General features: G+C 45.3%; 2 protein-coding genes and 1 non-coding gene across 4 annotated transcripts; 1 reads left to right on the top strand and 2 right to left on the bottom strand.

Annotated features, from left to right (window-relative positions):
• Positions 1-13,324: 13,324 nt before the first annotated feature.
• LOC119162191 (baculoviral IAP repeat-containing protein 5) lies at positions 13,325-13,823 on the bottom strand. The gene has a single exon (XR_012887958.1). It is a non-coding gene; the product is annotated as a baculoviral IAP repeat-containing protein 5 (transcript).
• A 63,484-nt stretch (positions 13,824-77,307) lies between these two features.
• Positions 77,308-118,551, top strand: LOC119160902 (uncharacterized). Its single transcript, XM_037413174.2, has 3 exons — positions 77,308-78,114; positions 84,548-84,783; positions 118,091-118,551. Exons 1-3 carry the CDS (start codon positions 77,314-77,316, stop codon positions 118,440-118,442), a joined length of 1,389 nt encoding a protein of 462 aa, XP_037269071.2. The 5' UTR covers positions 77,308-77,313; the 3' UTR covers positions 118,443-118,551.
• A 492-nt stretch (positions 118,552-119,043) lies between these two features.
• LOC142761728 (uncharacterized) lies at positions 119,044-125,608 on the bottom strand. 2 transcript variants are annotated; one of them, XM_075879249.1, is made up of 6 exons: positions 125,222-125,608; positions 124,071-124,141; positions 120,592-120,708; positions 119,447-119,485; positions 119,201-119,254; positions 119,044-119,126 (listed from the first exon to the last, which is right to left on the bottom strand). In XM_075879249.1, the coding sequence occupies exons 2-6, from the start codon at positions 124,083-124,085 to the stop codon at positions 119,085-119,087; spliced, it is 267 nt and encodes an 88-aa protein (XP_075735364.1). In that variant the 5' UTR covers positions 124,086-124,141; positions 125,222-125,608; the 3' UTR covers positions 119,044-119,084. The 2 variants fall into 2 exon arrangements, with proteins under 2 accessions (XP_075735364.1, XP_075735365.1); XM_075879250.1 differs by having other exon boundaries at positions 125,283-125,603.
• Between the last annotated feature and the right edge of the window lie 18,571 nt (positions 125,609-144,179).

Below are 144,179 nucleotides of genomic sequence, written 5' to 3'. Positions count from 1 at the left end.
TGAGGAAGCTCAGCAAGGACATCTTCGATTCTCTCATTCGAAACTTTGGAAAACGTTCACTGAATAGCAAGAATCTCCTCATTTTTCTTCCTTTTGCGGCAGCACCACGAGCCAACCTCCTTGAGAGGTTGCGAACCCTTTGTTCTCTGGTTTTCCCCACCTTTGCAGGCTCTTTAGTTCGCAATGGCATCCGTAGACGCTGGCAGAGAAAGCTAGTGAGCTGCTGCATAAACACTGCAGTGGTTATAATGAACAGTAATAGTTTTTGGGGCATTCTCGGCTGGTGGTATGCCTCCACAAATGTTCAGGCTGTATACCAATTGTTATACACTTTCCAAATGGGTGACAGTGGTCAGAGTGCGTGACAGCTGCTTGTGTACTTCGTTGGCGCTGTTATTAGCGCAGTTTCCATCTCGTTCTACAATACCACTTTCTTGTGGTAGCTGTTCTCCTGGCGCAACAAAATTTCTGCAGTAGAAAACACCGCACGTAATCCCTCACACGGCATCATCGAATAATTCTTGGCTCCGAGGCGTGGAAGGCGACGAGACGTTCATCGATTCATTGAGCGCCAACGGTGTAGCTGACGAGACGTCGGAGATGCGCAGCCCTATTTCAATTTCAGGCATTAGCTCATTTCTAGAAGATTGTTTTTTTTTTTGGCGACCCCCTTTTCTTTGTCGTCACATGTGCCTTCCAGATGTGCACTGGCAGACCGGGAAAAATGGGAGCTAATGCCCCGGGTGCAGCGCCCATTTTTCTTGAGTATTTGATTTTCATTTATATTGTGGTAATGATATTTGACAATATCGTCCGCCTCAAAATGTCACTCGCATATCTTGGACTTATGAGTCAGCCGCCTATCCTTGCGGTGCAGCATCTGTTGTCACTTTTAATGCGACAGCGTTAAAATGATTGTATCGCAGAAATTCTGGTGTCGCCGTCAGTGTCGCTTGTTGTGAGTGAGATATCATCATCTTGGGCGTGACCCGAAAATTGTGGAAGATGCGAATAAAATAAGAATTTAAAATTCCGGGTCTGAGTGGGGATTGAACTCAGGGCGTTAGCGTGGCAAGCGGGCGTTCTAGTGCACAGCTACGTGTCTGCTTTTTGAAACATAAAAAATGAATATTTCTAAAACCACATTGGTCTACTCACCCATTTGGATGGTCTCAAAACACTTCATTTTCACCAATTTAATAAACACCTCAATACAATGTGGAGGTTCATTCAATCTTCGATATATCTCCCGCACATATTACACATTCAATAAATTTTCCCGTGCCAATTTTGCTTTAGGATCCATATGCCTGACAGCCATGCGTTTTACCCAAAAACCGTAAAGGCTCAGTAATAGCATCATAATATATGGAACCCCACACTCATTTTGTAATGAAATATAACGCATTCCATTAGGTGCTTTCGGCAGATCTTTCTTCAGGGTTCTTTTTACCACATCCCAAAAGAATATTGGATCCCAGCACTCACTCATCGCATGTTCTACCGTTTCCGGTTCGTTACACATAGTACATGTTCTGTCCATGCAAGGCGTAGCCAGGGGGTGGCACACCGGGTCTATGCCCCCTCCACTCCCCAAAAGCTTTTTACCACGATATAGAGAGCAACAAATTACCACTTCAACGGGGTGCCTTCCCCGAAATGAAGCAGGTTAAATAAATACTACCATTTATTTTCCACAACTCTCGCTAGGGAACACACGCCTGCCTGTCTTTCCCAGTGATGAAGGAAGCTTTGTGGTCGGAGATATGTTCAGCTTGCACACTATTGCCTGGTCGCAAAGACGAGGCCTTTGCAAGTGTTTCACCAGGTCACCACAGCAGTGGAAGTATTCACGGTGTAGTGGAAAGAAGGTCTCGTTTGTCTTTATGTGCAGTCAACCACAGCGAACATTGGTGTGGGTTGGTGTCTGGTAATGCGAAGCGAAGAAAGCGCACGATGTCTTTGGTATGTGCAGTGGGCGGCAAGCCGTTGCCCAACTTTGCGGCAAACAGTTCACCAACTTTATCTCAGGAACCAACTATTTCAATGGGCACAGCAGAGATTTCCGAACGCAAGTAAATAGCCATTTCTCCCCTTACCCTCTCCCCTCTGTTGTGGTCTCTGGAAGCACAATAACAGTACTGGTAGTCTACAACTTCGAAGGGTTGTTCGGAATCCATACATGTTTCATCAGAGAGGCAAAGCAAAGAGCACGGCCAAAGAATGGAGTTGCAATGTATGTCCTTAGCATGCGTGGGCAGAAAGCGAACATAGGTTGATAAGAAGTGTAGCTACTCAATGACGGCGTAGCACTTAGCATTTTTGAGTTTCTGAGACGATAGCCGACACGACACATTAGTTAGCATTGTGTCTGGATGACCTTTTCCGAGGCGGGATCTAACTTGATTGTCTACACACGTCAGACAATGATGCCTGTTCATGTCTGTAGCACGACGAAGTGCTGTACCAATGTTTTTTTTTTGCTTGCCCAGTACATGTGGCGCATACTCTTTCGCCTGGGAACCCAGATCGAACGTCATTGTCTCTGCAAAAGGAATTTGTGCCAAGACCAGTGAGCGAGTCCACCTGACGCCATCACCTGAACGACGTCATATAGCCCGGCGGCACCAGCCTGTCTTACGGAACGCACGGCGAGCTCCCACAACACACATGCCCGATAGCAGCCCGATGATGCAAGCGGCGCCATCCAGTCTGGCGAGTCTTACGCAATGCGTGGCAACATCACTCGTTCATTGGTGCAACCCAGCGGGTTCCTGACTGAAGGATTCTGCCATCACGGCCAGTGGCGCTTCTGATGGGACATTGGTGACGTGAGGGCTCACCCGGGGCCTATAAAAAAGCGAAGCAGTGCGTCGAGAAGCAGCCGACGCATGCGTCAGAGAGAAGGCGTTTTTGCTCTTCGAGTCCTTATGCTGTCGGCCCCAGTGCCGAATATTTAACGCCTCTATTTCTATGCTGTACATAAACATTGCTTTAACTCACCGTCGTCTTTCCCGCTCATCTATCAGCTCTGAACAGAAACAGCGGTGAGCTGACAAATGCGATAGGGAACAATCATAGCGGCCCGTGACCTTGGCGCACTAGGCAACAGTGTCGGTCGGCGGCGGTGCGAGTCGTAACAGTGGATGCAAGCTGCGGGATCGTTCGGCGTCAGCGACATCGATGCGGTGAGTGCCTGATGTTTTCCCCTCAGTTCACCAGGCTACTCTAGCACAGGGTACAGTAGTTTAGAGAAGGGCTGTTTGAAGCAGTGGAGTGAGCTTTGATTTTTAGGACCAAGTTGAAGTGCTTTGAAACCAACGTAATGCGAAGGGTGTAAACACGGTAGCGTTAACAATTACTTGCGCGTCTTTCTAGTCGACTTATAGTGGGTACGACAAGTAGATTTTTAACAACGGCGAACAGCAAGAGGCAAGTGTGAACGATGGAGAACGTTAAAGTGAAAGAACTCATCGAAATTTGTGAGAAACTTGGCCTTGCTTTGGGCCGTGCGAAATGACAGCAAGTGATCCTTGAGATCATGAAATATGCAGGAGTGACGGCTGAGGAAGTCGATGAGACCTGGGCGGATATCAAAGCACACCGCGAGGAGGCTGAAATGCGAAAAGTTCGTGAACACGAAAAAGCTGAAAGGTGAGAACGCCGTGAGGAGGCCGAGATACAGAAGCGCCTTGAGTTGAAACGAATCGAATTGACAATCCTACAGTGTTCGCAGGCGGCTAGCATAGCTTCTGCGATGGTTCAGGTCAGCGGTCAGAAAATTCCGGACCAAGTGCCATCGTTCGTTGTAGGCGAGGACATGGTGAAGTATCTCGTCAAGTTCGAACACGTCTGTGAGCGAAATGCCTTGGAGCGGTCTCTTTGGGCGCAGAATCTGTTAGCTCTACTTCCCGGCGAAAGTGTCTGACGTGATCACGTGCTTGTCAAGGCGAGCGTTAAGATCTATGACAAGGTTAAGGAAGTTTTCTTGAGACGTTACAAGTTGTCACTCCAGGCTTTCCGGCAAAGTTTCCGGTACGCAAAAAAAGGCAGGGAGTCACACATTGACTTCGAATTTTTTCTTAAAGCCAATTTAATTGAATGGCTCAAGGACGAAGATGTTTATGACGATCGCAATAATGTGGTAGAATACATTGCATTTGAGCAATTCTACCGCTGCATCGAGGATGACGTCAAGCTTTGGCTGCAGGACAAGCTTGGCGAAGTGTAGCTAAACAAAGCAGAGGTGTTAGCTGATTAATATTATACCCTCCGAAAGTTGCATAGCAAGGCAGTGCGCGTTGAAAAGGATGAAAGAAAAGAGAGCTTTTCAAAGAAACCTTATCAACAGAAATCCACTCAGCACCGTAATTTTCGAAAAAACCCGTCTCTTATGAAGGACACTAGGGGAAGGGCAAACGGAAGCCGAGAAATAGAGTGAAGTAAGTTCCTAAACAACACACTGATACCACACGGGTGTTTGAATCACAGAAGCCGCTAATCTGCTACAACTACAAAAAGTAAGGGCACATGGTGATAAACTGTAAACAAAAGTTCGCTTTCGCAACAATCCGAGAATCGGAAAATAACTTGCGGTTCTTAGAGCCATATCTCCAGGAAATTAGTGTCAATGGGAGAACGGGTCGAGCACTTCGAGCCTCAGCGGCAACCGTGGATGTTGTCCATAGTTCGTATGTGTCTCCGGACTACTCTACAGGAGAGTGCGCGTGGATCAGGCAAGTCGCCGAGGAACAGAGTGCTTGCTTACCAATCGCTACAGTTGTCAATGAAGGCCCGTTTGGTAAGCTTCGCACCGAAGTGGCTGTGTATGCCATGCTTCCCGATCGTTTTCCTTACCTTTTCTCTAATAACTCAGAGCAGCTTTTTAAAGAGCAGGGTGAATCGTTCTTCTCCAACTTAGCAAACATGTCCCTAACGCGATCACAAGCGCGGAAGTTCTCGCAGGATTTCGATCTTCTTAAACGTAGTGAAACACCGCCTGCAAAAGCGGCCGACATGTGTGGCCTCGACGGCGAGGCGATGGTGCCTCGGACAGGAAATTTTCTAATTGAGTCACTCGAAAAGTCACTCGAGCGGCCCGTCGCCGAAGTGACAGGCGCTGTCTCTGTCAGTGGAGGAGATGACAAGGCGCCATTGAGTGAAAGCAACAGGGGTGCACGCTCTCACCTGTAGCGGAAAGTTGGGGTGAGCTGTCGATAATGATCGAGAAACGCTCATTCGAGAGTATCGTGAGGACCTCTTGATCAAAGCGCTAATGGAAAGCGTAAAATTGGGCAAACAAAAAATGTTTCATTTATTGAGAAGGCAAGGCTCTTGTATCGGAGCTACACAAATGTGCAAAGTCGCAATGAGCTGCTTTTGGTGCCACAAAAGTATTGTCGCCGACTATTGGAACTGGCACATGAAAACATGTGGGCAGGACATCTCGGCATAAAAAAGACCAAGGCTAGATTTCCCTTGAGTTTTATTGGCCGAATTTCTGGAAAGATAGCGAAGGTTTTTTACGCTCATGCGAAAGTTGTTAGAGAGCAGGGAATCTACAGACAAGTGGAAGGCACGCATGAAGCTTGTGCCAATTATCACATAACCTTTTCGGCGCCTAGTAATTGATATCGTCGGGCCATTGCCATAGTCAAGGCAAGGTTGTCGGTACGTCCTGACAGCCCTCTGTGTAGCCACAAAATTTCCAGCAGCGATAATACTTAAGGAGCTCAATTCTCTTCTTGTCGTAGAGAGAGAGAGAAACAACTTTATTGACGGAATAGCAAGGTCGGTAAACTTAACTTGCAGATGGTTTGAAAGGTGGTGGCCAAAAGATTGCCATGACTGTTTCAGCCCAGTTAACCAATTCTGCCTGAAGACGGTAGTCAGCTGACGACAGGAGCGACTCCCACGCCTCGAGGGAGGAAGCTATGGTCTCTATATCCGCACGCGTCCGATTTCCTTCTGATATCCAATGCGAACTGTAGTGTCTTCATCAGCTGCCTTACCTCTACCTTTTTGATTGAATGCGGAATAAAAGTAGTGCACAGCTCGATCCAACACCCGCAATCTAATCCGGTAGAGCGTATGCATTCCATGCTGAAACGGATACTTAGAGCTCTTTGGTACGAGCCCAAATGCGACTGGGAAGCGTGCATTCCTCCCGCTATCTTCGCTTTGAGATCAGCTCCTCATGAGAGCACTGGTTTAGCCCTGCAGAGCTTGTGTATGGCAGGAGTTTGAGAACACTATTACGAATGCTACAAGAGTCCTGGGAAAGATTAGATGAGGACCCTAATGTAGTTGCATATGTTCTCGACCTCCTTCAGAGGCTTGTAACAACGATAGATCTTGTAGAAAGCCACATGAAGGCTGCACAAGTGTTGTCGAAGGAGTACTATGGCAAATCGGCGAAGAAACGCACCTTTGAAGTGGGTAGTCAGGTAATGCTGTGGCAGCCGTCCAAAAAGAACAAGCTTGAGGTTCATTCGGAAGGGCCCACCAAAATACTATCGAAGCTTTTTGATACCAAATATGAAGTTAAATTAGGAAAGCGGCCGAACAAAATTTACCGCAGCAACTTGATCAAACCATACGTTCAACGTCAAGCGGACGTAAGTCTGCTGTTGAATGCTTCAGAGGAAGAAGGAGCAGAAACTTCGACTTCCAGTGATGTAATCGAAAGGAATCAGAGGTAATCTTGGAGCAGTTGAACATAGCGCCTAAGTTAAGTGAAGTCCAGAAGCAGGACCTTAGAAGCATTGTTTCTGAGTTTAAAGAAAGGTTTTTGGACCGTCCTGACAACACGACGGTGATTGAACACGATATCAAGCTAACTCGCGAGGAGCCAATCCGTAGCAAGCCGTATCGATGTTCTCCTGTGCAAAAGCAGATCATGAAAGAGGAGATCGATAAAATGCTGGAGTTGGGAGTCATGGTACTAGTACCGGGCAACAGTGATTATACATCCCCTCTAATATTGGTTCAATGCAGTAAAAAGATCCGATGCCGTGCATCGGTTATCAGTGTCGTAATGCCGTAACTCGAGACCAAACTTACCCGATACCGTGTTCCCCAGTGGCGCAATTAATTAGCGCACGGTACTTATACGACCCGATACCAAATCTAGAGGAGAGGGTAGAAAATGTGTCACAGCCTAGTTTTATTTCTACGTTAGACCTCGTGCGAGGGTATTGGCAAGTCCCCCTTACGGAGTGCACTAGCCGCTATGCCACATACGTTTCTCCATTCGGAACGTATCGTCCACCTATGCTGAGCTTTGCATTGAAAAATGCACCCTTTTGTTTTTCAGGCTTGATGGACCGCGTTCTTGAAGGCCTCTCCGAGTTCGCTCTGCCGTATCTTGAGGATGTCGCTATCTTCTTCAACAACTGGGAAGAACATGTCGAGCATTTACGCGTCGTGCTGAACAGCTTGAAAGAGGCTGGCCTTACCGTGAAACCTACTAAATGTCACCTAGGGTGTGGCGAGGTGTCTTACCTGGGGCACGTTGTGGGGCTTCGCCAGCGTAGACCTTCAGAAATTAAGGTAGCCGCCGTCGTGAACTATGCACGACCAACCACAAAATCTGAGATAAGGGCATTCTTGGGCCTAGCTGGATACTAACAGCATTACGCGCAAAACTATTCTAGCATTGCCAGCCCTCTAACGGACGCACTTTGAAAGTCCGAGCCGGTTGAAGTGGTGTGGTACTAAGAAAAAGAGAATGCGTTTTGCAATCTGAAACTGCCCCTAAGTGAAAAGCCTGTTCTCATGGCACCCGATTTTTCTAAGGGCTTTGAAATTCAGTGCGACGCAAGTGATCGCGGCATGGGAGCTATATTGTGCCCGGAAGACAGCGCCGTTAACGAAAGGCTAGTTTTGTATATAAGTCGGAAACTCAGCTGCAGGAAAGAGGCATACAATACCTCTTAAAAGGAATGCGCTTGCCTCGTGTGGGTCGTTCAAAAGCTAGCCTCTTATGTCTCAGGTTTGAGGTTTGTGATCGAAACAGACTACTGTCTTCTAACCTGCCATGGTTAAATAACATGTCACCTGAAAGTGGCTGGTTAGTAGGGTGGAGAATGATACTCCAACAGCACAACTTAGATGTTCGCTAAAAAAAGGAAAGCTAAACGCTAAGCCAGAAACAATAAACCGTGCGTTTTAGTTAGTACCTTTTCCACTTTTTGGTCTGTCAGATTCGGGGAAAATTTTTCTCTTCGACATGGCCTTAGCTGAGCGCTCTCGTCCAGAGGGATCTGAAGAGGCCAATTTTATGTTGCATTCTATTTCATTACGTTGTTGTAAATGTAAAAATTTGAGTTCTCATTTCAAGATTCTTGTGTCCCACATGTGCGTCTTGATGTATACGGAAGAAAATTCCGATAGACGCGTAGCTAGGTATATGTTGTACTGTAGTTTATCTGGTGTTCTGTCCGGTAACCGAGTGCACTTGCTTGTGTCATGTGTTGTCTGTTGTCGAACTGTTCTTGACAAGTTGCAAACCATCGATAAATGCTGAGACAAAATTCAACGTCGGGGAAGACGATATTCCTTTTTTTAATGACGAAGAAGGTAGTAGGGGTTCATCATGAATGTACGTATGCCCGTGAATTGTTTCCAATCTCCATCTTTTTGAAAATGGCAGGCCTATATCAAAGTCTGCAACATCCGTTGAAGTGGTTCTGTTGAACTAACTTAGAGGGCCTTCAGTACCACCAATATTGACATTAAAAACCATTACACCTCCGTTTCTGTCGCTGCGTGGACACGATGCAATACATAAGATATCTAAGCCGCGACAGCTATGAGAGCAGTAAATAGGAGAGGTGGGCAAGGTGGAACTGACGCATTATTAAAAACTTTTCAGCATAAACAATATGGAGCACAAAGTGGACACACACTGTGGTCTGCTAGCACGTATCTCGTGAGTCTGTCTCCCTGTTTAAATCTAAATACAGCGATTCAGCCGGAATTCGAAACTGCCACTTTTGAGGAAGAAGACGAACTATACCAGATAGACCACCATGGATGTCGAACATATGCTCAGCACAAATACGAAATGCAAATACCCCAAGTGGACAGCCGTTCTTACAAATTGGAGGCGTTCGTAACGTTAACCATGCCACCTCGATCGGTGCAGATGCACGGAAGCCTCGAAGTACACGCGATAACAAACTTTGAAAGCTATCATCAAATACTTCACACGTTTACTTTGGAAGACTGATTGAATGGTGTCAGAGAAGTCGAATGGCTAGGGGTTGTCAGTCTCCCAATGCACGCCCAGACCTTCGAAAATGGACGCGTTCGTTCGGGCCTGCAAAGGGTGCGCCATCTCTTCAAAGTGTATTCCAGTAGGTGTGGTGTACAACAAGAGGGAACGAAGAGAGAAAGTAAGAAATGCCTGCCGGATCTTCCTACTGACGAACTCGAGTAAACGCGCAGCAAAGGGGGGAGTAGGTATGGCGTGAATTTTGTGTAGTTGCGTACGGTTTGGGAATGCTTAATTGTTAACGTGTCTTTTTTATTCCGGTTTATTGAATGAAGGAGAAGCGTTGCCTTAAACGAGTGGTGGGACGCTTCGGTGCAATCAAGTGCCTACATATACAGGGCGGCCAGTGAAGGGTTGAGCAGCTCGAGCAGTTGGTTTTTACTAGCAGACGCTGCCTGCGGTGGCCTCGCGAGATGAGACAGGGGGGAGCAAACCGTCGGCCTAAGACGCAAGCATGCGGCACGATACGCGGGGCGCGGGCATGCGCAGTGTAGGTGTGGACATCGCTGCCGACGCGTGACATCGTGCGTTTAAGAAAAGCTCCGCATTAAAAAAACAAAAAAGGCACAGCTTGCACTAAGTCGTGCATGCCTGAGTCACAGACAGGAGAGCTGGTCCTGCAGCGTGGCTAGGCTTTTACCCTAACACTTTTTTTGTTTCCCACCTCTTGCTAAAGCAGATATGAATATGCGTTCTATATTATTAAAATTCTCTGTTTAAATATATGATGCGCTATGTGTTCTCACTATGCAAGTTCATTACTTTCTCTCTCTCCCTTTCTCTCTCTCTCTTTTACATGTCTTTCTTTTATCCGTCTTTATTAGTATTTCTCTTTCTCTTCTCTTTTCCGCTCTGTAATTGTACTGCCCTCAAAGTTTTTCTGCTTCTCAACATCACTTCATTATCCTAACTTCTCTTTCCCACCCCTATGTTAATATACGTTATAAAAGAATATGCTATACCTTTGAAACGTGCCTGAATAACTGAGTTGCCAAGAACTCAGCTTCAAATCACCCCGCCGCAGTTATGGAGTGGTTGTGGCGCTTGACTGCTAACTCGAAGGTCGCGGGATCGAATCCTGGCAGTGGCGGCTGCATTTTCTATGGCGGTGAAATTGTGTGAGACCCATGTACTTAGATTTATGTGCGCATTAAAGAACCCTAGGTGGTCTAAATTGCCGGAGTCCTCCTTCACCGCAACGTTCATATTCATCTCGTGGTTTTGGATTGGTAAACCCCACAAATTATTATTATCATCTATGAATCACAAGTGCGTGGGTTCGACTGCCTTGTCGCCGAGAATTTATCACTTTCTCATTCATCTTTCTCTTCATTTGTTATCTGGCCCTTCAGAGTTACTGCATTTCACACCGAATAAATCGGCGAACGTGTTCCGGGAGTAGAGCAGAACAAGAGCAAGAGGACGAAGACAGCGTGTCCCAGTTTATTGTGATGACAATCTTTTTGCGAAACACTGCCGATCTAGATCATAAGAGCTCTGCTGTGAAACAGTGCAGAGACTTACAGATCGAAGCTCTTAGCCACAGAAAAAATGGCAGAAAGCTGTGTGAACGGTCCACTGTGCGTGGTGGTCACACTTTTGTGCGCAGTCGCCGAAGTACGCGATATTGAACCTTGAGAGCCCAATAGTGATCATAATTCAAAAGATCTCACACAAACTTGCTACTTGGTTAACGTGATTGTGCTTGTACAGTCAGTGTCGAAATTTTCCAAACCATGACACATAAAAAAAGCTCTATGAAATCGCTACTTCGCCAGGTAACCTCGCATTTCAATTTCCGCTACATATGCGCGGTATAGCGACTATCAACAACCGACCGCATGAGACAGATTCTAATAGTATTAAAATAGAAGTTGTAAAACGCTCCACTAATGTCTGCAGCGGTGGTACTACCATGACTCGGAAAGCTACAGTAATTAATTGTTCATCGCTCGTACACACAAAAACACCCAAACGAATGCTGCTTATGCTATGTTACATGCTCTGCTACTCACATCAGCGCAGTTTATGTACTTTTCTATAGTGGCATTGGGACGTTAAACCCCACAGATCAATAAATCATTATGTACTCTCCAATAAAACGGACGTCGGTTGCAACGTAAGTGCCAAGTGGACGTTGAGGCATAAACAATAAACAATTTTGGCAACAGTGCCTAGTAAATGCATCGTATACAAGCTCAACACAATCGCATCGACTCACCTTCCGTTAAATCGTCCTCATACTTGCTTGCAAGCAAAACAAAGAAACCATGGAAGCTCCTGATGGAGTGCTTCGAGTGGCATACATTACCAAAATGCACGGTATCTGCCGGCATTGCTCATACAATGTGCACTTTCAAGTGAAGATGGGCTGCATGGAGCAAGCCAGAAATACAAGCCAGAAATGAGTGAGAAAGCAAAATAAAGAGGAACATGAGCGTGGTTGTGAAGAAGTTAGCCCTGCTTCCACTAAGCAAACACAGGCTGTCTCCCAGTAGAGCTGGTCCTGGCTTTGCTTGGGTTTTACCCCTTCACCTATTTCTTGACCACTCCTTGCTCTACACGTGCTTATGCTTGCTCTTTCCTATATAATTGATGTCTCACAGTAATGAGATAAATACAATTATTCAAAATACTTGTCTATTACAAAACTGGGGTAACTGACAGGTGGCCAAGACCGATTAAAAATGCACGTTTCAGCTTCAATGGTTAACCATCTGTACGGAGTGATTGCGCAGTGGTTAAGCTTTTGTTCGTTCAGGGTGATATTTCTATATACGACACACAGCGGACCTCTACGATAGCAGCTCTACTGTAAAAGGAAATGCCCTGCAGTGTATTTGAGAATGCACGTTTACAGCAAAAATAGTTGTGCGATCGAAGCAAGGGTTCTTTTGGCGTCGTCATGTTGTGCCACTGCCGCTGCTGATAATGCCTATCCCCACAGTTACACAAAAAAATTCAAAAAGAAGCCACGATCATAATGTAAATTGACTTTGAGCCTCCTGCTTGTCGACGCAATATTCTACCACTGAGCTACACTGGTGCTTGAACTGTGTGGTGAACAAACCCTATTGGCCGGCTTCATGTCGGGTAAAAAACAGTGTTAATATGTTTATTAGAGAGGTTTAGGACAGCCAAGCAACAGCAAGATATATTACGATGGCGTAATAAGTAGGTAGTGGTATGCTCAGGTGCAATAGCACACTCGGGCATAATTTCTTATCGTCATCAGTAACAGAATCAATGAAATACACAATTCCTCGCAAATACGTAGCTGATACCTTCTCCCTACTCCATACAAATTATGATTTACGGCGCAGTAGGTTTTCTGAAATGCCGCTTGTAGTAGTTACCTAAAGAGTGTTAGAAATGGTCTAGAAACACCGCTCATGGAGCTTTCGCTTTGACTCTTCTGAAGAATTGCTTGCTTGCTTGCACCTATATACTGTGGTACGTACCCACCACAAGGAATCGGCCAATAAACCGGAAGTCAATGTAATGTGCAAAAAAGATATTCAAGTTTGGGTGCAGAAAACTTAATTATTCAAATATGTATTGAATATCAATTGGACAATAATAAGATAACCTACGAATAAAGTTGGTAAAAAACTATTATTTCAACTGAATAAATGTTTGTCCCGCGCTGGCACAGTGTTTCATTTGATTTGGGTGCATCACTCTGCTCATGTTTCCCATGAGCGTACACCAACTTGTACACATCGCTGTTCTTTATCACCATGGCTTATTGGGCAAGTTGGTTATTCACGATTTCTAAAAGACAAGTGCACACGGAGATCTTATTTTTTTTCTTACAATGGTTTTGCGGAACACCACCTTTCTCACAAAGCCTACAGGTTTTCGCCGCATAGAATAGAACACAAGATGTTCCCACCGTATTGTTGCACCAAAAATTAAAAGCTCTGTTAAAAGCAAGCACTACTGCCGAATAAAAGTTGCTTTATAAATTTATTAAACAGAAACAAAAAGAAACATGAGAGACCTTGGCGCCGGAGAGTTAAGCGTGCACAGCCGCGAACACCTTTTCTGGTAAACGCCGCAGGCGCGTGCTCATCGCTTCCTCCTCCCAACATTTTCCATCTCGAGGTGGACCTTCCGCATGGCGTCATCAAGGTTGTCTGAGTAAAGCTTGGCGAGCTTCCACGCTCTGTTCTTGGCGCGGGCTGCTTCTAGCCCCAAGAAGTCCTTTAAGGTCAGCTCGTCCCACCTCTTCCGAAGGAGAACGAATGCGCAGTCTCTCGACCGCGAGTGCTCCTTTAACGGTTCGTCATTAGAGTCCCAGTCGATCATCTCTTTGTAACAAACATAGCAACGGGCGAGGTCTGGTTCATTCTCCGTGCGGGCGTGATAGAAGCCCGCCTCAGCCATCCGTTGTGGATTGCACGCGCATTCCTCGCCCTGGAAGAGCCACCCCTCGAACGTAGAGAGCCGCTTCTCGATGCGATTCATGTCCTGATCCGTCCTCGCCTTGAGTACACTCTTCAAAGAAAGGTCAGTTGTGGTTCCGGAACATGAGGCCATGGTGACAGTGACCTCCTGCAAAAAGTATCCAAACACCAACAGTTTAAAACAGAGATAAACTACGACCACGATGTTGGCGCATGTGCGATGTACTTGGCTATAGTGCCCTGCGCGAGAGGAGTGGTTTTACAATGTCGCCAAAGAAACAAGACTTATAAGGCTCTCTTGCGTTCGGAAGTCAGGCGTAAGCGTCCCCTGTGCCCATAGGCAAGCGCACGAGGGTGCTAAGATTTCCTATTGTATAGGACACAAATTTTCTCCCATTTTTCAATAATAGAGAGGAGGCGCCCATTGACGCGTCCCTCCTCGCCCTTATGGCTGAACCAAGCGGACGCTTTTGACTGTGCTGCATGTGATTTTTTGCACTTACAGAAACCTGTCATTTTGGAACGTGTCGTGTCTTAACGATGAAGAAGACAACATGGGTACGTCTTCACGTTGAACAAATTGCGTGAATTGCAGAATATTCGTAGCTGCCTTGGTTGCGAAAGTTTTTTGATTTCTGAATAACGGCCAAAAGTTCTAGCCTGTATTTTTTTATCGAGTGAAAACAACGCTTGTGCTCTAACACGAGACAACAAGCCAAAATTTGCAGAAATATTCTAGCAATAAGCAAAAATAAAAAAATAACTATTATACAGTTTACCAAGGTCTATTTCTAGCGATTTATTCATTTTCACCAAGGAACCGACATTTTGCATAAGCGTCGAATGGCAAGTAGACAACCTATTCACGCTAGCCAACCGTGCACGTATTGTCATAGAGGTTTCGTCATATCAGCTAACAGCTCCCTCTTTACGCTAAGCACTGATGCTATAAAACACCAGTGCGGGTAAGCTCCCAGATTCATTTCTACCAGAGCGAGAGCAGCGTGGTTGTCCCTATAAGTGTAGGTAAACCCGTGCACTATTTTGAATCGTAAATGTGACAGGCGAATATCAAACCCGCTTACTTGCGAAGAGCACCAGACCACTGGTCCGACACAGAGTGCCTTATTATATACCGACAATATTACTATTATTATCGACTACTGCTCAGCCTTCTTCATGGCTTGGACGCCATGCAATATATGTGATAACTGAACGCAGTAACCCAATATTAAAGCCTCAGTACTCACCTCTTGAGAACAGGTGACTGATCCTCGAGGAATCAAACGGAGCGATGGCACGCCGCTCAGAACAGTCACTCCGCGTGCGAGCGAGGTCAGTAGACAAAAAGCTTGGCGGATCTCAGTTGACTGAAACCAGAATCAATTAGTTCGTCACAGGCCTCGGCTACGCGTATGAACAGTAGCGCTGGAAATGTTCGTGTGCGCGTGGTAGCCACCGTGTCTCGCGAATCTTGCGCCTTCAGGATCGCACGCGAGAGCAAGCCGCGAGATTTCAGTGGCAATGATCGTCGAGAAAAATGGCACGCGCTCGCTTCGTACTTGTAGTCTGTACTGGAATCTGCCCGGCAATGCACTCAAGAGGCGTTTCAATTTTAAATATGAGGTGGTCCTCTGCTGGCCTCTCCCCTTCAGATCTTGTGTGCACCGGCTCAAATCTCGCCCAGCAAAGAATTGTTTTTCTCCTAGATTGTACCATTTCTTTCTTTCTTCTTCTCCTCTATCTTCCTTTCTTCTTCTTCTTCTTCTTCTTCTTCTTCTTCTTCTTCTTCTTCTTCTTCTTCTTCCTTTCTTTCTTTCTTTCTTTTTTTCTTTCTTTCTTTCTTTCTTTCTTTATCCATTTATTCCTCTCTCTGCCCAATAATTTTTTCGCCCATCCTAGTGTTTCCCGCGCAGGTGAAATCGGCGCTTACGTTTTCGAAGACGATGACAATGAAGAGGAGAAAGACAAAGTGGGACTATTTGACGCGTATCATTAAAATCTGGTATTTTTAAATCTTCGCAATTTTATTAGGTGAAATCTATGGAAGTTCTAAAAAGTGTTCCCATCATGTTATTATGGCATACTGGAATACAAGCTCAAAAGCATATTACCTGTTGTTTATATTGAAAATATGACGTGTTATTGTCAATGAGTTTCTTTATTTTGTTTTTTAATCACCTATCGTATATAAAATAACATTTAAAAGCCTCAAATTTGCATTCTTGACCAATTCCTCAAAGTGGGTACAAGCCATTTATAGAAAGAAAGAAATAAACCAAGAAACAAACGTTAATTGTCTCGTAATCCTCAATGATGAATACTAAAACGTCTCACTAACTCAAATAATTAACTTTTTTCAGATCCTCCTTAGTGGGTACGAGCATTGTTTGAGAAAAAAATCATCGTAATCTCTGGTTCACGATGACGTTTTTCTGGTGGCACCGCAGAAACGACGGGTGGGCTACGGAAGCTCAGGGCGTGCTTTCTGAGCAGTATTCAAACTTTCAATGAGCCAATATCTCATACTGAATAGATGTGCTTCTTTGAGAGGAACGCCCCACCGCGATGACCTAGTGGCTAAGGCACTCGGCTGCTGACATGTAGGCAGCGGTATGAAAACCCAGCTGCGGCAGCTGCATTTTTCCCGTGTGCTCAGATGTCGGTGCACGTTAAAGTTCTCCACTACGACGTCTCTCATATTCTCATGATGGTTTTGGGATGTTACAACTCACATATCGTCATCAACATTTTTAAGTGAAATGACTTTAATATTGAGAATTTCGATATACTAATTATATACACAGATCATCATATTCAACAACTGAACTAAATTGATTTGATTGATATGTGGGGTTGAACGTCCCAACACCACCATATGATTATGAGAGACGCCGTAGTGAATACCGCCGGAAATTTCGACCACCTGGGGTTCTTTAACGCGCACCCAAATCTGAGCACACGGGCCTACAACATTTCCACCTCCATCAGAAATGTAGCCGCCGCAGCCGGGATTCGATGGCGTGACCTGCGGGTCAGCAGCAGAGTGCCTTATCCACTAGACCAGCGCGGTGGGGCTGAGATAAATTGTCACCCGCTGCTTTTTGTATTACACTACTCGAAGGCGAAGGCCATGCTTCTTTTCCTTAGCCTTGCTAGTTCACAAATGAATGTTTTTGGTGAAGGCCTCAGGTACGTCATATGGCCATGCCATTGGAGGCAACCTTGTAAACACATGGTAAGTCAAAAGTAAACAAGTTTCTGGTAGCGTTTAAAGCGTGGTAGAAAAGAATCGAGCAGACTCCATACGCTGTGACTTCAACTCATGCTAAGCGAATTCCCAAGAACCGGGCAGTTTTTAAAGACAGTTACAAAAGGTTATAGTTTGTTTACTTAGAATGAAAGTAGTGAAAGCCACACAAATTAGGGAGTTCAGAATTGAACAAACCACTAGAATAGAATGGGAAGTATGAATAGCAAAATTCGAATGAAATTCATGAAATTTAAGAAAATAGATATTAAAACCCAAATTTATTTAACCTTTCAGAAACTCCTATAAGGAATCAGCAACTTTACCGCTTGTATGTATAGGAAAGAAAACGCAAAAAGAGAGATCATTTGGTGCTTCTAAACCTAACATAACCAGTTAGAAGTCGTCACCACCAATAATTTTGTGCAAGATAGAGTATCTATTACAGAAAGCGTGACTCGAGGCATGCCCCGCTGCGGTGGTCTAGTGGCTAAGGTACTTGGCTGCTTACTTGTAGGCCACGGGATTGAAACGCGGCTACGGCAGGTGCATTTTCGATGAAGGCAAAAATTCTGTAGGCCCGTGTGCTCAGATTTCGGTGTGCGTTAAAGAAGCACAGTTGGACGAAATTTCCGGAGTCCTCCACTAGTCTCTCATAATCATGCGGTAGTTTTGGGACGTTATATCCCACATATCAATCAATCAGTGGCTCGAGGCATGCGAGTTCGGCATTCGCTACGTCTTCGGTCTGTGCGCGTTGAAAAAAAATTAACATGATTATAAAGTGGCATCCACTTGATATTGAAGTGGTATCCACTTGGTACGAGATGGTTTTAGCTTTCGAGACGGGCTAGGCGAAGAAAAAAAAAGCCAGGCCTGCGCGGAAAGCACAACACTGTCACAGTAAAAGTTAGAGGGAGAGAGAGACAGAGAGAGAAAAGACTATTCACTGGATCCTGCGTGGGGTAGGTACCGGCCTCGCAGGGCGCGGTCTACCCTTTTAATGTTCTAGTCTATGCAGTCCTAGAAACACTGGGCCAAGGACTTGAGAGTTACCTGACCCGACAGAGGATATTTGGGCTCCCACGCCCCGTGCTTGCGGGGGATGAGTTCCCAGGAGCAGCCTTTCAGAGCCTTTTCTGAATGCTCATGGGGTATTGCTGCAAGCACACTTGCTGGGTACCCCCTACGGAAATATTATGATAATTTATGTGTAGTAGGCCGGCATCCGCTATGCTATCCTTCGTCATGCTTCTGAGAAGCATGGTATCCGCTTAACACTTGCAAATAATTCTGTGCCAATTGTCGGTGCAGTGGCTGACGGCGATAAGTAATTATGTCTGAAGTGGGTTTGCATCACTGTTAATGGGTGATCAAAAACAAGCTTTTGTAGTGGGCTGAAGCATTGGACGACCCACTCGTTATGTTATTAAAATTGTGTGATGACTGGTTGTCACTTTGCTGTTCGAAAACGCTTCGTTACTCACAATTCCGCGATTCCTTTCACGACATGAAGCCTGTCAAGGCAAGTTTGTGAACCAATTCCAAGCACCGGCGTGGCTCAGTGGTACAATACTGAGTGGTTATGCAGCTGACCCGGTTTCGAGCGCCACTGCGTCCTTAGTACGAGGTTTTTTCTCCCTAATTATGCAATGGAGGTTATGGGCACCAGCAGCGCGGAGGACAACTATACGGTGCAGCGCGCGACCTGAGTTTTGATCTCATAACAGCTTTCGCTGTAAAACTTATCACGCAAGTGTTTGATTACTTGTATGCCGGGTGTTATTAAATAGTAAGAAGGGTGAAGGTTCTGAACACTTTGCGACGCGAGCACAAAAGAAGAATGACCCACGACAGGTTCTGTCTTCTTAGATTTGTGTCGCCATGCCAATAGGTATAAACGATATTGGAAAACCACGAGAGGAAATAACAGACATTTACTGAAGAGTAGGGTGAGGTAGCTTCCTAATGAATCCTTGTCACACACTTCGGGTGAGGCCCCGCCGATCCAACATCGACGTGCGGCAGACTCGCAGGCTTCCACTTTACGCTTCGGCCTGCGACGCCTAAAAGGCCTCGAAGTGGCAAATTTCAAATTTATTTGCGGGTTGGTCGACCCGTGCGGGGTTGCACGTGTGGTGATGTGTGGGCCTGACCGACGCACTCATAAGCAGACAGGGAGTTCGATTACACATAAACAAGCATTTAATTGGAACACTGGCAAAGGCAGGAGTTAAGAAAAATAACAGAGAGGAGTAACACTGATACGCAAAGGAAAGAACAGCTATATAACAAAATATGCTAAAAAAACACTACAAAAGATACAGACTAAAGACAAATATGCGGAACATTAATAAAATAACAACAAGATGGAAATCAAAGGAGAGAGACACTAGAAATTAATTACAGAATGATCATGGTGGCGCTTTAGAATTTAAACGTGCGACGCAGCGCACACTACAAATATTTAAAAAAAAGGCTGGTTAAAACAAGTTTACGGTTTAACAAAAAAGTCACAATAAAAAGTTCCATACGGACCAAACCAGCCCTTGGGGCACGTAGGGGAGTTGACGGGTGCCGCTGAAGGTCTCGCCGGCTTGGTAGACGACGAGGGTGCCCGGAATTGCAGCCGTCTCAATACGTTGCGCGGGTCACTCCGTGCTCGCCGCCTACGCGAGACTCGCGACACCGACGACCGCACTTGTTGCTGTCTGTACGTCAACTGCCTATTCCGATGCAGTACAAACCTCTTCAGGGGCGTACACGTGTTCCCGTCTCATCTGGGAGTAATTCTCCTTGTTGAGACAGCCGGTTCCCCTTCCGGTCAGGGGCAGGGAAGACGACCCGGCGCCACGCTGGGTCGTTATAGTCGCCGGATGTCGTCTCCCAACACAAAAACGCCCTTCCTTGGACGATGGGGCCCGCGGATGCTCCGAAAATTGGAGTCGTTTGTGACAATCCTTATATTTAAAAACTTCTCAAATAATTATTCAAATCTGAGCTTACAGACATTGTTTACTCTGCGATCGATGTCAATGCGATAGACGGTAATAATTGTTTGGGTTTTACGTTCACGACCACGCTATGATTATGAGAGATGGTGTAGGAGAGAGAGCCACAAATTCCCACCTCTCAATGTTCTTTAGCGTGCACTGAATTGTAAGCACACGGGCGTTAACCATTTCACCGTTATTGAAGTGCGGCCCCATGGCCGGGATTTTAATCTGCTATCATCGGGTAAGTAGTTGATTACTGTGCCCACTAGACGCCCATGTAAGCCAAGCATACACTAACACGAACAGCAAGAAATCACTGTCCACTGGACGGGCCTCATTTAAAAATGGGAATTTGACTAACGTTAGCCATGTCACCTCAATCTGCGCAGTTGCATGGAGGCATCCATAAGTTAAAATCAGCTTTTCATTAGAAGTGCCAGGCCTGAAGGCAGTCGGGCCGCCTTCCTTGTTTCTCTCCAGTTTTTTCTTTCTTTCCTCGTGTCTTTCTTTTTACTTTTCGTTCCTTTTGTCCTTTCTTTCTTCATTTTTTCAGTTTTGGAACCTCAAACTCGCAATACTAACTACATGTGTGTTGGAATTTGACCTACTGGTTGGTATGACCATCCAGACCAACGAGCTGTGGATTATTCACAACGCGTACCGACTGCGGCGGCTGCATTTCCGATGGAGGCGGAAATGTTGTAGGCCCGTGTGCTCAGATTTGGGTGCACGTTAAAGAACCCCAGGTGGTCGAAATTTCTGGAGCCCTCCACTAAGGCGTCTCTGGTAGTTTTGAGACGTTAAACCTCACATATCAATCAATTCTTCACAACGCATAAAATTTTTTTCAAGGCTGTGTGTCGGCTCCTTGGTCTAGGGCTATGGTTTTCACTTATGGTGCGAGAGGTCCTAGGTTCTAGTGGCAGACGAGACCTGTTTTTTTTTTATTCGGAGAATGGAAGGTGTCTGTATGTTGGTATTCATGGCACCTTCATTTGAGAAGCTCCTTTTTCTAACAGTTCAATCTGTTAGACAATGTGCATGTGTTTTAAGCTGTGGTAAACTGGCTGGTCTGACCTTCCAGGACAAAAGAAAGGGGCGCTACCCACCACATAAAATTTGCCTCAGGGCTGTGTGTAGGCTTGTTGATCTTGGGGTAAAAAGGTCGTTAGGCTGCGAGAGGGTGTCCTAGATAATATGAGCGTACAAGTCGTTTGAGTTTGTTTCAGTTGGTAAAAAAAGATAGACCTTAAATTGCAGAACTTGTTTTTCAAGTAGCTGATGAGTCGGTACATGTTGCTGCGTGACGAAAGTTACGGTCTTTAATGATGCGTGATCCAGACGGTACTGGGTGACGAACTGTCAGATTTTCTAGTTAAATCATGGGCAGCCCCTAAAATGACCGTGAAAGTGTTTTGTTTTGAGATATGTGCTTATCGGTTCCTGAAAGCTCATTTCTCTTTAGGATATTTAGGCTCTGTAACACACACCAAAAACAATTGTAGTAAGATTTAGTTGATGTTATGTGTCCTGTGAAAAGATTCCGGATGATATTTGTATTGTAGAATGATAAGAATGTTTTAAAGAGAGTGAAACGATATCCGGTAAGGGCTACCTAAAAAAACGTTTTTTTTTCTCATGCGGCGCATGGGCAGGCTGCCTGTCAAGCTGTGGCTCAACAGAAGTTGATTTGTCTGCTTAGGGGCGTAACAAGTACATAAGCAAAAATAAAAAAAAACAGTTTATTACATTTTTCTGGATTGCTGGAAATCCATCTTTCGTTGGGATATTAGATGCTAATCACCTTATGGCGGACCTCAATCCAGTGTAGTGAGGCGTCCCCACCCCTACTGCGCATGCGCAAAAACTGATCAAAACACTTCCAGTACGCGCTCACGTGCTAGTAAGTTCTGGCCTGTGTAAGGGGTTCAATGAGACACTGTAGCCTCTATCCTTCACACTCTCTAAGTGATCATGGGATGACATTGTTAAACGAGAAACCAACGCATTCCATCCTCGTTAGAAGGTGCTAGTACGCGCTATTGTGGTACGTCCTGCCCAAGCGGCTGCGCGACAGGCAAGTGGCTGTGGTCTTTTCCCCTCAACCTTCCTCAGTAATCACGTGATGGCATCGGGGAACGAGGTTCTGCATACGCACAGTGAACCAACGCGCTCCCGCGTTGCGTGGCGATGAACCCGCGTGAGTTGCTCCGACAAAAGTTCAGGACGAGCAACAGCGACAGAAATTACAGTAATATCATAGTTTTTTCCATTTTCAAAGACGCGCTATCATCAGGCAAAGTGCCCGTAATGACGGAACATTAGGTCGACCCATGCGCTGATTCGCACACTACTTATGGTCGCCTTTAGTGGAAGATTGTGTACTTTTGCCGCAAAGGACAGACAGACAGGCGCAGAACTCCATTGAGGTTCTGAGGAACACTACCTCAAGAAGGTAGAGCAGCGGGCCGCTCCCACAGGACATCAGATCCCATGCACATTGGGAATCGATGATATGCAAAGCACAAATGAGAAAGTTAGATATGTCAAATAAAATTAGCATAATGTTACGAGGCGAACGTAAATTATGCGGTATATGGCATGCATGTCATGATCATCATAATTGCGACTGGCATTTGTGTTCGTCGTTCATTCCCGTCACGTAACACCAAATTCGGCATATGTGTAGCTAGCGAAACGGCCGAAAATGCGCTATGAGCACAGCATGTAGTCATAGTTTACGGGACATGCCTGTCATGATCATCATGTTCAAACGACTCATATACATTCGTCGCCTGTACGCGTCACGTAATACCAAGTTTGGCGTATGTTAAGCTAGTGAAACGGCCGCGAGCGTACTTTAAGCGCAGCGTATAGCCGTGTTTTACAAGATAGCATATCATGATTATCATGTTTAGGTGTGTCATTTACCTTCGTCATCCATTCACGTCATGTAAAACCCTATTCGGTATACGTGAACCTAGAGAAACGACCACGAGCGCACCCTGAGCACAGCGTGTTGTGACGACTTACATGCACCGTGCATGTTATGATTTCCCAGTTAGGGTCTGTCACTAATGTTCGTCATGCAGTCGTGTCATACAATGCCATTTTTTTTTAATATTTCATGTGAACGCAACCACCAGAAAAGCTGCAAGCACATGAAATGTATATAATCACTATCAAGACATATATATCATGATTTTCATGTTATTACTAGCCACCTTTGCTAGCAATGCAGTCATGGTATGCCCTACCCATTTTGCTATAAATCGCATTATCGAAACGGCCAGCAGAGAGCTAGAAGTCGTAGGCGGTTAGATAGATAGATAGATAGATAGATAGATAGATAGATAGATAGATAGATAGATAGATAGATAGATAGATAGATAGATAGATAGATAGATAGATAGATAGATAGATACAGCCAACGTCACCAACGTTTGCTTCGAAATGCTTCACATTTAAAAAGAATTAATTCGAAATCCGGTTTTCACCCTTTAAAGATACAGAAGGTGTGCCCTACCACGTGGTGATGTCACTTTGTATGTACAGCATGTGGGGATGACTCTTCGAAATGAAGATGTAAGTAAAAGGTTCGCAAGTGAAGACTTTAGAAAAATACTCTGTTTATTCGATAATTTTACAACTCTCTAAGTGAATTATTAGAGTGGTTCCGTGCCTTTGACGAATTCGCTAACATTAAATATTGTTAACGCCACACCAAGAACCCACAAGAGACCAAGGCATCAACTACATCACCTTCAAAGACGATCACCAACGGCGTACTATTGCACCATAGGAGGCCAACGTTACATAGCTACATCGGTCTTCACTGCATTGAGGCAGACACTCTGGCGCACCTCCTACTACTGCAGTGCAAAGTAAGCGTCCCAAGGCTACAAGCAGCAGCACCAGATGCGGACCAAGATATCCTCAGTGAAGCATGGGACGCTGCAATCTCCCAGCCGGACCTGGTCGACCAGCTTCAACTCGTCGCTCGAGCCGGGCGGGCTATCCAGGCCAGAAGATTCCTGGAATAAAGGACCCTCCCAACCAAACTGGGGCAACCGCTAGGTGACGTCAAGAAGCACGGACCTGAAAAAGTCGCTCCTGCTTTCAACAATGTTCTCTCTTGTTTTTTTTTTTGCTCCAAGGTCACTTGACTTTGTGCTTATTCAAATAAGAAAGCGCTGCGCTTTCAGTGGAGACGCCATTTTCGGCAGTGAGTGAACTCTCCGACATCTTTTTGGACTCTAATGTTGCAAAGTGGCAAGTGTCTCCGCTCACCCTAACCACACCTATTATTGGTGAGGAGTATGGCAGTTAGACCTAGCCAAGGGCTTGGCCACACGCGGCAGCTGGTGATCATCTTCTGTACGCCTACTTCAGCAACCAGGCACTGAAAATGCCTTCCACCATAACTGTGGAGGGTATGGAAGCGCAGAGATCTTCGATGGGCCAGGATGGGCCACCGCTAAGGGACGCCGAAGACAGACGACTCCACTGAATGAGGAGCTGGCCGCTAGGACGGTCGAACATAACAAATAACCGAAGCACCGCAGGGGTTTCAAAAGGAGTCAACCGGGTGGTATCCACATCCAAGCTACCCCGCCTACCCAAGCAATAGATCAGGGTAATGATCAGAGCAAGAGGAGGATTGGATGTAGCCAGAGTCGACCTCGTTCTGCTGGTGAGGGCCGTCATCATGGCAGCCAAAATTACCGGCGAAGAAGCACATTAGGACACGATCAGCACCAACAAGATGCAAAATATCATCGTTATTTTTACGCTGCACCAAAATAATGCCACATCATACGTGAATGTTCATAAACTGCACACAAACCAAGGCTCGTACGGAGTTGCCGCATACATGGGCATGCCCGATAATACATGGGCGTGATCAAGAACGTTGACCCCCTTGACGACGCAACGCTCAAACGCCTGATTGTGCACGACTGAGGCAAGATGCATCAAAACGACCAAAGTCGTCACAATTCTCTTCGACGGGTTGTGTGTTCTGAGCAAAAAGATGTGCGAAACCGCGATGGTTTTCTGCTCGCTCCACAAGCGACAAGTCGATGTTTGCAGAACGTGCGGAGGAGCTGGTCATCATGCCGATGTTTGCCGGCACACAAACGCAACAAGAAAGATATGTCATAACTGCGGTGAAACGCTAAAAATGACGGCGTGCATCACGGCGAACTGAAATGCAAGCTGTGCAATGGCAATGACCCCGCCGGAGATTGCGATCGCAAAAGGCGCTTCCACATTCAATACACAGCGAGAAGGAGAAGAAGACGCAGAAAGCAAGAGCGGCAAGCTCAACAACGTCAAGAAGCGCGAACAGCTGTCATGTTCAAAGAACCCAGCCACAACCAGGTGCCGGGGCGGGAGAGTGCCTGGAGCGTTCATCACCGTTCTCAATCCAGGGGGAGATCCCGATCCAGAGGGTGTTTTCGTTGCGGAGGGCACCCCTCAACCCAGTCGGGATCCGACAAATGCCTGCCATCTCGGGACTTCTCCAAATCCCAATTGAGAACGAGACCAGCAGCGACGCACCTGCAGCACCAGCAGCAGCCGAAGAACGGCTCCTGAGACAGCAGGGCTGAAGGTGCATCACGAAGCACAAGTAGCTAGCTGACAGGTAAGGCACAGCCAGAGCATGCTACCGATTTTCGCATTCTTGCGCTTCAACAAGAAAACATAGACCTCAAGAAGTAACTTCAAGTGCTCCGGGCCTCAATAGCTAGAATAGAGAGCAGCCACGGAATTAACCAGTCGAGCTCACGGCAACACCGACAACACGCATACTACAAACGATCCACAACACGCGCAAACGCAAAGCCGTAGACAGCGACAGCGATACAATGGAGGAGGTCGAGATTGTCTCGAGCGATAAAGAAGCCCCACTGACAAACACAGTCTGCGATAACAAAACTCAACGCAAAATTCATAGTTTGACGAACACACTTGCGAAGTGTATGTAAACCTTCAAGGCATACACTGACAAAGCTGACCAGAGAGTCGTGAGCCTGGAGAAAATGGTAGCCAACCCGCCTGTGGTGGCTGCTTCTCAGAACCTTAGCGCGGAGAAACCAGAGGTTACGGCAAGCGTGCCTAAAGCTAAAGTCTGACCAGTCAAAGCACGCAATGTCGCGGACGTAACGAGCCGCGACGCACACAAGCTACCGAGCCAAAATGATCGATGACCGTAACGACATTAAGATCTGGTAGCGGAACTGTAACTCACTTCAAAACCGCGAGGCACCCCCAACATAACTATTTCTAGCCTGTAAGAAAAAGCCGCCTATAATATTGCTACAGGAATGTGGGGAAAGCGAAACTGCTAAAAGTATTGCCATACAAGGATACAGGGAAGCAAGGCCAACCCTGCACCCTGAGCAGAACGAAACGCAAGGAGTGGCTACCGCCATCCGGAAGGACATAATGTTCACCGAAAGGGGTGCCCCCGCATACAAAAAAGGGGGCCTAGAAACGGTCCTGGTGAAAACCTTACCACACAGGGCTGTTAAAAGAAGCATCTTTGTGCTGAACGTTTACAGTCCTCCACCAGATAGGAAAAGATACTTCAACAGACTGCTTGCCTCCGTGGTAAAGATGGCGGGTGACAATCCACTCATAGTAGCAGGCGATTTTAACGAGAGGAGCGCCGAGAGGGGATACCTAAATAGCGAACGCAATAGCACCAAATTAGCACAAAGCGCAAAGGCGCTGGACCTACAGCTTATAAACAACCTTGTCCTCCCTTTAAGAGGAGGTAATTCGGTACATCGGGACACAATGCCTGACTTGACCTTCACCACAAACGTCGGAGCTACCTGAGATAACCTCGTCGAGGACCTAGGTAGCGACCACTGCATCCCAGAAATTACCATTAGGATTGAGGTCAAAGCGCCTAGAAAATTCGAAATCACAGACTGGGACCAGTTCCGTAAAATAAGGGAGCAGAAGGGCAGTACAAAACTATCGCACGAAGCCCCCTAAATGAATTAAAAATGGCAACAAATGAGGCCACCAATGAAGTCGAAACTGATAAATTCATCCAGGCCATGGACTTTCACCGAGCCACTTTGCTGCAGAAAAAGCTTGACCTAAAAAAAGCGTGGCATGAAAAACACGCTCAACAGACACTTATGCACAAAAACGCGGGCCTTGGGCGCGAAATCAGATCTCACGCCAAAAGCTTTGCGCGCAGCAGTTGATCAAGACATGTGACGAAGCAGATAACAAAACGTGGAGGGAAATCAATTGGGGGCTTCTCAAACAACTGATGGTGGACAGCGAGAAACCCATTAAAGGTGGCACTCAGGTGCAAAGCAGTAGCTTTGGAAAATGAAAATACGCCATACGGACGTCGACAGCAGGAGAAGCTAGAAGAACTATTCAGAGAAGCTGAAATACAGTACGCTCTACAGCAACGCAACAGCAGATCGGCGTCAGGGCCAGATGGCATCGACAATAACTTGCAATGTAATTTAGATGATAAAGCAATCATAATCATTACTAAGAAGGCAAATGAGGAATGGGAAACGGGTACCGTGCCAAAAGAATGGTGTAGTGCCAAAATTCGCTCATCTCTAAACCTAGAAAGCCGCTGAGCATCCAAAATTCAAGGCCCATATCACTCACATCTTGCGTTGGAAAAGTAGCTGAGCATGCAATACTCAACCATATCACGGACCACAATGAGAGAGATGGGCTCTTTCGACACAACATTATTGGTTTCCGCAGGCACTGTTCACACAGGATGCCATGTTGTTGTTAAAGGAGCACACATGTTACGGGCTCCTCCACACGCTCAAAGCCATATTAGCCCTGGACCTGGCCAAGGCCTTTGACACCGTGGAACATGAACACATTCTGGGAGAAATATTGCGCATAAACTTAGGCAAAAATTCTGCAACTACAATAACGCCTTTTTGGCAAACAGAACTACCACCATTCGCATAGGAGAGCAATGCGGCGACTCGAACGACTTGGAAATACCCCCCCCCCCCCCACACACAAAGTCAGTGCTCTTGCCACTGATCTTGAATGTGGCGATGAACAGGTTGTCGGAGAAGCTCGCTCAAATTCCGTCTGTGCACCAAGACATATACACAGATGATATTAACATATGGTACCTGGGAAGGAATCCTTCAACAAGCACTGACTACAACAAAAGAATTTCTTAAGCAAACTGGACTCGCACTCTCCCCCACCAAATCTACTTTGACACTTTTCCATCCTCAACGAAATTTGGACAAAGAGAAGCAGTAAGTATTGCTCAAAGCTGACAACTAAACGATACCACAAGTATATATGGTTAAGGTACTAGGGCTAACGTTAAGCGCCAAGGAGAACAACAACAGGGAGGCACTCAAGCGCCTTGAAAAAGGACGCACAATATTGCAAGATGCATCAATAGAATCGTCTTCAAGAGAGCAGGCCTCCTAGAAGAGAACATCATGAAGGTGTATCACGCCTTTTTCGTAAGTCACGTTGCATACGCTTTCCCGTTTATGAAACTTGCGAATGTTCAAATAAAAAAACGTCAACTCCAAGCTCCGTAAGGGACTGGAACCGGAACTCGCTTGCCCAATAGCACGAGCACCGAAAAACTCCAGCAACTCGGTGGGCACAACATGACCAAAGAAATTTTCGAGGCTCAGAGAGTGCCAGAGATCACCCGTCGTTGACGCAGGCAGGGGATCTCATCCCTCGACAAGTAGGCCTTTGCCCAATTTTTCAACTAGCGAAAAGAAGCACACTTAGCAATGACGTGAGGAAACACATAAGGATTGAGACAATCTCCCGCAACATTCACCGTACGTTCAACAAAGGCCGAAGGAAGGACAGAGCGAGGACGCTCTGTTCAAACAAGGCAAAAAAAAAAAACACAACACACACGCTCTATTCGTACATGCCGCCCGCTACTACGGCAGGGAGGCGTTTGCAGTAGTGATCGTTGATATAGATGGAAACATCATAAACGCGGCAACCGTCCAAACCAGCCATGTCCACGAAGCAGAGGAAATGACGATCGCGCCAGCCTCGCAGAGCTGGCAAGCCCATTCCACAATATACATAAAGTCCAAGACAGCAGCACGGACGTTCGTGGCTAGCGTAGTAGCTACAAGGACTGGAAAACTCACAGTCAACGCAATAGGAGAGTTCGAGAGCAAACAAACCCTTATTGAAGAAGGTAAAGCCCAAATTCACGTATTCTGGTTACCAGCCCACAGGAGACAGATACCGAGACTCAACCACTGCAATCCCAACGAAACGAAGAGGTGAACATCCTGGCACGTCTCAGGAGCCAGGACATCTCTGCAGCCACGACAAAGCACTCACATACAACGATATTACTTCACATTACCGGGGACAAAAACGTGCCTTCACAGCACCGCACCCAAAACTTAAAAAAGCACAAACTCTAACCATAAGAAAATTCCAAGCACGTACGTACATAACACCATCCACCTTACTTAGAGATACACCACCCTCGTGCTCGCTTTGCAACCATCCCTATTGCGATTTCTAACACATGCTTTCGTCGTGCCCTACCCACAGCGCAGCACCACTAAACACCCAAGAGGCTTGGCAGGAAGTACTCGAGCAACGAATACAAGCAGCAACTACAAGTGGTCCTGAGGGCCCAGGACATCGCTAACCTTCGGCTGTGACCGCCATCCAGGGTGGAGGCTCCAGGCTGAATTAAGGGTCGGAATGGCCCCTTCTCAGCCTCTTCAGGAAATCTCCAATAAATTCAATGTCACTCACTCTCCCACCGTCACTCGAAATCTTTACTCAGTGAATGTTTTCTCTCTTTTAATTCATCAACAATCTACAGTTGCGCACTGCACACTTTTATTTCGCAGCTGGGACCGATAGTGTGTGTGCTGTCTAATGTCTGCATCGGTATGAACAGGTTTTAAATATTATAAAGGTGTGGTGTTCTAGGGCATGATTCTTGCTAAGGGTGCGAAATACCTCGGGCCAAAATGCCGGACGCGTCCCTTTTGTTCTAAATCGTAGGTTGAAACGGGAGAATCAGTTCGTATTTATCGCACTTTATTTCGCGAACTTCCAATTTCTGGTCCTCAAATTTATCAGATAACTTCCAGGTGTTGTCGAATGTCGTGTGTAGCCGCGGATGCTTCACACCACATAGAATTGGTCTGATGGTTGTGTGTCTGCTCGGCTGGTTGTTCTATACACTCCGTTTGGTACCTATAGGGGGCACTTAGAAAGCCATGCGCAGTGCCACTTGTGGTGCGGTGGGCGCGCAACGTGGACTGTTGTGTAGCAGACAGCATCTCCTCATTGTTTTGGCAGCTGTGGTGGCAAAAGCACCCATGCACGGCACGTTGGTACTTTGAGCAGAAATTTATGATACTGTAGGGAGACTTTCTTTTTCGATGGAACTGTGAATAAATAGGAAAACCTCCACGAAAGCGGCCACGTTTTCTGCGTTAATGAGCGTTAGGCTGCTCGTCTTCAGTAGACTGACGGCAAAAGTGTGCGTCAGGTGTGTCCGATGCAAAATGCTAGCTTGATAGCTGTCGCGTTAAGCTGTCATTTTTTCACACATAGAATATTACTGGTGCGTGTCCGATACTCGCGTACTTGCAAAATACTCAAGGCACTAAGACATACTGATGGCTCTATGGCCATTCGCTGTGGAAATCATGGTGAGTGGCTGGCAGCTTACCTCTTTGTTGCGGCTTCGTGCCATGGCGATTTTAGGCAACGAGACTCGCGAATTGTTTTGCTTTAAATTGTCCCGGCATCAATCTCGCTCATCATGATCATGGTCTTTACCTCACCGCTCGCACAGCTATGCTAAGAGCTTGAGGTGCGAATGAGGAAGAGAACGCACTACGCTTCGCGACCAGAGAGGACACCGCAGTCCTGTTTGATCTTTCGCTTTACCCTGTTAAATGGCGATCCCTTCGGGGACGGTGTCACGTCTCTCTCATCCACTAAAAGCTATTACATTGTTTATGTTGCTTTTCAAAGCGCACATCCAACTCTACAGCATTGGCGAAGCTTCGCTGTTCACCCGGTACTTCTACATCATTTCTTCATATCAAACAGATTGTTTACCAATCAAATAAGACTATTTGTGAATGAACCACTTCAAAGAATGGCATACAATTTATCACTTCCGGGGGTTCCTTCCATTGGGGCTACTGCGAAAGCTTTCAGAAGATTGAGAGCTTGCGAAGACAAATGCGATTTACAACGCGAGGTGAAATTAAGTGCTAAGGTTATCTAAATCTAGCTTACTCTTCAACAACAAAAGTCTTTATTCGTGAATTAGGCTAAATTCTTGTTTCGAAAATATCAAGAATTTTCTTTTGTGTAACAAGACACTGTCCACATCATGGCCGATCTGCCGTGGTGGCTTGCACAAGTTTAATAAGGGTCAACCGACCCTTCAATGTCTTAGCTTTATCCTTCCGCGTTTGCATAGCGCTGTTGCGTGGCATGTTGTGTTTACGGGAATATGGTACTAACTAATTGCGTCCCCTAAATGATGGTCCCATCAACCCATAAAAGCCCTATTTGACCTCACAGTGCATTGCCCAAAACTACGAATGGTAGACGGTGAGGTAATAAATATTATGAATCTTGGTAGTCTTGGCTGCGTCAGCGTTTATTTGAGGAAAGACCTCGCAAAATAAACGGGCAGAGTCAGTACACAGACGATGACGATGATGATGACCCAAACTGGTAATGAGGACAAAGAGACAAGCGTATGATGGTGATTGTGATCATGCATGGATAAGGACGATGTAAGTAACAAATGCCCACACTAATTTCCCCCACTTGGAAGCGGACACCCTGGCCGCCGTAAGTCAAAGTGACGGGTAACGTCGCGTGAAAGGTTTCTTGCGACAAACGTGGACAGTATCTGTGCTGCGGTAGCGACGGTGTGTTAGGGTGACGAGTGGTGTCACACGATAATGAACCGGCGAAGGTTGTTCTAAAACAGTGTATGGCCCAATGAAGCGTGGTTGTAATTTGTCACAGAGACCAGGAGTGCGAATAGGTGTCAAAAGCAGCACCTCGTCATCACGTTGGAAAGATACAACACGGTGGGATTCGTCATAGATGATCTTCCGCTCGTGTTGTCTCGCTTCAGTATTGATGCAAGCCTGATGGCGAGACTGGGCCAGGCGGGAAATGTATTCTTCGCTAGAAGACTGACATGAATTCCCGTGGCTGTTAAAGAGGGAGACGTCGAGAAAGGTAGTCAGGGTGCATCCGTACACAAGGTAAAACGGTGAGTAGCAAGTGATTCACTGAACGGTGGTGTTGTAAGCGAATGTCAGGAATGGTAAAAAAGTATCCCAGTTGTTGTGGTCGGGTTGGACGTAAATGGCTATCATGTCAGCAAGGGTTCGGTGAAATCTTTCTGTGAGATCATTTGTCTGATTGAAGCTGTCTTGTGAGTAGTTCCAAAAGCACGTAGTAGTTCATTTACTATTTGTGACAGGAACACTTTGCCGCGGTCACTAAGCAGTACACGATGAGCCCCATGACGCAGAATTATGGCGTGAAGAATAAAGTCTGCAACTTCCACAGCTGAGCCTGTAATAACAGAGAAAGTCTCAGCGTAGCATGTCAGGTGGTCCACGGCGGTCACTATCCATCGTTTGTCAGCAGATATGACGGAGAGACGCCCGTAAAGGTCAACACCTACAACCTCGAACGGCATCGAAGGGCACGAAAGTGGCTGTAGAGGTCCAGCAGGAGCAGATGGGGGGTATACGACGCTCGCATGGGTAGCAGAAACCGATGTATCACTCTACACTAGAAGAAAGGCCAGGCCAGTAATAACGACATAGAATGCGGTTAAGAGTTTTTTTTAAACCAAGATGACCAGCAGTCAAGTCTTCGTGGAAGGCTTTGAGCACCTGAAGTTGAAGAGAGCGTGGCAGTACAGGAACCCAGCGCTGACCATCAGGGTGATTGACGTGGTGGTAGAGAACCTCATTGTCCAGCTTAAAGTGCAGGAGTTGACGATGGAGTCGCGCGTTTGGTGGATGAGAAACTCCCGAAAGGTGGTCCATCTTGCGTCTGCAATATCAATCGGACCGCTGGCGGGAGATAAATGTTGGCTCGTCGTCCGAAAAGGGTTACCTTATTGATGCGAGCGTATGAACTTTAGTAGATTTGGCGGTTGAGTTCTCAACAACGCTGATATGGGTAGTTGGAAGCGGGCAACGAGATAATGCGCCGGTGTCTTGATGTTTTCTGCCTGACCTGTAAGTTATGTCAAAGTCGCACTCCTGCAAGCGTAGTATCCACCGACCCAAGCGTCCGGACAAATTATTCAGTGTAGAAAGCCAGCATAAGGCATTGTGGTCCGTAACGATTGTGAAGTGACGGCCGTGGAGATAGGAGCGGAACTTCTGGAACGACCAAACCACAGCCAAACACTCTTGCTCAGTTATCGTGTACTTCTTTTCGGCAGGGGTGAGTACACGACTGGCATATGCAACAACTTTCTCGAGGGAAGACTTGTCGCGTTGTAGAAGAACGGCTCCTATACCAAGACCGCTAGCGTCGGTATGGAGGATAGTCGGTGCGGCTTCGTCAAAGTGGCAGAGCAGAGGTTCAGACGTGAGTGCCCGCTTCAATAGGTCGAATTCCGTTTGATATACTTGAGACCACAGAAAGGTGACGTTGGAAGCAAGTAGTTGGTGTAATGGAGCAGCAATAGAAGCAAAGTTCTGGATAAACCCGCGAAAATAGGAGGCGAGGCCATGGAAACTCCTTAGGTTTTTCGGGACGCGGAAAGTGAAGGACTGCCGAAATCTTGTCAGGGTCGGGCCGGATGCCATCCTTGCTAACTACGTGTCCTGATACCTTGATAGATTTGCAAGCGAAAGAGCATTTCTTAGTGTGTATTTGAAGCCCGGCGCCGGCAAGGCACGTCAGAACTTGATTCAACCGTTCTAGGTGCTCAGGAAACGTTGACGAAAAGATAGTAATGTTGTCCAGGTAGCAAAGGCAACTTTTTCATTTCAGGCCACGCAGCACGATATCTATCATGCGTTCAAAGTTGCGGGTGCGTTGCAGAGCCCGAAAGGCATCACGTTGAATCAATATAGCCCGTAGGGGGTTGCGAGCGCCGTTTTCTCCTTATTGTCTTCATTGCATGGGGATCTGCCAGTACCCAGAACGCAAGTCGACGCTTGAAAAGAATTCTGCGTCTTGTAGGGAACCAAAGGCGTCGTCAATGCGTGGAATAGGGCACCTTATTGAGCACCCGGTAGTCCACGCAAAAACGCACAGAGTCATTCTTTTTACGGACCAAAACAATAGGAGACAACCAAGGGCTAGATGAGGGACGGATGACTTCCCGTTTAAGCATGTGCGCATCATTTTCTTCTATAATTTTTCTTTCAGCTAGAGACACGCGTTAGGGTCGGCGGTGTACGATAGATGTCTCAACAGTTTGAATTCGATGTGCTGTAGTATTAGTGCGGCCCAGCTTAGACGAGCAAATATTGAAAGAATTTGCATGTTTCTGTAACAACGCGAGCAGCTGCTGCCTCTGTGAATATGTCAATTCGCTGCTGATAGTGGTGGTAAAGGCGGCGGAAGAAACATACTCACCGAGGGAAGGTTCGTTGGATGCGATGGCCTGAAGTGGCGTGACAAATATAGGCTCGAAGTCGGCAACATGGGCCACAGTATTGCCCTGTGGCAGTAAGGTCTTCTCCGGTGTAGAGTTGACAGTGGTGACAAGTGCAGAGCCATTGCAAAAACGAACGACACCGGACGGAAGAACTATACCTTTACGAACGCGAAGGGGTGACGGTGAGACCAATACTTCACCGTGATAGTGTCGTTGGACGTAATGCTGACAATTTGCTCTTGTAGTGGCGGCAGTTCGATGTCTTTCGCAGCGGCCGGACAAAGTGGCTTCTGATTGTCGTCGTCAAGCATATAGTCGGTGTCAGCGAGTTGAACGACGTGTTGTGCACAAAAACTCCCCGCGGAAGCAGATGATAGAAAATTCCACCCTAAAATTAGTTTGTGAGAGCAGCGGGACAGGCTAGCAAACTGGACATGATGGCGGATGGCATCGATGAGAACACGCACAGTACAAAATGCGGAAGGGCGAATGACGTTTTCCTGGGCCGCAACTAACGTGGGGCCATCGTAAGGCGCCCTTACTTTTCTTATACTTTCCTGCATCAGCGTTTATTTCAGGAAAAACTTCGCAAAACGAACAGTCAGAGCCAGTACACACACGATGACGATGATGATGACCCAGAGTGGCAACGAGTACAAAGAGACAAGCGAATGATGGTGATTGTGATCATGCAGGGATGAGGACGATGTAAGTAACCCACAATATTAAGGTTCATTGAATGACTCTATTACCTTGAGTTGATTTAAAATACCTTTCATGACTTTATTTTCTCGCCAGCTCCATGGCAGCAGGAACATCCCGAAAGATCACTGCACCAATTCAAGCATGTAGCTGCAGAACGAGAGACAGCAGATGGAGTGGAAACTAAACACTTTTTACGCGTCAGAACTGTGTTCCACTTATTTCACTGCCCAGTAAAGCAGATGACTCGAGATACTGTAGGACGCCGTTCGCTCAAGACACGACGTGTACCTTTTGTTGCAGTAGACTACGCGGCAGTTGATTCCGATAAACTACGTACTAGCGGGCGTTTGGAGAGCGTTTGGTTCGGCTCAATCTCTCAACGGCTGTCTTCTTTGACGGCAGCGGCATGGTGTGCCAATCTCCCTTTATGGAGTTTATGCCTCATGACAACTTTCTGTGGTGGTACAGCCAATGCTACGCGGGCAGAGCTTCTGCACTTGAGTTACTACGCCAAGTAGTGCGTGTGCATGTGATTTAGGTTTCGCAAGTGCATTCAACATGTGCCGTTTCACACGAGCATGAAAGGCTCATGATTGTATTTTTAACTGCGTTCAAAAAGATTGGTGCATATATCATAGATTGAAGGATACGACAAGGCTTGAGATACTCAAGAATGTATCAGTGAACAAAAACCACGTGGAATTGTCGTTACGCTTCTCTACCAATGCCAATAAACTGTAAACGGCCAGCAGTTCTTGCCCGCGTGCAAGGAGGCACCTTACAGTAATGTTTGAATTCGTTTCGTGGAAAGCCGTGAAATATTTATAATTGAAGGAATACATGAAGCAAGTTTATGGAAGCAGCAAGAACAATTTGGAGGATAAAAGAGCGCATGGTGGAGCAGAAAGTGTATGCTAGGAAATGCAAGGCAATGCAGGAAACTATGTCCCGAATTTCAGTCAATACAGGTGGATTATCGTCCGTTTTTTTTTTGGAGCAGCGAAATGTATTTAGAGACGCTCATGCTATTTTGTTAGTGGACGCGAAGGCATCGATGGGTCGCAAATATTTCGGCCACGACTGGGCACGAGCGGGCCTAGAGCGGGCGTCTCACGTTCGTAAATACAAGCACGTAAAAGGCACTCTTTCCTTGTTCAAGAATGCTGTTTTTACCAGTCAGTCACCCAACAGACATGAAGGCGACTGCTGCAAAGACGTAGCTTTGCACAGGTAATTTTGCCTTCAAAAACCGCTGTGATCACAAAGCGCAAAGAGACGCCCACGCTGTACACGCCAATGGGTGTGGTGTTACAGTTCGTAATCTCTACCCTCATTTTATGAGATATAGCAGGCAACCATAATATCGAGCACGTATAGATTGCAATTTACGAAAATGGCCATTACTTTACGTACACCTTGCAATCAGTCACCGGTGTCACTTTCAATGTGGATATCGCGTTGAGAAACCTATTTGCCCTGTTGTTGTTTTATCGTTCATATGTTATCAATCACACACATCTCGTATCTTGGTGATTGAACATACGAGAAACATAAAAATCTTGTAAAGCCGCGCTGTCTTGATTTCTATCAACTTGATCATCACGAGCTCGCTCCTGACGGCTTTCCTGCCTACCGGACAAACGCCGTATCCCGCCCCCAATACCTTTGTGAATGGCTCCCACAACTGGTGCCATCTCTCGACCGATCTTCACTTCATCGTACCACCGCCAGATGTCTCGATATACGTTCCAGTCTGGCCATTCTCGTCAAAGCAAACTTCACCGTCACCGGCTATAAAAGAGTGCCACCCGTCTTCGCCGCTCTGTGGGCTCGGTAGCTGTGCGAAAGTGCAGTCTAACTAATCCGTTTGTCTTCACTATGCAGGTTGGTAACACCCAGGTTATCTCTTGTAAAAAGTCAAGTAATTATTCTCTAGTACAGCTGCCGGGCCCGCAGTGCTGTGTTGCTATTATTGTCGAATGTTTTCAAGTGCTGCGCTCATTACTGCTTTTGGGAGGGGATAATAGAGAGTTTTAGCAGAGCGGGCCAGCGGCCAGCGGAACGGAGCGGACCAGCGGAAACGCCACTGCGCATGCGCCAGTACGCTGAGGCGGTGAGCGGCTTTACGGCGCTGCGCGCTCGCCCGCTCGTTTCGTCATCCCAGCGCAGCGCGCAGCGGCGGCCGGGCGAGCGAGCGTAGTTATTCAAAATGGCTGCCTACAACGGTCGCGGTGTCGCGTCGCCGGCCGTGGTCGCATCGAACGCTCCTGAAACAAAAATGCAACCAGCTAAAAAGCCCCGGAGGTGCTTCAGTGCTCACGAGGACCTCTGTCTTCTTCGGGAGGTGGCCGCGGCGAAGCCGTTTGGCGATGACATCAAGTGGGTGGTGGGCCGGGAGCTCACCCTAAGAGGTATAAAAGATCGTGTAGACATTTTTCTGGGATACTGGAAGCTGCAGAACTCCAAACCACCAAATTGGCGCAGCACCACAACACATAAGACAACACCACCACAACACGTAAGTAGAGAAACATCTCCAGTGGGATCACATTTCCTACACGTAAACTCAAATACAACTTTATTTAAAATACAATGGTTCAGACTCGAGGACGCCTAAGGTTGTAGATTATTTATTTATTAGGAGGTAACGGCAAGACATCACTGCGCACCAGCATTTTTCCTGCGACGAGGGGTCTAAAACGGGTAGTTCCAGCGAAAACACGTTCGGCTGGTTAACAATTTTGAAAACTGCTTTTCAAATGTAAGTGTATGTCTTGCCGGAACAATACGGGTAATTTCATTGAAAATGAGATACTGTCGTGTTGTACCTATAAGTCCTCAGGTAATAGAATCTTAATTCTTTGATAAATTGTCGGCTTCATTGCATCTGTCATGTTTTTTTTTTTTAAGTGTGAAAGGATCCAGCGTCAAGTGTAAACCTGACAACACCATACGGTATGCAATTCTTCAATAAAGTCTTTGTTTTCGAAGCTGCTTGTCATGGAACATTACCGTGGGGCAAAGCGAACCTCGAGAACTGGTGGTTCAAGGCCCAAGTGTAGGGATACGTCGACACTGTACACACATTTCGCACTGTACAGGGGGGACTTACATGCATGGGAAATTACATGACACTGCCAGTAATGTTGTGGCATTTAACTCAGTATAGCGGAAACGCTTGTAACAATACGAAATCAATTTCTCCATACGAAGAAACACAGGAATGTCAGTTTTTTGCACTTTTCGCTCAGCAGATTTCATTCACTATATCAAGTAGCGTACGTTTAGTACAGCAAATGACAGCCACAAGATCATTTTAAAGCATGGCTCGCCAACGAACTTTGTTTCGATAACTGTAGTTGGTTGTACAACACTATTTGTCGGCAAGGTAAACTTCAAGCTGTGGTGGTTAAAGGCCGAAGTACTGCGATACCTGGGCACCATACAAGCAAGTGTGACAGTTTGCGAGGAGTGCGCTCGCTTTGTATATGCGTGGAAGGTTCTGAAGGTAGAGTTTCTGTTTTTTTTTTTGAAGTCCACGAAGGCAAACAGTCCGACAATTTTTCCAAAACCCCACTCCACAGCCTGCCTCACACTACTCATGGCTTTGTTGAAAGCTAATTGTTCAGGAGTCAGGAGAGCTCCGCCATAGGGCTTGAGCAGAAGGGGCCGCAACGGGTAGGCAGGGTCCCCGTAGATGCAGCAGTCGTGACCTTGAACGAGGTTTTGTAGCTTCGTATACGCGGCGCTGTTTCCAAAGTTACCTGAAAGAATAAATTACGATTAGCTGGAGCTGCGCCCGTTCCTAGCAGGGAAGGAGGAGGCGAGTGACGTTCAGCAGCGGTTTGATCCACCAGCTGTGCTTGTCATTTACTCGCCTGAATCGTGTTTGCTGCCGGGGTATGATCCGTCCAACTGGCAGATTATGCCATTTGGGCACATTATAGCTTCGTACTTCAGGGCGTGGACTCTCTTGTGGCCGCTGAAGTACACTTTCTGGTTCCTTGTTGGTCGGCATATTGGCTGCGCCGTGCCATCGATGAAGGCCCAGCAATTTGTCAGCGGGGCACCTTTCGCGGGAACGGCCTGAAAAAATACCGAACGAATATGTCAGAAAGTTGTAATTGCGAATGTACAACTCTAATTATTCTCGCTTGCCTTTGAGAACTCTTCCAGGGTGTCCAGGTTCAGCCACGTGTGGTTATTAACGTCGTCCAGAAGGTGGAAGAAGTTGTCCTCGATGTGCCTGAGCACTTCGTTCGTCAATGACGATATGGTCGAGCTGTGTCGGGCGAAAAGGTGTTCCAGATCGCGCAGCCGGTTTGGGTAGGCTAGTCTTCTTAGCGTGATGCAAAGGGCCTCGTCGCCGGGAACTGACACCCTCTGCGGAGTTGTTACCTTGTCAGGTATGCACAAGGCTCTCTGTAGCCTGGGTACATCGTCCTTTTCAAACCGAAAGTACGTTCTGAACACGCCACTGTCGATCGCATCAATGTCCAAAAGACCTCGCATGGAGAGTGGGTCACGCCGTGTCTCGCCCAGAACTTCTAAGCACAAGACGTCGACTATTTCGGACCATTTCAACCGAGTCAGGAGCAGGGGGTCCTGCAGTATGCTCTGGGGCATTGTTCAAAGCAGTTATCAGCGGCAATTTGCAGCGGCAAGCCACACACTGTCTGTTAAAAAGCGCGGCAACAAACAGCTGGCTTGGAGCTTCGACTTCAGTTGGCTTGGTGACGTACTTTCCTCAGTTTAACGACTTCGCTAAAAGATACAAATCACCGTTAAAGTAAAATAATATGTACTGAAACATAAAATTCGTGTTTGTATTGTGGTTTTAGCATCTAAAAATAAACCTTTACTTTTTTTTCCTATCAGGGTAGTTCAAATTTGAATGGACAGATGGCGCAGTACAACGCTTCGCTGGGGGCAGCAGCCGATCGCTCAGCTAAAACTCTTTTTTTCGCGCGTCGTTCCGCTGGCGCTGCTGCGCTCGTCCACTCCGGTTCGCTGGCCGCTGGCCCGCTCTGCTAAAACTCTTTATTGAAACTAACCCGGGGCCTCCAGATACCGTACATGCTGTACTCACCGAGCTGAAAAATCTTTCTGTAGCACAAACCAAATTGATCGTGGAACTTCAAACTGTTAAAGATCATCTGCGATCAACAGACGCAGCACTGAACGATGTATGCAAGCGTCTGACTAATCTGGAAACGCATTACTGTCAACTTTCAAGCATGCGCAGAGAGCTAGATGACACAAAAACCTTAACCACTGATATCACCCGGCATTATCATAACTTTCAATCCCGTGCAGACCCCCGCAGGGGCGCCTGCGCAAGTAGGCGTCTGGTGTGTAGCGACACCACGGACCCGAGCTAACGGGGGAGTTTCGACTCCCTCCCACGCCTAGCCGTGCGTGGCTTTGCCGTGTCCGGGGAAAAAGGGATCCTGGGGGTTGAGCCGACGCTGGGTGCTTGGACCTTTAAGGCCCCCCGGCAGAGGCAACACACCCCTTTGTCCCTGGCTTCACGTAGACGGCACCCCCGGATTGACCCGCCTGGGGGGAATCAGCAGTCGCCTTTTCCTGTCTCCCCCTCACATCTTCGTATTTTCTCTTACTTTAAATCTTTCCTGTCCTCTACTCTCTTCCGTTGACTTCCGTGTTTTCTGGCGGCAAGGGTTGACACTGTGTGGCTATCCTACCTTGGATACACCATATTCGGTTATAGTGGTGGTGTACAGCTGGCGTCTGCAGGTCCTGTGCTTACAGACCCTGCAGCGTCTCCTTGTAGGACTCCATGGTGGGTGGCTGGCGCCGCTGCCGAAAATAAACCTTTTCTCATGGCTAGCTCCTTCCCCCCACTCCCTGATCGCCCTCAGAAAAGAGGGCGCACCGATGAAGTATTCCAGTTTTTTGGTCACCAGAGAGTATCCTTTCCCCAATTCCACGTTATCCACACTGACACACCCGGCAAACCAGTGCGAACAATTTCACCTTTTCTTGTTTCAAAGTCTTTGACAGAAATCTTTGGCCCAGGATATAAAGCTTCGAGAATGGCAAGTGGTGACCTCCTGTTGGAGCTCCGCGACCAGAAACAATATGAAAAATTGCCTAACCTAACGAAATTTGCAGATACCAAATTAATAGTAACCCCACACCGAACCATGAACACCACCCATGGCGTTGTCTCAGATGATAACCTGTTAGGACTGACGGAGGTTGAACTCCTGGAGGGGTTCAGCGAACAGAATGTCATCAACGTGAAACGAATTAGGATGAGGTGTGATGGCAAAGAAATCCAGACTAAGCACCTGATACTTACTTTCAATTCAAGTGTACTGCCCGACTCCGTTGAGGCTGGGTACATCAAGCTTCGAGTGAGGCCATATATACCGAACCCTCTCCGATGTTTCAAATGCCAGCGGTTCGGCCACAGTTCTCAGAACTGCCGAGGCCGCCTAACTTGTGCGAAATGCAGTGCTGACGAACACACATCTGATGCCTCTGAAAACTCTCCTCACTGTGCGAATTGTAACGGGGAGCATGCCGCATACTCACGGTCGTGCCCAAGCTGGAAGAAAGAAAAGGAAATCGTCACGATTAAAGTAAAACAAAACATTTCATTTAAGGAGGCACGAAGGCAGGTGTCCTACCTGCCAGAAACCAGCTTTGCCGAAGTGGCGCGTCAGGGGGCAGCGCCACGACGGCCCCCGGCGCCTGTCTGGCACACGCGTAGTGAGCCAGCGGTGACGCCATCCGCCCCCTCGGCGGTTGCAGCCAGTGCTGCTCCGCCATCCAAGAAAGACCCACCAACCTCCGGGCTGGGGGCCGCGAAGGTCTCGTCCTTTGAGGCGAGGCCCTCAAAACAAATGCAGCGCTCGCAAGAGCGCGTGTCCAGCGCCTCGCAAGAGGCAATGGACACAACACCGAGCGTGAGAGCGCAGCCAGCGCCTAAGGATCGGCGCGACTCTGTCGACCAATCTAAAAAAGAAAAATCTCGTGTCACGGCCCCTGGAAAGGGTCCGTGAGCTTACTTTCCATCCTTGAGCACAGAACACAAAACACACCTAAAATGGACACACAAATACTACAGTGGAATGCCAGAGGCCTATTTAATAACCTAGATGATATCAAAGACTTACTTAATGTCTATCAGCCAAAAGTGTTCTGTGTTCAAGAAACTCATTTAAAGTCGACTCATGTGAATTTCTTAAATCAGTATGTGGTTTTTCGTAAAGATCAAAATGGTGGCAATTTCTCTTCTGAAGGTGTGGCCATCATTGCACAAAGAAGCGTAGCATGCCAGCACATTGTGCTACAAAGCTCTCTTGAGGTTGTGGCTGTTCGCGCTATTCTATTCAACCGTCTTATATCTATCTGCTCAATCTACATAGCCCCTGACGAACCATTCAATAAAACAGAGTTCGAAAAGCTTATTGATCAGCTTCCAGAACCATATGTGTTAATTGGAGATTTTAATGCTCACAGTTTGCTATGGAGTGATACCAAATGGAATGCGAGAGGTCGTGCAATAGAAAACTTTCTTCTCGCATCTGGAGCCTGCCTGCGCAATAAGGCAGAGCCAACATACTTCAGTACCACACACAATACATATTCATGCATAGATTTAGCCATTGGGTCACCGTCACTCTTACCTTACTTAGATTGAAAACTTATTAATAATCCATATCGAAGTGACCATTTTCGAACTCTTTTAGTAACAAAACAACGGGATGACCGGCCGTCTTATCCCAAAAAGTGGAACTTTCATGTTGCAAACTGGGTGAAATTCAGAGAGCTATGTACACTACACCTCGAAGAGGTAGACCATTTGGAAGTAGAAGAGATGGCCAACTATATTTCGGAATATGTTCTTACTTGTGCAAAAAAGTGCATACCGCAGTCCAGGAATGATAAGGTTAACGCAAAGCCGTGGTTGAATCGGGAGTGTGAAATTGCTAAAAAACGGCAAAACAAAGCATGGAAGGTTTTTTTTCTCGCTACTCAACAGCAGAAAACTTGATAACCTTTAAAAGTTGCAAAGCGAATGGAAGGCGTGTTCGCCGTATAGCCAAACGGGAAAGCTGGACACGCTATATATCCTCAATAAACTCCTACACAGACGTCAGCAAGGTTTATAATAGGGTGCATAAACTTAAAGGACAAGCCCCAAATCCCTTCCTTTTGGTGAATGACTGCGGTGATACAATAGAAGAACAGGCAAACGCTCTTGGCGAACACTTCGAGAAAATGTCAAGCTCAGAAAACTATACCACTAAGTTCTTACGCCACAAAAGCATAGCTGAAAGTGTACCTCTGTGCCGGAACAAGCCTCGATCAGACGGATACAATAAACCACTAACAGTATATGAACTGAAGCTCGCCCTTGGTTCCTGTGGAAGTTCTGCTCCTGGTTCTGATACAATTACTTATGAAATGATCAGAAATCTCCCTGATGAAACCCTGAACTGCCTTTTAGCACATTACAACAAGATTTCCAGTACCGGCAAAATACCCTCTGCTTGGAAAGAGGCAATAGTACTACCAATCCTTAAACAGGGCAAAGATCCCTCCTCGGTTAATAGTTACAGGCCTATCGCCCTCACAAGCTGCCTACTCAAAGTGTTTCAAAAAAATTATTAACCGCCGCTTGGTCTATTACTTGGAATACAATGGCATATTGGACCCGTGCCAGTCTGGTTTCCGTACAGCTGGATCCACAACCGACAATCTTGTCCTACTCGAGTCGTATATACGTGACGCGTTTGTACACAATCAATACTGTCTGTCTGTTTTCTTCGATCTTGAGAAGGCATATGATACTGCCTGGCGATATGGAATATTGCAAGATCTACTGTCTTTTGGTATATGTGGCAGGTTGATTACCATCTTAAAAGATTACCTGTCTGAAAGGAAGTTCCGTGCAAGAATAGGTACTGTGTTATCGCGCACATTTCTTCAAGAAAATGGAGTGCCGCAGGGAGGAGTATTAAGCTGCACACTATTTATAGTTAAAATGAACTCTCTTCGCTCTGTTATTCCACCTGCGATATCGTACTCTCTATACGTGGACGACATTCAAATTAGTTTCAAATCGTGTAACTTGGCTGTATGCGAACGCCAGATACAGTTAGGTGTTAACCGACTTGCATAATGGGCTGACGAGAATGGTTTTAAGCTTAACACTGACAAGACTATTAGTGTGCTGTTCTCGAGACGACGAGGTGTGCATCCTGACCCCTGCATTATAATGAATGGACAAAACATAGTCATCGCGAAAGAACAAAAATTCCTCGGTGTAATTTTTGATTCCAAACTCACCTTCATTCAGCACATAAAACAGATGAAGTTAAAATGTCTCAAGACCTTGACCCTTTTAAAGATTTTATCGCATCAGTCGTGGGGGACAGACAAGTACTGTCTCATATCTCTGTTTCGAAGCCTGGTTCTGTCACGCATAGACTATGGATGCATAGTATATCAGTCAGCTTCAAGGTCAGCACTGAAAATGTTGGACCCTGTATACCACCTAGGTATCCGGCTGGCTCTTGGTGCCTTCCGTACCAGCCCTATTCAAAGCCTTTATGCAGAGTCAGATCAGTGGCCACTAGACTATCAGCGCACATATCTAGGAGTCAACTATGCAGTTAAGATCATGTCTCTTAAGCAGCACCCATGTAAAACACTTATGAACGATGTGTCTACTACCCAGTTATACCTAAACCGTCCTTCTATCGCCCCACCGTTCCCATTGGCAATAAGACCTGCAGTAGAAAAACTTGCAATTTTCTTCAATGACTTTGAGGAAAGTGACCAAGTCGAACACATCCCTCCCTGGTAGCAATGTCCAGTCACTTGTGACTGGTCTTTCAAAGACATCATAAAGGAAAATTGTCCAAGTGCACTTATTAAGCAACATTTCTTGGCTCTTGAACACAAATATCTTTCAACCGCGTTCTTTTCTGATGGCTCTAAATCTCAAATATCTGTATCCTGTGCAGCCTATGGACAAAACTTCTCGAACACCAGAACCATGCATACACATACCAGCATTTTCACAGCGGAAGCCTATGGTATCCTGCTTATTATACAACACATTAAACAACACAAGATACAAAAGTCTATAGTGTACACAGATTCTTTAAGTGTTGTCAGGGCCCTGTCTTGTGGCAAGTACAGCAAGAACCCTACTTTCAACAAGCTCCCTAATGAAATCTATGCAGCCTACAACTTAAAACTTTCTATTGTTATTTGCTGGGTTCCAGCTCATTCTGGAATTGCGGGCAATGAAATAGTGGACAAGAATGCACGAGAAGCCGCTGGTCGGCAAACCATAGATATAACCTCTGTTCCGGGTGTAGATCTAAAACCTGTTGTACGTAGAGGTCTACGCAACCACTGGCAAGCTGAATGGGACAGAGAAGTCGACAACAAACTCCACCTTGTAAAACCCCAGCTGAGAAAAGTTATCCCCCAAAAACTCAACAGGTTTGCCGAAGTCACTCTAACACGGCTCAGAATAGGCCACGCTTATGCTACACACAAATACCTTTTGACAGGCACTGATCCACCTACATGTATACACTGTGGAGAGAGTCTAACCGTTGTGCATGTCCTCATACAATGTCCTGTGCTTCACCAAGCACGACTGACCCATTTCAGGGAGCTCTATCGATATCATATCCCACTTCATCCAGCGCTGTTTTTATCACTTGATGCAGTGGTTGACCTTAAGAGACTTCTTCATTATCTTGGAAAAGTGAAATTGTTAACAATGATATCATTCCATCCTAGGCACCAGGCTGCGCCTCAAATGTGAGGTACCCCCTGGTGCATAAAAAGTATGTCTGAGCTTCCGCAGTTCTTGCTCAGGCAAGGACTTCAGCTGCAAGGGTCTTGGGCCTTGCCGAGACATTTTTCAGCACAGACTTCAGCCAGCAAAATGAAGGTTTTAGCAAAGTGACATTCCTTCTTTAAACAAAGTGACATTCTTTTAAATGTACTGCAATTTAAATGGTTCGTAGATATTTGTTTTAATTTTTAATCATGTTTTAATTATTTGTTTTAATTTTTAAACTATTAAACGAAATGAAACACTTGTGCTGGCGCTCTTTGGCCTTATATGCCCTTGCGCCAATAAAACTTAACGTAATAAATAAATAAATAAAAATCCCGTCAGACATTAGCGAAAACCATTCCCGCCGAAATAACCTGATATTTTATGGTATTCCTGATCCTAATCCCAAAGAATCCTTTGCCGATTCAGAGGCAACAGTCATTCGATGTATCACTGAAAACCTTGAACTAGAAATACAGCCTTCACAAGTTGAACGCGCACACCACCTTGGTCGCCATTCGCCTGACCGCGTCCGTCCTGTAATTGTAAAATTTAGTTCGTTTAAGGTCAAACAGTCGATCTTGTCGAAAGGCAAGAAACTTAAAGACACTAACTACAGCGTTGGTGAGGACTTCTCTCCTGCCGTCCGACATGCACGAAGACACCTTGTCACTTTTGCCAGATCAAAATCTACAGCATTTAAATTAAGCTTCAAAACTTTGCTCATAGGTTCTAAACGCTACGTCTTTGATGAATCTTCTCAGGCAGTGAAAGAAGTAACCTAGCAATCACTGCGTCATCCATCAACTAATCCCCAACCAACACAGCAAACTACCGTGTCTCTTCCGTAATCTTCACCAACATTCGCAGTTTCATTTCGAAACGCGAAATCGTCTCTAATCTTGTTTCATCATCCAGTAGCAACTTGCTTTTATTAACGGAAACATGGCGGAAACGGCAGTGACGTAAGCGATCAGGAAGTTCTAGCTGACTTACCAAATTTTAAGATCTTCCGTAAGGACCGGGATGGCAGAATGGGAGGAGGGGTGCTCATTGCTGTTAGCCAGGGCCTACCCGCAACTTTGGTAAATATTTCGTCAGACTTAGAAATAATATGGATAAAATACCAAGCTGTACCGCAATCAGTTTTAATTGGCGTGTGCTACAGGCCCCCACATAGGAATCCTGACTTTACCGGCATGCTTAATTCGGTGCTAAATGAACTTTCAACAAAGCACCCTAATGCCCATATTATCTTGTTAAGCGACTTTAATTTCCCGAATATTGACTGGCCTAATCTAACTGTTAACGGAGGACTACAGAGTGAGGCGAGTGAACTTGTTAATGTATGTCTACATTTCAACCTAGCTCAAGTTGTCACCAAACCAACCCGCGTAACCCAAGACTGTGAAAACATATTAGACCTAATACTAACCAGTATTCCTGAAAGTGTAACATCTATTTCCTACTTGTCAGAAATAAGCGACCATAAAGTAATTCAAGCCGACATTTTAATCACTCCTCCAAAACAACGAACCACCAAAAAAACCATACAACTATATGATAAAGGAAACTACACTGCTATAAATGATAAATTAAACTGTTTTCTTCCAATATTCAAAGATAATTTGCTTTATCGCACGGTGCATGGTAACTGGAAGTTATTTAAAGATAAATGTGATACACTGGTCGAAAAATTCATTCCTAAGCTCAGTTTCCGTGCCTGTTCCCAAAAACCATGGTTTACTAAAACGCTCAAAAAATTAGAAAATAAGAAAAAAAACGCCTTTTTCGTTCCGCCAAGCAGCAGAATATCAAAAACGCATGGTTAAAATATTATGCTGCTGAAAAAGCTTACCTCACGGCAATACGAAACGCTAAGCATTCTTTTTTTCACACTCACTTACCTAAATTGCTTGCTAGTAACCCTATGAAATTTTGGCAGGTCATAAATCCCAACCACTCATGCTCTATTACTCTCACTAATGAAGCAGGTGACGTGGCCACTGACTCGGAATGTGCTGACCTGTTTAATAGAGGTTTCTCATTGGTTTTTAGCAAAGAAACTGACGTTCCACCCCCGCCACAGCCTAGCGTAGTCAGTACTTCCATGCCGCCAATCCTTTTTGTTGAACCCGGAGTTTTGGCAATCATTGATAAACTTAACTTATCTTCATCATCAGGTATCGACAACATAAATTCGAAATTTCTAAAGAACACTCAACAGATCTGCGCAAAATTTTTGTGTCTACTTTACTCGCAGTCTCTTTCCACGGGTGAGCTTCCTAGTGATTGGAAACACGGAAATATCACCCCAGTATTCAAATCAGGTATTAGAGAGTTACCCCTCAATTACCGACCAATTTCATTAACCAGCATTCCATGCAAAATCATCGAACATGTCATCTACACCCGGATTATGGACTTCCTAGACTCAAATAACTTTTTCAATTCCGCGCAGCATGGCTTTCGCAAAGGTTTGTCGTGCGAGACTCAACTGGCTATGTTTTCGCACGACTTGCATATTAACTTGGATTATAACGTACAGACTGATGCCATATTCCTGGACTTTGCGAAAGCATTCGATAAAGTACCCCATAAACGCCTTCCGTTGAAACTTTCCCGCTTAAACCTACACCCCGACGTCCTAAAGTGGATCCGTGAATTTTGAAGTAACCGCACTCAAGCCGTCTTTGTTAACAATGCTACCTCTACTTCACTTCCGGTAACATCTGGTGTCCCGCAGGGGTCGGTTCTGGGCCCGATTTTATTCCTGATATTTATTAACGATCTCCCAACTCATGTATCCTGTAAAATCCGAATGTTTTCCGACGATTGTGTTATTTACCACACTGTTTGTAACGCTTCTGATCAATTAGCTCTACAGAGTGATCTTAACAATGTAAAACAATGGTGCGATGATTGGCTAATGGAACTTAACTCTCACAAATGCAAAGCCTTATTCTTCACCCGCCGCCGTTCTCCACTTGTTTTCCATATTCCATCAGTAATGTTCCAGTTGAAACTGTTAATTCTTTTAAATATCTGGGGGTCACACTCTGCAACGATCTTTCATGGGGTTTGCATATCACGAAAGTCATATCATCGGCAAACAAAACATTGGGATTCTTGCGACGTCATCTACGTAACGCACCTAGAAATGGAAAATTATTAGCTTACAAAAGCCTTGTTAGAACTAAACTTGAATATGCTTCCCCAACCTAGAGCCCGCAACAGGCCTATCTTGAAGACGCCCTTGAGTGTATTCAAAACCGTGCCGCTAGGTTTATCAATAATTCTTACTCCCATGACGTCAGCGTATCTTCACTAAAGGCAGAACTTCAACTGCCCCTCCTTTCCCTCCGCCGCCGTATCGCCAGTCTTTCGTTATTTCATAAGTTTTTTCACAGCTCGATGCGCATTCCACCTTATTTGGTTCCTCCAGCGCACATTTCTCAACGAACTAATCATCCTCTTCAAGTCGCACGCCCACGTGCACGCACCGTAACTTTTTCAACATCATTTTTTCCTTGCACAGCAGTTGCCTGGAATGGCCTTTCAGGCGACATTCCTGCCATTACTTGTACTTCTCCCTTCACAACCAGTATCACTAATCATTTTTCAATTTAGGACAAACGATTGTTTTTTGCTCAATTTTTATGTACCCACCCCTTATGTGTAGCCCCACAAGGGGTCTTTAAGGAAATAAAATGAAATGAAATGAAATGAGACGAATACAGTTCAACTAAAGAACGCTTATTCATGGTCACTCACGAGCTTTGTTGTGAAGTTGTTGCAACGAAGTGGCGCCATCAGTGTTATGTGGGGCAGAAAAAAAGTCTAATGACACCAGAAATTCAGATTAGCAAAAAATAAAGATACCCAACGAAATAACCTTTATCATAATAATGCGAATGATTTTGAGATTAATAACCACATCTTTCATTTTTGTGACTTTTCTGAGATACGCAGTATATTGATACAAGCCATGATGAACATCAAGGAATGCCCCATGCCATCAAGGTGACAAAGATGAACCAATATATATATATATATATATATATATATATATATATATATATATATATATATATATATATATACAAGTAATATAAGCCATGAAATAAGCAAAAAGAAAGGAGGGAGCATTACGTCACACAAGTGAAGCCCACCGCGAAGGGTTGACACGTGATAAAACATCAGAGCTTGCTGAACAATTCGGTAGTCTCGGTAACTATTCGTTTTCGAACCTCCTGCATGAACCGGCCGGTCTGTGCCGAAGCAGCATTATTTAACTAGAAACTACCGGGCACTATATCCCGAAATATCAGCAAGTCTTGTTGCTTGGTTGATCTTGCCGGGAAAGGTCACGTGTTTGGGCGACACTTCTGGTTTCAAAACGATTTGGCTTGCCAAGGCTGCCTGCGTGATGTCATGCTCCCTTCTTTCTTCTTTTTACTCTAAGGGTGCTACCATATTTGATCACTTGACCGTAACTGGCTTTCTCCCAGCCAGTTGCCCCGGGCAGAGAACTGAGCAAGCGAAGAGGACGTGGCCGTAACTGAGGTTAGAAGCCAAGATAGCAGCTTTGAATAAACACAACAGCTGGAAAAAGTGTCTATGGGGTATGGTTCTCGCTGAGGGTGCGAGAGGTCTAGGTTTCAAATGCTGGACAAAACCTGCTTTTTACAGTGAAAGCTGCATATGGCTAGCAGAAACGAAAAACTGCCGGCAGCAGTGTCACGAGTGGTCTCCTGTGGCTGTAATATCATTTACGTCGGTCTTAGCGTCGTACCATAGCACGCGTTTCATTGGTTCTATTATGAGTGACGTTATCCATCCCAACGCTGCCAGGGAGCGAAGCAAGCGGGCATCAGTTCTTACGCCGAGACCTTCCACATGGAGAAGCCACGGACAACCCCAGAAGAGTGCTGACAGTGTAAATGTGAAAGCGCTCGCATTCCCGGGCTGATTGTGCAGCCCGGGCACGAAAACACGCCCGGGAGGCCGCGTGCCGGTAGGAATTGCGTGTCGATGATCTGGCAGCCTGTCAAGGTGGTGGTTTGAAGCACTTTCAACCACGCCACGCCGATTAAGCGACGTTGCGGCGTCAACGTGATGATTGCGGGAACTCGTTTGGCAGTGCGAATGCCCGCTTTCGGCGGGAGTTTCTCCAGCAGCACTTTGGTTTTGGCTGTGCCCTGGGACCAGCTGTTGTTCGAGAACAACCACTGTGTTGAAATAGTTATATCTCACTGCGCGTAACAGCCTAGAGTACGCAACGCACGTGAAGGGGCAAGAGTGCGCATGCACTGAACCTAAAAGAGATGCCTACGTTTACGCACGAAGGAGATGTGCACGCTAGATCTCAGCGCTTACGTTGCGCCCGCAACGTTTGTTGCGTACCTTACCAGCAGATCTCGCGACATCTTGAACTGCTAAGACCAAAACTGACAAGTGGACTGCGAACGGCAGCACAATGGTGGTCACGGCAGCGAAAGAAGTCTGTGTGCACTTGTGTGGATTTGGAACCCAAATAAGTAACCTGAAGCCAGTAGGGGAACAGATGCAGTGGACTGTGATCACTGCTACGCAGGAGTACAACGTTGCGTGACCGGACAACGTCATTCACGACAAACCAGAAACCCGATGGTGGCGGGAAACACTGCGACGGATTGGTGGGTAGTGTATGGGGCGTCGTGTGTTGTGTTTGATACCTTTGAACAGTGGTGGTTGCGACGTGTGTCGAGCCGGGAGATGTCTGAATGATCGCCTGCAAAAGCATTAAGTGTTTGAACGTAAAGGTTGGTTCTAGTCAAGCATTTAGCGTGCATGTGGATGAACGTCCATGTCCTACAAAACTCGGGTGATTTTTCTCGCACATGGCACCCCCATCATTGTGAAAGCAGCTTTCACGGCACGTTAATAGTGACACGTGAAGACACCGCCGTCAATGGGGGCATATTTGTACAGCTCGTTCAGCAACCCCAGTTTGTTTTTGTTATCCTGGTCTAAGCAAATGTCTGTAGCATACAATAAAGAGTAAATTAGCCGCCCCTCAGTTGACCTAGCCTGAACACGCCAAACCATCAGTCGTCCTCGAAAAGATGCCTTGTCTCATGCCTTGAATTGTGTGGTGCATCAAAAAATATTGGTTAATATAGCTTCTTGCTTCACGAGATAGTGTGAAGCAACATTCAAAAGTGGGCCTGTTTTCTCTCAGGTGTAGTACGCGTCTCAGATAATGCGCCTGGTAAACTAATGCTGTAAGAGGCAGCCTTAAATTTAGCGTACGCAGCGTGCGGCACGTTGCGGACGTACAGCGTTGCGTAAACTAAAATAATTGCATTGCGGAACGCATTGATCCACTCCTTGTCATTATCGTGATCATGCGTGGCACAATTTGCGACATGTGAAGTAAACCCAATCCAAACTTGTGTCTAACTTCTTTAAGAAGCACGAGTATCTAACCAATAGTGAGAGGCTTCTGTAGAGCGTTGGGTCGATCCCCCTGCAAAATACTGGGGCCACACGCTTCAGCTTTCTCTGGTTAGCCATTTGTACGGAGTGTTTAAGTGGTCATGTTTTTATTATTCGGAGGATAGAGTGTGATCATTGCTTTGAAATCATCGCACATTTATTTTGTGAAGCTCCTTGCTCTAGCCGTGAAGCTTACTAGACAACTTTCATGTGTTGTGGGGCCTGGTATGCACGTTAATCTCACCATCAAGAGTAACGAAGCGATGACGTCCCACACCACACAAAATTTCTCCCAGGAATGCATGTAAATAATAGGCTCAGGAAATAAAGAAAAAATACTCGTTGATCTAGCGGTATGATTCTCTCTTTGGGTGCGACAGGTCCCGGGTTCCAATCCAGCATCAGCCCTTCCTTCTTTTTTATCGGATGACGAAATGTGCCCATTGCTTCGTATTCATTGTACTTTTACTTTGTGAAGTTCTTTTTTCAAGCCTTCCAGTTCATCAGACAACTTCCATGTCTTCTGGAGAGTGGTCGGCGCGTTGGTTTCACTACCTAGACCAACCAGCTGTCGGCTTTCCAGAAAGCATGGATAGGCTTGTCGGATCGAAATTGCGAGGAGCATTTTATATAAGTGCGGGGATGACATGTGCTCATTTCACGTGCTGGCGAACATGCGGAAAACATTTTCGTCCTTTATACTTTTTCATTTGACCTTGCCTTCACATGACCATAAAAATTCAATAGAGACACCAGCGCTGAAAAATGGGCCATTGAAGTTTTAATTCTTTTAAAACATCGTGTTAGTTTAATCAACAAGCCCATCTCAAGTCGTAGTTGTGGAAAAAACATACGCACCATGCTGCGATATTATGCACATGCACGCAGTTGAATCGAAAAAAAACCTATATTAAATTGAAGGTAGTGACGCGAAATATTATGCCCCGCAGATTGTTACGTGTGGTTTGAGCATCGCCTTCGGGAATATTAGGCCGTTTTTCGCAAAGTGGTGGTTGACTATTCTTACATACATTCTGCCATGCCAGTGCCATGTCCTTCAGGACGTCACATCAACGTAAAGCCTGTAAACTATAACACTCACGCCTAACTTCAGCTTCGCATCTTGCTTTTTTAACATGAAAAACCCGGACATTTTACCTGCAAGACGAACGAATTGAACGTAATCAACCTAATGGTTGAATCAATCTATTGAACGTAATCAACCTAATGGCTCAAGCAAACCAAAATCGTCTTCAATAATGAGGAGTTATTAGACGACACTGAGAAAGCTACCTGTTTAAACAACTACTTCCTTTCCGTATACTTGCCGAAATATAGCTCTAGTGCTTCGCAATGCACAAGTTCCGTGCCGAAAATGCAATCAGTAGAGTTGAGTGTGAATGGAATTAGGGCATTACTAAACAAACTTACCGATAATAAGGTAATTGGACCGGACGGAATTTCACCTCGAGTCCTAAAGCAGTGTGCTGAGTCAATTTCTCTTTACCTGCATGTAATCTACACAAAGTCTTTGTCCTCCGGTGCTCTCCCAGATGACTGGAAAATTGCACATACAGTTCCTATTCATAAAAGTGGGTCCAAGAAAGACGTAACCAACTATAGACCTATTTCACTTACGTCCATACCCTGCAAGTTATTAGAGCATATTCTGTATAAAGAAATAAAGGCACATTTATCAACAAACAACTTTCTGGCGTCTCAACAACATGGTTTTCGTAAGGGCTTATTTTGTACAACACAATTAATTGAATTTACCCATGATTTAGTATCTCAAATAGACAATAGCGGACAAATCGATTGCCTTTTCCTGAACTTTCAAAAAGCTTTCGACACTGTGTCACACTCTTTTTTTTTAAGTAAGCTTGCAGCGCTATACACTGACCGCGAAGTTCTGGTTTGGATAGATAATTACCTTTCAGGCCGCCAACAGTGTGTAGTATCAAATGGCAAAAAATCATGTTTTGTAAACATCACTTCATGGGTGCCACAGGGCTCAGTCCTAGGGCCACTTTTATTTTTAATATATATAAAAGACATTTGCTCAGGAATTGATTCTAATATACGGTTGTTTGCACATGACTGTGTCTTGCACAGAAAAATTAGAAATGAGAGTGATGTCGCTCTGCTCCAAAGCGACTTATCGCGCATCCAAGAACGGTGTTCAAAGTGGAAAATGACATTAAATGCCAATACATGCATTCATGTTACTTTCACGCGTAAAAAAACCAAGTTAGCTTCAGAGTATGTAATCTGTAATAGTATAGTAACACAAAAACCGCATTATATATATTTAGGTGTAACTTTTTCAGCCGACTGTTCATGGAATACACACGTTGATTCAGTTGTTGCGAAGGCCGCCAAGTCACTAAACTTTATACAGCGCAGCCTCACACAAGCGCCGGCATGTTTGAAATCAACGGCGTATTCAACATACATTCGCCCTATGCTTGAATACGCCTGTGCCGTATGGGACACCTGGCAAAGTACTTTAAGTTACAAACTTGAAAAAATACAAAATAGAGCTGCAAGGTTTGTCCTAAGCCGGTACTCAAGAAATGACAGTTGCACCAATATGAAAATTGAACTAGGGTGGGAATTACTCTCATGGCGTCGAAAGAAACTGCGGCTAAATCTCTTGTACCAAATATTTCATGGTAAAACCGGCGTTCGAAAAGAAAAGTACCTTCACAGTCCTCATCATATCCCTTCGCGAAACGATGATTCTTTCAAGATTTTAGAGTACCGTACCAGATCTAATTTGCATGCTAATTCGTTTTTTGTTCGTTCCATTAGAGAATGGAATCACTTATCAATTGAACAAGTGTGCTGTATTAATGAAGATGTGTTTTTCTCGACATTGTAACCCCCCTGTTGAAGCGTCTTCGGGCTAAGCGGGGTAATCATTGAAAGAAGAATAAAGACACCAGTTTTGTTTATGAGTGAAAGTAGGATTCCTGGTGAAACACATTCCTGGGAAGTCGTCTTAGCGTAACCACAATTCGGATACGACAACGTAAGCCACTATGAGTCAACTGAACTGAGTTTAGCTTATGGTATAATAATTGGTCCTGCTAACTGTAGCGATATACCTTATTCAGATCCAAATGCATGGCACATTTAATTGCTGCAGCCGCTGTACTCTCCGGCTGTTCTCATGCTCCTCCCATATGACGTGGTTACTTGCTGCGGCATTGGCATGGTCCTGCTTTGTCTCTCCAGCACTACGACATTGTGACCAATACCTGCATAAGATACATATATTGCTATGGGCTGTATTGTGTTGGCTTAAGGGCGCAAGCAAGTACAGTTTTCTGAGGAAAGTATAGTTTATAGTTCTTGGGCATAAAAGAAGCTAACTGAAAGCGTAAAATCATTTGCAGCCAACGCCTGCTGCGTCCTTAGGAAGTTGAGTACATAAAATGCTCCACTGCTCCCATTGTAGTTTGTTCACTTCCAACAATTTAACTTAGAAGCGAAGCTGGTATTCTATTACACTTGCTCTCAATATTTATCATTGATAATAAATGTGTAAATAATATATACGTCTACACATTTCGTATGCCATGACGGCATATGTTCTTCGAAATAAAATGACAGAATGCCAGCATTGAAATGGCAGTGAATTTCCAAGCCATTGCAATGAAGAAAGGAAGAAGACGATACAGAAGGCATAGGCGAAGAAGCTATATTGTAGCATTGTAAGGCAGGACCCGTGAGCAAATTATGCACACAGACGTTCATTTTTTTTATTGCTGACTTCGCAAGAGATGGCCGTTACCGATTTATTGTTCTTTTAACTCCTATTTCTGGGAAGTCGACTTACCTCCAAGGAACATAACTAAAGAGTTATAGCTGGCACCTGTGTGGGCTCGTTTGTCTAGGGGTATGATTCTGGCTTGGGGTGCGTGAGGTCCCGAGTATAAATCCCGGACGAGCCCCGATTTTTTATATCATAAGCTGAATTGTGACCATTGGTTACACTAGATCATACTGCCATTTTGTTAATTTCTTTTAGTTATCCTTCCAGTTTATTGAATTACTTGCGAGTGTTGCCGAGTGTGGCCGGCTTGTTGGTGCGGTTAGTTGGTCTGACCACTCAGACCAACGAGCCATCGACACTTAAGAAAGAATGGATGGGCTCGTTTGATTGAGAACCAGAGGATCCACTTTATTTATATATGACGATGACATGTTGTAATTAGATGTGCTGGTGAGCATAAGGAGGGTTTTTTTTTTCTATATGGTTTCTTTTGCCCTCAGTTTCACGAGGAAATAAAAAAGCGAAACGTTTAAAGCTCTGAAATACTGTCTTTAGATAATATTTAATTTAAAATATCGTGCTAGTTTGATTAGAAGACGCAGCTTAATTGCGGGCTGAGGAACTAATATACACAGCATGCTATAATTTGCACATTCGTACGTGAACAATCTTCACTCATTGCGGATAACCGCAGCAGATGCACTTTAGAGCTTCAGCCTCTATGATTAATATTCAGCTTTATTTGCTTGTACATGGCCGTCCACACCAAGTCAGCACTGTCTGTAGGTAGAGCGAAGGAAAATAGCGGTGCCTTTTCTTTGGCAATGCATCGTTGCATTTGAGAAAGAAAAAAGGCAGGCTGCATCACCTCACCAAATTTCTCGTTTATGGCGGTGCATTCGGGTGAATTGAAGTGACCTAAATTTAACCAAAAGAGGCGACGGTAACAATGAGGTGCCTCAGGTTGCTACGTGTGGTGTGCACATATCCTGTGGGCTTATTTCATGGCTTTTCGGCAAGCTGAGGCTGGATACTCTCGACACCCTATCTGTCTTGTCCTCCAATGCCCTTCAGGGCTTCACGTTGACGGGACGCCTGAAAAAATTGACGCTGAGGTCCTCCACTCTTGCTTTCGTAACGTGGCTCAACCTTGAAATTCAACCTGGGAAAATCAAGGAACGTAACTAACCTGAAGGTCGTGAACGAGTAAATCAGTTTTGTTCGACAGTAAAAATAACATTCCGGGTGAAACGCCTTACTAGGCAATTGCCTCAGCATAATCACTCTTTAAATATGAGGACTTTAGCCACCTTAAGTCAACTGAACCAAGGTTAGCCTATGCTACAATCATTTGTTGGGGCAACTGTATCGACCTACTTCCAGTGCGACTGCGTGGCACATTTACTTGCCGCAGCAGCTGCCCCCGTGCCCCACCCACCTGATGTGATTACTTTCTGCGGAATAGGTATAGTCGTGCTTCATATCTACAGAACTACGGTGTCGCGAATTATATTTACTTCAGAACACATATATTAACGTGATGGTGCAAAAACCTCGTTTCGCAGAAATTCCAACGCCGGCGTTGGTGTCGGCGTCGTTAAGTATGAGTGAAGAATTATCATCTTATGCGTGACCGGAAATATACACGTGATGCAAAAAACAATAAAAAGCTACTAGGTCGGAGTTGGGATCAAACCCAGGTCGTTTGTGTAGAAAGCGGATATTCTACCACATGTTCCGCGTCTGCGTGTGTATACATTGATAAAAAAAACTTCCTGTTCTTGGAAATGCAGTGAAAGTGACATGTCTCACGAACACATGTAGGCGGCCTGTATGCATGCGTCACAATACAGTATGAAATAATTACGTAATAATAATATACAAGCGCCTATTGCCACCAGGCGTTCGAGCGCGTAATTATCGTGTGACTTCGTGGTTTAAAGTCGGTAACACCCTACATTAGGTACAAAAGCTATTGCGCCTGTTTTCTTAAGGCCACTTTTTGGGTGCATAACAAGTTTGAAAAGGTCTCTTGCACAAAGTATTTCAAGCATGCTCTAGAAACAGAAGATTACTACGGCATTAAACTCCTGAAATTGAAGCTTTATGGTCCCCTGATTTTTTTTTCTGAGACCTGTAACGAGTCATAATATGAGTCATCTTAGGTGTGTATATAAGGTTGCCATCATCTCTCGCAAAAAAAAAACGGCCCTTCAGTGTGTGTGTGTGCGTGTGACTGGAGGGGATGGCGGAATGAAACACCATGTGAATAAATTTTTATTATGGCAATATTTATTATTCATAATAAGTAAATGAATGAGTAAATGACCTAATGATAGAAAATCAATAAAAATCAATAAGATAAGTATACACATTTCACACATTCTGACTGGATAGATATTATATTGCTGCATGCACATTGGTAGCCAGTCAGGAAACCATGCGCGTGTGTATCGATCGAAGAGATAGAAGATCTCTATTCAGACTCTGAGTTAGTTCAAGTGGTTAGCGCTGCAACCGCCACTGTCGATATATCGAGTAAGCTGGCTGCAGACTACCGTCTATCAACTCGTCATTCACGTAACATTAAGTTCTGCATAAGAAGACAATATCTTCTTATAAGAAGAAGAAGACAATGAGGCAGTAATTGGTCAAGCAGAAAGATTATTGTACTGGGAGGAACAAATGGTGATAAAATATGGACAAAGTTTATCATTTTTGCTGAGTGCTCTGTTCGCATGTGATGAACATTGTCTTCTTAAAGTTTTCTTTTAGTCTTCTGGCAGGCGACCAACATTTTCAGAAAGCCCCCCCGTGTGCATCTAGTGGCTAAGGTACTCGGCTGCTGACCCGCAGATCGTGGGATCCAATCCCGGCTGCGGCGGCTGCATTTTGCGATGGAGGTGTGAATGTTGTAGGCCCGCCTACTCAGATTTGAGTGCACGTTAAAGAACCCCAGGTCGTCCAAATTTGCGAAGCCCTCCACTACGGAGTCTCTCATTATCATATGCTGGTTTTAGGACGTAAACCATAAATATCAATCAATTATAAAACAAACTATGGAGTCTCTCATAATCATATGCTGGTTTTAGGACGTAAACCCTACATATCAATCAATTATAAATCAAATCAATAACACTATGAGGAAATAAGCTGTATGGAACGTGAATATTTATGCCGCTTGAACTCTTACTAATAAATTCTGAGAAATTATGAGCTAAAATCACAATATAACTATGACACACGCCCTAATGGAGGCCTCCGGATTTTTGCCTTCGGAGTTTATTACCATACACGTAATGTTAGGAAAAAGTCCTCTAACCTTCCACCTCCACTGAAATGTGACCGCGCCACTCGGAATCAAACCCGCGTATTTCTGGACAGCAGGCGAGCACCGTAAGCGCTGGTCGACCAGCGGGACCAATGTGAACTCTTCGGCAGTGTGAACATTTAAATTGTAGTATTCAGATTGAGTATGCGAATGCTCGTCTGTGTGCTTATTTATCTCGTGGCTCTGCTTGTTGACAACTTTCATGACTACGAGTATTATATATGAGAACAAAATTGGCTGGCGCCATGTGTACGCAGAGCCATCCATATAAACATTCGTTTTAAAAAACAAGGATATAGCATCTTGGACCCTCCCCTCTTCCGGCTCGTTTGTCTAGAGGTATGTAGCTTTAGAAGTGAACAGTTTTGCGACCCATATTGGTTGCATGCCGTTTGGATTTTACTAACAATCTCACGATGTGGGGATTCGAGGCGCACCCGCGACCGTTTCGTGGGCATTCCGCCACACGGCCGCACCTATTTGCTTTTCTGCGCTGCCAACACTACGTGGCGATAGATGGCGCCACGTGCGGGCGGCACGGGTTACGTGCATGCTGAGGGAGCTGACGTCTCTCCTCCGTGGTCGGCGCCGTGTAAGCACGTGTTTTGCTTCGTCCGCGTCCCCTTTGGGAATCGCAGGACTGTAGCCTGGCTGGGGTGGCCTTTGACACCTCGGCAGGCGTGTTTACTTGAGTGCAGCTTCGGTAGCGTACGCTAAGACCACAGCGGTGCCTAGTGCTTGAAGTGGTCGTACCACACTGAGCCGCACTTGCCGTAGGCCTACGCGTACGATGTTTGCCCTAACACTCACGACCAGGCCCATTGGCCATCGTGAGAATGCGCAGCATAGCCGCGAGAAACCTTTTCCCGACCGGCGTGTCAAAGCTCTCCATTGCCAGCTGCGACGTGCTCGCGGTTTTCCCCTTATTGTGAACGTCCGCGTGCGGGTGCCTTTGCTACCCGCGTCCCGGGAGCGGACGTTGTACTGTTGTTTGGGGTGACGCCAGAGGCAATAAAGTGTTGTGTATTTTGCATTAGAACACTGTCTGTTTGCCGTGCCGCGCTAAACGCCTTATTAGTTGAGCGCGCGCGGAGCGGTGCGCTACACGCGAGTAAGTCGCAGCCCTGCAGTCGCAGTCGCAGCCCTGTAGCTCGCTAAGCGTGAACCCGCGGTGATCATCCGCTGCAGTTAGTAGCGGGGTCACCATACTGGTGCCCAACGCGGTATCAAAGGCTCATTAAGCCTTTGATTAGTCTTAGCCGAGTCAGCCCACCTTTGCAAATCAGGCTCGCCACGTTTACCCGCGTTGTGTCTGCTCCACGTGAGTTGTGTCTGCTCAACGCTTTTAGCAGATACCGCATTACTCAAGAACAGGGCCAGTGCCCCCCTTGAGCATCACAATCGCGCTTCCTCACTTGTCGCGAGCTCCAGTCGGGATGACACGAGGCGCTACGCAAAAGCTCCTACTAGAGAGGTAGCGTGTTTTGGGTCCGGGGCCATAGCCCAACCAGAACAGTGCACGCGGGCGAATTGGATTGCTACTGCTCCCTTTGGAATGCATGGCAGTTCAATGCACAGCGCTCCGAAACGGCTCTCAGTGAAGCTTCCGGGGCGCAGATCGGCACCGCGGCCTCAGCCGTTGCCGAATTTTGCCCGCTGGCTGCTACGCAACCTAGCAGCCAAGCTCATTTCGAGCACGCGCCTGTACCGCTAGCCGCAAGCGGCCTAGAAATTTCACGTGAAGCTGCCCCAAGAGTCAGCTTTGAACAACAGGCGCTCCCCAATGTCGCGATGGCTGGTATCTATTTTGAAACCGCGCCGCTTATCGAGCTCGGAGACAGCTCCCCTTCGCTCGCCCGCGCTGCTAATGCACCGACATCTTCCTTTGAAGCGGGCGCACAGACGCTGCTGCAAAATGCCTCCCAAATGATTCAGGCACTCACGGGGGCAGTCCAAACGTTTTCGGCCGTTCCGAAACGCCCTCATCCCGCTGTCATATTGGCCGTTCCGACATACAGCGGTTATGATGATCTGCAAAGTGCAAGAGATTACCTGGACTCCCTCACACGTTATCAGAGAGCCATGGGTCTAGACGACCAGGAAGTGCACGGACGCGTCGTCCCGGCTACACTGACAGACACGGCGGCCAGGTGGAATCGGCTTTCCGGTCACCGAGCAGCAACCCTCTATGAGTTCTGCGCGGCCTTCCTGCGCCAATTCTTACCCGCTGACTACGAGAGTAGGATGCGGCGCGAGCTCGAGCTCCGCACACAAGCTCCTCATGAGTCGCTTCAGGAGTACGTACGCGCGATGGAAGACATTTCTTCTATCGCTGAGCCCAAAGCCTCGAACGAGGAGCGCGTTGAACGGGTGATTAGGCAGGCACACCCGACTTTTTCGGCATACCTGCGCGGCAGTCGCTTCTGTGATTTGGAGAAATTGGCCGTCGAGGCAAAGCGCATCGAAGGCGACATTCTCGCCGCGCGTTCCTATCGCCCGCCACCGCCAGCCAGCGAGGCCCTCGAAGCGCGCGGCGCATGGGGAGGGGCCATGACCCTTCCTCAGCGGCAACAACCCTCCGGAGCTGCCTTTGCGGCTACCGCTACAGGTGGGCGCACGTGGGAGATAAGGAATCGAGCTTTAGATCTTTAAGTGTCAACCACTGGCACGCGTATGCACGCGCCTACGCGTCAAAAGCGTCTAGTGGCGCCTGTGGAGGAAAAGGGCTCGCAATCACTGGCACGCTTCAACCGCGTTGACGCCCACGCGTTCAAGGCGGATGCACAATGTTGCTTGACCTTTTGGCTTAGAACTGTCCAAGTTCAGCACAGAACCGCATGTTCCTAACTGGAGAGGGTTTATATGTTTTAGAGGATATGAGAACACGTTAAAAAACTGATAGTGCTTCACACCCACCACAGTTTATACTATTTTAGAAGTAATTGACATTCCAGTGCCCTAAGTAGCTACCGCGGTATGCACCAGAAATCAACATCGGTGCGTGCGCCGCTCCCCCGAATGAACAATCGCCTCTAGCATACTGTACGTCTATCGTAGGCGTGTGCACAGTTCTCCTAAAGGAGGGGGGGGCAAACGTTTATTGCAGTGCCCCCCTCCATGTAGGGGCTGACTTAGTGCCCCCTCCCTATTATGTTAATATATGGAATTCACATTGAGCTCCCCGCCTTCCCTCTTCGGTGAATGAGGCGGCGGCTGCCCTCCTGATCAGGTTTACAAACACCGGGTTTCTATACCTGCACTACCAAATTCATTAACAACATCTTGAATATGCTAATACCTTCAGTATATTTACACATCAGACTTTATAGCACTCAACTTAATAATCACGCCTGAAACTTCATGATCTGAAAGATTTAAGTCAGTCATAAGACTACAATTGAGGCCAGAGTAGCAGGCTTTCGGTTGATGTGTGTGTTCGAAATATCCTCTACTGCAACAAAGCACACCTGGTTCTTATTGAAACAACAGATATTGGCCATAAGATAGGAACCAAATACTGCGTAGTATGCCTTCAGGCATTTTCCATAGTCGAAATGTGTTCTAATGCAACTAACTGTGCCTGACACTTCATGATGTGACAGATATTGGTCATAATATTGCAACTGAACCTTGCATGGAAGAGTTCTAGACGTTGTCTTTAGTCAAAGTATTCTCTAAAATGGAAAACGACACCCAAATGTTCATGAAGTCACAGATATCGGTCATACTAGAACTGAACATTTAATGCAAAACTTCTGGACGTTGTCTTTACTCAAAGTATTCTCTAAAATGACAGACGACACCCAACTCTTTATGAACTCACAGATATCGGTCTTAATATTAGAACTGAAACCTTAATGCAAGACTTCTGGACATTGTCTTTAGTCAAAGTTTTCTCTAGAACGACAAACGACACCCAGCTGTTCCTAATGTTAGAGATATCGGTCATAATATTAGAACTGAAACCTTAATGCAAGACTTCTGGACGTTGTCTTTAGTCAAAGTATTCTCTAAAACGACAGACGACACCCAACTGTTCATTAAGTCACAGATATTGATCATAATATTAGAACTGAAACCTTAATGCAAGACTTCTGGAGGTTGTCTTTAGTCAAAGTATTCTCTCAAACGACAAACGACACCCAACTGTTCATGAAGTCGCGCATATCAATCATAATATTGGAACTGAACCCTGTATGGAAGACTTCTGGACGTTTTCTTTTGTCAAAGTTTTTCTAAAACGACAAATGACACTCAACTGTTCATAAAGTCACAGATATCGGTCATATTATTGGAACTGAACCCTGTATGGAAGACTTCTGGACGTTGTCTTTAGTCAAATTATTCTCTAATATGACAAACCGCACCCAACTGTTCATAAAGGCACAGATATGGGTCTTAATATTGGAACTGAACCCTATATAGAAGGCTTTTGAACGTTGTCTGCAGCCGAAATGTTCTCCAATGCAACAACCCACACCCTACTCTTCAGAATGTGACGGATTTATGTCATGAGGCTGTAAATGTGCCCTGTGTGGAGGGCTTTTGAATGATAAGTGTATTGGAAACATCTTTTTATGCAAGAAACCGCATCTGGCTCTTAATGATACAACAGATACTGGTCATAAGAATGGAACCAAGCACTATGTAGAATGCCTCTGGGCATTTTTTGTAGTCAAAATATGCTCTAATGCAACTAACTGTACTTGAAACTTTCATGATAAGACAGATATTGGTCATAGGACTGACACTGAATCCTGTATGGAAGACTTGTGGACGTTGTCTGTAGTTAAAGTATTCTCTAAAATGACAAACCGCACCTAACTATTCAAGAAGTCACAGATATCGGTCATAATACTGAAACTGAACCCTTCATGGAAGGCAGCTAAAATGTTCTCCAATGCAATAAAACACACCCGACACATCACGATGCAACAAATTAGTGATAAGATTGGAACCGAGCACAGTGTGGAACACTTTCGGATGGTATATTTATTTATTTTCAAATACGGCTGCTCACTGTGAGGCTTCTGCAAAAGTGGCGTACATATATACAAAATGAAAGGATTTAAACAGTAATATCACAATAGGTGTGCCAAGGTAAACAAATATCACTACCCTTGAGTGCACCCCGGTAAGAAATCAGAGAAATAGAACAATAATATAATACAAGTGCCTCTAAAAAGTCAGACACACTGGTATTAGAAATCAAACCAAGTAGATCAATCCAGTGTTTGATAACTTTATTTGAACGTGATAGAGAGCACTACAAATGACTTCTAAGCTGTATGATGATTGCGCATCAGTGCTGTGTTGAAGGCTTCAGCACTTTGCAGGTAGCTTAAATATCCTTTAACATATACAAAATGCATCTGACACTTCTTGATGAGCCAGACATTGGTTTTGAGATTACAGCCAATCACTGTGGCTTTCACATGTCATAAATTGTAAAATACCCTAAAATGCAATAAAGCATGCCCAAAGTTTTTGATAGGACAGATACCGATCATAGGATTGCACCAGAGCACCGTACAGAAGTTTTGGCAAATTTTCCAACAGAGCTAAACTGGATATGCTTAAGTTCATGCATATATATAATCCAAGTTAATGCGTATATTAAAAAACTGAACAGAAACGAAGCACTCCTTGGAAACACATACAGATATTCAATGTTCGAAACCATCGAATAATATCTTCAGCTCATTACAGTTTGTAGGAACAGATAAATACATGCACAGTTATGAAAGGTCTCATAAGACACATGAGGTACTTTTTGCATTTCTTCTATACAAAGTGCAGCACTATAGTGCACCTTCATTCATTCTATGCATACATGTGGTGTTCTTCTCTTCCAACTATCGTGTCATCGTGCTGCTGATTTCAAATCAGGTGCTTCTCACAAGGTTTTCAGTTATCTGTCCAGCTGTAAACAAAACGCGCGTTATATTATAGTAAACTGTAAAACAATGGAGAACCGCCATTGTATGCCTATAGCTATGAGTATATGAATGAACTATAAATTAGGAATGTGTGTGTTAGAATGCCTCCAAACAACGTATGTGATACCGAGCGTGGCAGAGAAGCAGAAGAAGCGAGAAGTGAAGTAGCAGGCAATATCAGCAGCACTTAATCATGCAACTTTCTTTTTCGATCACCACAGCAACGCACGCTCGAGTTTCTGTCTTGTACGTGAATGGAAATGAGACCGCTGACAGCTGAATGTCTCAGCGTTGGTGGTACCCGACACGAAGTCACCTCACACTGCTACCAACTAGCGCATGCTTGTTATTAGCTTGGCAACACACGAAAACGATTTGCACCGAAGCCAACGAATGTTTCAGCGTCGTACAATCCGCGAAAACACTTCTATAAGTACGTACGTTTTCACATCACCGAAATGTGTTTGCTAGTGCGAGGTTCGCTTCCAGCGATGATGAATACCGATGTTGAAAACAAACACAGTGCACATAAAAACTCCTCTGTATGAACTACGTGATGTTTTGGGCGTCGTATATGGTGTCTATGTTGCGACGGAAACCACCGTAGAGTTTTTTCAGCCGAGGTTCCTCACATGGGCTGCTTCATACGAACTAGACGGTAGAGGCCTGCGCTGGATGCAGATGACACCGCTCTGAATTGCCTCCGCGGTAGGCGTGGGCTCACGCTCAAACCTTCGAACCTCCGAAACTGTTTACACTCGTTTTCAGCATAGAAAGTCACAGATCAAAGCACAAGAACACCGACATGCTCCAGCCGTCTGTGCGATGTTTTCGCTCGGCCGACGTTCGCACTCGGGACCGGCGCAAACATAGCAGGCCGGCATTCGCTGGATTTTTTGGCGTCGCTCGAACTCGGCACTAAACCACGTCACGCTGGTAGCACTCGCAGTCGTTCGTCGTGTCGTTAACGTTCTAGATTACGAAGCGGTCTTTCAGGAAGGTTTGGAGTAGTTTCCGTGCTTGGAGCCAGCACTCGGCTGTGCCTTCGAAGCGGCAGCCATTAGGCATAACGTTCCGAGGCATTGTGGCCTCTAGTTGGTTGGCGCGTGGCACCTGGTTGGTTGGCGCTGCTGTACGCGTGGTGACGTAGCGTACGCGTGGCAAAAATATCAAGCCCAGCTTGATCGCTCGCGCCTCTTCGTGTATGCCCCTCCGACGCCGACGCCGAGAGGCGCATTTGACGCTTTTTACGCGTAGACGCGAGCATACGCGTGCCAGTGGTTGGCACTTTACACGTACGGGAGGCATGCAGCCGGTGCTGCATGGCAACTCGACGCGCGCGAGCAAGGACGAAATCCGACCCAGCGCATCACCGGTGGTAACGGTCGTAAGAGCGGTTCCTTTGGTCACGCGGCGAACCAATCTCTGCAGCTCGAAGCTGCTCCGTCTCGGCAAAGGGACCACGATGGAGTGCGCTACGTCGGCTGCCGTCAACGAGGGCACATAGCGAGGGAGTGCTCAGCGTTTGTGCCTCCTGTGAGGCAGGGAAACGGGAGCGCAGGCCATTCGTGAAGCACCAACGACCGAACCCTTGCTTCTACCCTTTGCGTTCGGGGCAAGCAGTCTTGCTGGTGCACACGCGCCGTTTATTTCGGTCACCATTGTCGGTCGCCAATTCTCGACATTGCTGGACACGGGCGCAAGCGCTTCGTTGTTTGGCGAACAGGTGTTGTCCCGCTTGCAGAAGCACTCGGTGCGCTTGCGGGACAGCCAAACGACATTCACCCTCACGAAAGGCGTGGCCCAGTCAGCGGGGACCGCGAGGTTGACTGTCAGATGGGGAGGCCGAATGAGACGCGCGCGTTTCGTTCATCTTCTAGGGCTCAGTGTTCCTGTGATTCTAGGTCGGGACTTTCTCCTAAAAACCGGTATCGTAGTGGACATTGCGAGTGGAGGCTATCGCAACGGACCTTACTCTGAGCTAAAGCTGTTCATCAGCCCACCGGCACTTTCTGTTGCCTGTGCAGTAGAAGCGTCGAAACCGTGTCACGTGCAAACTTCGGGGGCAGCCCTTGTGCTATGCACTCGTCGGCTCAAAATCCCCATCGGGATCGACCGGCACGACACGAAAAGGCTCCGCATTCTTTGATCGCCTGTGCGACTCAATTGGATGATACACAGAAGGCTCGTTTGTCGGCACTGTTGTGCGATTACGATGAGCTCTTCACCGATAAACCCGGCTGCACCAATTTGGTGAGCCATTTGATCGAAACTCGCGACGCGCTTCCTTTGAAGTGTAACCCCAGGCCCATCAGCCAGGCCAAGAGGCAGGCAATTGACGGCTTGCTGGACAAGATGCTCTCTGCTGGCATTGTTCGCCGTTCGTCCAGCGCCTGGGCGTCTCCAATTGTGTTGGTGCCTAAGAAAGATGGCAGTCATCACCTTGGCGTAGACTATTGCTGTCTGAACGGAGTGACTCGCGAGGATGCCTATCCGCTCCCCACGATTAGCTCTATCGTAGGAAACCTCGGCACTGCGCAGTATTTTACCACATTGGATGCCTCCAAAGGTTACCTACAGGTCCGGATGGATGAGCGTGACTGATGCAAGACCGCGTTCACGTCCCACAGAGGGTTATTTGAGATCACTCGTATGCCCTTTGGTCTTTGCAATGCTCCTGCGACTTTTCAGAGACTCATGGACCGTGTGCTCAGAGAAGCAAAGTGGACTTACTGCATCTGCTACCTCGGCGACATCGTGATTTATTCACGAACCATCGAAGAGCACTTGGCCCACATTGCCGATGTGCTCTAGAGGGTGAGAGCCGCCGGGATGACGTTAAATCCCGCAAAGGCCCAACTAGCGCGCATCCGAGTTCATTTACTTGGCTTCACGCTTGGCGAAGGCTCCATTGGGCCAGATCGGGAGAAATTTTGAGCAATCCTCGATTTCCCTGCGCCCAAGGACGTACGCGGCCTGCGCAGCTTTCTCGGAATGGCCAATTTTTACCGGTCGTTTATTCCGTCCTGTGCCAGAGTGCAGGCGCCCTTGACCAAGCTCTTGGGTAAGTCAGCTGAGTGGCGATGGGGACCTGAGCAGCAAGATGCGTTTTGCCGTCTGTCTAGCGCCATTGCGGAGACGGCGCAGCTCAAGCTCCCCGACATGACCAGACCGTTTGTTGTCCAGACTGACGCAAGCGATCTGGGATTAGGAGCAGTTCTCCTACAGGAACACGATGGTGCGTTGCAGCCGTCGGCCTTTGCCAGCCGCTCGTTGATACCCGCGGAAAAGAATTATTCCAAGACCGAGAAGGACTGTCTCGCCATCGTGTTTGCACTGTGGAAGTTTGATGTCTACTTTGATGGGACAAAGTTTGTTGTGCAAACATGCAAACAGATCACAGCGCGCTTAGCTGGCTGATGCAGCTCCGTGAGCCTGCAGGCAGGCTAGCGCGCTGGGCTCTCCTAATACAGCGATATGACTTTTCAATGCAGTATCTGAAGGGGAGCACTATCGTGGTATCTGACGCGCTATCTCTTCCCCAGAGTCTACCAGAAGCCTCAATCCCGGTGCGACAACCGCTAGCGGTGCCTTTGCGCAAGTGAGCGGCGCGGGTGAAACGGCGGCGGAGCCGCCGAGTGGAGAAAAGGGTGAGTGCGCCGACGAGCAAACCCTTTCCACGGGCCAGGCAAGCAGCGCGCCGCGAAGCGGGCGAGAGGGGGAGTGAAAGGGAAGCGAACCCATGACGCCAATGCGAGCAGAGGCGATGGCTGCAGTTCTGAGTGGGAACGATACTGCCACGTTCCATTTCCCAAGTTTTGTTATCGTCCCAAAACACTACACAATTCTCAGTGAAAACCGCGCCTGCAGTTTTCGAGAAGCTTCCAGACTGTAGTAGATCATTTCAATAAGATCACGCCTACTCTGCGAACTGTACAGATTATTCTGGAACCTGCGCCACCGCCAGCGATAACGCTAGAACATTCGACGGCAAGAGTATAAATGCCGACGCGCTTCGCCGCCTGTCAGTAGTTCATCGACGGCCGACGCTCCGTTCGCCGCTTACCTGGTGCCGGGATTCCGGCGACCAGGCCCGCTGCCAGTCATCGACCCCATTTCATTGAGCATCAAGCGAACCCCTGGACAACCCCCCGGGTCTGTCCAGGCCTTCATCGTGAGCCAACGCCCGGGCACCACAGCGCAAGCTGTGGGAGCCAGGGCCAGGACGGCAGTGTGATGGATTTCGCAGTGCCACCACCGAAAGCTCGTTGCTTTAACTTCAGCGCTCCAGAGGGGAGCACCGTCGACGACGTCATAGATGCCCTTGAAGCAGTAACCGGCCCAGCCGGTATCAAGTCCCTCCAGCACATGGGAGGTGCAGAGTTCGGCGCCGCAGCCGCAAACGTCCATGCAGCCACTAAGCTGAAGAGCCGGGGCGCCAATTTCTTGAACAGTCAATCAGTTCCACTAGTCAGTGTAGGTCCTGAAATAGTCCACGTTACAGTCTTCCGCGTACCGCTGTGGGTAGGCGACGTAGCCCTAGCGACTGCTCTCTCCGCCTACGGCAACGTGCAACGTATCCACGAGCCAGTTCAAGGGCCGCCCTGGGGTTGGCACATGTGTCCGTGTGGTGCGAGTGGAAATTAAGAGGCAAATACCGAACTTTCTGACAGTTCAAGGCTACAATGTCCTATGTGGCTACCGGGGGGTCAAGAAAGTGTGCTCTAAGTGCAGGAATGCTGGCCACATCGCCAAAGATTGCTGGCCACATCGCCAAAGAAACGCAGAAGACCTGTCTCCCCTGTCTGAGAAAGCCTCGTCAACCGTTCACGCCCCGTCAGAAACCAGTGACTTCTTGCTGGGAGCCTATGAAGAACACAGCTCATCCAAAGCCGAAGCCCGAGTGCCCGTACTTAGCAGAGACCACGAGAACTACAGCTCTGACACAGTTGGCACCCCCAGTAGCTCCGAGGCGCCGAGAGCTTCGATGGGACGCGGCACCCGAAAAACGGGACGTGCAGACGCTCCGGTCATCGGCCCAGACAAGACCACAACGGTGATTATGCCACTGACGACGAGCGCCCACGCCAGCAAGTACTCGGCTCAGACCCGCAAACTGAGCCTGTTAAACCCCATTTACCAGATTACAGGTGCGGCCGCCGGTGTGAGTGTCGGTGCCAGCGTCATGGAAATAAACCGTCCAGCCACCAAACGAGCCCACCCACCGACCACAGACTCTGAGGGCTCTACGGACAGTAGTAAGGCCCGAAAATTCGCTAATGCTCTGACGACGTCGGAGGACTTTTCTCTTTAGTCATGTTCACTCATTGAGCGCTCGCCCCACCATCTGCAAGGGGTTTTTCCGAAGTTTGCGCGCACTCTTCATTCTTCAAAATGGCTACGGTGCATTTTCTCTCCTTAAACGTCAGGGTTTCATACGCCAAGATAAGCAGAGAGAAGTCATGCACTTCGCAAGGTCACGTCATGTCGACATCCTTTTCTTACAGGAATGTAATTTTAGAACCCCCTTTTGATGTGCAATCCTTTTGTTCACATTTTGGAGTCAAAGCCTTTTTTTCGCTGAATGATTCAAAGATGTGCGGAGTCGGAGTTGTTTTCTCGGCACCAGCGTTACGTCGAAGAGCACACTGTGTTTATGGTTTTGACGGCCGCGCACTAGCAGTAAACTTTGACCTCCACGGCAGACGAGTAAGGGCGCTCGTAATATATACCCCAGCTCAACGCGGGGAAATGGTCGATTTTTTCAATTCACTCGACTCATTTATGTTTGACAGCTACCCTACTTTCTTAGTAGGGGATTTTAACTGGGTTGAGGACACCGACAGAGATGCGCGCGGAAGCAGAGTAAGCAGACAATAGCGGAGTTAGCGCATTGCGATAACTCATCCGCAATTTCAAGCTCAGGGATGCGTGGGTCGACACTCACGGAAATGACTTCGTTGCAACATGGCAACGGGGTCCCAACATGACCTGGCTAGACCGCTTCTATTTTCCAGAAGTGCTATCCCGACATGCCCTTAGTTGCGAGGTCCTACATTTCCCACTGGACGTTTCATGCATTACAGACCACTTTTCAGAGTCTGTAAAACGTTTCTTTGAACAATTAACTACATTTAAAAACCTTTGAAAAATGGACACCACACTCGTGCACAACCCGGAAAGCGTAGCTTTACTGCACAATGCACAAGAGCAAGCATGCCGCACCTGTAATCTGGTAAATGGGGTTTAACAGGCTCAGTTTGCGGGCCGCCTGAACCCCGTAACTGGGACGCATTGAAACACAGTTGGCGCGCCGAGCTTATCAAAGCGGGGCGGGAAAGGAAAACGCGCCTAACGACAGAGATAAACGACGCGCTCCGAAAGGCGCGCATTGTACGGAGAGGCGAGACGCTGACGTTAGCAATGCACGACTATCTCGATCAGCTAAAGGCGCGGTACGAACTTTTGCTACTTCTTAGTTCGCGCACGGCTGCGCAGTCTTTTATCAACGGACGATTGGTTTCAGATCCAGCTGTTCTTTGAAGTGTTCCCAACGGCTCCTTGGGTGAACAAATACATATCCCTTTCGTTCAGTTGCCGAACGGCGAACAGTCTACACGAGCAGAAGACATAATGAGGGTTTTTGAAACACATTGATTGATTTGTGGGGTTTAACGTCCCAAAACCACTATTTGATTATGAGAGACGCCGTAGTGGAGGGCTCCGGAAATTTCGACCACCTGGGGTTCTTTAACGTGCGCCCAAATCTGAGCACACGGGCCTACAACATTTCCGCCTCCATCGGAAATGCAGCCGCCGCCGCCGGGAATCGAACCCGCGACCTGCGGGTCAGCAGCCGAGTACCTTAGCCACTAGACTACCGCGGCGGGGCGTTTTTGAAACACATTCTTCGAATAGTTTCAGGGCGGAGAACGCAAACGACGTGAACTATACCACCATAGTTAATGAGTTTTGCGAGGGAATTTCCCGCGTACCGGAGGAGCTCCGCGATGGTCTGTGCAGCCCAGTGACGCTGGATGAATTACGCATCGTGCTTCAGCGCATGAACACAACCACCGCCGCCGGCCCTGATGGGATACCTTTGAGTTTCTACAAAACCTTCCTTGAAACAGTACAAGACCACCTTTTGACAATGCTATGTGGGCTTCTTGCTGACGGAATTAGACCGAATACGTTTCCCGAGAGCAGAGTTATACTCTTGCTTAAACGCGAGGGAGAGCCGTCCGATCCAAGGGCGTGGAGGCCCGATTCCCTACTTACCTCGGATTATAAGATATTGACAGCCATCCTTGCAAACCGCATAACAACCATTCCACTGGAAATAGTAAGCGACATACAAACATGCTGTGTCCCAGGTCGTACGATCTATTCCTCGCTTGCGCTGACTCGCGATTTATTCACGTACACTACAAGAACACAAATATCTGGCATTTTTGTTTCCTTGAATCAGGAAAAAGCTTTTGATCGCGTAGAATGGAACTATCTCTTCGCTGTGCTTGAGTGCTATGGCTTCCCAGCACATTTAACCGACACCCTCCGCTTACTCTACACAGACTTAGAAACGTCATTAGTAGTCAATGGCTATACATCTGAGCCTATTGCAGTAAGTAGGGGCATTTGACAAGGCTGTCTCCTCTCCGCAATTCTCTTTGTATTAGCATAGATCTATTATTGAAACCAATCCAGAAATGCACTTCGATACGCGGTTTCCCTCTTCCAGGCTTGGGCGAAGTTAAAGTAGCGGCATACGCCGATGACATCTCGTTCTTTATTCGGAACATAGATAGCTACAGAGCCTTTCTGCGAATATTCCACACGTATAGTTACCTGTCAGAAGCACGTCTTAATCACGGAAAAAGCAAGGTATTGTGCTTTGGGATGCACATTGAAGAGTTCCCTGATGGCGTCCAGATCGTCCAAGGCGTTGGTCTTAGGTGTAACTTTCCTTTCGACTGGTGAGGTAGCCCGCACCACATGGAAAAAAATCCAACACAAAGTGGACAGACGCATTGAAGTCGCCAGAACGTTTTAACTACCTTTTACTGAAAGAGCTTATCTAATTCAATCCAGCATAACAGCGCCACTGCTTTATGTAGCCAGGATTGTCCGACCATCTCGACGGGTTTTGCTGAGAGTGGCTACTGCGTGCGGCTCCTTTTTTTGGGGGGATGGCCACGCCGAAGCTGGTGCCAGAGCCTTGGTCCGCCTACCAGTAAAATGGGAAGGGCTCAGTGTACCCAACCTTGATGTAATGTGCCGCATGTTGGCTCTCGAAAATACCTGGGCACTCTTAGAGAACTCATCGTATCGAGGCAGGCAACTTGTAGTGTATATGCTAGGAACCTCTAGAAGACTTTTTGGTTTAGGAAACGACACGGGACCAGCTGCTGAGCAGCCACCAGCGTATTACACATATGTTATAAAATCTTTGCAACAATGGCGAAACGATTTTCCAGTTCAAGAACTTATGAAAATGTCCCCCACCGACATGAGCGAATTAATAGCATTTAAAAGCTTATCTGAAGAACAACGCCGGAAATGCCGGGCGAAAAGACGCTGGACTCTTACAAACACGTCTCTCCCTTCCGAGGTCCGTTACCTAAACTGGCTCAGTGAATGGGGGGCTAGAGTGGCTGTTATCCATTTACACTGCTAATTGTAGCAAGAAAAGTGGCAGAAGATGTGTTGTAATTTCTCGTCACTACCACAGTTGTCAAAAGAAGGGTTATCACATGAGCCATTTTGATTCGGAAGAAGAAGGACTTCACGAAATCCGCTCAGTCACTAACGACAAATCATGATGGCATCATCGCCGCGTAGTCAAGTAGGTGTCTGAAGACGTAGAGTTCTGGTTGCGCAGGTTACTTACTGTATTCCAAGCGGAGAAAGTCATTTTTGGTGCATGACCAGTTAAAGCTGGCTAAAAGAATCGGTCCTTGATAGGTTATCAATTAGCACTGTCATGCACCTTTCTACACGAAGTTTGCTAGAATTCTTAATTGCGGAAGTGCGGTTATTATGCCTCAGGGACTCGATCGTGCCAAGAAGCGGGGGGAGGTGAGAAACATAGCGAGCGTCACATCTGTATAAGATCATGTGCAATTGGCTAATGCAATGCCGGAAATGAAAGACGGAAAACTGAGGAAGCATGAAGTGAAACTTAAGGAAGGAAGAAAACTCAGCCAGCTCTTCGCCAGCCAGATAGTCGGTCAGAAAACTGTGGGCTTGCGAGGTTAGCTAGATCTCGTGATGTGATAAATTCACGGTAAATCGAACTGGGTATCAAGAACCAAATAGTGCAGCACAATCGTCACTTCGCATCATCATCATGTAGCACCAACCATGTCATTTCGAGCATCATCATTGTCTTCATCCTTGCTTGACTTCAATTCTTCATGCACTGCCCTCTATAATCACGAGACTTACGTGCCTTTGCTGTACGACGCGTGGACGGCACAGGGCATAACGTAACACAGTTTTGTCGTAAATATAACAAAGTACAAACCGAACAGCTATAGTGTTGCACGAATTCGCACTGGTTTGCTCATAATTATCAGCGGAAAAAAAGCACTAAAGAGAAAGAAACAAAGCACAGCATATTCATGGAGTGAATGATGATCAATGGGAACCGGAGCACGGATGGACGGGAGACGTACGAAAGCATGAACAGACAGACAGATGGACAGACGTACGGACCGACTCATGGATAAATGGATGGACAGAAGCACAGACCGATGTACGAAAGCACGAATGCATGGACGGATGGATGAACGGACAGGCTAGCGGAGGAATGCATGCATGGATGGACAAACGGACGCACGAGCATATGGTTCGCCCCACATATTGTCATTCACTCCGTAAGTATGATGTGAAAACTACTAACGTCATCTAATTATATTATTCCCAAGGACATTTACACACAACGCCATCTATTGAGCAACTAATAAACTATGCGTGGCTACATATAAATACTAAGAATACAGAGGACGGAACGACCCACGGCCAGAGGTGCTTCACCGCTAAAAAGAACACAGACCACGGCTTGGTGGTCTGTGTTTCTTCCTCCCGTCGTTTTAGTGCTCTTTTTTTCAGCAGTAATCACGAACATACGAACCTGATCGCAATATTTGACCACGACGCCACCAAACCTGATTTACCCATCACCTCGGAATGCCCTCTAATTAGAGAGAGCGAGGGAAAAATACCCTTTTTGGCTACAACAGTCGTCGTTTATCTACAGCATGCGTTTCCTTGCCTGATCACCTCTGCCATGGTAGGGCTATGGCTACAGTGGTCGACTGCAGACACAAATGTCAGTGGTTCATTCCCAGTTGCGGTGGTCACATTTCTCTTCAGACGAAATGATAGAGGCGCGTGTACTGTGCGATGCCAGTGCACGTTGAAGAACGCCAGATGGTCAAAATTTATGGAGGCACTTCAGCGACTCCCTCAATGATCGCTTGATTTGGACGTAAAATCGCAGATAATATTGATACGAGATTTTCGACAAAGTAAAGAAAAGGAAGAAGATGTTACAGCATTCTGGGCTTTCTTACTGCTATGGTGAGAGACGTTTATTTTACAGGCGGGAACAGCATTCCGGGTCTCCCTTCTGCGATTATCCATCATCCAGCGAAAGATGTTCTTTTTTACAGGCGGGATGATGGATGCTCGCAGAAGGAAGGCCCAAAATGCTGTTCCCGCCTTTAAAATAAACATCGCTCACCATAAAAGGTAGCCCAGAATGCTGTCACTTCTTTCTCCTCTTCCTCACTTCGTCGAAAGTCTCTGTTCATTATTGTTACACGTGCTTGATCACCGATAGCATGGTACTTGCAGCTCACGAATGGCACGCGCATTTTGAGCTCAACATAGTATTCTGTGTTGGAAAGAGCAAGCGCCAAATTTTAAAAAAGGAATTAAGGTCAGCAATACAGACACCGAATATCGACGTGGGACAAAAAGCCACCCTTTTTACGCATTCCACTTTCAGAGAGAATCTTACTGGAAAAGTTCTCGACTGTGGCCACCAAGCTACTATAGGACCACGTCTAATCATTAACTTCTCAATGCTTTATATATGTTTATATGCCCTCAACACGTGAAAAAATTGGTTTGTTAAGTTGCCCCCAGGTTCATTCTCCCCAATACATCAGCGTGTAAGGAATAAATACGGCACATATCAGTGACGCAGCATCGAGCCAACAGTGGGTTCGCCCATGATATGCCAACACATGCCGCGAAGTGGAATAGGAAGTGCGTACACTGTAGTGGTTTAAAGTACCGTTTATCTCTTTGGCGACAAATTTCTTCCTCAATCGTTATCAAAGTTTAAAAATATAATTTGCCTCTATATTACCTGCCTGTTTCATGGCCAATCCACCCCACCGCTGTGGTCTAGTCAGTTCCATCTGCATTTTCGATGGAAACAAAAATGCTATAAGTCCGTGTGCTCAGATTTGGGTGCACCTTGAAAAACTCTAGGTGGCCAAATTTACGAAGCCCTCCACTACGGCGTCTCTCATAATTATATAGTGGTTTTGGGACGTTAAACCCACATACTACTATGGGTGATCTCTTGCAGTGGGTAGGAGCCAGGGAGTCGAGGAACAAGCAAGAAAGCAAATGGTTATGGCGAACGTGAGTGACACCATAAAAAGAGCGGCAACCTCTTTCCAACGTGACCGGAGCCCGCCGAGAGTTCATGACCCGGATGGGAACTCGCCGTCGCTTCAACAAGCGGCCTCCAGTGACCCACCACCGTCGATGTCGAGTCCTAGAATGCCCATCCCCTTAATGCGCCTTCCAACTCATCCGTCATCTGGTCACCCCAGCTGGCCGCCACCGGCTTACAGCGAGGACTTCTGTCGCCAAGGCGCGACTGTTTCAACGTTGACACCTCCAAAGCACTACACTCAGCGGGTGACGACAAACCACGTTCGCAGCAGCCACATCGCTCACTGCGGATCCCCCGTGACCAGGGCCGCGGATTTGACGCGCGATCACCAGCCCCTGCTTGCGATGGACACCTATCTCATGCCACATCGGGACGCCAGCGTGAACCCGTTGCAGTACTGCATGATCGGCGTCCTTTTCGCCGGCCTGTTTGTTGCCGCCGCCCTAGTTGTGATCGACTCATCCGGAGGGCGCCTCTCCCCGTACGATATTGTGCAGCCCGAAGAAGAGTATAGTCACCCAGCACACCACCATTCACCGCCGGGGCTAGCGTACGACATTCGAGACAAAAAGGACGCCGAGGTGGTCCTTCCGGGACAAGATGAGCAACACTCGCTCGGCGTCCAGGCTTCAGCGGCTAATATTCCCTTCCGAGATCCCGATGGCACGGCGACCACGACGACTGTCACAAACGGTGACGATGAAGCACAGGAAGCTGGACCAGTCATCTTGCGGGCACCTACGAAACGGGTAAGCAACATAATTCGCGCATCTTTTTCAACTCCCAGCCACAGCGAACTGGTCTAAAAAGTGCACCGGGGTCGCCTTGTGGAAGAAAGGCCTTTTAACGGTGCATGTCGCACTTCTTTGCAGATATCTGAGTGAGGTTATTGAGAACGCGGCTCTTTTTTTTTCGCATACGGATTGTAAGAATGATCAAACATCCTGTAAATAGGTGCTATAGTTTTACAATTGGACGAAATGTGTTTTTGAGCGACTGTTCTGACACAATTTCGAGGTTTATTGAAAACAGGATTAAGTTGGTTTATATAAGAATGGTTGCAGGGAGGAAGCTACATCCTTTCAATTGACCATGAGAGGATGCAGTGAACTTCCGTGTCGTCGTTAGAATCGCTTCCATGCCGATAAATACGGGTATTTTATAAACCGCGAGCTATCATGTCGAACATGAGAATGGCGCAACTTCATTATGTAAAAGTCTCCCCATTTCCTGTTTTGGTTTATGCAGTGGCGGCACTTTTCTGAAACCTAAATCAGTTAAAAAAAAGAAGTCCTCATAAAAACACACAATGTCACACACAATTCCGCAATTGCTCAACGAACCGGCATCACAGGTTTTCTCAATGTGATCGCGAATCAAATTTTGAAGTTTCCTGTAACGAACGTACTGACAAAGTGGCATTCATCGCACTGTGCGACGAGCATTTTGTATTACGATTGAAGCAATCTGAGTAAATGAACGCAGTCAATATTGTTATGCAAAACGGGAAAAGCAAAGTAATTTGTTGCTGCCATTGAGGTTTGGCTACTCACAACCACATCGCAGTTGAAGCCACACACACACACCTCTAGAGAAAGGAAAAGCGTTAGTTCAATGGAGAGAAGAGAGCAAGGATGCGGCGTCACTCCTCAGCTCAGACCACGCTTTCCATTGCATAACTGTTAAAATAAACTATCTATCTATCTATCTATCTATCTATCTATATATATATATATATATATATATATATATATATATATATATATATATATATATATATACATATATATATATGACGCTATGATGAATCGTTGACGTGGCCTGGCTTCATACATACACCATCTTCTTCCTTCTCTGCTTCTACTAACCATCCCTGCCTTCTTACGTCACAGGATTCCCCTTCCCCCGAAAGATAGCACCGGTTACATGCTACAACAAATTGCAGAGAATAAACAAAATAATAGCCAAATTCACAGTTTCACGTCCCAGAAGAGTTTCACAATCTCACTAAATCTTCAAGGCCGAGGGAGCTGTCCGGCGATTTTCATGACGACTCTGGTGGATGAGCTTGACTGTTGCGTTCCGGACAGAGTGGGCTACACATGAACACTGACAATACTGCTTGAACTGTTCTGGCGACTGAGCAAGGTTGGAACGCATTGTTGCATCGGCAGCTCGGATGTCGTCGGGGTTGTATTTTTCGTCGTCAATGGTGCAATCCCGGTGCTTCTTGCTTTCAAGCTTTTTGACAGACTGTGACGAAGTGCCTGAGTGCTGGCGGAGTGCAAGCAGTGCTTTTGCGTCTTTCTCGGCGTTTTTTGTGGTGGTGCAGTCGGTGTAATAGTAGGTGCAGGGAGTGTTTCTGGTGACTTTTCTTTGTGCGAAAGTGCCGGACGTCTTGAATTGGTTTTTGGTTTAGAGATCTTATTTTCCGATGTTCTTTTATTGGTGAGTACGCTTCCATTGAATTTTGCGTTCGTTGATGTCCTCGTTGCAGTTTCTCTCGTTGTAGCATGGGTTTATTAACTTGGCTTTGCTTGCTTTGCTGAGGCTGCTCAAGAGATGGCTGTAGTGGCACCCCTTCCGGAATGAGGCATTCATTTCCTTCGGTGTTTGACGTGTCCTGTCGACAGCTTATGCTTGGTGAATTGGTGTCTCGCTTGTCGGGCATAGTTGGTTATGCATCATCATTGCTAGCAGGCTCTTCAGAGGCTTCGGCGACGTGGTTCATTACGCACGCTTCCGAAAGACAACTGTGTACGAGGTTTGATGTATCATGTACTTCTGAATTTGTTCGATTCATGAATTGGTTAGCTCTGCATGTGGGCATCACAGGTGACATGGCATTACTAGGTTTGAACTGCAGATTTTGGCAATTCTGCGGTGCCGTATAAATGACAGGAAGCTCTTCAGGGGCTTATTTTTTGCTGTTCACTGCGAGTGGTCCTTGCGCCTGGTAGCGTGCGACGTTCGATGCGTCTGAGCGTTCTGTTTTGTTTGGACTGTCGAGGGTGTGTGCACCGGACGGTGATGCATGAAACCGTACGGAAGAAGAAGGGCTTGACAGGGTATTTTGTCGATGCGCCAGGTCATCTGCCATGAATACGGCGTCCTTATAAGGCAAGTGGTGAGCGTTAGGATTGCTTGAAGAACCGCGTGACGAAAACCCAGGTGGTGGACCACGTATGCGAGACGAAGAGTGAAGGGCATCAGGTGGTTGAGCAACGTCTCGTGTAATATGCTGAAGCGATGACTTCGGAAATTCCGCCTTTCGTGTAGAAGGGAGACGCGCTTGACGGTTGGGTTTTTCCTAATATACGCATGGCCTTCTGTAAGTAAACGCATGTGCCACTTTGTCTTGAGCCACTTGTCGATTCGCGCTGGGCGTTCGAATGCTTGAGAATTGCTTAGAAAATTGACGATAGTGTGCGGTTGTCTCTAGATGGTTGGCAATGAGTAGGTCTTGGTCATAGTTAATAAAACGGGTAATCATCCCCTCTTTGATCTTTCGCCATGACTCTTCGTTTTCGAATATGTGGGTCAGGTCAAACTTAAATGCCTCACCGGTGACGTAGTCGCTGAAATTCGTAACCATCTCCTGTTCCGACCTCGATGCAGCGGTAGCGTGGAGCTCGAACAGGTAGAACCAGTCCTGTACAGGCCCATCGTCCTCTGATCCGGTGTACTTAGGAATGTCAAGGTCGTCTGATGCTGTTGTCATGATGCTTGGTGGTCTTGGTGGTCCACGTTCTTCTGTGGTCCGCGTTCGGTTACTGCGTCTCGCTGAGGTCTTCGATGATGATGGCCGGGCGATGAAGTGGTTGCGAGGTCTTCATCCTGTCGACTCGTGTGACGCTATGATGAATCGTTGAAGTGGCCGGGCTCATACACCATGTTTATTCCGTTCTGACTTCTTCCTTCTCTGCTTCTACTAACCATCCCTGCCTTCTTACGTCACACACACACACACACACACACACACACACACACACACACACACATATATATATATATATATATATATATATATATATATATATATATATATATATATATATATATATATATGTATATATATATATATATATATATATATATATATATATATATATATATATATATATATATATATATATATATATATATATATATATGTATATATATATATATATAGAGAGAGAGAGAGAGAGCATCGAACGCGTTATTTGAAGGTCGTAGGTTCGATTCCTGCTCACGGCTGGTTATTTTTCACCCACTTTTCTTTCTTCTTATTTACATTCCATTGGTTCTAATAACTTCCCCTATACATTCCTTGGCATTACTGTCTGTTAGAACTCATTAATATTGTGTCAAAACACGGAAAAACGAGCCCTTAGGTATACACTTCTTTCCCTTATATATATATATATACAGAGAGAGAGAAAAAGAGAGAGAGATCGAGAGAGACAGAACTTAGCGCTTGTCTTAGTTTTATTTTCAACGGTGTCGACCGGTGGACCGATCTTCGCAAGAATCAAAACCGTTGGAAATAAAACTAAGACAACCGCTAAGTGTTTTGTTTTGTCTCTTTTCTTCCCAAGGATGTTTGGCCCATTGATTGGAGAAACTTCTTTAGTATATATATATATATATATATATATATATATATATATATATATATATATATATATATATATATATATATATATATATATATATATCTGTGTGTGTGTGTGTGTGTGTGCAGCAGTATGCTGCCATAATGAACCATGCGAACAACAACCAAGTGCGAACTTAATAACTTAATTGATCGCCATAATGACATACTGAATTTGTATACTTCTACCCGTCACGGTGCTCTAGTGGCTAAAGCACTCGGCTGGTGACCCGCTGGTCGCGGTATCGAATCCCGGCCACAGCCACCGCGTTTGCAATGGAGGCGAAAATGTTCGAGGCCCGTGTACACACAATTAGGGGCGCGATTAATAACCCCCGTTGGTCGAAATTTCCGGTACCATCTACTACGGTGTCTCTCATAGTTATATGGTGCTTTTGATATGTCAAATCCCAACAATTGTAATTAATATATTTTGTATACTTCTCGCACTGCACAATCCGTCCTGCAACACGTCTCTATGTGAAATCTATATTCATTGTGCTGATGACGACAGGCTCTCACTATATCGGTAGTTTGTTACCGCTGTTGTATTACTCGAGAGCTAGTTACCAACTCAGCTGTCCTCAACACGAATGAACTGGTCAAGTGAAATAAACTGGTTCCAGATGTCATTTAGGTGTCCGAAGGAATCATACACTCTGTCATGTACATTAAGAGACATGTAGGAGTTCCAGACAGTCCGAGCCTTCTAGGGACACGGGTGCATCCATTCACAGCCGATGTAAGAGCGGCCAAATTTGTGGTGCGGAATTATCAAGTGAGTTACGCGACAGGTCCGCGTTCCTAAAAAGGAAACGAGATACCCTTGAAAAAAATGTTATTCAGAGGCAGAATTCCGTGCTTTTTCTAGGAAGACAAAGTTCGCTCTAATGTGGTAAGATGGCGTAGAACTTAGATAATTTTCAGCTCTCATGTAGATAACTATTACTCAATTTATTACGAACATATTTGCTTATAGAAAAGGCACATCTTTCAATATCCGCGTTCTTCACCCTCATGATCATTTTAAGTTATGGGCAGTCTGTTTCACACTTTAGGGAAATCTCGGAGCGCATGGCATCGCGGTGCGATCCCCGCTGCAGTCGCGCGCCGTGCGCAAATCGCACATGCCCAGACGCTTGAAAAGCGTGGTGTTCAACCGAATTTTATGCGGCAGTGGTGCGCGCCGGGCACATTGTCGGGCAACCTGCTGATTTCTTCGTTGCAGCGGGAAGTTGACCGTTATTTTGTACTAAACATTGTGCGATGCCAACCAATCAGTCCAAGAAACAGTATTTTGTTCGTGAACGGCAGCACGCTGTGATGAAGAGCACCATAATGAGCACGTGCCGTGCGTGGTATTTATTTCACGGTGATGAAAAACGCAGCACTATACATCAAGTTCCGTGCTTCTATGAAGGTTCAACACAGGAAAAAAAACAAGAACGTGTTCAGGAATGCTATACGACAAAATAACAACCTGAACGCACTTCCCACTCGCTGGCACCGAAATACAAGCGCGAAGCTTCCAACTCTTTTTAATGCCTCGTGTGGCAGCGATGACGGCGCTCATATTGGACGGTACAGTGAGGCGTACATTAAGTAACACAATGAGTGATAGCGGCCCAGTTCCCAAAGTAACGATGAAATTAGTCCGCTGCCTGACAATGCGGTCAGCGCACGCCGCCGACGCCGACGACGTAGTTCGACTGAAGTGAAGTGGTTATAAAATGGAAAAGAAGAAAAAAGTGAGCCCATTAACTGTCTGCATTAGGGTGCGACACCTCAACAGTAGCTCACAGGGGATATGGGTGAGGAGGGATTAAAAGGATAGAAATAAAAGTAGAGAAAGAGAGAGAGAGATGCGCTTAGACAGCGAGCGAGGACATATCTTGGGGATAGGAGAGATGGAAACATGGTCACAGGAGTGCGAGGACGGCGCACCACTTGCGAAAGCTTTTGTCCGCGTCAAGAGATGGCGTAGGGCAAGTCCAGTAGGTCAGAGCTTCGCTGTCGTCGGAGATCGGCGTCAGGAGATGACGTAGGGTCAGCCCAGTCAGCCAGAGCTACGCTGACGTCGGAGATCGCGAGGGAGATCGCGAGGGCAGTCGGAGATCGCGAGGGCACAACCGGTCGGCACGGAATCCAGTGAGCGGGTCGTGGTTCAACCGGTTCAACTGTTCAGCACTACGTGCCGCAAACGTTTGCGCACATGCCAGCTTCTGCCGCTGCGTGACTGCCTCGCTGGCCGCATTATGACCGCACCGCGATGCCACGTGCTATGACATTTCCCCTATGTGCGAAAGACTGTACGCTCGTGGACGCCGAGGTGCACCACATAACCGAGTTAAATAAACGAGTTACGAAAAGCCTTGCAACGCTATTGAGACTACTCCCGAAGGAACTGTGACAATTCATTCATACTCAGGGCTTATACGTGCCTATAATTGCATATAACTACAACTGGTGACTGCGTTGGCTTTACGAACACAGTTTTACTCGCGTCCCTGCCTATTGAGCCATTTGAATCGTTGTCCTATTTCTAGCGGAGGCAAGACTGCAGTCGTTACTACTATACGTACTGTACGCGACCGACGACAACTGTTTTCCACTACGACCCTGTAGAGCTGACGTGCGTCCCCACCACGGCGCTTCGCACCCAGCTTTGCAACCGTGGAACTAACCGGTTTAGCAGCTGGCAACACTGCCGTGCGGGTTGCCTGCAGCCCGACCGTGTCTCGGATATGTGCTTCGAGAACGCGCTCTTCATGCCCTGTTCCAAGTGAGTACGGCACAGAAGTGACGCTGCATTTCCACTTTGATAGAACTCTCTACAGACCCTAACACACTATAATTCATCTGAAGGGCAAAATTTTTCGTGGAAAGATTCCATAGTAGCCGCAAAGTGAAACTGTTCAATCGTAACTGTTTCTGAATGTCCTCTCAAATTCCGGTCATGCTTAGAGTATCATCAATTCCCTTATGTAAATTACCGGATGTGCGAGTGCCCCTTTAAGCAAAACATGCTTTCTTGATTCGTTTTCTGAAAGCGTTTATAAATTGACATGGCGGTGACAAAAGAAGAAGGACAGGTTTGGAATGGCCACCCCACTCCTAGCGCCAAAACTCGGATCACACCAAGATAAATCTTCCAGTGGAACAGATCACGCATCGGAAGTTTTTTAGGCGCACACCTCGCAAACCTGTTGCAGAAACACTCTTTGCTTCCAGTGTACGTTTCTATAGCAACGTGGCCATTTCGGGAAGTTGTGGATTTATTGATACTTTACATGGCATATCATTTCATAATTTTTCGGCATTGCCTTAAAAGCCAACTCCAGTAAACTCAATTGATCTTGATGAAACTCACTGGGTACGTTCATTCGCACATTTTCGCCAATCACGCCGAATCACAGGCTTGAGAGTTACGCAGATTCTTTTCAAATGAATTTTATATATTGCCTCTAAACGCTCAACTCGCTTGTCTGAATTGATGGCAACAATGAGTGTGGAACGTTGATTTTAAATGCAAAGCAACTCTATCTATCTATCTATCTATCTATCTATCTATCTATCTATCTATCTATCTATCTATCAATTTTTCTATCTATCTGTCTAGCCGCCTATGACTTGTTGCTCTCCTGGCCGTTTCGATAATGATATCGGTAGCAAAATTGATATGGCATAACATAACTGTATGACGAGCATAAGCGACAAGTCATAATGAAAATTTTGAACTGTATGTCATAAATGTCATGATTCAAGGCCGGATTTTAGGCACTAAAAAGTGTGTTTCAGGCACCAGTGACAGGCTAGTAAAAGACAATTTTAGGCCCTCAAAATCATTACCATAGACACCATAAACTTCTACAAATTCAAATATTCCAAAACAACGACTTCGATTACTTGTATCTACAGCAAGAAGCAAAAAAAAGATGATATTTAGGATAGAAGTAAAGTACCAAGGATATAACATAGGCATGAATTTCCCACGCGTCAAGTGTCCATCATTCAATTAACACTCTCATGGGTCTCTTTCGTTGTGTTGTGACTGGCAAGGGCTGTGCAGGAGCAAATAACCAGATTACCAGTACCCAGAAGAGAGGCATGCTAAGTCTTATCGCGTAGGACCGATTTCTCCCCTATCGATGAACACCTAAAGGACCCCCCACCAAGTTTGGGCATTTCGAGCTGACAAGCGTAATGGTGCACTGGACACTCCCCATCATTCCTGTTAAGATTTGCAAGTTTACTTGTCGCAGAAAAACGCTCATATTTCTAATGAATGCCGCTTGCCCTTCTCACAAGCGTGCGCTCCAAGATCTAGGGAATGACGTGCAGCAAGGAATGGTCCTGTTTTTACGTCGCTCCTTTACGTTGACATTGGTGAGCTGACGTCGCATACTGTACGCTCTTCATAAGAACTTCGTTAAATGCTAGCAGTATTTATAAAAAGAGACGAAAAATGTTCCATCTCCTGATTATATCCTTCACTCTAAACGGTACCTCATTAAGAGCGTTGCACTTGACATTATTCTACTTGGCGTGTGCAATTTGTGTCTGTTGTGTAGCATGAATGAGGAGTACTTTGATTTGGGCTAGCTGCTTCGTATAATTTTGAAAAGGAAACGCGAAACCAAAGAGAAAAGAAAAACAGCGCTCTTTGTCTCTGTGTCTTTCTTTTTCCTGTGGCTTTGTACTGCCCTTTCAAAATCAGTATAATGAATAAATGCTGAGCTCGTTTAGTGTCTGCCTCGTAGAACCAGTCGCTATAGGGTGCTTCGCCTCTGACCTGAAAGCCGCGGGTTCAATTGTGGCCGTGGCGGTCACATCTAGATGGATGCGAAAAAGTAGATGCCCGTGTATTGTGGAATGTAAGTGCACGTTAAAGAACACAAGCTGGTCAAAATTTGCGGAGATCTCCGCTACGGCGTCCTTCATATTTATATCGTGATTTTTTACGTAAAATCACACATGCTACTACTACTACTACTACTACTACTATTACTACTACTACTACTATTACTACTACTACTACAACTACTACTATCATGGTCACAATACATGGTCCTGGCCAGCCTCTACAAAAGTACGCGCACCGAGTGATTCATCCCTCATAAACGAGTAATACACGACAGAAAACGCCGAAACAACACAACATCGATGGTGCACATTCACGAGTAGGCTGGGGCACGGAATGCGTGCATGACTTTGCTTACGCATGATGTGCATGGTGCGTATGCCTCATGTGATTTTCCAGCCCAGACACAGAAAAAAAAACAAGGAAGGAATACGGCTCACGATGACTACAATGGTTGAGAGGCAGGAAATTCAAGCTTGCCTCTTCGCATCATGCTGCAGTGGCCAGTAGCAGAAACAATTTGTAAAATCACCATGGTACAACGCTTTTCATTGGGCACGCAAGAACTTCTTGTTTCTAACAACAACTTATTAAGTCACCTAGAGAGAGAAGCTTGAAAAGTAAATTACAAACAAAACAAAATACGCCTGGACATCACATTTTTTACCTGAAGGCGCTGCAGCAGATGGGTTACAATATCAAAGAAAACACGCCTTCTTTGACACAACACACATTATTCTCTTTATAGGCCATTTCATTCTGTCATGAAACTAACAAAAAACGAATTATTAGAAAAGATATATCTGACACGACATTCTAAAACCCTAATTACCATTGCACGTAGATGACTCTGTAGGTACATTCAGTTTCCAGTGTGAGTGTAGCATGAAATGCTTAACATAGGAGCTTTAACCGCAGTTTAGTTCAACGCGATGATATAGTAATTCCCACCCAAGTTAAATTTTTATATTGTTGCAGCTGTTATTTTGAGTAATGGCTTAGGACAAATATTGAAGCACTGTTCTGTATGTTTGCTAATTTGTGACTTAAAGACAAATGACAAGAAATCTCATACGGAACAAGCATATTTAGGCATATGGTGGATGTATGCTACATACACCGTTGATTGTAAACATGCCATCGCCTGTCTCAGGCTTCTCTGTATAAAGTATGACGATCTGGCGACCTTCGCCACTACTGAATTAACAAGAGCATTCCATGAGTGGTCCTCCATGGTTTTTCATTCGTTCTTCAGCTACCCACGGCTGCCTAGACAAAACCTGCTCTTCCTTTCCCACCGCAACACCCTGGTTTTCAGAGGGGTTCTTCAGTTCAGTCAGGACACTGGACAACTATTTGTAGAAGGTGGTCGCCACATCCTCGGCCATAGATGTCACCTTTATTTTCTTACCCCATCTTCAATGCTCTCTCGTCCTTCCCCTGCAGGCGCTGAGACATTCTTCCACTGAGGGGTGCTGAAATAGCATCTTTTGCACTCCTCAAGCTCCTCCTCCGACCGTTCGTAGCATGTCAGCTTTGTCTTCGGTGAACCTTATAGTGTTTGGAAATATCAATGCTGCTTTTTTCACATGAATAACGGTTTCACGCCATGCTCGAAAACTAAGTTTGGGCTTGAATAGTGCTCATATATGCGCTCATTGGGAAAATAGGCATTTATAGGCACTTATAGGCATTTAGGCACGAACACCCAAAATAGGCATTTATAGGCAGTATAAAAACACCATAAAAGCCCGTCTCAACCTTCTCAACCTCCAATTTCTGCACATACGTCAAAAGGGCACGATAGGAACGCAATGAACGAAATAGGCGTGTGCCTATAATCTGGTCTCTAGTCATGATTTACATTTTACGGTTTTGCCACTCTTGCGGTGGTTTGGTTTACATCATCATCATCAGCAGCAGCAGCAGCAGAAGCAGCCTGACCACGTCCGCTGCAGGACAAAGGTATCTCACATGTTCCGCCAGTTAACCTGGCCCTGTGCTGGCTGCTACCAATTTCTACCCGCAATTTTCTTAATCTCATCTGCTTACCTAACCTTCTGTCTTCCCCTAACCTGCTTGCCTTCCCTGAGAATCCAGTTAGTCACCCTTGATGACCAGCGGTTATCCTGTCTACGCGCTACATGCCCGACCCATGTCCTTTTTTTTTCTTGATTTCAACTATGATATCTTGACCCCCCTTTGTTCCCTAATCCACTCTGCTTTTTTCTTGTCTCTTAAGGTTACACCTACCATTTTTCTTTCCATTGCTCGCTGCATCGTCCTCAATTTAAGCTGAACCCTCTTTGTAAGTCTCCAAGTTTCTGCTCCGTAGCTAAGTACTGGCAAGATACTGCTGTTATATACCTTCCTCTTGAGGGATAGTGGCAATCTACCTGTCATAATTTGATAGTGCTTGCCAAATCTGCTCCACCCCATTCTCATTCTTCTAGTTACTTCAATCTCGTGGTTCGGCTCCGCGGTTATTACCTGCCCTAAGTAGACATAGTCTTTTACAATTTGAAGTGCACTAATACCTATCTCGAAGCGCTGCTCTCTTCCGAGGTTGTTGTACATAACTTTCTTTTTCTGCAGAATATTTTAAGACCCACCTTTCTGCTCTCCTTGTCCAACTCCGTAATCATGAGTTGCAATTCGTCCCCTGAGTTACTCAGCATAACCTGTTGGTTCACATAAGCTGTTGCAAAACTGGTATAGTATGACATAGCTGCATGGCCAACACATACCTTAACGTGGAAATCATAATATGCCTGTCATGTAGGTCATGACTGCAAGCCTCGCTCCTGTCGCGCTCGCGGTCATTTCGCTAGCTTGGCATGTGCCAAATTTGGTGTTACGTGACGTCAATGGATGAGGAAGCTATATGACTGGTGAAAACATGATACTCATGACACGCACATGATGTGAAAATATGAAAACATACAAAGCTCATAAAGTGGTCGAGGCCGTTTCGCCAGCTTCACATATACTAAATTTCGTATTACGTGATGTGAATGTACGCCGAAGGTAAAGCACACGCCCAAATATAGTAATAATGACATGCGCGTCATGTAACATACTCACTACATGCCACCCTCGTGACGCGCTCGCGGCTGTTTTGCTAGCTTCACATATGCCAAATTCGGTTTTACATGACGCGAATGGACGACGAATGTAAATGACACCTCCAAACATGATAATTATTGCATGCGTGTCATGTAAAACATGACTACATGGTACGCTTATACTGTGCTGATGGTGGTTTCACGTATGCCAATTTTGGTGCTGCGTGACATCTATCGATAAAAAAGGTATATGACTGGGGAAAACATGATACTTATGACATGCGTGTCATGTAAGAACGTTAGGAACATTACAACATACCACCTGCATGATGCAATCACGGCTATTTTGCTAGTTTCGCGTATACAAAACTTAGCATTACGTTACGTGAATGGACGATGAAGGTAAATGACACATCCAAACTTAATAATCATGCCATCGAAGTCATGTGTGGCATAGCTCACTTCCACCACGTGGCGTTGTGCGGATTTTAAAGTGACAAATCAACCTTCCTCATCTGTGCTTCCCATATCATCGATTGCCACGGTACGTAGGATCTGCCAATTTTTAGCCTGGCGGAAATGACGGAACTGATGTGTCACTGCAACGTCTGCTTGTCTGGCGTGAATTGTGTGGGTTTGGCCGGTGCTTTCTTGGTTGAGCGTTCTATTTCCTTTTCCGTGTTGGTGGGTGTGGGATAGGTGCCAAGGGATGTTGCGTTGTGGGCCGCACAGGATTTGCCATATATTCACCATAACAGCGTAATTGTTTTAGCCGATCACCACATGAACGATCTTGAACGACATGGATAGGTAGCTCCATTTGGCGGAGTTAATGCACAAGCAGGCAGGTTAAGGCAAAGGATAATGTTACACGTAGAAGTGCACTTGGTTGGGTTTCGGTATTGCGACTTTTCGCAGATTAAAAATTATTTTCGACTTTGTTGGGCATTTCAGCTATAAGACGCGTGACAAGACTGTCTCGGGAGCATAAAAACACCATTATCCTGGCAGGGTAAAAATCACCGTAGTTGGCTTTTAATTGGGAATAAGGCGTCAAAGTCGAAGCCGGAATGCCAGAGTAAATATATCTTCGCTTTTGAAAGCTTTAACCAAAGATGTTTTGCCTAATTAAGGGGAGAAGTTTATTTTCCTTCTTTGCTGCTGTTAGCAACGATCAACCCTGAAATGACTAGTAGCGTTGAAGAAGCTAGTTGAAAGAATAAAAGGAAATCACGTGCGCGGTGAATTGAATAACAATTTTTCGTTGATGTCTAGTGTATCTTTATTGTTAGACACGGGGATGTTTGAGATATTCCTGATACCTTTCAAGAACTCGTGTGTTCTGTCGTTGGCATAATTTTTTTTTGCGTTCTCAAGGAAGCATACTTTTTTATTTCATTAGTGTACGTACATCAATGGTAAGTATACACTTGTTTTCAAAATGAAAACAAGAGGAATGATTTCTAGCTGATTTCGAAAATAAATGTAAGTTTTAGGCCAGATGCTGTGCTGTGATGTTTGCATCGCGTGCTCGCAGGAGCCTGCAGTAGCGATCTGCAGCGCTTTATGACCATGCTGAAATACTGTTGCAAGGCCCCATGAATAAATCCGGCGAGTTCGGTGTCTCATTAGATAGCACTTCTGGATATTGTCAATGCTTGAAAAAAAATGCAGTGGTCTTCAACATAAAGACTTCACTGTGTATGACTATGGTGATTTCAGTATTTCCCAGTTTTGGTGGTAGCGCGTAACAAGTAACGCCGTTGCCTGTAGCACCTTACTTGTTTCAGTAACTTAGTAACGCACTCGTTACAATTTCGGAATTGTAGCAGGTGACGTACTCACGTTACCATTTTTCGGTAACGTCTTGTCACGTCACTCGTTACTTTTTGATCTTGTAGGTGCCATTTTTCAGAGCTGGCACCAACTATTTCTTTTGATGCAGCATCGGACAGTTGGTGGTCTGCCATGCATGAACATAAAATGAGCGTGTGTAATCGAATTTTTTTCTGGAAATCATGGGTAAAATTTTTTTTGAACACGCTGACTCCCTGTGGGGAAGGTTCGGCCATCGCCACACAAAGCTTCAAGAAGGCCGCAGAATCCGTCAAGAAAAACTGTACTACAATGTAACTGTACAGACATGCTCTTCGTGGATTGTAGCAGGTTGATTATCAGCACCTGTTCTTACTGTGCCCAGAGGAAAGGCTACCTGCCCAAGTGAAAGTGCATGGGCCGGTTTATTCCTTACCAGTGTTTATTTTGACGCCTCTTTCGGGGAGAGGGAGGGGGGCAAAGAATTTCCCCGAGAGACTGGAAACATCAAAACGAGGTCCCCCAGTTCCAGTGACAAAACAACAGAATCACTGAGCACATGGGGCAGAACAACCACCACATCGAATTTCACAAGTTGCACTTCTTGTTAGAGGCGAATAAGCCTCAAAATCGACTACAATCAATTACAATAAGCAGATTTTCGGCGGAATTCTGACTCATCCAGGAAACAGCTGTTAACTTCAACCGGTCTACGGGTGGGCTGCCGATCGAGAATCTGCCTTGACAAAATTTTGCGCATCATAAAGAATTGGCGTGACCTCACGGCAGACAGAAAATCTTAAAAAAAAATGAATGCAAGTAGGACGCCAGACGCCGGATTTCTTTTTCTTGCAGCGCGAAAAAAGATTCTTTTTAGGGGCTCAGCACTTTAGGGCGTTACCCATTCGTCCCAATGATCGTTTTTAACCACCGCTCGTTGAGTCTCCAAACCGGCCATAGATGGCGCTTCTTGTATTATATAACTAGGGTGCCTTGATGCCCGAGCGCGAGTTTACTAAGGCAAGCGAATAGACCCACCCACAATGCACTACGCCAGGCGCTCTTACAAGGCTCTTGGAAGCTGCGCGCTCATTGGTTCGTGCGTGATGTCGTCAGCAAACATGGCAGCGCCCAGGACGATGCTGCAGGGGTTCGTGTGTCGGGCGGGGGCATAGCTGATGAAGACGCCGCGACGAAAGCGAGAACAAAGTTGACGCTTGCACGCGTACTGGCAAACCGCCTACGATGAATGGGAAGACGGTGCCATCAAGTAGTTGGGTCTACCAATGTGCTACAGAAACGCTGTGCGCACGCCTGTGTCGACGCTGCCGCAAGACTCGTCGCTCCGTTTGCAACGATCACCGAAAGCATTGAAGTCGGCGCAGATATGCAGTGAAAAATGGATGATGACGGTTCGAAGAGTTGATGTACGGACTATATAACAATAATCGTAATTCGATAAGCATTTGGAGCAGCTCAAAAAGCCGGTTTCGGAGCACTTGAGTGCCTACGTCGCGCACGTCACTCGATCATTCAGCTTGCGCTCACTCTGGCATATCTTAGGCTACTCGTAGTGAATGCAACAGCTACTGATTATGATAGCGATGCGAAATGAGAAGCACGAATATCTGTAGCAACTTCTCGGTAGACCTGCAAACGAATGTCTTCGTAGTGTCACTCTATCAACACGCCAAGCAATTCTGTTTACATGAGAAGCGAGAGGCTGTGCTATTATTAAAAGAGAAGGACGCGGGCGACAGCGTATTCCCTCTAGGCCAAATACACTTCGAAATCTACTGTATGTTGTGCATGTAAAGAACCCGCCTCAAGCCAGCGATTTTTTTCGCTCACTTCACCGCGCCGCATCCGCGTAGAGCGGTGAAACATTGACAGTATGAACACTGTTGTATTACAGACGCGCGCAATCAAGTGGTTTGAGAGTAGTAAATTTCAAAAGCGAATTCAATATGAGTCCAATAACGGTATAACCAAAAATAACGCTTAAGGTAACCTAATACTCTTCTGATAGTTTCCAAATAGAAAGGAAACCTTTTTAAAATATTCCTAGAACTCCAAAACAATTTATTTGAAATAAATATTCACAAGCTGTCACTAAATAATACCACAATTATGAAAACTGTGATAAGCTTGTATACAGCAGCAAACAGAGCCTTCAAAATACTTTTCAACTGTATGTCAAAATGCCTCAGCAACTCCATTATTCCAGTTAAAACTCTGTTTCCAGCTTTTAAGTAAAATTTCAGCGTAATATCTAAACAATTTTGAACCGAACACCATGCATTCAGCTAAAGATTTATTGGAACAGGCAAAATTATAACAACCTATACCCTGGCACAGACAGCATGTAAAAATCAAGTGTTGAAAGCTGTATCTGTAAGAGCAATTTACGTAAGCGAAAGACTTACTGGCATGTGTTTTTATTCGTGAAGCTAAATGCAGTCATAGTCCCTAACTTCAATGATGAAAACCGGAAAGGATTAATGTGATGCAGTTCCACCACAGTAAAAACAGAGTGAAAGTGCAGTTTGCGGCGAAAATGCTTTATCTAGTAATGATTATATAATCAATAGTGCTGCCACTACTTGGGTTGCATTTATTGTGGTAGTTCAGGGATTACAAAAAGAAAATAAACCTTCAGCTTATCAGATGTTTTGCTGCTTCAGGGTTGTCCCATTGGGGCTAATTATTTTTTAAATATTGGGTATTTCATGTATGTAAAATTAAATTTGACTAGCGAATGCTATTTGGTCCGTTATTTAAATATTTGCACACCCCTAGTAGTGTTGCGTCTACCAATGACCCACCATATTTTTGTGTGGATGTGATTGGGCATCTGTAAACATCACGAGTGCTTTTTGTTTTTTGTGCTGTATCCCATCTCTCATTGAACACACCCTTGCACATGCCTCAAGGTATGTAAATGGAAAAAAGAAAACGCACCTGGCTACAAGTGATGCCAATTCATGACATGCAATACAAGTAAAAACATAAGTGTATTTGGTGAAAGTTGCTTTTAATCTTGCCGTCCATTAGCAAGAAGGATCAGTTTATTGCACATCTTTTTTTACTCTCAGCTTACATCAGTTAGCTAAGCATAAGCCTGTTCATAAGAACTTACTTTTTTATTACTTCATTATTTGTGCAATAATGATAAAAACAAAAGGCCAGGCAGGAAAAATAGTTCTACTGAGATAGGAATAAAGTTAACTAAGCAAACTACAAAAAAGTACATTTTAATATTCAGCGCATGCCAAACAGAAAATGCAGTGGCTGCCAATACATTGGCAAAATGTTTGCTGAAATAACAAGTGGCAACTTGGAGAAATTATAATTGTTAGTATCGATAAAATGTATTTTTTGAGAAGCTTTGGAAGCATCCGTTTTCTGGCTCAAGTTGAGTCAAATGCTTACATACTCTGAGTGCTTTGGGGCAAAACAATAATAAAAACAAATGTAAAACCTCACATCAACATTTAAATGTTGTCCTGAAATAAAAAAAGAAAATGTGATATGTTATTTGTTTTGCCAGAAAATTCTGGATATGAGAAGATTAATTAGGGCTGTCAGAAGATGTGTTGAAAATTAAGAAATTACTTGCCACTGCAAACTGCTTGAGGAATGTGAAGTTCACGTATATTGTGAATACACGTATGTGAATTGCTTTATATATCTCTCACAGCAAAAACACATGCAGCACAACACGCCATATTCAGAGGTTTTTTTTTTGGCCTTTCGGGATAAAAATATCCTTTTATTTGGGATAAATTTAGCGAATAATTGACAAGCCTGGCAACTAAGTACATGTGTATTGCCACGTGTGTTTTATTTCAATAAAGTCGGGTTTTACCCGCAAAGGCTCTAAGCAACACTCGGCCCAGCAGTTTTTCAGGAGCTCCGTGATAACTTGATATCACACTGTTAAGTTTGTGGACAGGACGCAATAGTCTAGTGCTTATACAGCCACCAGCAATAACTCCAGAATTTTCGATAGCACTTGTATAAAAGCAGATGCACTGTACTGCTTGTCAGAATATTGATGGCCGACGCACTGTTTACCGCTATTAGGGCAGACAATGTATTGCTTGTTGTTTGGCTTTCTATACTTCAGGCAATGTTTCGCAAAAATCAAAAGTTTGGTCTCAACCCCGCCGACTACTGCAGTCTTCAACATCATGGCCACGTGACAATATTAGTTTTTATGTCTCTCCAAGAGGTGTTTACATCTATAAATCCAGAAAGCTGAAATTTCATTTCTTAGAAATGTGCAGATGTACAACTGCAAAATTATGAAGTCTGCTACTAACAGCTACCTTTTTTGTTTTATTGTGAATTCATTTGGTGAAGCAGAGCAGTACACAAGTGCCACTATTGATGGAGACTATGTGATAAAGCCCATTGATCTTTAAAGCAGCTTGCATCTCAAGCTGTCTAGCATGGTGAACGAGTGAAGGTTTCTAAACAAATTTCCAAATGAGGCAATTGTTGTGGATGATTGCGACCGCGCGACATCAAGCCGTAAAACCAAAGAGGAAGAAAAATAGGAGGGCACGAGCGGTAGAAATAAACATGGACGTTCTTGGTGTAGGGCTGTGGTCTTGAATACGCCACAGCAATGACGTGCTGGTCATAATGGCCTGCTTGTGGTCCCCATTTTCTCAGATTAGCAATGGGATGATGTAAAGAGCTCTTATAATTGCACAGCAGAAGTCCTTGGACACCATTATTATTAAATAACTGGTGCACAGCTAATGGTTTAAGAATTCACACAAATAAAACACAGTTCATTATCTTCCATTTGAGTCATAATGCTCTTTTACCTACCCCGGCTATTACTATCAAGAGCCACAGAAATCTTTGTTCCACTAAGTTCACTATTCTTGGGAGTACTCCTAGATGCTCATCTAAAGTACCATCATCACGTTTCACTTATAAGATAGCTCATGGTATCAGAACATTACGAAAAAATGACCATGCTTCAACTTTGCTTAAGCTACACTACGCCATTATCCTCAGTCATATTGTAACGATGTTGAAGGACTCGGGGTGTAATAAAACGTATTTATTAAAGGGCGAACCTGTGCCCACAACTCAAAGGGACTATGGTCGTAGCACGTTACAGCAGAACTCCAAAGATGTCTTCTTCTTCTGCTTCTTCAAGAAGAGTCCCAAGCACGTGGCGCGCATCAGCAGGGGCCAGCTGGGTTCTCGTGCTATCATCATCGTCTCTGCGCAACACTAGACGGCGCGCATGTATGTCCCTGTGCGCGTGGTGATGGGCGCGTTGTTTGAATGCAGGCACTATGTCGCGGCAATATTACCTACTGCATCGCGTCATGGGCAAACACCTATCCATCTCATATCCTCCCACTTCAACGTCTCCAAAACCAAGCCATTCGCATCCTAACATTCAGTACTCTATTCAACAGCGTGCCCCCGCTTCTTCAGCAACATAGTGTACTAACAGTGTGTAATTTATTCAAACATACACTGAGGATTCTTGTATATAAGTGTTTTAACGCTTCCATAACAGCCAATGTCTTGCGAAAATTTCAATTGGTAAACGCTAATCCCACCAGGTTCGCCTCTAACAACAATTTTTTACTACCACATACACGCACTAACTACGGCGAACACACTACCATATTTGCTGCCATACATTTTTGGAATTCAATACCACTATGCACTAAACAATTGCCATTCAATACTTTTAAATAGATTTGGAATGTCTGGTGTATCATTAATTGAAGTCCCTTTTGTTCAATATTCTACCACCATTTTCTTCATAGCCACGTACAATTACTGAAGATTGCTTTATTACCATTTTAGCTGGAATTTACATTACAAGTTTGCCTTGCCTTTATTTATATTATAATAACTTGCCACTTTTTAGTTGTCATTTTTTTTAGTTATAAACATGTATATTTTTCACAGGAGCCTTGAGCCTTTAATCCTTGTGCTATGCGACCTCCTTCTGTATATACTAACCCGTATTCGTTTACGTATTTTGCAACACATACACATTTTTGACCGACTGACCTACATAGCCATAACACCGCAGACAAATTGACAGGACAGGCCGAATGGCTGACCCTATGGAATTTTAATAGTTTAAAATATCACCAGCAGAAAGCATTTCAATTCAAGGATTATGAACGTGCTAGAAGTTGAAGTCATTGCGCAGTGTAAAGTACACCCAGCCCTCGAAATTTGAGGTGGGTTCAACTTTGATTTCACCTCTGATGACGGACAGTACTGCAGTGTAACTGTGCTTGCAGCAATCCTAACAGACCAGATTTTACTTTTTTTAGGTTTAGTGAAGGCGAAAACATCCAGCACTACAAACTGTATTTGCGATTTTTTTATTCAATGTAAATATGAAGTCTCCATGGGAGCAGGTTTGCACTGGCAATTCATGGATTCATTTTACATTTTCAAATGTTAGCAAAGGTTATGTTGCACAAGAGTTTCTTGTCAAGCAGAATGAGAAATTATGTGTAATAAACGCATTCAGAAAAAGTCCACAAAGACGGATGCTGTCCTTATTGCAGTACTTGTCCACACTGAGCCGAGCAGCAGTACGCGGCAGCATCCCAGCTCCGGTCACTGATCCACATTGCTTCAGAGGCCAGCCTAGAAGTTGCAGAGGATAATACAAAATGGTTTTAAATGTTGAGTTCAGCAACCTGCTGTCTAGCGACATTTATAGTTATTTTTAGGACAGTTGCATGCGAAGAAGTCTTCACATTTAGGTGTGTCAAGATCACAGAGCAAGTCACAGAGATGGCATAGCATCAAGTACAAAACCGACAGCTGCACAAGTGGCTAAATCAAAGGCTGAACGCAAGGAATGGAAGCAGAGAGAGGTTTGCATTCTTAAAAAATTATGGGACATAATCCTGTATTTATTCTACTGGACTGCTTTACCATTCAAGCTGAATGCACATGAATCACAATAGTGAATAAGAGCGATACTCTAATAGCGAGATGAAAGACTGCCAAGTAGTTTCTAACTTTGCGTGGTTGGTTGGCACCGCTACAAGTTTAACAAAGCGAGAGTGAATTGCACGACGACAAAGAAAGAAGCACTGGCCATCCTAAAGGCACCCAGAAGCTTCCACGAAAGACGGTGGCGCAGTGTCTGTATTGGAGATCCCACAAGCTGATGTGTAAAACAGTAAATGCTGTCAAGCTTTGAGAGGAAACTGAAGCTCTAAAACTGACACAAGCAGGATTGATTGCAGTGCCACTGATACTAATTAAAAATATTCAATCTCTATCATAACTGCTGTCATTTAAGTGGTCATGACGGCATCCAGTGGACATACATGAAGCTAACCAAGCAGTTTATATGATCTAGCATAAAAGAAGAAACAACAAAATAATCATATCATGAGTGCCAGATTAATAAAGTAAAGTTTAGGCAGCTGACTCAACATGTGGTACAATCTCAACACTTTTCTGCTCCGTTAGAGGTCACCTATGGACTTAGGAGAATTTCGTAAAAAAATACAAAGGTTATGGTTTGTAAAAGGTTGGTGGCAGCAAAAGCAGAAAAAGCAATACCAACAGTATGATTTCCTTTCTTCACTAAAAGATGTCTAACAAAAATTCATTATTAGAGATACAGTCAACCAGATTCAGAGAGTCATCAACCCAATAAACGGGTAAACCAACAACGAATTGCTCTCAGGTTTACTGCTCCATGTCATTCAGCAGTTAATGGGCTAGTGAAGCCAGCTAATTAAGACATATTGTAATACTTAAGCATGTATTCAGACTTCCCAGAAGGATGAAAGAGCTGCATTTAAATGACGCAGCTCATTGTGCACAGTCCTAAAAAGCATCTCTTGGGTGCACACTTCTTATGCATTTTTACATACTGCAGCCTCAATAGAGCTATTGCAGGAGTGGGGAAAAAAACAAGAACAAAAATAAACATTCATGAACGGACTTTTGACTGCTCCTTCAAGGCAACATATTTACCAGCCAACATGGCTGTGAGTTGAAATGATGATTAGCCTGACAGAAGAGAGAATTAAAGAGGGTGAAGCTAAGTACAGAAAAAGAGTGAAAAGGAACTTCGACAAAAAAACAGAATACAGCTGTACCGAGAATTGAGGTTCAGGACTTGGTGCTAGCGATAAAATAATTGCGAAACTCAGCAGCGAGTCACAGAGGGCCATTCTCTTTTGTCAAAATGGCAAGCCAGCAGGCACATTTAAAGATTGCCTGATACGTTGGCCGCAATAGCTCCTTCGAATTGGCCTCCACAGCCAACATTCTAAAGGAGTTCGACACCACTTTTCAAAGGTGAGTTTACCCTGCCATGCAAACTGTATTGATACAAAGATCACTCTGAGCAAGTGAGAAGCAAATAAAACCATGATAAGATATATTATTTCTTATATTAAAGTCAGGTTTCCCGTGGCACATCAGGCAATTCTAGCGAATTTATGCTGCAATCTGGCTAGTTGTGATGACATCAGGTACCAAAACGGCCACTCAGCGTCACAAAATCTATCAAAATGACTGCTTGTGGGTTGGCAATGGAGCCACAGTGCGTAGCAGCCGAGCGAGTTTCACAATTTCTCGCACAAGCACATGCCGAGGAGCTCATATTGTGTTACGATGTCAGGGCACTGTAGACAAAGAAACTAACTTTTAAAATGATTGTGTTATTACTTTTGCGGAGTGCACTCGCATTTTGCAGTACGTATTCTAGATCCTTGAAGGTTGGGCCTTTCATTTCACGCAAGAAAATAAAAAAATTTGCAGTTAGTACCCCTTTATCATCCGAGGAGGTTAGAAAACAAGTGGTGCAGAAGTAAAGCAAGCTCACGCAGTTGCAAAAGACAAATGATTTCTAGCATAGGAAACTAGGAGGACTGATGTATCAATTAAAGAAGTTAGAAATTATAACAAGAAGATAATGTGTCTCTGTATTATGTGCAGTCTTTTTAGATACCACCTGTTAGCAACTTGTACGAGAGGCCAAGGTTAGTCTGCATAGAAATAAAAATGTGAACTAACTTTTGCAAGATCACCGAAATTTTAGTATGTTTTTTTAAACAATGTATAACAAATATGTGTCAATAGCATATCATTGTGCCATTTTGTTAGTTTCACCTTTGAGTATAATTATGGTAATAATGTTAGCATAATCTGTACAAATCAAACATTTCCTGTCAACCTGAGGTGAAGTGATGTTTTCTTCTTTTTTTCATGGAGCCAAAACTAGCAGTGTTCCAAAGGACCCAAGGAATTTCTCAGCAAGTTGCTGCAAACTGATTATAAACTGTTCATTCACAGCCTTACAGATAGTGTAGCACTCCCTGTCGCGTGCACTCGGCACACAATCATAATTCATTTGCCTTAGGCAAACATGCATTCTCTGTAAAAGGGAATGCCAAGGAGGGTGCATTTTTTAACACTATGCGCAACTTAGCTGCAGCTGGTTATTACCTTCATTCACAGGACATTTGTCAATTAATTTACGTGTAAAGATTGCAAGCTCAAACCGTTATCGATTCCGGATTGCAGTTTTGATGAACACAGTGCACTCTTTCCCACACTAACTGCAGTGATTTGCAACATGATGCTTACTCTGGGCACGCGATTGTAAAGATTCCTACATGCCTTCCCTAAAATACTTCACTTCACTTCACTTTATTTCCTTAAAGACCCCACGGGGGACTGTTACATAAGGGGTGGGTTGTACAACAAAGATACAAAAGCCACAGGTTAACATTGCAGAAGCATTGACACACTTTGAATAAAACGTGATGGACAGGTGATTGAAACAACATCGTGGGGAAGGTCATTCCATTCTTTGGCGGCGCGGCAGAGAAATGATGCAGAAAATGTTGAGGTGCCAGATCGGGGTCGGAAGACTTGAAGTGGATGGCCAGTGCGGGGAGAAATGCGTGCGGCGGGAGCGATGTAAGGTGGTTGGTGGAGTGAGCTGTGATACAACTTGTGGTACAGTGACCACGTAGCAATTCTGCGGCGAAGGGAAAGACTTAATAGACCGGATTCATTTTTAAGGGATGAAACACTGACATCGTAAGAATAAGAAGAATGAATGTAGTGCTGCTTGATCAAAAATGTTGGTTATTTTGCGGTAGATGACACAATCATCTGCAAACATACGAAGGTTGCAGGATAAATTGTTAGGTAAGTCGTTAATGTAGATTAGGAACAAAAGCGGGCTAAGGACAGATTCCTGTGGCACTCCAGACCTAACAGGAAGCGAGTTAGATTTGACGTTGTTAACGAAAAATAACTGAGAGTGGTTAGTCAGAAATTGAGCAATCCAATTAAGAAGTTATTAAGAAAATACATAGCAGCTCTGCGGTGAAACCTCAAGTAACGCGTTCGTACTTTTTTAAATTATTTTATAGCTTTCGACAAACACTCAAAGCAGTGCGTTGCAGTTTAATTTTCTTTTTGTTGTGGTTTAATTTATTCCGCTGAAGTCCATGCGCACTAAATGCACTGTGCAACAGTAGCAATAGCCGTACTCGCGGTGGGTAGCGTAGTAACCGAAGCTGTGCCTGCCCGAGCATTGTTTGCGAACTTGAGCGGACTGACGGTCTCGTAAGCAAGCATTTTATGGCTCTGTTCGGAACTGCAAAAAAGAACTTACCGAGACCAGCATCTCGACGTCTTCTTAATCTTTGCTGGATACGACGGTCCACTTCTTGGTGTCAGCTGCAGTCGTTGAAAGCGGACCATCACTGCCGGCGGCAGTGAAGTGCAGCTTCGGTAGAGGCACGCTCACAGCGTTTCTCGGCACACTTGGAAGTTTCGACGCATCCCTCCGAATGTTCGGAAGGCGTTTTTCTCAATAAAGATCGCCTCAGCAAACACAGCGCGCGCGAAGTCTTGCCTGGCAGCTGCCTGCAGCATCGTGATGGGCGCAGCCATGTTTGCTGACGACATCACGCACGAACCAATGAGCGCGCAGCTTCCGAAAGCCTCGTAAGAGCGCCTGGCGCAGTGCATTGTGGGTGGGTCTATGCCCTCGCCTTTGTAAACTCGCTGCCCGTGCGCTCCGCTGAGGGTGAGGACAGGCGCGTCGTCAGTTACGACGGCCGCCATTGCGCCTCCCGCCGCAGCTAGACAGCATGCGAAAGGCGCTATACAAGGCGCTTGCGGTGCGCCGAAACGTCCAGAAATAAGCCCGCGCTGTGAGTTTTTTCTTTCCTTTTTGAACCTTGGACAGCTTTTAGTGCTGTTGTTAACTAATTGTTTATTAAGGGAATGATGTACTTCATATAAACTGACAGCATATGCATGTGTTGTGCTCTAGATGTTGACGTATAGACTTTGTTCTATTTACAACGAATCCTCTTCCTTCGGCCGCAAACGAGAGTTCTGGCAAGTATAAACACTTATTATTTGCCTTGTAAACTCCGCATTTCAAATACGCAAATAATTGCTTCAAGCAGTCATATGCGTGCCAGCAGCAGCAGTAGATATATCGCAAAACGCTGATTTTAGTGTTCCAAAGCTACCGAAGCGTGGTTATGACGGCTTCTTTTGCTAAGTTTATACTTTGCTCGTTTATCATAAATTGCGTTATACGCATTGTACACATGATGAAGTGCCGAGGGGCAGTATTCAGATTTAGATCCTTCGTTTTTCTTGAATTACACCAAGAAAGGTACAGAAGCTAAAGGTATAACAATACCTGACAAAAGGCCTCTGTACCAGTTATACATAAATAATAAACAACAAATACACAGCATATTGTTCGCAACATACAAAAAAAGTTTATATCTAGGATGTAAAGATACACAAAAAGCTCGATAAGTTCATAGCTCAATGAGAATTTGAAAGAATACCTAGGGATATAACTATAAAAGGTTCATTTGCACAGAAGTAACAAAGAATATGTAACACGAGAGAATACATGCTAAGTACAGTTTATTTAACAAAACATTTGTGTTAAAAATAAAGAAATAAAATAAGTAACTAAAATAGGTAATAATACAGCAAAAACGTAAGAGCACAAGTGCTTCTAAACAAATGCACGGCACGTCATTATCCACAATGAAAAATTCATATATCCAGCTATAATGAAATTAGAGCTTTCTTACCATTATTATGCGTGCTCAAAAAGTTGAAGTTACATGACACTCGAGAATTATTGTACAGGTCATTTATTTGTATGCATAAATACTATGCTGACAGAGGCAATTATGCAAATAAAGCACTCCATGACAGAATTTTCTCAGGACTGTCACTGGTTGCTTCACAGTGATTGTGCACGAGTAAAAAAAAACGACCTAAGTAATAAGTTAAGACTAGACGGGAAGGAACCCTTCAAACACAAAAACAGTGAAGGATAAAAACAAGTATTTAACAACTGCAAACGTATATATATTGGCATCAGATCAGCACAGAAGGCATACTTTTTAGTTAATTTGGGGCATACAGCTGATCTTAGTGTGTCGATGTCTTACGAGAGGTTGACGCCGGCACAAGTTTTGCTGGAATTCCTATTCAAACTATCGGCTGGCAACTGTCAAAGAATAATGCGCAGCCTTATTTGTGCGTACCTCTCAGTGAGCATTCTGTATATACCCTCCTTGTGCTCCGTGCATACACACAGGCTGCAGTGGGGTGCCTTGCTTAGGTATGCTGTAAGTGAATGAAGTGGCGACTTCATCGTGATTATTTTATGTGTGCACCAAGAGTTGATGGCCGTAAAGTTCTCTTCATAGTTTTTCAGGCCTTTCATCACTCCACTACTCGGATATATAAGGTTGTCTCCGTCCGAAACATACTCTTTCAGTGATGTCAGTGAAGCATACTCGTCGCACGCAGTTCCAATGAGAGCATCTTTGCATTTTGCGCACTTCACGGACTTCAATATTCCCTTCAACATGAATCCTACGGGGTAAAACAGAATACTGCATTCTGTTGCCGACAATCCTTCAGTGAACATAATCTCAGAATTGTCAATCTTGTCAACTTCGTTCTTGACATAGGCCTTCTTCCCCTGGGATAGCAGGTCTACAAGGTACTCTCGGTCATCAAGTTCGTACCTTCCCGTCCGCGGCGTATGCAAAATTTGGCTTACGCTCACGAGTCTCAGAGCGCACTTGATATCATAGGCACTGGGAACCGGCTTCATAAGCCGCACGACAGAAAAAAGATTCTCTAAGCAGTCTTGCAGCAGTCTACTTGTAAGAAAAAACTCATATCTTTCGTCACTTAGGAGCACTCCTTGGAGGCGAACAACAACCGTAGTTGATATGAGCAGGCCAGCTTGCGACGGTTTGCAATGTGATGTGGTGCCCATTTTCGTAGTTCTCACTGTTTCTATTACTATGCGCAATGTATCTAGGGCTTAAGTGTACTTGGCCTTGTTTCTGTGACCTAACGCCATTGCTGGATGCCATGAGGACATCAGTGCATACCACTTTGAAATAAGCTCCATGAACCAAGCTGTTGTTTCCGCTTCCCGTTTTAGTAACCCTTCCTTTAAAGGAAGCGGATAGCTAGAGGAGCTTCCCGAAAAAGCTGTACAACAACACCAACTTTTATTTTGGTGAAGTGGCGTGTGCTGGTGTGAACTTCGGACAAGTTTGGCGCTACCTTCAGTTCTCTTTAAGAATCGTGTTCAAGTACCGCCTCAACATATTCCACGTTAACCTCTGTAGAAGGCAGGCTATTTTTGGCCACTGTGGCCTCACTCAGCGTGAAAACTTTAGAGTTCAAGAGTTGGCCCCTGAGGTTTTTCAGCACGTGAGCCGGATCAGCCATGAAAAAAAGTTCCTTGCCATTCATGCACGGATGGCGTTTGGAACATAACTGTCGAATGTCGAAGAATCTGTGTGACTTGAAAAGCCAAATTCCCTCCACATTGCGCGGTTCGCGGAGCCCATGTCAGATGTGACTACGCAAACATTCAGAGATATTTGACTGCGCAGCTGTACTTGCTCCAATACATCGTTTTTCAGCAAACAACCTTCGACGGTTCTCCCAGTCAATTCATAAGCGATAATTTGCTTCCACCTTTGGTTAAGGCCGCCTAACATAAATACAAGAGCGTGGTTCGCAGGCTCTTGAGGCTTCGTGGGAAGCGTTACTCCTCCAAGAAATGTGTCTTCAGCACGGTCTAGCTCGAACCCTGGCACTATCTCTATTTCATCCAAAAAAAAAAAAAGGACGCAGTCCTTTTCGACATTCTCCATAGTCTCAGCTTTGCATTTCATAACATCGATCACTTCGTGAAGAATGTCTGGGAAGAACTTTAAATCTTCAATCCTTCACGTGAGTGTTCTGTTGAATGGGAGAGGATATCCCATTTTTCTTAGCGTTTCATAGCCTGTTGTACCACAAGCAAATTTAATGTGAAGGCCTTGCTTGATGGTGTGCGAAGACCAAAAGTTTACCAAGCTGCTGCTTCTTGAGAGAGCGCGAACTTGATAATCTTTCAGAAATTTCAAATTTTGCGAAATATTCGTTGTGTCACTCTCGAGTTTTTGCACTTTTTTCTTGAGACTTTGGATTGTGTTCTTGGCAGTAGCATGATACTGCTGAAGTTCAGTATACTTTCTTCTAAGGTCAGCAAGCTTCTTCTTCAGTTCTGCTGATTCTGCCGTAGCATTTGACGTTTCACCAGTACCATTTGATGTTTCAATAGCCACATCATTGGCTTCTCCTGAATGTGAATCACTAGAGTTTGCTGACAGTTTTACTGCGGCGTCGCTGAGTTCCATGGCGTCGTGTCCGTGACGCGACAGTCCTTCCAGTGAACACTCATGAACGGCATGGCTTAGTGGGGCCTCTCGCGGTATCTCAACTGTAGCTGGCGATTGACGTAGCCCCGGAGCAGACTTGCTGGTCTCTCCACCGGAGGGTGCGAGCACAGTTCTTTCCTTTGGTGGTCTTCGTTCCTTGGGCAGCGCTGCAAGCAGAAACCTATGTATTTATAAATGTTTTCATCTAAAGTCAATTTATGTCAAGCCTGGGGTTAGTTTAATAACGTAACAAATGCGGCTGGTATCTGAATGGTGATTAAACCTAGGAAGGTCATTCTTAAAAGGTTGTTCCCCCAACCTTTTCCACTGGTATAGGGGAAAGCTTGTTTCACCCTATTAAGATTCATTGAACCATGGACTTCATTCTACGCTTTACTAACTGACTATTTTTTGCCTAATGCATATCTTACGGAGTTTCCACAGTATCGTAACCAAATTGTGCTAAAAATTCGTCCCTACAAAAAAAGCCTCGAATTCGAATCGGAGCTCCATGTGCCACGAGCTAGATGTGGGCTATGAGAGGGCGTTAGTGGAGGGCTTAAAATAAAGTAGGCTACCAGGTATCTTTTCACGTACATTGTGGTCCCGTGTACATGCGTGTTTTTGTTTCAGTAAAATAATCACTACACGTGAGATTATGGCAAGTTGCCAGCCTCATGCCCGATATCGGAAAGCTGCTGCCAGTGCGGCTGGTCAGTGCCTTGAAACAGTGAAATACACTCAGACGTTTACAATGTATGAATTAATTTGGACACAGCATAAACGTTCCTCTTTGGTTTTAACCGTATTGAAGTTGCAGCTGCATGTACACAAATGCCTGTAATCGATACTTCATTATGTAATGCCAGAGTAAAATTAAGAACATACGTCACAAGGAGAACAAAGTTGTGACTGCATTCGGTTTCAGCTTTTTCCAACCATCCACTCGGTTTTGCTCGTAGTTGTTCGGTTCAAAGTGAGCCTGCAAAGAAAATTAGAATTGGGTGTTGAAGGGTGCTTTTATATTTGATATAATACACCAGCCTTCTACCTCAAGCATTTTCTTACAGCGGGCTCGCTACCCCGAATGGCTCGTGTACTGTCCAAATGCCGCGGACAATATGCTCTACGACGTTTGACTACTTGATGTTGCCTACGCTCTCAACAAAGAAATAATGATGCGCCAAGTAATGCTGGCTAATCAAATTACCACGCATTCAAAAAGAAATATTTACTTACGCTGCAAATGTGTGATGCATTCGTCGGACGCCACTTGTCGCGCTTGACTGGTACCGTCCAAAGAAGCCGTCTTTTTGGGTCTCTTGGAAATCGGTTCAGCTTCCAGCCGTTCCTAGAATGATTGCTGCACTGCAGCACGCATCACCCGGGCATGGTGGCGCAAGCGAGCGCATAAAAGCGAGCGCAGAAACAAGAGCGAACGCAGAAACACGAGCACCGACCAAAAAACAACACGCACGCCACACACAAGTGACTGGGCGGGGGATCCAGAATGGTGGCCACGCTTCCGCCAAGGCCGAGGAGGCGGAATCTGCCTTTTCAAAAGCTGACTCGACTCTAAGCGGGGACGCGCGCATCGAGGCACTCTATATATAACGAATGCATATACGCTGAGAATTCCAATATCGTCTCACACTAGAGGGCGTTTTGTAGCAAAAAATAATAATAAATAGTGAGTTTAATGAAAACCGGATTTACGTCACTCATACGGAAGTAGAGAGAGAGACGATCGTGCTACTGCCATCATGTTTTCTTTGGCGCCGCCGTGTTGTGAGCGCGCTAACAGAGGCTCGTCGATGGAGGATAGAGAAGGCTGCCGAGCGGCGTGCGTGCAGAGCGGTGGCAACTCGCACCCTAACAAGCGACCCTGTCGTGCGGGTGCGGAACGCTAAGCTAGCCGTGATTCTGGGCGGCCGCACCGTGAGGACCCTGCAGTACGAGCCCGAGAGGCCGAAGCTTCGCGGCAGCGCCGCGAGTACCCTGCAGTGAGAGCTTAGCCCGCTCTCCATCATTCACACCAGGGATATGCTGTCATTTTGCATCGCTGCCTTCACCGTCTCTACCCAACGACACATGGCTACATGTTGAAGCGTACTGGACCCTCTGGCACACTTACTCCTGGAATACCAGTGCTATTCAAACCACGACATGCAAACCAGAGTGGGACCAAGCACCAAGAGCGAACGACGTCCACCTAATCGAAACGTGGGAGACTAAGCTCGTCCTTGAGAACCTGGAAGACCAGTGACAACTCGTCGCCAGGGCCAAGAGGGCAGCCGAAGCCAGGGGGTTACTCGACTAGGGAATCATCCCGGCTTAGGATGTTACCGGGCATCACTCGGAACACTGTTTCGAAATAAACGTTTATTAAAGACGATAGTCTTTCTTGGGGACCTTCGATGGAAAAATTTTGGACTGTCTGTCTGTCTGTCTGTCTGTCTGCCGTTCTGTCTGTCTCTCTGTCTGTCTGTACATTTGTCTGTTTGTCCGTCCTAACGATACCTCTAACGGCACTAAACGGCCAACGCCATCCGCACTGCCCACCAATACTGCTCAAGGTTTAGCGTTCATCGTTGTGCGATTGTCAATTGAAAAAAGCAAATACTGCGCATATCTGAGGCGCCATAACAACATCTCCACGTTTTGTATGTCTGCATTTATACTGGAAGAGGCACACACAAGTAACCCGTGGCGTTTAAACGCGCTGCGGTGACAGTGCAACGCGATACTCAAGAAGGTGTTTACAACGCTTTGCTACGACGGCACGGTGGTGGCACCTGCCCGTCGCTTTGCCTTCTACACCTTATCACCTCCCTGACTGGCGCGCATCTTTCTCCGCTGTCACGCACGCCTTCATTTTCTAAGAATAACTGCCAGATGGCGCTCGTGCCTAACGTGCCTAGATGCGCTTGTTCGTCTTCGTCACACGCTCGAGACACTCTAACGCAGCGCCTTAAGAATACCATTCACCGATTTTCTTGCGCAGAACATCAAATAAACGTTTTTTCTCTCTCTCCAGACGTAAGACTATCATCTTTTGATGACATTTACAGTGTAACACGTAGATTCGGGCCTATTTTCTCTCTCTCTCTCTCATTGGCGTCCCTATGTTTCAACTAAAGCTGATTACTACCACTGTCTCACGAATACTACGGCTAACCACGGTTACAGATTGAGCGGCATACATAACAGCAGTTAGTCTCCTAACCTTGGTTATTTCAAACAAGTGATTCCATAAAAGATTGACACCAATCCTAACATATATATTTTATATTTGATGGAGTATTTCATATTTTAGGCACATAGTATCATTAGCCTGAAAGGAACTCACTTTTTTTAGTGTCTGGTTGAGGAAGCCAAAAATATCGAACGTACTCAACATGGAGTGACCAAATTCATTTCGCGTGGTTCACGAAAGTTTACCATGATGTAACACATAAATATTTCCTTTACAAATAGAACATTTCGTGCATGAAATGTTTGCACAACAAAAAGTAAAGTAACACTGTCTGAAACTGAAGAAAATCATCTTTGAAAAAAGTATAAAATTGCAAGATTTTATGGCAGTTGCTGCCCAAAAGTTTAACTGATTAACCTTGTTTTGAAAACAAATTTTACTTTTTTCTCTCTGCAATGTCAGCGAAGTTTCTAGTTATTGAACTCTTCAGCGAGTGAAGCTTATCATAAATATACTGCCTAAATGCTCGAAAATTTTCGCAGTAATTTACAGGTTAAAGTGAGGAAGAAGTGTTTATACTCTGATATTTTTTTTTTCGTAACTAGGTCGTTGAAGCATTTTCTTAACAGTACATATTTGTTTGTAGATCTGTTTTGCTAGTGCAAGCCCGCTGTTGAAGTGGGCTTTATTCACGTAGGTAGTCTGCCCATGTGCAAGATTTTTGGTAGACAAAATGGGATGATAGGTCCGGACCTAGCGAAACCTGTTGTCACAAACATACGAAAGCCCCCCCCCTTCCTAAAAAAAGGCGCCGATGCAGGCCTCTGCGATTGCCTACTGGCGCACGGCGGGCAAATAGTGACACCAATGACCACCAGTTGCAATGTTGACAATCTCGGCCGGCGGAAGTCTTCTGACCCGGAAAGGGATGATCATTGTAAACGTCTTCAGAGTTCAGTGGTGCTTTATTTGTGCATAGCGTGGATGATTAAATCTCCTATCGTGTATATTATAACATTAGAAAAAAATGATTTCACCTTGTGTCACAGAGGCAAAAGCCATCAATGTAACTCTAAAGACATCTCTAAGGTTTGGAGGAATTAAGGCTAGCCCGCTGCCTTAGCGCGGGCTTTGCCGCCTTTTCTGCCGTTCTGATGTCCCGACATGTCTGCTTAGTGGCATGCCGCGCTGCACAAAGAGGCCACCGCCTCTATCGACGGGCGCCCTTCGGCGCTCGCCCGTGTCGTCACCCCTTTTTGTGGTGAATACACTTCTACGTGGTAGCTGACGCGCTATCTCGTGCCCCCTGTTGTCTGCCGAGAATCTGGATTTCGGTGCGATGACCACTCGCGGTGCCTTAGCACATGCAAGCGTCGGGGGCGAAACAGCGGCGAAAATGGGGAGTCCCCAAGAAGACGACCTTGGCTGCTATCCAGGTAAGCGGCGCACTGCGTAGCGGCCGAGCGCGGGAACTTTCCGAAAGCCAACGTGCCGAGAGCGAGCCCGTGACGCCGTGCACGCGGTGGTTGCTGTGGTCCTGAGTGGGCGCGATACCAGACTCCCTCATTTGGGAGAATGGGAATTGCTTTCGGCAGCGAAGAGCTACTGAAGGCTCAGCAGAGTGATCCGTTTCGAGTCTCGGAGGGACGGAGCGCCGTATACGCTGCTTGCTTTGCGGCGGGTGCCGTTAAACCGTCTTGAGAGGCGCGGAGCGCCGTTACGCTGCTTGTTCTGCGGCGGGCGCAACGGGGGGGCTGAAACAGCGTGTGTCCCTGAGTCCCCGACGGATTCATTTTGCTGGACCATGATGGGCTCCTGCTGAACTATATAGCCACTGAGGACGAGTCCATCAACCCGTTAAGGTGGTTATGCCGAAAAGTCTGAGAGCCGCATTGTTGCGATCCTCTCACGACGAACCCATGGCCGGTCACCTGAGTGGCTCGAAAGTTTTTGCAAACTTAGCAATGTTGTGACCTGGCCCGGCACGAAGCGTGACTTTTATCGCTATTCAGTGCCTGCCACTTCTGACAAACGGTTGAACCAAGGGTTGGAAAGCCGCCCGATCTTGTGAACCGATTGTCAGTGACCGTCCGTGGCGCGTACTAGCCGAAAGATCCCCTTTGGGAAAAACTCAGCCGTGCCCACATCGCAGACCTGAAGCCCTTTGTCATGGTCTGACGAGCTCGCGCCAGCGCCCTGCGGCACTTCGCACAAGCAACGGGCACACCCGGGGCGGCGGACCGCATTCGGACCCCGCACCGGTATAATCTGAGGAAGCGGTCACCTTTGTGATTTCGCGCCGGACGGCGGACTTCTCCGCAACCGAAGGTCCTCAGTTTACTGTCTAGCCTCAGTATCGGTTAGCTTCTTTACGGCCTTTTCTCGTAAAGAAGTTGACCCCGCCCTGTCTGCTGCCAGTGTTTCTGTTTTTTTTTAGTGTTCGTGTGTATTTTATGTCTCTTTTGTCTAATATTAAGTGTTATTTGTATTTTATGTTTTTTTCCAGATGTTGAGCGTCATTTTGCTCTGTTATTACTTTTTTTCCCGTGTTCATTTCGTCTACCACGAAGGGAGCTGTGTGTGACCTTCAGTGTCGGTGCTTGCCGGGAGAGAGACGAAGGACGCTTTGCGCATACGCTCACGCAGCCGTCGGCAGTGTGTGTGTGCGTGCCTCTGTGCGTGTGTGGGTGCGTGACGCTTCGGTGTGAGCCCGCGAAGAGTGCGTCATGGCTTTTCCCCCATCGACGCGGACACTGGAGGTGCTGGGGGGCATTGACCCACTGACGTCAGACCATCTGGCTGTGCTCTGCTCTCGGCCGTGACCGAAGAAGCCCTGCTGCCTTCTCACCATGGCTCCTGCGCAAGGCCAGCTGAAAGCAGCTATATGCTGCCAGCCGACTCCAGGGCGCCTCGCAGCCAGTTCTGGTTCGGCCTCCCTGATCACTGGAGAGGCCCGGCTTCCCGCAACGTACCAGCTCCGTCATCGAGCCAGAAATGCGGGGGCCTTCGAACAACAACCAAGGCAGCTTTCGTCGGACTCGCGGCTTATCAAGAGCAGCAACAAGTCATCAGTGAGCCCCCTCCCGTACCTCTGACTTCACACTCGGGCATCGCACCCAGCGGACACTGTCACGCCCTTCCGCCCCTCCGCGCAGTGGACGCTATCCCGCTTCAGCACCACGAACACTAGTCGCACTTCCCTGTGCTCCCTTCCGCAGTTATTTTTATAGTGTCATGTGTTTATTTTGTTATTTATGTTTTGTTTCTCCTTTGTAATCTTTTTTTAGCAGCAGTAACAGGGCTGGACTGAGGTTAGCTGTCGCTCATAGCAGAGTCATTTTAACTGCATGGGTGACGTCCGGCTGCCTTATGCAGACCGGTAAAGGGCAAATTTAGGAGAGGGGGATGTGGGAATTGAGGCTAGCCCGCTGCCTTTGCGTGGGCTTTGCCGCCTTTTCTGCCGTTCTCATGTCCCGACATGTCTGCCCTTCTTTGCTGTCTGCCGCGCTGGGAAAAGCGGAGTGACGTTTAACTCCCTTACCCGGTAGCAGATGTTGACTGTGGCGCCGCGCGTGGAGCCTCCCGAGAGGTTTTCGCGCGCTGCGTCGCGAGCGGGCAGACCAACTAATAGGTGTTCTTTAAGCAGACAGGTACTCTCGGGGACAGCAAACGGTGAGCCACGCAATCTTTCCCGTCCGTCGACTCCCGTCACTCGGGGCTCGTCGGACTTCGCTGACGGCGCCTCACGCCCGAGGTGAACGCTCACCTTTTGTTGCCCCGCTGCGTACGCACGGCCGAGGGGTGGTACGGTGTCCTAGTGCGTGGCCTAGCTACGCCGACCCGTCTCCCTTCGAAGCCAACGCGAGCGCCTTTGCCCTCGCTCGAGCAACCGGGCCTTGGCCCCGGTGTCTCCGTGGATCACCTTTACCGCGGAGACGTGCTCCTGGCACCCTGTGTAGTACTTTGTGCCCGTGGCGTGGATAAGCCTATTTGCTTTCCCGCCGCGCCTTTTTGCAACGGGCTGTACTGCGTTTGGTGTTGCCACAATAAAGTGTTCCGACTTTGAACAGTATCGTGTTCTCGCCACGGCGATGGTTAACGCGTGCCCTGCGGCTCGCTAAGACCGGTCCCACGCTGGTGGCCATACTCCTTCGGGATACGTGTACACCACAGGTTTTATAACGTTGATTAGTTGCGGTGCTATTAAGTTCCATAAGTATTTCTCATCAAATGAAAATTTAGAGCGTACTACTTCTTTGGTTAGCCGTTTTATGTGAAGCATAAACTTCAGATTTAGAAGAATCCTACTGTGCATTCCTGCAACGAACACACATTGATTAAACCTTATCATTGCGGAGGAACTGCAGAGGTAACGTTCGTTACTTTTTTGGTAACGGTAACGCTAACACGTTGCCTTTTTTGGAGATAGCGTAGGGCGGTAACGCGTACCTGTCTGTTTTAGTAACGAGTAAGAAACTTAGTTACTCTTTTCGGTATTGTTTACGACGCTGGTATTTTCCAAGTGGTGCTGGTTAAGTAGATGGGGCGATAATTAAGCGTTGAAACACTGTCGTCTGATTTTTAAAAAGTTTATTGTTTTAGATAAGACTCGATAATCGGTATTTTGACTCAGAATCAGTCATTACATAGGTACGACCAGTGTGCAATGACTGGGACAGTAGGATGGTTATTATAAGAAGCAAATAGTACGCGTCGTAATTTTTGCACTGCTAATATCAAACCATGAATACTGTCCCTAGATGACGTTTATTTATTAGTAAAGTCATTATTAATAATAATAATAATAATAATAATAATAATTTTATTATTAATAATATCATAATTCCTAATATTATTAACATATTTCTATCTCACAAACCATCCATCGTGTAATTCCTATGCTCTGTCAATACCTTGTCGTCATGCAAGGTTTATGAGACCACTGTTCTTGTTTTTGATAGCATGCTAAACTTTCCGGCTCACACTGAGCGTACTGCTATTCGAGGCCACCCCGCCGTGGTGGTCTAGTGGCTAAGGTACTCGGCTGCTGACCCGCAGGTCGCGAGACCGACTCCTGGCAGCAGCGGCTGCATTTTCGATGGAAGCAAAAGTGCTTTAGGCTTGTGTGCTCAGATTTTGAGTGCACGTTAAGAATCCCAGGGAGTCTCAATATCCGGAGCCTGCCACTTGGCATCTCTCATAATCAAGTGCTAGTTTTGGGATGTTAGAATCTATCTATCTATCTATCTATCTATCTATCTATCTATCTATCTATCTATCTATCTATCTATCTATCTATCTATCTATCTATCTATCTGTCTGTCTGTCTGTCTGTCTGTCTGTCTGTCCATCTATCTATCTATCTATCTATCTATCTATCTATCTATCTATCTATCTATCTATCTATCTATCTATCCATCCTTGTGAGGCCGTCGTTCTCTCGACTGTTTGCAGAATCTCTCTAGAATGCAGTTCTTCTACTGTCTTTCACAAATGGTACACCAAATACGCATCTATGATCTGGAATGGCATTTTTAAATCTATCATGAATACCATTTAGTGAGTCCTGAAAAAATTCATAAATATTTACAACAACCATTTCGTAAGGAGAGACTTTAGATGTCTTTCTAAAATTGCTAGATTATTATCATTGCCATGACTTTACTGCCAACTAAATCGCACTGACCTGTTCTTTCTTCACCAACTAGTTCATGGTATGTTATCCTGCCTTTTATTCCTCAGTTGTGTTATCAAATTGAGCTAAAGTCAACCAGGGAGAATTAACCGTTTCATGTACATGCCAGCTTCTTCCAACAAACTGCCATTTACAAAATAAAACATCTTTATAATATTAGGCTTCTTTAGCTGCTTGATGTTTTTATAGCCCACAGTCATTGATTTTATCTCAGCTTGCACAGTCTTCAATTATTTTTTCACAATGTATAAATTCTTCCTTTTTACATCTTTCAGAAAGTCTTCCGCATAGTTGTGTATAGTTCACATAATTTTTCACTACCATTCTAATATTTTGGTCGTGCCTTTTTTTTTATTCTTTCCATTTAGCGATGATCACCCCGTCACGGTGCTCTAGTGGCTAAGATACTCGGCTGTTGACCCGCATGTCGCGGGATCAAATCGCGGCCGTGGCGGCTGCATTTCCGATAAAGGCGGAAATGTTGTAGGCCCGTGTACTTAGATTTGGGTGCACGTTAAAGAACCCCAGGGTGTTTATATTTCCGGAGCCCACCACTACGGCGTCTCTCCTAATCATATGGTAATTTTGGGACGTTAAACTCCACAAATCAATCAAACAATCAATCATTCAGCGTTGATCTCTTTTTATCTGTACCAATCCACTCTTTTTATTTCATTTTTTTTCTAAAAGTGGTCTGTATTAGATTGTTCATTTTCCTATTTTATTTTGGCGGGCGCCTGCCCAAAGGACATATAGTTGTTGCTTAACGTTATATGAAGTAATCCATTCATTCATTCATTATAACTAATATTACTATTACTCCTGCGTCTACTTCTACCACTAATACTACTAACAAAAATTCAGAGTGCGTAGATCGTTTCATGTGCCCACCTGCTTTTGCCAACACTCCTCTGTCGAAAGGATATAGTCTGTATAATTCTCAGTTTTGACATGAAGGAGCAGTGCACCCTGAAGAGCATCCCGATCTCGATGTTTGTCTTGTCGTATGGTAATTGTTTTCTTATATAATTTGTGCTGTTTCAGCATGGTACAGGACATTGTACATATCTATTTCTTCTTTGTCTTGCAGACCATTTTTTACATTTTTGTGTGTGATGTCATTTACCTTTAGGCTTGTATATATTCTAGTTATGCTGTATTTTTGCCCTGAGTGGTGGTTTTTTTTTTCCTACATTTTCGCTATTCGTTGGCACTTTCTCTTGTAGAGAGTTTTTACTTATCGTTTGTTCACTGTATTCTTGCTTGCGCACGCCAGCACAAAGGCCTTCCGGTTGTTCCTGAGCACACTGATCGATTAATTGATTGATTGATTGTACTAAGAGACGCGATGTGTGACGGTTCCGTGTTGCTAACGTTTCATTACGCTGAATTGAGGCTCGTGTTCGCTGAACGCATACTCTGTTGGTCAACGTTCGGCGCATGCAAGTTCTCTTTTTGAGCCATGGTACGGCTGCCTGTTAGTGAGGCCGGAAACCGGAGCCCGAACAAAGCGCTGGGAAGAAGTAAACAGAGAAAGGCTCGTTTTCAAAGGAGGGCATGACCCCGGTCTGTTCATGTTTGCACATGAACAGCTCGGGGTCATGCTACACGAGAGCACTGAAGGCGTGACCCCACGTGCGCGTTGCAGCTGGTCATTATGTTGCTTTCTGACGCGGCGCCATGTCCTCTTCCTTTGCATAGATAGGGGATCACACCTTCACGTAGCCGCGCACCTTTCCTCTTCACAAGAAGGCGTGACGCCACACCAGAAAACCACGCGCTGACGGCCTGCAACGTGCACGTGGGTTCAGGCCTTAACAATACGTATGGCGCCATTGGTAGAATGACACCCTGCTGTCTACCCTAGATCTGGCACAAGTGATGCTGGCAAACTTTTGAAAACCTCGAAGTGGTGCTGCGTAGGTTTCTCGCCTGCCAGTGACATCGGCCAACCACGTGACACATGGTTAAGTATTTATCCTAATGCAATTCCAGCTAAAACCGTGACTTACATTAAAAATCATACCGCGGTAGTATGACGTCAGCGTGAAGTTCTTGCTCAGGTCACGTGATTCCAAGCTGTTGCGGAACAAATGTAGCGCATCCTCTAAAGTATGCAGCTATCACTACTTGTAGTAAAACTGTGCTTGTCACGAAAAGCCACCGGACGTGACGTGTTTAAAACCTCAAGTAAGGGCGCGTGCGCTGCGCACTTTATGAGGGAGGCAGCACAAGATGCCGGTATATTAAATATACAAGGAACTGGAAGAACCATAACTTGAGCTTATCTGGCCTACAAAATCCGCATGGCGTGTATCATCCTGATCACAGCAGACATCCTGAGTGAGTCAGTTTCTGCACTGAACTCGCAACTCACCACTTGACAAAGCACATCTCGAGCACCTCCCGCGCGGTGGGTACGGTGTGATTCTAGGAAGGTGCACGGGTCGACCTCCTCGCTCACGGTTGTCGGCTGTCGATGTGTGAATCGTACTTGCTCTGGTGATCAGTTTTATTACAAGCATCACCGACGCGGCAGCTACAGAGGGTATTAAATACGTGAAACCATTGTTCCTTTATTAGCATTTTTCGGAGTATCCTGCGTCAAGCGCTATCTATATTTTGATATGTGTGCAAACATATGAATACAAGCTTCAAACAAACAGGACATTCCTTCTCGCAGGCAAGACGTGGTTGCCTCGTTCTGGTACTTCAATGGCACGGCCTGCACGAAGTGGACTTTCCCGCACGGAAGGTGTCCAGCGAGGCAGCCCGGAATCTACAGGACACTCGGCGAGTGCTCACTCCAGTGCGTTGAAAACGGCGGACAGGCGGACAGCTTACGCTGTGGAGTTCCGGCACCGGGAGAGTGCGAGCTCGAGCATCTGCGCTATCCTTACTTCGCGGACATGCACGCCGAAGGTAGCGCCCGGTGTGTCAACTCGTCTCACGCGACGCTGCTCGGTCGGCGCTGCCTCATCGGGAACAACCAGTTCGATTCGATCAAGGCCTGCCAGCGGGCATGCCAGGGCTGAAGCATGCTCCATCTTAGACCACCGGGGAACATCTTTATTTGGTGGGATGAGGTAGCAGATACTGATTTGGCTTTTGTTAAAATTAAAGAAGATGCTTCGTAGGCAATCCTCCAAGGCGTTAAAATTATTCATTTGTAGTATTTGAAACGACCAATACTTAGTCTGATGACGGGTGCCTGTAGTCGCAGGTAGGACGAACGCAGAATTGTTGATTTTGGTGCTGGTTCTAACGCCAAAGTATATGCCTGAAATCTGTAATTAGTCCTACGAAAAGTATGACAGGCCTGAAGCTCGTGACGCAACGTTTTTGTGCATGGATGCCTCATTTTGTTCTAATCAAAAACAAGCAAACAAAAGGACACCTACTCGAATTGTTCGCGTTGCATTGTGATGAGGTGAGAAGGGGTGTGCATTTCAAATGCACGAAGCGTTTTTGTAGCTTTTTTTGCAATCGCAAACGCATTAAAAAGGGGCAATTATTCATAAAGATTGAAATTTAATTTGCACTCTGATGTTAACAGCTTCGCCTAGGTCTTAAGCTAATAAAGCTACAGGCATCGAATGTTTGTCCAAAAGTGAGAAACAACACGGATGGAAAGAATGGTTTCGTATAGAGTTTTTAATCTATTTGAACTTAATCTGCTAGGTACGAAGTAGCTCATTCCATGTTGTCAGCATGCATACCTGAAAAAAAGGAACGGGAACATAATAAACACTACGTAAAGAACGCACATATTCTAACAGAGCGGCGTCCTTACAAGACCGTCCCGAACAGCCCGCAGTTCCGTCGCCGATAGTTTAGCATACGCCTTCTGGTGACATGAAAACAAAACGTCGTACGGTCAGAGGCTCCATGGTTAGTGCCAGTAGTTTTGTTACTTTTATGGAACGATGTTTACGTGAACGTTATGAGTGTAATATAATGCAGGTACTCTTGAGAAGTGCATATTAAGGACGTATAAATAGGTAACTTCATGAATAAATATTTAAAGTAGAATACTTACCAGCATGTCCCTCTGACTTTTCATAACGCAGTCGATGTACTGGGAGGAGAGAGAAGTGAGTCTTTTAGCTCATGTTGCATACGTGCAAGGCACTGAACGAAGGAAAGTATACGACTAATGGTAGGCGCACCTAACTATTGTGTTCAAGTAGTTCATTTGTCATGAAGCGCAACGCCAGTGTTGTTAACTGTTTTTTTCTTCTCCTTACCTCCAGACTGCAATACTCGCAACACTACTGAGATGGCTTCCTGGGGTAAAATGTGTACGCTCATGACGGGTGCTCTGTGCAGTAAAGCCACAATAGAAAGGTAGGCGGCACAACTATGGTCAGTGTGGTGAAATCGCGACAAGGGGAAGATTGTTCTGCAGCATGCGGGTAATGAGTGGAAGGCGCATGATTATTATGTTAAAGCAGCTCTCAAGCACTTTTTAAAGTAACCATGGAAAGGATTCTTTAAAAGAGCGTATTGCCTTACGAATTCAACGCCGCAAAAGGTTTAAGAATCCGCCAAGTACGAGCGGAGTAAGAAAGATTTGTCGCACGTTGCAATCGCATTCTCTCTTCTTTCGTCCCGACGAAACCACTGGAAACTAAGCATAAAGAAATGGCAGGGGCAAACAAAAAAAATATGTGACGCGTGCTTCGTGACCTTCGCCACTGTTTTCTTTTTTCCTTTCTTCGAATACGTGGCTTTTCCAGTTTGATAGTGCGTGCACGCGTAGACAAGTCGCGGTCTTCCGCGGCGATTCCTGTAACGACCGAGCATGTCATGTTCAGATCAACCAATGAATGATATAAGACCTTCTACGAGTGATTTTTGAACTTCTTCCATCTATTGTCGAGAGAAGAGAAAGTAGATTTAGTTGACTTTGATAAATTATTCATTACAGGCCACGTGCTGAGCTTTATTATTTAGCTCGCGAGTTGTTGGGAGCCCCTACTACCGATCGGCCGCGTTCTCTGACAATGCTGAAAAAGTGTTGCAGGGCCCCTTTAAGCTGGGGTGGTCGACAGCAAGTAACCATTCTTAAAGCCTGATTTTGTAAATGTTTCAGTTGTGACGTTTCTGCTCGGGTCATTTGTCACTTGCACGAGTGCGTACGCCACCGTTGCGCCGATATTCGAGTTCAATGAAAGTACGCACTGGTTGGAATAGTTCTCGTTGTGCGCAGAACACTTCTCGGGTCTTGTGTTCATCGGCTTGGGGCCCAGCCACTTGCTTCAGGCATTCGATGTTCCTGTGGTCGCTCAAACTCGCCACCTGGGGGAAAGCGTGCAAACTGTCAACGGCTAACATTTCTATGACGCTGAAGGGAGCGTGCTTCGAAATTTGCGTACTGTTGCTAAAGGTCAGAAATAAATGTTTAGCTTTCAGTTTCATCAAGCCACTCGTTTCAAATGATAATCTGTAGTGCTTGAATAAATTTGCCTTCGCATGAAATGTGCATATACGCAGTCGTATTGGAAGCATTTGGCGAATCACGTAAATTCAAAGATGTGGCTAGGTTATAAAAAAAGGAGAGATATTTTACAGCAGTGATTGAAATATATTCATTATCAAGTAGACAGTAAGCAATCAGCAATGATTACAGTTATTCATAGCACAGCATCGCCTCTATAACAAAGAAAAAGGAAATAAGGGAGAACTGAATAATAGAATTTTTTTCGGCATATCTAACTCAAACGTTTATCGATTCGGGGGAAAATATTTTCACCTTTATTGACCTTAAAAATGACCAAGACACAGCAAAGTTTACAGAATGTAAGTGAATAATTGGTATGAAATTTTTGTAGCCTTCTGATGCTTTATGTCAAATTGCCACATTCGTTTTTCTCCTTCCAACAGATGTAAGACAGAAAATGTCACTTTTCGATGTGCTTTAATGTTGCAAGTCTCTAAATTACATACAGTCGAAGCTACATATAAGCGGTTCACGGCGGCATGGTTGTGGCACTCTCCTTTTTTGAAGTCATAAGAATGCTACTGTTCACTGTTAAGAAAGCACCGCAGCACGTAACAGAACAAATTGTTGGTATCGAAATTCGTGAACAATTTGTTAGCAGCAGTAATTTAAAAAAATATATATACATATATATATATATATCTATACATATAAATATAAATATTTCCATTGTTTATTATATATATATATATATATATATATATATATATATATATATATATATATATATATTTATATATATATAGTGGGAGTAATAATTCAACGGGCCAGTTAGTCTTCGTGAAGGTATGGGATATGGCACAACGGGAGCGTTGTCAACAAGGATAAATATATTTATTTCCCAACAGTTTCGGGAGGGGACCTCCCTTCATCAGGGGATGAGTTATACTGACATGAACCAGTATATGAGTTATACTGACATGTCAGTATAACTCATCCCCTGATGAAGGGAGGTCCCCTCCCGAAACTGTTGGGAAATAAATATATTTATCCTTGTTGACAACGCTCCCGTTGTGCCATATCCCATATATATATATATATATATATATATATATATATATATATATATATATATATATATATATATATATATATATATATATATATATATATATATATATATATATATATATATATATATATATATATATATATGAGAAGTGTTACTTCAAGGCTCGTTTTTCCGTGTTTTGATGCTATAATAAAGATATATAACAGACAATAATGCCAAGAAAAGTAGAGGGAAAGTTATTAGACCGAATCGTAATGTAAATGTGAAGAAAGAATGGTGGGTGAAAAGATAACTATCGGTGGGCAGCAACCAAACCTGCGATCTTCAATTGATGCGTTCTATGCGTCGACGGCGTTATTTGAAGGTTACAGGTTTGGTTCCTGCTCACGGCAAGTTATTTTTTCACCAACTTTTCTTTCTTCTTTCTTCATATTTACATTAGAACTCCATGTAATAACTTCCCCTATACTTTCCTTGGCATTATTGTCCTTTAGATCTCATATATATATATATATATATATATATATATATATATATATATATATATATATATATATATATATATATATATATATATATATATATATATATTAGAAAGCATTAGAAAACAATAACGGCAACAATGAAAATAGTAACTGAGTTCACGGCACTGCAGCTGCGAAGGGCACTGGACAACCTAAAACAATTCCAAGTGTAACTACTCTTCCTAAGTGCAGCTGTCGTCTGTTTTGTTTTATTTTACTACCCAATCAATTGTGCCATACACGACATGCCCAGCAGCAACCATGTGCACAGCCAGGAGGCCCCCACGACACGCGTAATTTAGAAGCGGGCCAGGAATTTGCATTGCACGCGCTTGCACAGCCCACCGCAATACGGGGCACCCCTATTTTTACGACGAAATTTGACAGGGCGCGGAGTAGTTAAAGGCTTAGAACTTCCTAAAATGCCCGCTGACCAGCCTCTGCCACAATACGCGGCCCCCGTCCTTCTACGACGAATTGTTTACGGGACCCCGAGTAGTTAAAGGCTTAGGACTTCCTGAAAAGCTCTTTTTTGCCCCACACCGAACCGCCAGTGCCAGGAGGGACCGTCTGATCGGGAGGAATGCGCTAGTGAACGGAAACATACACAGACCGCTGACATCAGAAAGGTGAAGGGGAGAGGGGGGAGAGAGATGGGGGGAAGTGGAGGGAAAAGTGGAAAAGGGGGGCACCCCAGGGGCGTCCACCGTATATTATTTTTCTCTTTTTTCTTTCCTTTTCTTTTCTTTTTTTCCTTTTTTTCCCCTCTTTCCTTGCCCTCTGATTTGAGATTGTATAAAGCTGAGCACCGACAAACTGTATCTTTATTCCTGATGAAGGCCAGACTCTAGGCCGAAACGTCGAAATAAACCACGTTGTGACCGCTCACGGAGGATCTACTAGACTATATATATATATATATATATATATATATATATATATATATATATATATATATATATATATATATATATATATATTAGTATATACGCGTGTGTAGCGGAAACAATACAGGGCTGGTACTTGCCCATGTTTTGTCAGTGACAAAAAAACGTTCCTGAATGCTTCCAGGCTCGGAAAGTAAAGCTTACGGTTTTCGGGAAACTAAAGCTGTCTGTACAATAAGAAGATCGCATAGTATTGTTTTTTTTTTCAAAGCCATTCAGCCTCTTAAAATTGGACTAAGTGGTTTTGTACACACGCATACAAATTCGATTCGTGTAGGGAATGCAACACGCAGCAGTAGAACAGTCCGTATATCTAGCAATCATGGTCGGCTGGTCGGCCAAGTCTGATTAATGGATCGGACGTGGCTTCCCGCATCACCAATTCGGTTCAGTCACTCAACTTAATGGGCTAAATGATCGTGTTTGCTGAGTGTAAGGCTTGAACGAATTTATCGGGAACTATTGCACATGATTTTGAACTAGAATTATTGCAAGTAAGTTGGGCGGAAATCCGTAAGGTGCATTTTCTTTCAAATTTCGAAACTTATTTGCTATATTTGGGTTTAGAAGAAGCTCAGAAAGTGCAAATTGAACCATTCTTCATAGCTCACGATTTTTTTTACGTTTCTCAACAAAAAAAAGCACTAGAAGAAAATGCACTTTGCAGCTTTACTTACCGATGGCGGAAACATTTCTTCGCACTTTCTGGTTGTGTTCCTCAGCTGGTCATTCACATCTTGCGGGAGATCTGAAAGAGAAAAGTGCATTTTTTTCTTCTTTCTCGTTACATAATGGCTTTATTGCGCACATAGTACTATCGCAACTCATTTCAATGGTTGTAAAATAGTTTGTCTAATAAAAAAAGAGAACTACAGAATTTTTGTGCGCAATAATTCCAGAAAAAGAAAGAAAGGAACATTGGCGAAAATTATTTTGCATATGAAGCAAAGTTGTTAAAAAAAAGAAACGCACCGCTTCAGTAGGGCTGAAATAGTACTTTGCTGTGAAGGCCGCAAAGAATAAACATGGTACTTTTCAAGCGTATACAAAGCGCTTCTGCAATGAATCTGCTGAATCAAAAATATACCCGAAATAATTGAACGAAGTATGTCATTCTTATCTTCAGAGCGCAGCCTCGGTAATCAAAATTGCGCTAATTTTGAATACGATCGGGGTAGATTCGAACGTGAAAAAGGAAACAAAAGCTTGTGTACGGATCACAAAAATTAGCTTTGCTTAGCTTCGCTATTTCCATTGTTTATTATGAAAAACTTGCTAGCTTGGGAATTTCGCACCATTGTAATTTTGAATGTCATAGGAGTATTAACTATAGGTCATGGCCGTTTTTAATATCGAACACAGCAACGAACTCAGTGATATGGCGATGAATTTCGCGTTGGTTTCCTGAACACGTAATCGCGGACAGGGCCGTGCTGACAGAATTCTGTTGCTTTGGTAAACAGCATAGCAAAAAGCGTTCTCACATAAGTGCATTCTGTGAACTTGTGCTATATATGCGATATGTCGCTAACTTCCCCTTAATATTATGTGCTATACCATGCCCCGGTGTCAACGCTCGTACGGCGTTAGTACGGTATTGTAAATACAAAGCTAGGAAGCAGTACTCATTATTTGTCATCAATCCAGCATTCCACTTCAAGAACGTTCGACGTATATTGCCGCTGCCATTGTTGACGCTGAATAAAAGCAAAAGCAGTGGCCGGCAACTTCGTGCTCCGAGACAGAGGAAACAACCCAATGGAAGTGAAACAAAAAAGCAATGCCAAATGACAGGAACTCGTCTGTAGCTCCGACTTCTTTCACCTACCGCGTGGATTGCAACAAACGGGATGGAACAAAACTGATCATCGGGCCACTTCCGAACTAACCGCAGATGATATCCAATGCAGTGCGCTTCGGTGCCACACTCGCAGAGAACGCGAGTCGGTTGGCCCGTGGGTGGTCGAAGAACAAGAGCAGGACGACGAGCACGATCGCTGCCCCGGACGACGGCTTCCACCGAGAAAGTGCCATGTCAACGTTCTTTTCCTTCGTCGCAGATGCACTCTCTCTATATATATGCACCGCGTACTGAAAGCCTTCTCCGCGTCTCACATCACCGCCCATGCAAAAGTCGTGGGACGAGGAAATGAACCGGCTGTACGGTGCCCAACTTATACAAGCGCCTGAAGTCTCAAAACGAAGGACAAAGATCGTTAGCTTTCCGTGTAAACAGCTGCAAGCAAGCAAGCGGGTGGGGGTACGGTTGGGCGACCCTTATATGGCACGACGTGAGCGCCGTCCACTATTGCGCCAGGTCATCGCGGCATCGCACACACATTCACATACCGGCGCGCACACGCACTCGAGAGAAAGTGGGGCAATCCGCGTTCGCAAACACTTCCTTTCTCCCCGGCTCGTTGATCGACAATGGCTGCCGGCTGGACCCGCTGGCCAAAGTTCTCGTGCTCTTTTTATAAGGCGGCACAAAGCGAAAGGCATACAAGCGTTCCGTCAGAAAGGGCAGTGATCCCGAGAACAAAGTTTCAAGTGGTCCCGGGAAACTGAGAACGACGGGTTGGCGCTGTTTCCTGAAGAATTGAGCATGTTCATACAGCGGCACGGCTTTAGAGGAAGTCGTGTGCGCGCGAAGACGTTTCCTCACGAGTTTGTGTCGTAACAAATGCGCATTACAAAAAGAAAAAAAAACGAAAGAAAATGCGGCTTCGGCAACTAGGAGCAGGTTATAGGTAGACGGTTACAAATGCTGGCCACACGGCAAAGGTTATGTTTTAAATGAAGTGTCTCAAGTAGCGTTTTATTGTTGCTGCATTCAGTATAGGTATACGAGATAGAAACACGAATGGCTCTGTATTAGCAGGCTCACGTGCAATATCGTCGCTAACAAAGCATGTGGGTGTTAGATAGGCTGAAACCAATGATCCGTAGATGGGGTATGGTCTCCTGCTATGTACTTCACGCATATATTTTTCTCTTTCTCCTTCGTCTCACTGTCACGTGGAAAAGATCAGAACCGAAGATACCATATTGCAAAAAAGAATGAAAGTGTGGCTTCACACTAACTGAAAACTTTCACAGGTATAAGAGCTTCTTTTTGTCACTTTTATTGTTTCTTAGCTAAATTTTGTGTTAGGACGCCTACTATAGTCCATCACATGTCTGACTTTTACAAAAAGATGCAAGCAGACGATTTTGAAATAATAGTGAAGATGATTGCAGAACGAAAACGTAAGTTATTGTTAGCTTCCCATTATTATGCAAACTCGTGCCTTATCAGGGAGACGTGGGTTTTAACTTGACAGCGTTTTACAACAAGGTCCACCGAGACTTCACTGACACCATTTCCGCCATGAAAGTGCTGTCCAAAAATATACACTGACTAACTTCAAAAAAAGTCAGACGAAAAAAAATTGATTCATTTGAATGACATTGAAATCGAACCCGCGCCTTCTCATTGACTTTTTTTTATTGAGCGCTTCACCACTGACACACGTGCGCAAAACGCTAAATGAGCGTTTCATATCTCTCACCTTTCCTCTCAGAGGGATATCCGATGGCAAGGAATATATATATATATTTATATAAATATATATATATATATATATATATATATATATATATATATATATATATATATATATATATATATACATACAAAGGACACTTCAGTGGCGAATTGAACTAAACGCGTACTACTCGCACTAGCCTGTAGGTACTCAGGCTATTTTGTATTTGTCCCTACATTTATTAGGTAATAATTATTAAATACCCGTATTTAATTATGGGCTGGAAACCCAAGTTATGAACACTGAGACGTAGAGCACTTTCAGAAACCACCGACAATTTTTTTGCCTGTACGATACGTCTAGTGCTGTTATTGTTTCCGCGTTGTAAAGAAAGCCCATAGCAGCACTATAGCAGTGCGCTCGCGGTCCGTCACACGGCTACTTTTCACGTTTCGTGGGATTTGTTTACAACGTGGAAAGAACAACAGCGTGAGACGTATCGTACAGGAAAAAAATTTGTTGGTGGTTTCTGAAAGTGCTCTACATCTCAGTGTTCATATTTTGGGTTTCAAGCCATATATAAAAACTTAGGTAATTAAGAAATAATTATTTGGTATGGTGAGAAATAAAAAAATAGTCTGAGTACCTACAGGCTAGTGCAAATAGTATGCGTTTGGTTCAATTCTTCTCCTAAGTGCCTTTCACTTTGAAGTTCTTGGCTCAAGTTATGTGGGACACTCTGTATATTCATTGCTCATGTGGGACACCCTGTATATTCATTGCTTTCATTGCGTTCCACATCGTGTTCGTGTGACGGATTGTTCAGAGAGTAATACAGCTTCCACATGCACGAACGACGTTTATCCACCGCCTACTAGTTCCATGGCGATAGCACAGGCATATAGAACTGCTGAAATAATCTGCACAGAAAGGCAATGATGTCGACGGGTGAATGTTGCGCAGTCAGTGACTATAGGTGCACCGAGAGAGGCTTTCTCGGGTAGCCGAACGCTTTCCACATGTTAACCGCTCAAGCTAAAAACTTTTCCTCTCGTTCTCCAGAGGGGTGTGTGGTATATGCGTGAACACGGGAGGAGGTACCCTATTGCTGAGGAGCGCACAACGCGGCCTTTGTCTCGTCAGATGGCGATGCTTTGATTCAGTGCATATCGAGCACCAGCATAGGTCAGCAAAAACAAATTTAGAACTCCCTCAACCACTCATAAAACGTTTACCTCGTCCTTGGAGCTAACTCGGACTCACACTCACCGATGTTCTTTGTAACCAATCTCAATTTTTCCTGAAAACTTATCACGCACAAAAAGGGATCTTCCATTAACATGCACCATTAACTAGCACAAGCACTCAACCTGTTACAATGTATTCTTTGACTGGATTCGTTCGAACCGAAATACACTAGAGGTTTATGGGACCCGCTCGTACTCAGAATGACCAAAATATTACTCACTTAAACTCACTCACGGTTCTATCATAGTCTGGTGCGAGCTGACTCATGTGTCTGTTAGCTGTTTCGTTCAAGGTGTGAATGCATTTTAACACCAATATCTGACATAATCGGTGTTGCACTTCGCTATTTTTCTATAGTGTATTTTAATGCGAGCTATCAGTGGTTGCAATACGCTGAGAACATTTTTATTGAAAGTGATGACTCCAGCCATATGTTCTTTCACGGCCTTCATTTGTAAAAAATGGGGGGATGGGGCAAGAAGCCTCTCCTCCTCTGTAAGTCACGCATCTGTTGAATTATATTGAACTGGTGTATGAACGTCACTGCTGTGGGCTGTGAGTCGACATAATCAATATAGGCTTGAGACAACGTAAGGAACGCTCAAGTTAAATAGATATAGGAGAGAGGTCGGCAAAACAATGTGGAGCTCACTCAGACTGATTCCTAAAGTATACCTCGCCCTTAGGGCTTATTCGAACACTTATGAAACTTTTCCTTAACCTAACCTACTAGTACTCACACTCACTAAAGTTTTTCTCAACCATACTTCCTCGGATTCTAGCTGACCAAGATATCACTCATCCGGGCTCACTCAGACTGACTGATGGCTTGATCGGAGTCTGAGTTAGTCTGATTGAATTGACGCATGAGTGTGGTTGCCGACCAGTGTTGACTGCGTGCTTGCTGACCATCGTTGGCGGTATTCACCCTATGCTGCGTCCGGGGCCATGTTTAGCCAGCACAGAACATGAGTGTTAGCCATCAAGACGGATACGTGCCACAGGGCATTGATGGAGGGCATACATATCAAACGGTGGTATATATGTCTATCATCAAGAGATGTTGTGAAAGCTCTTGCGCATGTATGTAGTAAACAGTCAACTACTCCAGTGAAGACACGGCCCACTTTCGTGTTATACAAGTTACCACGACGAAGGAAGTAACCAAGTTTTTTTTCTTAGCTTGCTAGTATTATTCAAGTTTGTGCGTTGGGATCATCAATTCCAGCCTTTTTATGTCCATTGCAGTACAAAATTTCCTAACGTTAATCTTCAAGTTCTACATCACCCACTACATCACCCACTATCTCTTGTGTAAAATCCCTTAAATTGGCTTTACAATTGTTGTTTTTAGGTATGATGGCTTGGACAGATTGTCAAAACTTTGACAGCCCTTCACTACGGCATTTTCAAGAGTTATATTGTAGTTTTAAATCACAAAAGCCTAACACTATTGATATTATCTGATGTCACTCTAAGATCTTATGTAATATTACTATTATCTGATGAAGCTGTCTCGAAAGATCTATTGGACATGAAAAGCAGCCTCTCTGGTAGTGTGTCCAGATTCCTCTGCAGCAAAGAAACAAAAATACCGCCACTGCTTGCTGGTTTTCGCCAGCAAGCAGTGGCGCCAGAATAATAATAATCCTATTATTATTATTATTATTATTATTATTATTATTCCTCCCTCGATAAATACGAGAAAAGAAATGGCAGCAGACAAATCGGTCCTAAACAACTTCACTAAGTACAAGAACATTTTACCTCGAAGGTATATGTAAACTAGTAGCATAACTTCAATAGAAGCCCATGGATCCGGAAGTCGGCGACTCATTGCCACCGTTGCCGTCTACGCGAGGAGAGGACAACTAACAACTAACAGCGATGAAAAAATAAAAAAAAATAGAATATGATGCCAGAACCGGAAGCGGTAGTGATGTCACGGATTCGCCCTACAAGGCGCGAAATGGAAACTGTTCCTATTTGCTGACCTTTCACGTGGCATTATTGTTACGCAATTTTAATGCGCCTTGTGGCTCACGTAATTCATGCGGGAAAAAAAAGAAAAAAAAAGATTGAGGAAGCATAGTGGTTTGAGGAAGCAAATGACGTACTTATATTATGCTCAAAAAACTTCGCAGAGGAAATTGTGAGACAACTGTTCACGAGCACAATACCATAATGGTTCAAAATATCACGTTGCCCAATCATCTAAAACCACTGCAGCGAGGCAGCAGCTTGGTAAATATAGCTTTGGCAGCCGTAGAGTACAGGATATCGTCCCTTATCGTGTAGTGTTCCCAGTCACCAAAGGCGAGGGCACTCTGGCCGGGCGCCAGCGAGAGCCACTGGCAGTGGCAGGAGCGGCTGTCTACACATCCTGTGGGCTAGTTTAGCTCTGAAATGTCACATCAGTAAACAGCTCATAAAACATCAGTAAACTACTGAAGGTACGAACGAAACTACCACGAAAAGATGAGAAATGCCTCGTTGACCTGGCAATGCGCAAAACCAAAGAACACGTTTAACTAAACACAAGCATTGATAATGAATTGCCTGGATACGCCCCTCTCCTTCTCATTTATGACAATCGACGAGAAATTGAGGCAATCAATCATTTAGCCTGGTGTCAGGTACACTGTAAATTAAGTATATTGTTAACTTCGACATATATAAAAAACAACTATTTGAAGAAAAAATAATATTGAGCTTTTAGTTTTAGTTATTTGCCCCCTCCTCACCTAGTCGCGCTTCAATCATCTGCAAGCATTGATGCCTGTGGCAATAGGTTTCCGACACTTGTCGTTCCAAGTTTTGCGAGCCTTGTAATTTGACTATGACTCAAACTGCGATAGCTCTTTATTTTGCTGCGCTGCTAGCCGATTACATTGAAGTAAAAACAAACTTGAATTTGTAAGCAGCACTGGATTTGAACCTACGCGAGAGAATCCCAGTGGATTTCAAGTCCATTGCCTTAATCACTCGGCCACGACTGCAACCATATAGCAGTGTCGCGACGCTTAATGATGTGTTAGATGAATTTTTTCTAACACAACATCAATATACACTTGGCGGTATTTTCGGACTTCTAAAGCAATATATACGTTCGCGTCCACTAGCCCCTCGACCACGGTGGCTATGAAAGAGCGGTGCTGTTAATATAGTTTTTTGCCTGCCTGCCTACTTAGACCAGCCGTTGGTAGAAAAAAAAAACATCACCATGCACCGGCACGCGCTACGTTCGACCTCTTCTTCATCTTCTGCTTCGCTCCCATACACGTGCGCCGATTTGTCAGTCGCAGAATATAACACTGATGCGTGAGCGAACGAGTAGTGATAGAGAGAGAGGGGGAAATTTATGGTGGAAAATCTTCTTGCCGAAGCAGGATTCGCACTCGCGAATCGACGATCTGAGTGCGAGCATCGTATTTACTGGGCAAAAAAGGGCGGCTAGCAGAGCATAACGTAGCGTCGACTGGTATAGCATACCAAGAGGTAAGGAAACAGAAGTGAGTGTGAGGAGGAAAAGAGATAGTAAGGAATAGCATAAAAACAGAAATGAAAAACGAAGAGCGAAATTTCCAGAAAAATAATAATAACAATAGTTCATCTATAGTGGATTAGCGACTAATAAATTTCTCGAAATTGCTTCCAAATGCCTGGACGAGAATGTCAAAGCATTAAATGAGCAAATCCACGGTTACCCGTGGGTTGATTAAAACGAATTTTTTTCTGGAAATTGCTTATTATTCCTCCGGTAAGCATTGCAATACATAGCACAAGGCACATCAACAGCTAATTAATTTTCTAATTATGGGCGTGTTGGTAATACCATGGTCCCTCTATACTTTTACTGGTCATGAAACTCCCGCGTAACTCAATAGGAGAGCTTTATATACCGCCCGCACTTTCCGCGCCGCGGCGCTGGCGTAGCTACAAGGGGGTCATGGTTCCTGGGCTGACGTTCGTCAATGCAGTCTTGTGCATGAGATCAGAAGTTCAAGCAAGATTAGAAATTAAGCAACGTGGAATAGGTAGGCTTGCTTTAGGAGCTCACGGGAATACACCAAATCAGGGAGTACAAGGTGATATGGGATGGACATCATTTGAGGGCAGGGAAGCTAGCAGCAAGATAAAATTTGAGAAGCGATTGAGAGAAATGGGGGAGGAGCGCTGGGCTAGGAAGATTTTCAGCTACATGAACATAAAGAATTTCGATACAAAATGGAGGAAGTGAACCAGGAAATTGACTGGTAAATACTTAGAAAACAGCAGGTGGCCAAACCAAAAATAACTATCGGTTAAGAAGAAAGTGAAGGAAACGGAGACTGACATTTGGAGAATGAGCATGATTAAGAAGTCCGCACGAGAGATCTATCAAACTTTTAAGCAGGAAATTGCCAAGGAAAGGATCTATGATAATACTCGGGGTAGTTCTCTACTGTTTGATGCCAAGACGGGAGTACTGCGAACCAAGACATATCGGGCCAAATACGAAGGGGTTGACACAGTATGCAGTGCGTGTGGAGAGGAAGGAGAAACTGCCGAACACTTGACAATGTTCTGTAAAGGGCTTCACCCTATAGTTCAGGATGATGGCGCAGAGTTTTTCAAAGCACTGGGGTTTAGGGACCGGGAGGGCAAAATAGACTTTAAGCGGGTAGACTTAACTAGAAGGAGGTTATCTGATTGGTGGCTAAAGTCAAGGCACGAATGAAAATTAAACCCTTCACTGCAAAGTACGAATCCTCAAACTCACTTTTTACAGACAAAAAAATGAATCTAGTTTTTGGTTCATTAGGTATTACGGCTTGGTGCCGATCGATAAGGTACAGCCATATCCATCCATCCATCCATCCATCCGGGGGACGAGGAGGCCGCCTGCTGCTGGCCGCCATTAGCCGAGTGTGAGCGCGGAGTGGTGTTGTTTGTGCTGCTTGCACCTTTTTTTTTCTCTTTTCGCGGTCACCTCGTCGTGACCGCGATGCCCAACACCTGCTGTGTGCCGGGCTGTCACTCGTGATACAAGGGCAACGTCAAAAAAGTCTCCCTGTTCTGTTTACCAGCCGACGCAAAACAACGCTACAGGTGGAAACGTGCAATCCCGCGACAGGAGACTGTCGTATTTTCGTTCGACTCAAAGAATGTTCGCGTGTGCGAAAAACATTTCGATGCAAGTGACATCGTACGTGCGGACGTGTGTACAGTGAATGGGAACATCATTTCACTGCCTCGAGATCGGCCAAGACTGGTGGAAGGCGCCGTGCCAAGAATTTTCGAAGGTTTGCCTGCTTACCTCTCCAAACCGAAACAGCGTTCGCGAGGACTAACAAAGCGCCCACCTGTAAAAAGGCCGCGAGACCTTTCTCCAGACTGTGATGCGACAGTTGCGAATGCGGACGTCTCCACTGCAGCCGACGAAGAAATCGACGGTAAGTCTGGCACAAAGCTTGCAAGTATCCTAACCACTCACTAAGCTAACAAATTTCGCTCACTATACGCTAACAAAATTGGCTCCTTCCCTTATGAAATTTGCTCATTGTCAGTCTTTGCAGATGTTGTAAGAACTGAGAATCGCCCAGGCTTCGCTGATGCAGAGTGTCAAACAGAGGTCCCAGTTTGTTCAGCATCAGAGCTGCAGAGAGTGAAGGCGCAACTTCGCAGCGTGAAGCAACAGCTTCATTCATGCCAGCGGAACTTCGCAAAAGCGGAGGCGCACGCGAATAAAAAAAAGTGAAATGTACGGAGATATCCACAAGCTGTCAGACCGCGAGAAGCTCATTATAGACCAGTGCATCATGAAGGCAAATACGAAGTCTACGAAAGCAGCACGGTAAGATCCCGTTTGTGAAGTGTGGAGTTTTATGTGAAGTGCGGTTTTCGGAGTGTGCGCGTTTTCTTTCTGGATATTGATAGAAACTGAGAAGTGATGCCGTGGACCAAAATGCAATATTTTGTTTTTCTTTGATAGTGCTGTTTGCTGGTGCTTTCGCTGAATCGTGAACAGAAAAATCTGCGCTTTATTTATTGCAGGTATAACAAAGAATGGCTTTACGACTGTTTACTTCTGAAAATCAAATTGACAGCAGTTGATACATTTCTTCACGAGAATAATTTTCTGCCTCTACCACACCCTTGCACACTCTACTCCTACCTAAAAAATCTGAAGGCGGTCTTTGGATTTGATGAAAATTTATTTGCCATCCTCAAGGACAAAGTGGGAAATATTCCAGAGAGAGAACGCCGAGGTATCAATCTTTATTTTTTTGCATTTGATTTTTCTCGACTTTAGGTAAACAGCTGAAATAATATTTTTTCTTTAGGGGTCCTGATGTTCAACGAGATGAGCGTGAGAAGGAGCCTTCATGCAAGAGAAGCGGATATGACACCGCTTGGAAAGGTCGACTTAGCAGAGCACACGAAGCCTACTGACCAAGTGAAAGATGGTGACCATGTGTTAGTATTCCTTTTCCGACCATTCCTCGGTGGCTGGTCGCAGACTGTCGGAGCGTTTTGCACGTCAGGGGCTCCACCAGGCTCCGCTATTGCTAAACTGCTTCTGCATTGCATTGTACTCCTGTCGAATGCCGGTGTCGTTGTGGATGCAGTCACTTGCGATAACTCTACTTCGAACCGATCAGCATTGAAGTCTTTAGGTAAATATTTATAGACATTATTTATCCTCATGGTATCTAGTATGTCATCTTAATAATAGAAATGTCGTCCTTTTAGGTGTCAGCGGCGATATCGCCAGAGTATCAACGTCATTTGAGCATCCATGTGACTCCTCCGAAATCATTCAGGTCATAATTGACCCACCTCACATCTTCAAGTGCATCAGGAATAGCCTTCTGAAGGCTGGAAAATTCCTGGTGGGTAAAACACAGTGATGAGTCATCACAGTGCTCTGGCTGTTTTCTCTCACAGGCTTTTTCTTAATGTAACAGTTGCCTGGTGACAAAGAAGTACAGCATTTCCACTTTGAAGCTCTGGTAGACTACGAGGAGCAGGAAGCTGAACTTCGGGCTGTGCCAAAGCTTACGAAAGCACTCATCAGGCCCAATGCTTTCCAAAAACTGAGTGTGAAACTTGCTGTCCAGGCAAGTCTGCACTAGCGTGTGTCATTAATTATTAGTATGTATCAAAAAGTGCTGTTCTTTCATGAAAATACAGCACTCTGCCATATAACTTCTCTAAAATCGTTCAGCTCTTCAGTGAAAGCACCGCTTCAGCAATGGACTTCTATCGCAGTAGAGAAGAATGTGTGAAACTTCGTGGCTCCAAAGCAACCGCGGATTTTGCGAGACGAGCGAATATTCTATTCGACTGCTTAAATTCCAAGAGGCCACAAGATGTGCAGTATAATGAAGCAGAACACATTGCTGTAAGCCCTAATATTTCAAAGCTATGGTCGCTTCCTTTGAAGTTCCAATTAAATCAGACACTGAAGGAGAACATCGAGTGGCTTGACAGGCGGCACACTTACAACCAGAGTTTACCAAAGCAAAAGCAACTCTTCTTTCTGAGCAAGCCAACATGCAGTGCTCTGAGAATGACTTTGCACAGCACAGTGACGCTTGTCGAAAAGCTGCTACAATGTGGCTTTCGCTATGTTTTAGTGTGAAACTTTGGACAAGACCACCTCGAGGTAAATTTAAACCTTTTCGCTAGTTGAAGACATTTTCTTTGCACTTTTCTCTCTTTCAGAGGTTTTTTGGCATAGCAAGGCATGTTGCTGGAGCAGGGGGACAGCCAACGGTTCAGCAATTTTTGTTCATTTACCGGTTGCTCTCGGTGAACAACTTGATCCGTCCGCCACAGCGAGCCTCAGTTGAAGGGTATAATCCACGTATCCTTTTAAAAATGCAGGATCTCTTTCAACATAAAGAACCTACTGTTAATCAGGTAAACATTTTAATAGCGCACCAACGCTGCTCATAGGGTGTCTCTCCATCGTATGGAAATGTGCTGAATGTTGTCTAGCCCTTTGATGCTAACGACATGCACGTCTGGTCGTATGATATACAACGAGCTTCTATTCTGCTTTTTCACTTTTCAAATTTCTCACTCTTGTTATTGTGGTATGAAAAAAATATTTACGTTTCAGATTGATACCTTGGCGGTTCTTTTTGATGATATACTGCTGGAGCCTGCTGAATGCATGCAAGATATGATTCATCCGGAATCAACGAGGGACTGTGTTTTGGATTACTTTGGCAGCTATGTTGCAAAGAAGTTTGCTAAAATAAGCTGCAAGGACTGCCTCCAAACACTTAGAAGCAACTCCCGAGAGCCAACTGCATTGACTGCAATTAAAACGAGAGGATTTTCGCAAGTGCCATCGGAGCAACTATTGCGCCTGTTGCAAATTGTGGAGGAACATGTTGAAATGCGCACCATAGACAATATAGCCTGTGCCAATGTCTACATGAACATTGTTGAAAACATCTTGCTGGGCGACCGCACTTCCTCGGCCAGTGTTGGCTGTAGAACACATTTTGTGAGCACCACGGCAGAAGTTGTGCACTTTTTTATTAAGTGCCGTCTGCACTTTTTTACGCGCGAACAAAACAAACTGTTTCGTGCTGGTGGTCGCCCATCCTGTCCGGCCAGAGGAGGGAGAAAACCAGGGGCATAATTTTTTTTCAGTGATCTTTTTTGTGTCATTCACTCTATCTCCCAACTTTTCATCCACAGTTTCATCCACGCAGATTTAAATAAACTCTATGTACCTGTGCTCACGGCAGTTTGGAATTCTCGACAATTGCCAGTAATGGCAGCAAAAAAATATTCCGAGAATTTCACCCACATTTTCTTGCAAGACGCAGCGTTGTTGCAAAGTTCAAAATGCTACCCACTGCTGGGTAAGTGGCACACAAATTTATCTCCGTTAGGCAGATATATTTCGCACATAAAAAGCTGAAAACAATTGAAAGAGATATCTAAGTGGACAAAGAAAAGAAAGTGTTCGGTTTAAGCCCGAAAGCGACTATACAGAAATCGAGAAATGTAAAGAATGTCATGAACACATCCGTCACTTGACAGATACTCTCAGTCAAAACATTGCCAGCAATCAATGACTTGGGCAATTTGACAACGCGCATCATGTACAATATTGACAATACTAATCACTGCTATGATTTGTTAGCGAGAACACGGAGAAGGAAAATATCTGAAGTGTATTTGACGGCAAACGCTTCTTCGAACGCGCACCTGCCCTACCAAGCGCGGCAGATCAATGCCCTCCTGTATACGGTGGCACATCTGGTGGCCACTTTTGTCCCTATATGAAACTTTCGCGGGAGTTTCATGACCAGTAAAAAGTATTGAGGGACCATGGTAATACGCAACTGATCACGTAGCGCAATATACATGACACAGGACAAGGAAAGAGGAGTGCTTACTTGCAACAATATTTATTTCGCAGAGAGTACACAGATATACTCTCGAAATGCGAAAAACAAAGAAAACAGTCACAAAGCTTCCACAACTGTCATGCGCGAAAATTTTACATTCTCAGAAAGGACAATTCTCTTTCATTTAGCCAGAGAGAGGGAGTGCTGACGCAGTTCAGCCCTAATTTACATATCTTCTCTGTCTTGATAATCTCTCTTATCGTGTTGTTTACGTTTTTTCAACAATGATGGTGTCATGCAAAAGTGGTTTGCAGCCACTCTTACAATTCTATGCGAAAAAACCATCATGACCATTTCTGACGTTACAAGCGCGTTCACGAAGCCGGCAATCAACACAGCGGCCAGTTTTTTTTATATATATACTGCTTGCTGAATGAAAGATATATTTGATAGACTACATTTTCTGCTCGTTAACCGTCTCACAATCAGGTTTTAGTCACGAAAAATTAGGTCAAGAAGCTTCAATTTTCGGAATAAGCCATACCCTATGTTGAGCCAGTGAGACCTCAGAAGCTTGCTGTAGTTCCTCATCTACATGGAATCACCTGCAACTGGAAAAAACTTGGGGATCAGGCCAATGTAAAGGTGTATTTCTTTTTCTGCCCCAATAAAGCTGTCGTACTTCTCTACTAAGGATGTGTAAAATGCAGAACTTTGTTGTTCTAAAAAGCACAGAGCTCCGTTCGTCGTATTCGCATGCTAACAAGAAAATTCATTTGTCCACTATCATATTCTTTGCGCCACATGATAATCTATAATCTATACGTTTCAAGAATTCTGCCTAAGCTATATGGCAGCGTGCGAGAGCGCACGCGAATTCCCACCACTGCATAACCTTAGTAATGGCACATGTGCAGGGTGTGCGCAGCTGTCCGTGCATTTGGTCGAGACGCCTTCTGCTTCTCGATACTCGCTGCGCAGCTCCGTATACGCTGAGCTAAAGTGAAGACGTGAGCGTCGTTGTAAAAGAGTGGTGCCCTGGGAAGAAAAGTAAAAATAAACAGAAACAAGGAAGGCCACCCAGCTTTGCTATTCCTTTAGGCCATTAGTGCGAACCTATCTTAAATTTTTATTGTTAATATTTATTTCTATGTCTCATAAGTTTAAAAATACAGCCGCGCGGTACAGTGCATAATAAAAGTTGAAATAACTGACTCGTTAAACGTTCCAACCTACTCGGATAGTTCTGGCTGAGCCTGGTAATGTTCTCATATGAGTGTACTAAGTTAAAAAAATTGACAGTCCGTTGAAGCAACGCGGAAAAGCAATAGACATTTCCTTGTCTGCAAATGGTGTGACGCCACTGCGAGTGTCCAACCACATGTACTGTCCTCGGAGCATACACTGGTTGGCAAGAAAGTTGAACTGGTGTGATCTTTCAGTAGAAGACCACTGCAGGTGTCTGAGTGCCACCTACAGAAGCTTCTGCAATGTTTCTGATCTCACAGCTGTTAAGAAAAAGAGTCTGTTGGGTCAACGTGTGGTGATTCACTGGTCATAGATTACAGACGTGAAAAAAAAATGTTACGCTCTTAGCAAACAGGGTACATTCTCACGATGACTGGTGGTTAGAGATATATTTACTTAGCACGAATGAAAACGTAGTCACTTTTTGTAACAAAATATGCACTGTATTTTTAAACAATGTGCAGCAGTGCAACCGGAAAACGACGTACAGCTTACGTACAGCGACGTACGATGTACACGCGTTCAGCAGATGGCAACAAAGATTTGGTTTGTTGTGCGCGATGTTATGATTTACATTATCACCCACGGGGCGAAATTATGGTAGGAGATGATTGAAAAAAACGAAGGGAGGTGGAAGAAAAAGAAGAAAAAGGAATTTTCAGTTCGATCGGTCAAGATAACAAATCATCGTGAAAGTTAAAACGAAGTTTTTTCCTATAGACCCTTTCACTGTTTACAAACACGGACCCTTGATGGCATCCGGCTTCGTCCATTTACGTGCCTGAATAGCATTGGTTGGCAAGAATAGCGTTAAAAAATAGTCCGCAGATTTTCTACATGTTCATTCCCTAATCACAACATTGCATGCGTCAATATCTCTGCATACGTATTGTGCTACTTTACACTCGAAACACAAACTTGGAATGTACATTGTCAATAGCCCAGCGGAATCCGACAACCTACCAGTAATGAGAAGAGAAGTAGTAACATCCATCGAAAGAATGCAAAGAGGCCAATTAACTGATGAGGTTAAGATAAGAACGAACCTGCTGAAAGACGGCGGAGACATTGTGTTAGAAAAACTAGCCACCTAACATACGAAGTGTTTCTTGACGGGAAGGATACCAGAATCTTGGAAGAACGCCAAAAGAATTTTATTCAATATAAAAGGAGACGTGAATGACTTGGAAAATCACAGGCTAATCAGCCTGTGGTTCGTTCTCTACAAACAATTTACAAAAATACTAGCTAATGAAATTAAGGCAACATTAGAGATCAGACAACCAAAGGATCGAACAGAAATTCGTACAGGCTGCTCTACATTATGCCATATTCATACTATCAATGAGGCAAAAGAAAATGCACGGATTACAACCAACCCCTAAACATATCTCTCATAGATTACAAGGCATTTGACTAAGTCGAGACAACAGCAGTGATTCAGGCACTACGGAAGAATCCTACATAAACATACTTGAAGAAATCTACAGTAGATCCACGGCCACCATAGTTTTGCATAAAGAAAGTGACAGAATTCCTTTAAGAAAGGTGTAAGGCAGGAAGGCACGATCTCTCCAATGCTATTCACTGCGTGTTCACTGTCCTACAGATTGGGAAGAGTTAGGTATGAAGGTTATTGGAGCGTATTTTAGTGACCTGCGATTAGCAGGTGGCATAGGAGTAACTCAGGGAACGAATTACGGCTTTTTATTACGTAACTGGACATGCAAAGCAGATGAGTACGCCTAACATTATTATGCATAAATCTAAAGTAAAGTGCAGCAGACCTGGCAGAAAACAGTGCTTTTCCATTGGTGGAGAAACACTGGATGTTACAAAGGACAATGTTTACTTAAAACAGGTAGTAACTTCGGTGCCGAACAATGAGAGTGAAATTACTAGAATAATAAGGATAGATAACACTAGGCAAACTTTTTCGAATTATGAATGGTAATTTACAATTAACTCTCAAGAGGAAGGTATATAACAGCTGTATCTTGTCGGTTGTTAAAAAGAGGGTTCAGCCTCAATTGAGGACGACGAAGCAAGCAATGGAAAAGAAAGTGACAGGTGTAACCTTAGAAAAAAATGGATCACCTCCCCGAAAGGAACCCAGATGGGATGCGAAGCTGCAACAGTGCGCACGACGTTGACCCAGTTGGAACGAGCGAAACGGTGTAGCGTTTACTCGAGTAAATGTTCGTTTGAAACGCAAAGACATGGAAGGTGGGCTGCGTTGAAGACGCTTGCGCTCGGCTTCTTTGGCTTGCGTCTCGTTGGTGTTAGCCGCGCGCTGTCTGTATTCTCGAACACGATTGGTGTTCTTGACTCGCACCTCATCGGCGTTGCTGGTCTTCCACAGTTGACGCTTCTGTTCGGCTTCCCTGGCTAGCGCCTCGTTGGTGTTGAAGTCGCCATTTGTGAACGCGATCAGCCTTCTTACCCTCGCAACGCCGGTGACAGCCGAAGAAGGTACACCCACACTAGCGGGAAGCACGCCGAGACGGCGTCCCGCTCGTCGGCGTGATTGCGCGGCAAGCAGCGGCGTACTGTCTACATTTTCCGCGCCCCGAGAGTCTCAAGGCGCGTGCAGTATGCACACCTACCGACTCGCGGCTTCTTCTTGCCGACAGATGGAGACACGTGGCGTGGGATAGATTATGCCTCCGTGAGGAGTGGGCTCGAGCGTTGCGAGTGGTGGAAAAGGTGAAGTGAGAAGCTGACACTCGGCGAGTGCGCGGCAGGCGAGGAAGAGAGACGTCACCACGCACTGCTAGAAGACCGTGAGCTACTTGGCACCGCTCCACCACTTGCGGGGAGGGAAGCGTTGTGGATGGAGGGACAGCGTAACACAGAGTAGTCAAGAGCTCCTTCGCATCAAAAGATAAGAAGAGAGCAGAGTGGGTGAGGAAACAAACTGGGGTTAATTATAGGTACAATCATTATAGGTACAATCAAGAAGAAACGGAGATGGGCCGGGAACGTAGCGCGTAGGCACCGCTGAGCATTAAAGGGACGCCGAAACGGTTTCGGCGATTTTGTACAAACACATGGGGCTGGTAGACCAAGTCCCAAGGGTTATTCAGTGACCGATTCGAGCACTCGGTGTAAACTGTATAATTAATTACAACATTTTCAAGCTGCAAATCACTTCCGGTCGAAGCAGATTTTCGCGATCGGCCAAACGCGTTTTCAACCGCCCATTCACAGAGTGACATGCTCTGGCCACTTAACGGGACCAGAACCTGTCAGCAGCCACGTAACCAGGATTCATGATCAGATTGGCTGTCATGGGCTGTGGAATGCGCAGAGAAGGTGGAATAAACTTTAATATTCAGAAAGGGGAGGGGAATGGGGGAAAACAAGTTTCACAGGGGCTAGGTTGGGGCCCAGGGGGCCGCATCAATAGCACACAAGTCCGCCAGCTTGACCTGTATATGTAAATTCAGGCACCTTAACGACCTCTCCCAGGCTTCCGGTGAGGGAGATGGCTGCAGGAGCTCCTCGGGTGGAGGGTTGTTGGGGCAACACCATAATACGTGGTCTTGTCCTGCCTGTGCTAGGCCACAGTTGTGTAGCTTTTCTAGAATGCGCAGAAGCAAAATCGGCTGGTAGGGTGGCGGCATTTGTCGGAGCAGATATGAACCACCCCGCGATCATCGTCTCCATTGCCAGACGGCGTGCGTGCTACCGGGTGCACTATGTGATGGCTTCCGAGACTGCGCGCAACCTGTCGGCGTTCCATTTCGGAGATCTTGACTGGCAAAAGTTCAAAGCGTCAAGCGCGCTCATGAAAGGTCCGCGATTGGCAGTGATGCCAGCGTTTTTCATGAATTGAGGAGGCAAGGCAGAGGTCAGAAGGAGGGTATGATATAATTTTCTGTAGCAGCCTTGGTACATGGCGTAAAACTAAATTTGTTGTACGAATGGTTTGAAGATGTTCTAGCCTAAACGCTGACAAAACTTCAACAAACTGTTTCAGGGTCCCTTTCAGGGTTACAGACTAGCATCAAAGACAAGGCAATTGCACGAGGGGGAGACAGAAAGTTAGATGGGCCGATGATAATAAAAAGTTCGCAGGTTTAACACGCTAGTAGAAAGCACAAGACCAGGTTGATTGGTGGATCATGAGGGAGGCCACTGCCCTGCAGTGGGCGATGTCTTAGCTGATGATGATGAGTATGATGATGACTACATTAAGTAGAGCCATAATTCTAAGGTATACCAAGGATATTGCAGACCCTCTGGCCAATTTTTCTCACATTAAGACGTATTGGAATATGGATAAGACGCAATATGTTAATCAGTTTGCGTATTCACCGTGGCAAACTGAATATGCAGCATCGGCAGTGCTCCAACACGCTAAGCCTTCATGCATTGTCATGGCTTTCGGTATGAAGGATAAGCATAATTTTCCTTGCACGTAGAGCAAATGCTGAGACGTACTACTCGCCCCGCCGCAGTGGTCTAATGACTAAGGTACTTGGCTGCTCACCCGCAGGTCGCGGGATCGAATTCCGGCTGCAGCGGCTGCATTTTCCATCGATCCAAAGATGCTGTAGGCACGGGTGCTTAGATTTGGGTGCAGGTTAAAGAACCCCAGGTGGTCGGAAGTTCCGGATCCCTCTACTATACGGTATCTGTCATAATCATATGGTGGTTCTGGGAGGTTAAACCTCACATATCAATCAATCAAGCAAGATGTATCATTCGCAGATGATTGTTTCAAAATAATTTTTACCTTTACTAAAAATTTAAATCAAGATGTTCAGTTAAAAAAACCATCAGCACAACTGGCCAAAAACAAGTGCCAATGTTCTCGCAAACTAGGCGCATCGTTATTCACACATCCCAATCCAAGGCCCCGCATAATACGGTCGTTTTGGCGTTCGTGTGGGTGAGAAAATTATACCGATGCCGCCAACGCACACAACACGCCACAGCACATGCGGCACAATTTTAATGACGATGCCACTGTTCTTCCCTACGACAAACACCTGAGTTCACTTCTACAAGTTACACAGACAATTAGTGTAAGAAGCTTTTCGTCCTGCAGTTTACCCCCCACCTACCTGCTCTCTGAGACGTACGGTGACTAATCTTGCCATATTAAAATAAGTTACAAAAGGGGAAAAACGTGCCCTAAGAGCTGCTCTATAGTATACCCTCTAAGCCAGCAGCGGGATTGTTTTCCAACGTGTGCTGGTGACGTCACGCTCTGACTTACAGTGTTAATTGATTGATTTGTGGGGTTTAACGTCCCAAAATCACTATATGATTATGAGAGACGCCGTAGTGGAGGACTCCGAAAATTTCGAACAACTGGGGTTCTTAAACGTGCACTCAGATCTGAGCACACGGGCCTACAACATTTCCGCCTCCATCGGAAATGCAGCCGCCGCAG

Source organism: Rhipicephalus microplus, chromosome X (genome assembly GCF_043290135.1).
Source record: "Rhipicephalus microplus isolate Deutch F79 chromosome X, USDA_Rmic, whole genome shotgun sequence".
Lineage (NCBI taxonomy): Eukaryota > Metazoa > Arthropoda > Arachnida > Ixodida > Ixodidae > Rhipicephalus > Rhipicephalus microplus.
This window is presented reverse-complemented; position numbering and strand designations above follow the sequence as displayed.

What these genes read in the sequence shown, in the direction of transcription:
- LOC142761728 (XM_075879250.1), bottom strand. Translation starts at nt 125,520, where the DNA reads ATGGGCGGTGATGTGAGACGCGGAGAAGGCTTTCAGTACGCGGTGCAT. An exon ending in AACGAGAACTATTCCAACCA is followed by an intron (nt 119,486 to 120,591) that starts GTGCGTACTTTC and finishes CTCTCCTCCCAG; the next exon opens with TACATCGACTGCGTTATGAA. An exon ending in AAAGTCAGAGGGACATGCTG is followed by an intron (nt 119,255 to 119,446) that starts GTAAGTATTCTA and finishes TCATGTCACCAG; the next exon opens with AAGGCGTATGCTAAACTATC.
- LOC119160902 (XM_037413174.2), top strand. Translation starts at nt 77,314, where the DNA reads ATGGTTATGGCGAACGTGAGTGACACCATAAAAAGAGCGGCAACCTCT. An exon ending in TGCGGGCACCTACGAAACGG is followed by an intron (nt 78,115 to 84,547) that starts GTAAGCAACATA and finishes TCCTATTTCTAG; the next exon opens with CGGAGGCAAGACTGCAGTCG. An exon ending in CTCTTCATGCCCTGTTCCAA is followed by an intron (nt 84,784 to 118,090) that starts GTGAGTACGGCA and finishes TCCTTCTCGCAG; the next exon opens with GCAAGACGTGGTTGCCTCGT.